Source organism: Armigeres subalbatus, chromosome 1, assembly GCF_024139115.2.
Source record: "Armigeres subalbatus isolate Guangzhou_Male chromosome 1, GZ_Asu_2, whole genome shotgun sequence".
Taxonomy (NCBI): Eukaryota; Metazoa; Arthropoda; class Insecta; order Diptera; family Culicidae; genus Armigeres; species Armigeres subalbatus.
Window position 1 is genome coordinate 123,519,608 of NC_085139.1, and position 144,179 is coordinate 123,663,786.

The 144,179-nt window shown below is 41.7% G+C and overlaps 5 protein-coding genes and 1 long non-coding RNA gene across 9 annotated transcripts; all 6 read right to left on the reverse strand.

Annotated features, from left to right (window-relative positions):
- Positions 1-7,327: 7,327 nt before the first annotated feature.
- On the reverse strand, positions 7,328-8,946 carry LOC134206506 (uncharacterized). Its single transcript, XM_062682235.1, has 3 exons — positions 8,422-8,946; positions 7,788-8,342; positions 7,328-7,708 (listed from the first exon to the last, which is right to left on the reverse strand). The coding sequence occupies exons 1-3, from the start codon at positions 8,944-8,946 to the stop codon at positions 7,328-7,330; spliced, it is 1,461 nt and encodes a 486-aa protein (XP_062538219.1).
- Positions 8,947-21,748: 12,802 nt separating this feature from the next.
- LOC134205085 (uncharacterized) lies at positions 21,749-27,792 on the reverse strand. Of its 3 annotated transcripts, XM_062679995.1 has the most exons (5): positions 24,258-25,002; positions 24,099-24,201; positions 23,932-24,032; positions 23,785-23,876; positions 21,767-23,751 (listed from the first exon to the last, which is right to left on the reverse strand). In XM_062679995.1, the coding sequence occupies exons 1-5, from the start codon at positions 24,278-24,280 to the stop codon at positions 23,489-23,491; spliced, it is 582 nt and encodes a 193-aa protein (XP_062535979.1). In that variant the 5' UTR covers positions 24,281-25,002; the 3' UTR covers positions 21,767-23,488. The 3 variants fall into 3 exon arrangements, 2 of the variants coding, with proteins under 2 accessions (XP_062535979.1, XP_062535978.1); XR_009978055.1 differs by having other exon boundaries at positions 21,749-23,876; positions 24,258-27,792; XM_062679994.1 differs by having other exon boundaries at positions 21,768-23,876.
- A 393-nt stretch (positions 27,793-28,185) lies between these two features.
- Positions 28,186-29,312, reverse strand: LOC134206034 (uncharacterized). The gene is made up of 3 exons (XR_009978238.1): positions 29,128-29,312; positions 28,969-29,071; positions 28,186-28,902 (listed from the first exon to the last, which is right to left on the reverse strand). It is a non-coding gene; the product is annotated as an uncharacterized LOC134206034 (long non-coding RNA).
- Positions 29,313-33,112: 3,800 nt separating this feature from the next.
- On the reverse strand, positions 33,113-53,532 carry LOC134206041 (CLIP domain-containing serine protease B8). The gene is made up of 6 exons (XM_062681724.1): positions 53,240-53,532; positions 52,395-52,617; positions 52,100-52,281; positions 51,876-51,987; positions 43,570-43,868; positions 33,113-33,534 (listed from the first exon to the last, which is right to left on the reverse strand). The coding sequence occupies exons 1-6, from the start codon at positions 53,310-53,312 to the stop codon at positions 33,203-33,205; spliced, it is 1,221 nt and encodes a 406-aa protein (XP_062537708.1). The 5' UTR covers positions 53,313-53,532; the 3' UTR covers positions 33,113-33,202.
- Positions 53,533-65,811: 12,279 nt separating this feature from the next.
- Positions 65,812-79,576, reverse strand: LOC134205088 (CLIP domain-containing serine protease B10-like). Its single transcript, XM_062679998.1, has 4 exons — positions 79,283-79,576; positions 66,541-67,012; positions 66,180-66,481; positions 65,812-66,122 (listed from the first exon to the last, which is right to left on the reverse strand). The coding sequence occupies exons 1-4, from the start codon at positions 79,344-79,346 to the stop codon at positions 65,827-65,829; spliced, it is 1,134 nt and encodes a 377-aa protein (XP_062535982.1). The 5' UTR covers positions 79,347-79,576; the 3' UTR covers positions 65,812-65,826.
- A 140-nt stretch (positions 79,577-79,716) lies between these two features.
- LOC134205086 (CLIP domain-containing serine protease B9-like) lies at positions 79,717-115,242 on the reverse strand. Of its 2 annotated transcripts, none has more exons than XM_062679996.1 (4): positions 114,866-115,242; positions 84,216-84,741; positions 83,864-84,153; positions 79,717-80,085 (listed from the first exon to the last, which is right to left on the reverse strand). In XM_062679996.1, exons 1-4 carry the CDS (start codon positions 115,107-115,109, stop codon positions 79,787-79,789), a joined length of 1,359 nt encoding a protein of 452 aa, XP_062535980.1. In that variant the 5' UTR covers positions 115,110-115,242; the 3' UTR covers positions 79,717-79,786. The 2 variants fall into 2 exon arrangements, with proteins under 2 accessions (XP_062535980.1, XP_062535981.1); XM_062679997.1 differs by lacking the exon at positions 114,866-115,242 and adding an exon at positions 105,204-105,387.
- Positions 115,243-144,179: the final 28,937 nt, after the last annotated feature.

The following is a 144,179-nucleotide window of genomic DNA, read 5'->3' on the forward strand; positions in this document are numbered from 1 at the left end:
ATATGCGATTCTGTATTAGTTGATAAAATGCATACGGAATTATTTGCTGAGCTGTCTCAATCGGATTTCGAACCTTACGGTTCGACCCTATTCGATTTTGGCAGCACGTTTGAAATGTTTAGTTTAATCGAGCCCATCGTTATTTGCAATTGAACTAAATGCGTTAGGCCGATACAAATATTAAATTTACTTTATGTCCGACAGCTCTTGGAAGGTACGAGGGAGGAATAAGAAAATAAAAAGGAAACGAAAAAAAAATACAAATTCAACTATTCTACGGAAAATTACAAAATTTTAATGGAAAATGAGAGCAAAGAATGTTTAGAGAAAGCAAAGAATATAATACAATATTTCTAAATAATGGACGCAATAGTTTTAGTTCCCAGCAAAAAAAAAATGAATATGCACGCAAACAATTTTGCGGTAGTAACTACCATTCCGAGGGTTATTTTAAGAATATGCACCAACGATTTTCAGCAGATAACAAACCCCTTTGATTTTACCATGCGCGTAATAATAATCAACTGTGGTCCATGTGGAATGCTGATACATGAAGTGAATCAGTGATGAGTTTCTCTGAAACCATGGATAATTTAACTGATATTTTATAGTAGTTTTTACCACGGATATTTTTTCTGTGTTAATATTCATAACATATTTATACAGTAGTGCACTTAGTACAAACTTTATATAAATGAAACAAATACTGGAACTTATTTCTGTAGAGTATTTTCTTTTTTTTGGAAAAGTGTTGTTTTTGCTGATTGATTTTTACCGTCGGCGGCGTAATAGATCATTTTCAGTCGGCGGCGTGGGTTGGCGTGGACTAATTTCAAGCGTTAAAAATTCTCCGGAATTCCTTCAGAAGTACCTCAACGAATTCCTCAGGATTTTTTTTTTCACGACTTCCTCCAGGATTTAGTCCGCAAGCTTCTCCAGGATTTTGTCCTGAAGTTCCTCCAGGATTTCGTCCGGAAGGGTTTCGTTCCTCCACAATTTCGTCCAAAAGTTCATCCAGGATATCGTCCGGAAGTTCCTCCAGGTATTCCTTCGGAAGTTCATTTGGGAATTCCTCTGGAAGTTCCTCCAGGATGTCGTCCGGAAGTACCTCAGGGACTTCATTCGGAGGTATCTCCAGAATTTCGTCCGGAAGTTCCTCCATGATTTCGTCCGGAAGTTCTTCCAGGATTTCATCAGGAACTTCCACCAGGAATTCATCTAGGGATTTCCAGGGATCCAGGATTTCGTCCGGACGTTCCATCAGGATTTCGTTCGGGATCTTCCACGATTTTGTCCCGAAGTTCCTTCAGGATGTCCCGATTTTGTCCCGAAGTTACTTCAGGATTTCGTCCGCAAGTTCCTCCAGGATTTCGTCCAGAAATTCCTTCAGGTTCTCATCCGAAACTTCTTCCAGGATTTTGTCCGGCAATTCCTCCAGGACTTCATCCGGAAGCTCCTCCAGGATTTCGTCCAAAAGTTCCTCCACGATTTTGCCCTGAAGTTCCTCCAGGAATTCCTCAGGAAGTTTCTCCATGGTTCCATCCGAAAGTTTCTCCAGGATTTCGCCTAGAGGTTTCCTCAGGATTTCGTCCGGAAGTTCCTCCAGGATTTCGTCCAAAAGTTCTTCCAGGGTGTCCCCTGGAAGCTTCTCCAGGATGTCGTTCGAAAGTTCCTCCAGAATTTCATTCGAGGGTTTCTCCAGAATTTCGTCCAGAAGTTCCTCCAGGATCTTGTCTGGCAGTTCCTCCAAGATTTCATCCGGAGGATCCTCCAGAATTCCGTCCGGACATAATCATATTCTTATCATATTTTTATTGGTGTGCTTGGACTACGCATAGCAAAGGCACGGGCGAATCAATATAGACCGACAAGAAGCTTTACAAATCATTTAAGCTGAATAAGTTAGTTTTTTTTTAAATGAAGTCCACTATTTTTAGTTTAACTCTATCAGATTCCTATGTTTGTTGGGAGATTCAGATGTGAAGAGATGAACGATCTCTAAAGAACTTGGAACTCGGGTAGTGGATATTTTGGAAGGTGCTAGCATAGAAGAGAAGTAAGGGAACTAGGTTTAAAATGCGACAGTCTGCTAATACGAGCCATTGCATTTTCTGGGTTAATAGGCTAAATTAAGTTACAAAACCGATGGTAGCTGACGCCTAAACATGTTTTTAGATCAACAAATTAAAAATAATAGTCAAGACATCTATAATAAAATTAAAAAAAAAAATTTGTTGTTTTCCGTTGTAATCGTAGGAGTGAAATTTCAGAATAGAGAAAAAAAGCAAGAAGACAGACGAAGGGAGAGTAGTAAATAGTATGGAGACTACTCAAAATAGAGTTTTTTCAGCATAGATTTTTGGGCACCCAAGAAATCCCTAGAGTAAGAGCTAAAGATCTACAAGCGTAACTGAAGATCGATCGGACTGTTTCAATTATGGCACATGTCCTTCTGGATGTGTAGAATAGAATGAGCCAACGTAAGAGATTCTGGGTCATTCAAGAAATCCCTGGAGTTGGGCCTTAAGATCTACACGCGACACTAAAGATGTATCGGACTGTTTTAAATGTGGTACATGCCCTTTTGGATGTGTAGAATAGAATAAGTCAACGGTAAAGGTTTTCGGTCATCCAAGAAATCCCTGGAGTTGGGTCTTCAGATCTACACGCGTAACTAAAGATCAATCGGACTGTTTTAAATGTGGTACATGTCCTTTTGGATGTGAAGAGCATGAGCATGAGCATGAGCATTATGACCGCACAATTCGTAGTTGCCACTCCGTGATTGACTGAACTTGCGAAATTGTACAGAGAACACAATGAATGGGGCTTGGGGTTAGCTACCCATTCTCAATGTACACGTTTCGGGAGCTCAAATATTTAAAGTCAATAACGGCGCCGGCCACGTCCTTACGGTCATATAGGAATGGAAGGATTGTTAGTCCGACTCTCGTTGCTACTAGAGACCGAGTATACCTCTGCATCTCCACGATTGTCTTGGGATAGGATTTCGTTTTAGTTACAAAGGATAATTTATCTGGATTCACTTTGGTAAGTGATGCGATCTATGGGATAGGAAATAACACTAATATTTTGGCCGACCGCGCGATCGTTCAGCTGTCCGAAACAAAAGAGATCACGCACTGAACTGTTTAATTTTCATTACCAGCCGCGCAATGCAGAACACAATACTTCGGCCGACCGCGCGATCGTTCTGCTGTCCGAAACAAGAGAGATCACGCACTGAACTGATTAATTTTCATTACCGGCCGCGCAATGCAGAACACAATACTTCGGCCCACCGCGCGATCGTTCTGCTGTCCGAAACAAGAGAAATCACGCACTGAACTGTTTAATTTTCATTACCGGCCGCGCAATGCAGAACACAATACTTCGGCCCACCGCGCGATCGTTCTGCTGTCCGAAACAAGAGAAATCACGCACTGAACTGTTTAATTTTCATTACCGGCCGCGCAATGCAGAACACAATACTTCGGCCCACCGCGCGATCGTTCTGCTGTCCGAAACAAGAGAGATCACGCACTGAACTGTTTAATTTTCATTACCGGCCGCGCAATGCAGAACACAATACTTCGGCCCACCGCGCGATCGTTCTGCTGTCCGAAACAAGAGAAATCACGCACTGAACTGATTAATTTTCATTACCGGCCGCGCAATGCAGAACACAATACTTCAGCCGACCGCGCGATCGTTCTGCTGTCCGAAACAAGAGAGATCACGCACTGAACTGATTGATTTTTATTACCGGCCGCGCAATGCAGAACACAATACTTTGGCCGACCGCGCGATCGTTCTGCTGTCCGAAACAAGAGAGATCACGCACTGAACTCGGTACATGTCCTTTTGGATGTGAAGAATAGAATAAGTCAGCGATAGAGGTTCTCGGTCATCCAAGAAATCCCTGGAGTTAGATCCTCAGATCTACACGTGTAACTAAAGATCAATCGTACTGTTTTAATTGTGTACATGCCCTTTTGGATGTGTAGAATAGAATAAGTCAACGGTAGAAGTTTTCGGTCATCCAAGAAATCCCTGGAGTTGGATCCTCAGCTCTACACGCGTAAATAAAGATCATTCGTACTGTTTGAAAGTGGTACATGCCCTTTTGGATGTGTAGAATAGAATGAGTCAACGGTAGAGGTTTACGGTGATCCAAGAAATCCCTGGAGTTAGGTCCTCAGATCTACACGCGTAACTAAAGAACAATCGTACTGCTTTAAATGTGGTACATGCCCTTTTGGATGTGTGAAATAGAATAGGTCAACGGTAGAGGTTCTCGGTCATCCAAGAAATCCCTGGAGTTAGATCCTCAGATCTACACGTGTAACTTAAGATCAATCGTATTGTTTTAAATGTGGTACATGCTCTTTTGGATGTGTAGAATATAATAAGTCAACGGTAGAGGTTTTCGGTCATCCAATAATTCCCTGGAGTTTGGTCCTCAGATCTACACGCGTAACTAAAGATCAATCGGACTGTTTTAAATGTGGTACTTGCCCTTTTGGATGCGTAGAACAGAATAAGTCAACGGTAGAGGTTTTCGGCCATCCGAGAAATCCCTGGAGTCCTCAGATCTACACGCGTAACTAAAGTTATATCGGACTGTTTTAAATGTGGTACGTGACCTTTTGTATGTGAAGAATAGAAAAAGTCAACGGCAGAGATTCTCGGTCATCCAAGAAATTCCTGGAGTTAGGTCCCCAAATATACACGCATAACTAAAGTTCAATCAGACTGTTAAAATTATGGCACATATTCTTTTGGATGATTAGAATAGAATGAGCCATCGTAAGAGATTCTGGGTCATTCGAGAAACCCCTGGAGTTAGGCCTTAAAGTCACTCCTGACAGAATCCAAGTTTCGAAGTGCTCGCGTTTTCGGGGGCACACCACTCGATACGGAGGCGGCGGACAACTGTCATTTTTGTTAATTCAGCTTTGCTGCGTCGCAGCATGCGTGAAAAAATAAAAATGACAGTTGTGCGTTGCTTCCGTATCGAGTGGTGTGCCCCCGAAAACGCGAGTACGTTGAAACTTGGATTCTGTCAGGAGTGACCTTAAGAACTACACGTGACACTAAAGATATCTCGGACTGTTTAAAATGTGGTACATGCCTTTTTGGATGTGTAGAATGAAATAAGTCAGCGGCAAAGCGGCAATTCATACCTAGAGCAAGGCCTTAAGATCTACTACAAAACAAACGAGCATTGCCCTTTGTGGTGCATAGGCACATGTATCATATTTGAAATAATCCAATTGCTCTATGGTTACTTATGTAGATCTAAACGCCTTATTCCAGGGATTTTTTGGACAACCAAGAATTCATACTTTGGCACATTCTATTCTATGGATCACAAAGAGCATGCTCCATATTTGAAACAATCCAAGTAACTTTTGGTTACGAATGTAGATTTAAGGCCTTATTCCAGGAATTTCTTGGACGACAAAGAACCTACGCTTGGAACGCGGTCTGTTCTATACATCACAAAAGGGATGTAGCATATTTGAATCAATCCAATTAATCTATGGTTACACATGTAGATCAAAAGACCTGATTTTCTTACGCTCCATATAAATAAAAATTAAATTGTATGAAGAAAATCTTACATGGGGGGAGGGGGGTTGAAAAACTCAGAAAAGCTGCTTACGTAATTAATGTACGGCCTCTAATCTTTGGTTCCGTTTGTAGACCCAAAGGCCTATTCCATGGATTTCTTGGACGACCTAGAACCTATGCTGGGTAAGCATTCTATTCTATGTGTCATAAAGGGCATGTATCATGTTTAAAACAGTCCAAACGATTTTTTGATGCTCCTATAGACCTTATGGCCTTGATCCAGCGATTTATTGGACTATCAAGAAACTATGATGTGAACGCGAATAGCAAAGGGCATAAATCACATTCGAAGCAGTCCGATAGTGGCCCCCGGCCCCCACAAAATTTATGTGCCGAAACCAACCTTTTTTGTACATTTTGGGCCCCCCACAAGCTGTCGGCCCCGGGCCCCCCTTCCGTCTAAATCCGGCCTTGGTTGGATATGACAATTTAAAATTTTCATTTAAAAACCCCAAATTTATTATTCCGCAGTGGTGATGATGCCGTTCTCCGACTGATATTCGACTTGGAGTGATTAATGCATCTCATAGTTAATTGCCTATTAAATGACGATTAAATGCTTTTGAAGTGTTATTTTAAAGGGATGCTGAATAAATAGTAAGATAACCTTGTGTTTCTGCGTCAACCTAATTTTCAACGATGAAAGTTTTAGGTTCCGGGTCGTTAAGGGTTAATTTCGCGTATCACCTTTCGCACTACTTTTCGTCCCGAACTGGTTAGGACGGTTTACTATTACCGGCAACGGTTCACGGCTACAGAGTCACGGCTTCGAATTAGAACACTTGATTAACGATTTGGTAAGAGTATATTTCACTTTTGATCACGATTTGAAACTGATTTTACATTGGTATCTGGGACGATATTTATTCTGTTTCCCTTCCCATGTACTCATTTGGCATCATTTTGTCTCTATTGATTCTTTTCATTGCATGTCGTTGTGATGATTTTCAATACTGTTTTGTCCCTAAATTATTTGAATTTTTGTACATAAGGAACTATAAAGGTTGACGAGTCATCTTCTTAGGCGTACGATCTGTGTATATATTAACACTACTGTCCACATTCCTATCTCCGTTTCATTTCTTGCATGCAACTTTTGATTGTTTACAGCGGTACGCAATGGTGTATAAGTGAACGGTAACTCATAACTGACTATTGCTACTGTATGTCTAACGAGATCAAAACAAAACACAAATATGTTGCAGCTGGTGCAGATTAATTCTGCAAATAATTAATTTGTTATTTGATTTCTAATTATTATAATTCATGTTTATGCTTCTATTTCAGGTCAATATGATGACTCCGGCCGGAACATGCCGCCCACCAAAATTTATTTTTTAATTTTCAGGACTTACAGGTAACTTGCTCAGATTATAGATGGACTGGACAGTCTCACCGGTTGATGTTTTTACGGTTGCCAATCTGGGGCTTCCGTCAGGTGCTTGAAGCAGACGAAGAATTCTTCCGATGATCCACTTATTGATTGGTAATTTGGAATGTTTCATTAGCACCAGATCATTTTCGTGCAGCAGGTTGGTCATTCGATGCCATTTGCCTTTTATTTGAAGCTCTGGGATGTATTCCTTGCTCCAGCGATCCCAGAAATGTTGACGCAGATCGTGAATGTAGCGAAATCTTACATCGTACGGTTCGTCGGAGGTTGGTTGGTAATCTTGATCGTTGATTGCTTTTATGGGATCCCAATCAAGAAATGTCCCGGAGTGAGTAGTTGCGAATCGTTTGGGTCGTTCGAAGCTGATGAAATGGGACGTGACTTGAGAATTCCCTCAATCTCAGTGAGCAACGTAGCAAACTCTTCGAATGTGAGACGAGCATTTCGTGACACGATGTTGAGATGATGTTTTGCTGATTTCACTGCTGCTTCCCATAGTCCTCCCATATGCGGCGAGCCAGGCGGGATGAAGTGCCATTGCGTTCCACCCGTTGATAGCAAATTTGCCACCCGATTGTTGTGTTCGGATGAGTTTATCTTCCGATACCAGTTACACATTTCGTTGACAGCGCCAGTGAAATTGGTGCCGTTGTCGCTGTCCGCAATGCCCTCTTCTAGCTACAGATCGTCGCATAGCCGCTAAGAAAGCCCTGGTGGAGAGTTTTGATACCGCTTCAATGTGGACTGCCTTAGTTACAAAGCATACAAAGATGGCAATGACGTAGCCTTTCGTTGTTGGTGAGCCTCTACATCTTCTCTCAACAAACGTGATTGGTCCCGCATAGTCCACTCCACAGTGGTAGAATGGTGGTGCTTGAGTTAGCCGTTGTTGTGGAAGTTGTCCCATGATCTTCTGTAGCATGCCACGATTTGGATTGTTCCTGTGACGTGGGATGCACTTCCAAACTGTGTTCCTCGCCAACTTTCTGCCTTGTGGAACCCAGTATAAGGACCTGATGGAAGCAACGCCCACCCTGAGGAGACAGCTATCGATAAATGGACTTAAAGCGAGAATCTTGCTTCGGCGTGGTAATTGTAGTCCCTTTTCCAGTGCCGTTATTTCTGCAGCATAGGCTTGGTGCTGCGTATACCGGACTAAGAGATTTCGCGCTGATAATACTTCTGCTACTGAGGACCAGTTGTCCGTTGACTGCGTTCGAGTTGACAATTTTCTCCGAATCGGATTATCCACGCTGTCACCCGGATTAGCTTGCAGTATGACGAAAATCGGTGTCGGTGATAACCTTCCAGTCTGGTCCATGCCACCAAAGTTTAGACGTTGCTAGTACGCATGGTGCTACTCCGTGCGTGAGAAGATCGGCTGGGTTCACCTTTGATGGTACATATCTCCAATCCGATGCTGGGATGATGGAGTTGATTGCAGCTACCCGGTTGGCTGCAAATATTTTCCACCGAGCGGGAACGCCGGCGATCCATGCTAGTGTGGTTGCTGAGTCGCTATGCCCTATTGTTCGATGGATTGGAACTCGAAGTGAGGTTTTCATGGTCTTGATTAATTCAGCCAACAACGCTGCTGCACAAAACTCCAATCGAGGAAGAGACGGTTTGTTTATTGGTGCCACCCGAGACTTAGAGCCGAGTAGACACGAGCTGTAGTTGCCGTTCACGTCAATGGCAATGAGATAGACAGCCGCACCGTAGACTTCAAGCGAAGCATCGCAGAAGCCATGAAGCTGATACTGCACAGGATCGCTGATGCCGATGCAGCGACGAGGTATCCTGATTCGCCAGACGTCTTGAAGGTGCATTAAATACGTTCGCCACCGGTGGTTAAACTGATTCGGCAACGGCTCCGACCAATCGACTTGGATCTTCCACAGTTCCTGCATCAGCATTTTTGCTATGACGACTACAGGACCAATCAGTCCAAGGGGGTCAAAAATTTTGGGAATAGTGGAGAGTACCTCACGTTTTGTGAAATATTCCTTGATGGGGTCGCATGTTGGCCTAAAGGTGAGGAGAGATCTTCCCGATACTGCCACTGAATGCCAAGGGTCTTGATGGTGTCTTGACAGTCGACTGGGTGGACTGCCTGGTCTTCTGGAGGTATCTCCGCCAGCACTTTCTTGTCGTTGGAGGCCCATTTTCGGATGACGAAACCTCCTCGTTGCAGCAAGGCGGAAACTTGACGGTGCTTCTCGATCGCTTCTACGCATGTGGCAGCACCGGATAGTAGATCATCGACGTAAAAGTCTTCAATATCATCATTTTCTAGAGGAAACGCGTGACCTTCAACCTCTGCTAGCTGGTTCAATGTTCTGGTGGCTAGATACGGCGCAAAAGACATACCAAATGCAACGGTGTTGATTCCGTATTCAGCCAGCGGTTGTCCTGGCTCCCGCCACAGCATTCGGATGAGCTTGCTGTCTTCTTCGGTTACACGTATCTGCAGATACATCTTTTCAATGTCTCCCGCAATCACAACGGCGTGCAAACGGAAGTTGATGAGCAGGTTGTAAAGGGTGTCCTGCACGATGGGACCGGTTGCCAACAGATCGTTGAGCGACAGGCCGTTTGATGATTTTTGTGCAGCGTTGACCACTACACGAAGCTTCGTTGTGCTGCTGCCTGCTTTGGTGACTCCGTGGTGTGCCACATATACAGGGTGTTCAATAAGTTCGAATACAAATGTTTGATCATTGTGTTTGTAACCCCAATGTATATATTCTGTATTAGTATTGGTGTCAGCATTAGCGGTATATATACGCTAACGAATGTGTGTGATGCTGACATTCTGTCTCTTGTTGTTTGTTTATTACGTAAATAGCCGTTTTTGAAGGTCGAAATCATTGCGGCGTACAACAAAACTGATGTTTTGGGGATGATTAATGCCCCCAGTGGCTCGGTGATAAGATGGAGATCAGCCCTACGTGTTCCAATAGGACGATAACCTTTTATACACGAAAAACGCGATTTAAGCCTTATATGGGGACAATTTCATCGACTTTTTGGACCAAACTTTGCGACCTCCCAGCTTCCCGGATTCGAACCCTCTTAACTTTCTTGTTAGCTCCTTTGTTATGTTAAAGCATTACGAATACGAGGTCAGTTACTTGGACCAGTTCAAGACGTAATTCTCAAAATCTGGAATGAAAGGCCCATGCAGACCGTGCGTGCCGCTTGCGATGGGTTTAAGAAACGACTGAAGCTCGTAAAGAAGTACAAGAAGAAGCCATTCCAAAAGAAATATTACAAACGTTCCTTATAAACAATACTTTCAATGAAGTGGAACCGGGAAAAGAAATAATTTAATCTCAATTTTTAAACATTTTTTGAAAGTGTATTCGAACTTATTGAACACCCTGTATGATCTTCGGGTGATCCGGGGAAATCCTTGAAATGTGTTTGGCTGCCAGGAAGGCTTCCATGTACTTATGGTAAAGACAGTATTTCTCCGGATCTCTTTTTAACTGCCTTTGCATCGCAGTGAACTGTGCCAAAACGGCGTAACCGGTTTCCCCGATTGCCGCTGGGTTTAGTACGAAGGGAAGCTTCACCACATAGCGTCCAGTTGCGTCACGCACTGTAGTTTGGGTGTAGTGTTCCTCGTAAAACTGCTCCTGTTCGGTCAGGTGCTTGCTTGGTTTGAAATCTTCGATCTCATAGAATTTTGCGACTAATTTGTTTAGCGATGGTTTTCAGAGTCGATGCTGGGCACAAAGCACATTGATCCCTTCTGAGCGGAGACGGTTGACTCGAAGAATCCAGCTACCACCCAACCTAGGGTGGTCTCTTGAATGATTGGCTTGCTTGGTCCTAGTGACACGCGTTTCGATCGAAGCAGGTCGTAGATAACGCTGGCTCCAATCAGCATATCGATATCGCCGAGAATATTGAGCAGTTCCCAGTCAGAAATGTCGGCAATAGGTGCGGAATAGGATCTGCAATCCTGGAAAGAACTGCACAGTCGATTTGAATGTTGTAGTCGGAAATTCGTGATTTCAGGTCTACCCTGACGGCTTAGGTAATCTTGGTCATTAATCCGGAAATTCCTTTAAGCGGCAAGTTTATTCGGTGTGTCTTTAACCCTGGCTTCTTCGAGAGATTTGTCGTGACGAAGTTTGCTTGCGACGCAGAATCTAATAGAGCACGGGTGGGGAACTGTTGACCATTTGCGTCGACAAGAACGACGACGGCGGTGGCGAGAAAAACAATCGTTGTACGAGAGTTGACTGGTGACTCCGAATGAGAGCGGACTGCCCTGTGGCGGGATATATCCTAACGGCGGTCCTTCATGGAGAAGAGTGTGATGTCGTTTCTTGCACTTACGGCAGTCTTCCGCAGTGCAGGAGTTTTTGCCGTGGGACGCACAGAGGCAATTCTTGCATAGGCCTAGCTGGTTGACCAACCAGATCCGTTCAGCAATCGGAATTTCTTAGAAACATTTGCAGTAGTACAACCCCTGCGGGCCTTCGTTACAGACGGAGCACTTTGTGGAAGTCTTCGGTTCTTTGTGGGTGCTGACGAAGCTTGAGCTCCGCGGTTGCGACTTAGCGGAATGCTTCAGCGTTGGCTTTGAGGTCGGAGTTTGAGCCATTTCCAACTAATAGGTTCGTTGCTCCAGAAACTCCAAAAATTCCTCCAGCTTAGGAGGCGTCTGCTTTGAAGCGATCTTATCCGACCACTGCTGTCGGGTTTCGGAATCTACCTTAGCCAGGAGAAGGTAAATTAACCAGCAGTCTCGATCTTCACCTTCAATCGCTTGCAATGCCCGCTTGACGTCGTCGGCTGTTTCGTGAAGTTTGCGTAGGCCGCCCACCGAAGGAATAACGGTGCTCGGAATTTCGCAGAACCGTTCAAAATGATGATTGACGATCTGGTCTTCCCGATCAAAGCGCTTTTTCAGAATATCCATGGCTCCGGCGTAGGCATTATCTTCGACCTTGATGTACTTCAAGAGGACGGCTGCTCTTCCCATAGTGTACGTTTTCAGGTTGAACAACCTTTGTGCGTTCGTCGGTCGCGGATTGTTGTGCACGGAGCTGACGAACAGATCGTAGAAGGAATTCCACTCTCCGTAGTCTCCCGAAAAGATAGGGAGGTTCCCTTCGGAAGGTGTAGCTAGGGGGAACTAGCGTAGCATTTGGTTCCGGGCTGGCAACCGAATTTGAAACTCCTGGCGATGATCCCGGCAGATTCTCTCGATTAACGGTCACTCGTACAAACTGCGTCATGGTGGCTTTTAGCGAGATATACCGCCTTTCGAGCTCGGCTTCAGAATCCAGGTGAGTTTCGATGGCCTGGGCGTTCTCACAGAGGCCGAGAATGGAGATTTGCAGGTCTCAAAAGTTTTTCCAAAGAAGATGAAGTTATCGAGCTCAGCGTTGAGTTCGTCGATGGAAACCGTTTCCGTTTTGTGCTTGCTCACTCGTGTCGTGGACCGCTTCAACTTTTCTTCCACTGCGGAGCGTCGCAGCACTAGCTGTTCCATGGTGAATGTTGAAGGCATCCTGTCTACAGCGCCAAATGTTTTCCCGTCGACCTAATTTTCAACGATGAAAGTTTTAGGTGCCGGGCCGTTAAGGGTTAATTTTGCGTATCATTTTTCGCACTACTTTTCGTCCCGAACTGGATAGGAATCACTGGTACTGGCAACGATTTACTACTACCGACAACGGTTCACGGCTACAGAGTCACGGCTTCGAATTAGAACACTTGATTTACGATTTGGAAAGAGTATATTTCACTTTTGATCACGATTTGAAACTGATTTTACATTGGCATCTGGGACGATATTTATACTGTTTCCCTTCCCATGGACTCATATGGCATCATTTTGTCTCTATTGATTCTTTTCATTGCATGTCGTTGTGATGATTTTCAATATTGTTTGTCCCTAAATTATTTAAATTTTTGGACTTAAGGAACTATAAAGGTTGACGAGTCATCTTCTTAGGCGTACGATCTGTGTATATATTCTGTCCACATTCCTATCTCCGTTTCATTTTTTGCATGCAACTTTTGATTGTTTACAGCGGTACGCGATAGTGTAAAGTAAACTCTAAGTTCTTATTGAGTTGGTAAGGATTTGGAATTTTTAATGTGTTCAAGTTGATAATCAATAGTTCCAATAGGATTAAAGAAATGCTGGAAAGTTTCCGATTCGATTGATAAAAAATCTCGAAAATCCATTGAAAGTTAAAGGAGCTATTAGCGTTTGAAATCTTGAATTTGGTAATTTTCATTTGTCATCCTGTATCCGAGTCTTCCCCTTAGACGTAGTTTACGTCAAAAGGGGTCGTACGCATTTATTATGTAAACAATTTTTCTGTTTTTTGTTTTGCGAGATTCAGATTAACGCACTGCCACGGATCAGGTGTTCGCGCTGTACGCCAGATAATGCAGAAGTACCACGAACATAGCGTGCCCACACATCATCTATACATCGACTTCCAACCCGCATATAATATAACCGATGCACAGAAGAGTAACTAGAACAAATTCGTGGACAAAACCCAAAATTTTTTTTTCAACATTTATACATTCTTATATTTTTTTTAGATACTTAAAAACATTCTGCATACTATGGCTGTTTCAGAAGTGACCCAAAATTTTGTAAAAAAATATAATTAGGGCTCAAAAATGAGGTATTGAATTAGATTTTATCTACTTTATTTGAGGAGTATTTGGAAAATCTGATTTTACACAACATAAATGTTATCCACAAGCTATTATTAGTACACAACGAGTAGATTATAGTTATATGTCTCCATTTTGTTCATGTTTATGGTCAAATTATAAATTTTATGTTTCAGGTGATGACCACTTGAAAATCACTATTTTTTTCTATTTTTCATGTTTTTCTTCAGAGGAAAAGTTAATCTATACGGCAAGATCCGGCAAAGATAAAACACTTGGGTGTAACTTCAAGATATGGACTAAGCATTCCACGTGAAAACTCGTCCGCAAACGTCCGCAAATTAGATTCTGAGCTATTTGAATAAAATGCGATTTTTAATCATTTTAAAACAAAATTTAACATTTGTTCATAAATTACCACATATAACGAATCCAGGAAAAAAAAAGTAAAAAAGCATGCTATTTAGCATGCATTTTGTCAAGACACAAATAGAATAATGGGTCTCCCATAAGTTGCGTTGATATATCTTTTTGAAAACCTTATATTGAAATCGTTTATCTATAAATTCTGCATTGTAGAGAAATCTGTTACAACCTATTATTTAGGATGAACCCGTTTTCATTGAAATGGTCATAATTTATGAACGGTGGCTAATTATGATAGTTTCGCCATGGCTAGCTATGATATTTTATGGGCTTCGACTCGGACATGGTAATCGATGTTGTTTTAAACCATGGTATATAGAACACAGGTGATTTATATTTTTTACTACAGGCTTCACCTTTTCAGACCCTAATTTTTAAGGTTAGGTTTTAAGTTAAGGAGAAAAGAGTGTTCAAGCAAAAAACAGTGTTTATTTTTGTGCATGCGAATTTATACAACCATTTTTCTTTTGGAATCTTGGGCATGGGTTAAAATAAGTTAGATTGTTTTTTCCTATGTAAATGTTAGAAATCCATTTAAGGATAGAGCTTTAACTACGGGTTTCTTGCTACTTTGGGAAATATAGCCATTTTAGAATCGTTCGCTTAGCGGAAGCAAGAGATTTTACATAAAACGCGAGGTTTTATTTGAAAACATATGCACTTTAACATTTTTATCTGGTTTTTCACTGTTAGGTGGATAGATTTAACCAAAAAATTACATTTTCCTGCATAATTGGCAATTATAACTTCGTCCTAGGAATATCAGGCCCAAATAACCGCAAAAAATAGTTTTGGCCAAGAATTGGCTTATTTACTCCTATGTGCGATGGAGAACAACTATGGCAACTAAGCATGAACGTTGAATGGAGAAGACTTTCTTCTATTGCACAGGCCACTCCGGCCTTAGTCTGCGAAATAAATAATAAATAAATTGAGAAACACTGCTCTAATGCTTGTCTATACTCATCCCGCGGTGACTTACAATGCTTTTTATTGCACTGCTAATCGTTGACCCACCGCGCAGTGACGACACGATGCCGCACAATTGCGATGACGCACATAACTCGCGCTGTATGTCGGCGCGGTGCCAAAGGGTTTTGTTTTTGTTGGTAACTTTTGTTTACTACTGACAACGGACTATCCATTAGGTGATCGAGACGTCTGTAGGCAATTTTGCTGCGCAGGCACAACCAACGATAAATATATGTCGCGCCATTCTTCGAAATTCGTCATTCACGTGTTGCCACTGTACACATATGTGCTTATGTGAACGAGAACTGAAAACGGTGATTCGTTACAGCGGATTTCCCAGTTCAATTTATGAAGGCATTTCCGATCAGGATTTTTACGAGCAATGTATAGCGGTCGGGCTGCTCTTTGCACATTGTTAACGAGAGCGAGTAGTAGCGATATGTAAGGGTTCAAGCAAAAATTACGGTTCAGATCTTCTGATGGGTTTTTGACGCCTGTTTGCTTTCTTTACTTTGAGTATTTGTCTAGAAATAATATGAATTGATTTTATATTCCAGACCGCCTCTTGTTTTAAAATAAGACGTAATAATTGAATGATCTATATTTAGCGATACGTTCGTGATTATGCTCGCAGTGAGAATGGACGTGTCATGGAATTTCCATAAAACTGGCTCGTTCGGTTGATTTATATCTCTTGAGAGGTGGACTTAGTGCTTGTTTACTTCTTGTTATCTTATTTGGTTGGATCATAAGTATTTAGATCTAAATAAACATACACCATGTTTATCTGGTAATGAACCATTTATTTCATCGTGAGAAATATTTGTTGAGGACCATCTTTAATGTATGTAAAACTTGGAATCAATATACTTATCAAAACTTGTAATCATTCTAATTCTACAAGGGCCCTGAAGAACCTTTGAATATTGGATTTAATTCTCAGCTAAACTGCATATGATCGCATCTTTGTAACATTTGCAGTTATTATCAGTTTTGAGTTAAACTTAGAATCCTCTCCAAATTGTTAGTTCTTTCAGTTGACAAGAAAGTTCGTTTTAAATTATTTAGAAAACTATCAAGATGTCACATTGTGCAATTTGGGCGTGTAACAGGATAACAGAAAAAAATGGTAGCCGATGTGCCACGTTCAATAAAAAAAAAATCATATTTTGTCATAAAGTAAAACTGGAGTTGTGATACTAATGTGACGCATTTATAGTTCACGACCAAAGAACTCGACTAGGGACAGGCGCTAGCTGATTGATTGAGTCAATCCCGAGAGGGTTCGCCACTTGTGAATTTTCCTCGACGTTGAAGTTATTTGCATGTTTTATGCATGCTGAAAAATTAAGTTATTCAGACAATCTGATAATGTTTATAGATTTTACTATTCGTCAATAACTCAACTGGCTCAAAAGCTACAACCGTCCTGATTTTTTCTAATATCAGATGCAATTATCTTTTATCACAATCGATCATTAAATCTTTGACAATCTACCGAAATTCAATGAAATATGAATTGGAGAAATCAGGATCTTAAAATCAGCATATATACAAATAAAAAATAACGAAATCTAGAAATCTAATTACAAATATAAAAACACAAATTTAAAAATATCTATTTTTTAAATTCTAAAAATCTTTCCAAGAATCAAACATTTGTAATACTAAAAATTTATAAGTATCAAAAGTGTGAAGATCTATAAAATCTTAAGATCTGAAAATCCTAAAATAAAAAAAAAAAATTTCAAATCTAAAATTCTAGAAAAGTAAAAATCTTAACATTTAAAAATCAAGAAAATTTTTCGAATCAAAAAAGTTTAGAGATCCTTAAATTTATATTCCAAAAAATCCAAAAATTAATAAAAGGAACGACGAAAAGGGACTAGCGATTGGAAACTCGGTTCGTGGAACTGCAAATCTCTCAACTTCATTGGGAGCACACGCATACTCGCCGATGTGCTCAAGGACCGTGAATTCGGCATCGTAGCGCTGCAGGAGGTTTGTTGGAAGGGATCAATCGTGCGAACGTTTAGAGGTAATCATACCATCTACCAGAGCTGCGGCAACACACACGAGCTGGGAACAGCTTTCATAGTAATGGGCGATATGCAAAGGCGCGTGATCGGGTGGTGGCCGATCAATGAAAGAATGTGCAGGTTGAGGATCAAAGGCCGGTTCTTCAACTTCAGCATAATCAACGTCCATAGCCCACACTCCGGAAGCACTGATGATGATAAGGACGCATTCTACGCGCAGCTGGAACGTGAGTACGACAGCTGCCCAAGCCATTCAACAGCTAAAGACCAATAAAGCAGCTGGTAAGGATGGTATCGGAGCTGAGCTCATCAAGATGGGCCCGGAAAAGCTAGCCACTTGCCTGCACAAATTGATAGTCAGAATCTGGGAAACTGAACAGCTACCGGAGGAGTGGAAGGAGGGGTTATATGCCCCATCTACAAGAAAGGCGACAAGCTGGAGTGTGAGAACTTTCGAGCGATCACCATCCTTAATGCCGCCTACAAAGTGATATCCCAGATCATCTTCCGTCGTCTGTCACCATTAGTGAACGAGTTCGTGGGAAGTTATCAAGCCGGCTTCGTTGACGGCCGCTCGACAACGGACCAGATCTATACTGTACGGCAAATCCTTCAAAAATGCCGTGAATACCAGGTCCCAACGCACCATCTGTTCGTTGATTCCAAGGCGGCATACGACAGTATAGATCGCGTAGCGCTATGGAAAATTATGGACGAGAACAGCTTTCCTGGGAAGCTTACCAGACTGATCAAAGCAACGGTGGATGGTGTGCAAAACTGTGTAAAGATTTCGGGCGAACACTCCAGTTCGTTCGAATCGCGCCGGGGACTAAGACAAGGTGATGGACTTTCGTGCCTGTTATTCAACATTGCGCTAGAAGGTGTCATGCGGAGAGCCGGGTGTAACAGCCGGGGTACGATTTTCAACAGATCCAGTCAATTTATTTGCTTCGCGGATGACATGGACATTGTCGGCCGAACATTTGCAAAGGTGGCAGAACTGTACACCCGCCTGAAACGCGAAGCAACAAAAGTAGGACTGGTGGTGAATGCATCAAAGACAAAGTACATGCTTGTGGGCGGAATCGAGCGCGACAGGGCTTGCCTGGGAAGCAGTGTTACGATAGACGGGGATACCTTCGAGGTGGTCGAGGAATTTGTCTACCTCGGATCCTTGCTAACGGCTGACAACAACGTTAGTCGTGAAATACGAAGGCGCATCATCTGTGGAAGTCGGGCCTACTACGGGCTCCAGAAGAAACTGCGGTCGAAAAAGATTCGCCACCGCACCAAATGTGTCATGTACAAGACGCTTATAAGACCGGTTGTCCTCTACGGACATGAAACATGGACAATGCTCGAGGAGGACTTGCAAGCACTCGGAGTATTCGAGATACGGGTGCTTAGGACCATCTTTGGCGGTGTGCAAGAAGACGGTGTGTGGCGGCGAAGAATGAACCATGAGCTCGCCCAACTCTACGGCGAACCCAGTATCCAGAAGGTAGCTAAAGCCGGAAGGGTACGATGGGCAGGGCATGTTGCAAGAATGCCGGACAGCAACCCTGCAAAGATGCTGTTCGTTTCCGATCCGGCAGGTACGAGACGGCGTGGAGCGCAGCGAGCGAGATGGGCAGACCAGGTGCAAAACGACTTGGCGAGCGTGGGACGTATCCGAGGATGGAGAGATGCGGCCTCGAACCGTGCATTGTGGCGTCAAATTGTTGATTCAGTGTTATCTGTTTAGATGTTAACTAAATAAATGAAATGAATGAATGAAATCTAAAAATTTGGCAATTTTGATAATTTGAAAATTTTAGAACCTAGACATCTAAAAATTAGAAATGTCAATATTAGAACATTCAAAAGTTTCAAAATCCAAAATTTCAAAATAAAAAAAAAATCAAAAAATCAAAAATCGTAAAATCTAAACAATTTAAAAATATGAGAATATAATTATAAATATATAAAAATAAAAATTGAAAAAAAGAGGAATCAAAATTCTAAAAACTTAAATACCTGCAGGAACAATTATAAGATGGATTGTAGCAACTACCGTGCAATCACATTGCTACAATTGTTTCCAAATTTTATGCCATCGACTAACACCAATTGCCTGAGAGTTTGTGGGGCAGTACCAGGCGAAATTCATAGGCGAACGCTTTTCCACAGACCAGGTGTTTGCCGTACGCCAGATATTATAGAAATGCCGCAAATACAACGTGTCGTTTATTCGTCGCCTCCAAAGACGCATATGATACAACCGATCATGACCAGCTATGGCAGCTAATGCATGAACACGGATTTCCAGATATACAGATACGGTTGATCAAGTCGACGATGGATCGGGTGATGTGCGTAGTTCGAGTTTCAGGGGCATTCTCGAGTCCCTTCGAAACGCGCAGAGGGTTACGGCAAGGTGATGGTCTTTTGTGCCTGCTATTCAACACCACGTGGGGCCCTCCTTATCCGTGCGGTAAGATGCGCATCTACAAAGCAAGACCATGCTGAGGGTGGCTGAGTTCGATCCCCGGTGCCAGTCTGGGCAATTTTTGGTTTGGAAATTGTTTCGACTTCCCTAGGCATAAAAGTATCATCGTGTTAGCCTCATGATATACGAATGCAGAAATGGTAACTTGGCTTAGAAACCTCGCAGTTAATCACTGTGGAAGTGCTTAACGAACACTAAGCTGCAAGGCTGCAATGTCCCAGTAGGGGATGTGATGCATGTGTAAAAATTTCAGAGTTTCATTAAAAAATTGTTTGGAAACTCGACAATCTTTCTTGCCTTTCTCGTACAACAAAGTAATTCTTAACCGAGTTTCTCGCAACAAGTTGCATTCGATGGAGGACAAATCCTTGTTGATCACTATGTATTGAATATTATCGAGAAAGGTGTTGTCACCGCTAGGTGGATTACCCTTTTTTTATAATTCTTCATGAACTACGGCTTCTTCTAGGATTTCTTCAGAAACTCTTTTCGAAATTTATACGGAAATTCCTCCTGTAAGTTCATTCATTCAAGACTATATACAAAAATTTATTCTGAGGCTCAAAAATCAATTGATCATTAAAATCTTTTATGAACTCCTTCGAATATTCCCACAAAAATTCCATCGTAAATTCTTCATAAAAGAGGATTTTTTCTAGAGAAATTTCCAATGGAACATCCTTTTCTATATAATAAAAATGAGTTGAGATTTCCTTCCTGACGATTTAACTTCCTGACCGATTTGCAAGATTTTTTCCCTAATCGATTCGTGTTGGGATCCACAATGTTTGTATATACAAAAAGTTGATGAATTTAACGGGGAAATGTGAAAAATCATTAGAATACAATTTTGGGTCAGCTGTTGAGGAAATCAAAACAAACGCAAGGAAATTGATCTAGAGTGCTGCAAATAGCTCATTGTGACATTTGAAACACCAGGGCAGCTGATTTTTCTGGAAGTGTTTCGCACACGCAAAAAAATGTTGCGGTCGAAACTACCATTCCGAGGGTTAATTTAAGAATACGCACCGACGATTTTCAGCAGACAACAAACCCGTTTGATTTTACCATGCGCGCAGTAAAAATCAACTGTGGTCCTGGTGGAATGTTGTTGCATGAACTGAATCAGTGGTGAATTTGACCGAATGAGTGGTTAATTTAACTGAAAATTTGTGGTTGTTTTAAAAACATGGCGTAGTCTACAAAATAGTAACCGTTACCATGGAATTTTTTTCTGTGCAGATATTCTTGTAAGGTACAGTGGGGTTAGTGGGTACATGGGTCAGTGAAAAAAATGTTTATATTTCATAGAAAACTCGAAGAAATATTTTTGTTCAATGCACTGACGCTTCGTACCATTTGCAGTGTTGCAATGGATGAGAAAGTCATGTGATAATGCACCGATTTGACGCATAAGGAACAGAGTTTGTTCACCACCCGTGATCATGTTTGGCCCAAGAGGGTGCAAGTTGGTTGATGACATACTTTAATTGATTTTTGTGTATAAAAGGCTAAAAAATACTCCCCTAGTTCATTTTCTTTATTATTTCAAATATCAACAACAAAAATGTTGATAATGTACGATGTTCAGTTAAAAAATACAAATAATACCATGTTGCGTTTTTCACTACAGGTGGATTAAGTGAAAAATCATTGATATGAAATATGTTTCCTAATTCTTTCCAGGTAAAAATGGTTCGGAACTATTGCAGAAAAACAACGCGTTTGGAAAACTCAAAGGATAACCTGTTTAAAGCTCTGCAAGCAATTAGGAGCAATGCAGTCTCACAAACAGATGAACAGATACTTCCATGTTAATTTCGGAAGGAAGGAATTCAGAAAAAATATCTGAGTTTGCGAAGTAAGTCATTAAGTGTTTCTGGAGGAGTTTTTTGAGGAACTCCAGGGAGAATTTCGGAATAAAAGACTCAACACCATCAAATTTAACTTTTACTATCATTTATTTACTTTTATTTTCACTTTCACTTAATTTACACACTACGAAGTGTATTCGCGACGGTTGACAAAATAACCGAACTTGCACTGCGTAGAGTTGGGATATTTATACTCAAATTTTAATAACTAGCATGAGTAGCTCAAGAGCAATAATTTTTGAAGGAGTGATTCCTGGAGCGTCCGGATGAACTCTTGGCCGAGCTTCCGAACAAATTCTTGGAGGAGTTTGCGGAGGAATTTTTGGAGGAATTCCTGGAGGAATTTTCGGAGGAATCCCTGGAGGAACTTCCGGAGGAGTTCCTCCAGATACTTCCAGAGGAATTCCTGGAGGAACATCCGGAGGAATTCCTGGAGGAACTTCCGGAGGAATTTCTGGAGGAACTTCTGGAGGAGTTCCTGGAGGAAACTGTGAAGGAATTCTCGGAGGAACTTGCGGAGGAATTCCTGAAGGAACTTCCGGAGGAACTCTTGGAGAGGAATTCTTGGAGGAACTTCCGAAGGAATTCTTGGAGGAACTTCCAGAGGAATTCTTGGAGGTACTTCCGGAGGAATCCCTGAAAGAACTTTTGGAGGAATTGCAGGAGGAACCTTCAGAGGAATTCTTGGAGGAACTTCATGAGGAGTTCCTGTAGGGACTTCCGAAGGAATCCTTGGAGGAACTTCCAGAGAGATTCCTGGAGAAATGTCTGAAGGAATTCCTGGAGGAACTATTGGAGGAATTGGTGAAAGTGTTTCTGAGAATTTGAAATGCATGAAACAAGCTCACGCTGACCCACGCCGCCGTCGATTACCAACGGCGTGACGCCGCCACGCCAGCGCCGCGGGCTAAAAATGATCTATCATGCCGCCGTCGATTAATTTTCAATCTCTAGTTTTGGGTCTAGTTTTCACGAAGACCGATCAACTATTTGGTTCCGCCGACGACATTGATATTATGGCACGTGCCTTTGAGAAGATGGCGCGGCGGGAGCTTACATCAAGCTGAAAAAAGAAGCTTAACGGATAGGATTACGTTGAAGACGAGGTAGGTACATGAGGGAAGATCCTTTAATAACCCGGTGAAAATGGATCTCGACAACGATTCGACGAGCACAAGAAGAGTGCGAGGTGCACAACAAGCAAGGTGGATCGATCAGGTGCAAGACGATTTGCGGACCCTCCGCATACTGCGTAGCTGGCGACGTGCAGCCATGGACCGAGTTGAATGGATAAAACTTTTATTTACGATTTAGGAACAAAAGGTCAAAAGATAAAAGGTCGAAAGGACAAACGATCGAAAGACAAAAGGTCGAAGAGACAATGGTCGAAGAGACAAATGATCGAAAAAGACAAACGGTCGAAAGAGATAGAAGATCGAAAGGACAAAACATCGAACAGGACAAAAGGTCGCAAGGACAAAACATCGAACGGATAAAAGGTCGTAAGATACAAAAGACCGGAAAGGGTAAAAGGTCGAAAGGGAAAAAGCTCGAAAGGGGCGAAAAGTCGAAATAGACAAGAAGCTGAAACTGAGAGAATCAGTTTCGCACGGTACAAGTATCCATTTCGTAAATAAGCAATCTTTTTTATCTCTAACAGAACTAGCTAGATACCGCTATCGGGGGTGACAATGGGTCTGGGGGGTGAAAATGGGTCATCGCTCTCACAGGCACCCTGGAGGTCGGATAGTAAAATCGTTCAAAAAGGTGTAATAAGTGGGTCTGTCGGGGGGTCAGTAGCAATCCCGATCAGTCCCAGCTAGCTCAAGGAATACGCACCAAATAACAATATTATTTACTAAATGCCATTTCGGGCCCTCTTCACCTACTCTTTCCTTCTCCTAGCCTAAATGCTGTCTTCCTTCTTCTTCTTAACTTAACACCTCTTAACTATGCTACTCACGGGTGCACCCATCACTTGTACCCTCTGCATGCTAGCTCAACTGATGCCGGATGCCTTTTGGGCCGCCACACTTGCCGGCGCACGGCTGTTGAACTGTGCCGTTTCACGGCAGCCTCGCCGCTCGTTCCACACTTGACCGTACTCGGCTCGCTGGCCCGTCCGCCACTCGATGTTGGCTCGAAGTCGCCGGAATGCGCGTCGAAATTCTCCGCCGAGGTGTATCTGCCTGCGTCCTGACGGGTGGTTCGCTCGCCAATCGTAATTAGCTCGAATTGTCCTAATGCACCTGTTGGTTCCACCAATGTGGCCCTCCGTCCCCCCAGGCGATTCTTCGCAACAAGGTTGCGGCTCGTCTTCCGTGTCGTTTGGTCGCACCGGTGCCTCGAGTCCGCCCAGCCGTGACTGTGGATTAAGAAAAAGAGCCCTAAGGCACACGAAATTGTCAGCATTTGTCCCCACGTAATTGAGTGGTTTCTTACTTCCTCCGGGAAGGCTCTGGGTGCTGAAGATCGTAATCCGTTTCTTTTCTCCACGTGTGAGCACCGCGCTGCGGTCTGCGATTCGATGGCCCGATCTCAATCTATGGGGAATAATCGTGTTAACTCTCAATTTAACTTATCTTCGATCTGCTGTGCGCTTAACTCACCGAAATACTGCCGCGCCAGTTCGTTCGAAAAGAGATCGCCAATAGACTTTCAAATTCCTGCTGTGAGTGCTGGACAACGGTCTGCTGGTCTGATTGTTCGGATCTATAGAGGACACTCGTGTTAGCTTTTTTCTTGTGATCTGCAGTACAATAACTCACCGAGTCATTTTCGCCAAGTTCATTCGTTCACCCTCTTTGACGGCTCGGAATGGGATTTATGATTTTGGAAGCTGTCCTAAGGCGCTCTGGCCGATTCGAGGGATTGCCGCACGTGTGGAATTTAAGGCTTCTTTTTCCACAAGATGGCCGACCTGCGTCCAATTCCACTGTCTCGCTTCTCTATTGCTGCTTGGCGAAAAGACTTCTCACCGGTTCGAACGACACAACCAGACTCACCGTCGATGGCATGACACAGACTGGAGGAGGGTGGTGTCGTGATGGTATTGGTGGACGAATTTCCAAACCGTGTGCGCTCTTACACTCTCCTATACTACTATGTTGTGTTGAAGTGGTATTATTTTATCAGCTGCATTTTTTTTTGAGCTTGTGCAGTGAGAGAACGACGCCTTCCCGAGCAGGAGCGACGACCTCGATAACAGAAATTGGTATGATTTAGCCTTGCATAAGAGGTAAAATACCAAAAAATAATACCAAAAAATTATATGCAGAATACTTGAGGCATACCATGCTTAAGTATTTCAATACCAAACGAATAATAATTGGTTATGCATTTGGTATTAAAATTCAATTTAATAACTGAGTTTGTTATGGCTTAAGTATTGTGCATATTAGTTTTTGGTATTATTCCTCTGGTATTTTACCTCTTATCTAGGGCTAGTTCATAACAGAGTATGGTATCAATACCAGAATTAGGTATTATTGAGCCAATTTCTCCTGCTCGGGTTGTGTGTTTTAATGTTCGCCGCTCCGCATATGTGTACGACCAAGTGTGTGCGTGGTGGTTAGCGTTTAACTTGGCTCCTACGGTTTCGGGTGGACATCAATGAGAATAAATAGAAGGTGAGGAAGAAGACCAAATGCAAGTGTATTAGTGGATGATGAAAAATGTGAACAGCAAATGGTGACGTACATATTTGCACGGCTTCTTATGGGAGCTCGTTCGAATGTAGTAGTGAAAGATTTTCCGCCATACACAAAAGGCACGCACACAATATATGGATTTCCATACCTTAGTATTTATTTACATTGGGTGGACATCTGCTTGAATTACTTTGTCAGAGGTGTTCACCTTATGCCTCATTGACCATTATATTTAAATTATCCGCTTTTCTTTTCTATATTTTACGCGCACTGGCATTTATGACATCTAACATCTATGTCTACATTACAACAAAATCTAAACGTTACAAAGGTCTCTTATATTTTAGCTTTCTTGCCCTCAGATACATTCAATCTCATCTACAAACATTCTTAGTAGTTGAAACAGTGACCCATTTTCACCTCATTTGACCCATTGTCACCCCCGACGACGGTATAGGGCACTGCACGGAAACATCTCTTTCTCTTTCGTTCCTCATAAATTTTGACGTTTACTGGCCTTGTTGTTTTCAAATTTCTTTGCAGCGAGAAAGAGACAAAGCAGTCCGTTATTATTTATTTATTCAGACTAAGGCCAAAGTGGCCTGTGCGGTATATAAGAGTCTTCTCCATTCGGCTCGGTCCATGGCTACACGTCGCCAACCACGCAGTCTACGGAGGGTCCGCAAGTCATCTTCTACCTGATCGATCCACCTTGCCCGCTGCGCACCTCGCCTTCTTGTGCCCGTCGGATCGTTGTCGAGAACCATTTTCACCGGGTTACTGTCCGACATTCTGGCTACGTGCCCGGCCCATCGCAGTCGTCCGATTTTCGCGGTGTGAACGATGGATGGTTCTCCCAACAGCTGATGCAATTCGTGGTTCATTCGCCTCCTCCACGTACCGTCCGCCATCTGCACCCCACCATAGATGGTACGCAGCACTTTCCTTTCGAAAACTCCAAGTGCGCGTTGGTCCTCCACGAGCATCGTCCTGGTCTCGTGTCCGTAGAGGACTACCGGTCTAATTAGCGTTTTGTAGATTGTCAGTTTGGTACGGCGGCGAACTCTATTCGATCGGAGCGTCTTGCGGAGTCAAAAGTACGTACGATTTCCAGCCACTATGTGTCTCCGAATTTCTCTGCTGGTGTCATTTTCGGCAGTCACCAGTGAGCCCAAGTACACAAATTCTTCTACCACCTCGATTTCGTCACCACCGATGCAAACTCGCGGTGGGTGGCTCACATTGTCTTCTCTTGAACCTCTGCCTATCATGTACTTCGTCTTCGACGTGTTGATGACTAGTCCGATCCGCTTAGCTTCCCTCTTCAGTCTGATGTAGGCTTCCTCCATCTTCTCAAAGTTACGTGCCATAATATCTATGTCGTCGGCGAAACCAAATAGCTGGACGGACTTATTGAAAATTGTACCACTCGTGTTAATCCCTGCTCTTCGTATTACCCCTTCCAAAGCGATGTTGAATAACAAACACGAAAGACCGTCACCTTGCCGTAACCCTCTGCGGGTTTCGAAGGGACTCGAGAATGCCCCTGAAACTCGAACTACGCACATCACCCGTCGTCGCTTTGATCAATCGTGTCAGTTTATCCGGAAAACCGTGTTCGTGCATTAGCTGCCATAGCTGGTCCCGATCGATTGTATCATATGCGGCTTTGAAGTCGATGAATAGATGATGTGTGGGCACGTTGTATTCGCGGCATTTCTGCAGTACTTGGCGAATGGCGAACACCTGGTCCGTGGTGGAGCGTTCGCCCATAAAACCCGCCTGGTACTGCCCCACGAACTCCCTTGCAGTTGGTGCTAGTCGACGGCATAAAATTTGGGAGAGTACCTTGTAGGCGGCGTTCAGCAATGTGATTGCGCGGTAGTTGCTACAATCCAGCTTATCGCCCTTTTTGTAGATGGGACACACGACACCTTCCATCTTCTCCTGCGGCAAAACTTCCTCCTCCCAAATCTTGGTAATGACCCAGTGCAGCGCTCTAGCCAGTGCCTCACCACCGTGTTTAAATAGCTCTCCTGGTAGTTGGTCAACCCCAGGGGCTTTGTTGTTCTTCAGCCGGCCAATCTCCTCCTGGATTTCCTGGAGATCCGGAGCCGGTAGAATTATGTCCTGCGCGCGTTCTCCCAGGTCCATCACCATACCGCCATCTTCGTCTGCCACATCGCCATTCAGGTGCTCTTCGTAGTGCTGCCACCACCTTTGGATCACCTCACGCTCGTTCGTAAGAAGGTTCCCGTTTATGTCCTTACACATATGAGGCTGTGGCACGTGGCCCTTACGTGAACGGTTTAACTTCTCATAGAACTTTCGTGTGTTATTAGCGCGGTACAGTTGCTCCGTTTCTTCACGGTCTCGATCTTCCTGCTGGCGCTTTTTCCTCCGGAAAATCGAGTTTTGTCTGTTCCGCGCCTGTTTATATCGTGCCTCGTTCGCCCTCGTGTGGTGTTGCAGCAATCTCGCCCATGCTGCATTCTTCTCTTCTACTAACTGCTCACATTCGCCGTCATACCAGTCGTTTCTCTGATCCGGGGGCACCGTGCCAAGTGCAGCGGTTGCGGTGCTACCAATGGCGGATCGAATATCTCTCCAGCCATCTTCAAGAGACGCTGCGCCTAGCTGCTCTTCCATTGGGAGTGCCACTTCCAGCTGCTGCGCGTATTCTTGGGCTAGTCTACCGTCTCGTAGCCGCATGATATTAAGCCGCGGCGTCCGACTTCGACGCGTGTTGTACACCGTCGAGAGTTTTGAGCGCAGGCATACTGCAACGAGGTAGTGGTCGGATTCAGTCGGCACTGCGGTACTAAGTGCGGTCGTTCGTGATGTCGGAGAAGAATTTACCGTCGATTAGAACATGGTCGATTTGGTTTTCCGTTTCTTGGTTAGGTGATCTCCATGTGGCCTTGTGGATGCGAAGTTTATGCATTGTTGGCCGTTGTCATTCGATACGGTGTGCAAACTATCCGGTCCGATGACCGGTCTATACATTTCCTCCCTTCCTACCTGTGCGTTCATGTCGCCGATGACGATTTTAACGTCCCGCAGTGGGCATCCATCGTATGTCTGCTCCAGCTGTGCGTAGAACGCTTCTTTCTCGTCGTCGGGTCTCCCTTCGTGTGGGCAGTGCACGTTGATGATGCTATAGTTGAAGAAACGGCCTTTAATCCTCAGCTTGCACATCCTTGCGTTGATTGGCTGCCACCCAATCACGCGTTGGCGCATCTTACCCAGCACTATGAAGCCGGTTCCCAGCTCGTTGGTGGTGCCACAGCTTTGGTAGAAGGTAGCCGCTCGATGCCAGCCAGTCGCATTATCTCTTATATTGTTCGTAATGATTGGTTTTCTAGGCGGCTTATTGGGCCTGCGCAAACCTCCTGTCTCGTCGGAGGGCCGTCGTGTCAGGGCTGTTTAGCGTCCCACCTAACACCAGGACTTGGGCTTGTGCGCTTTGAGCGGCACACGGTCGCTTTGGTGGGGCCTACTTGCGGATACATGCAGCTTTTTATAGAGGTTTAACAGGGCCCACTATCAAACCCCACCACATCCTAGGCAAGCCCCACAACTCGCAGATGGCCTGGGGAGGGATCGTCAAGCCCTTGGACATAGTCCCTGCTGCCCGCCAACGTAATTGAGTGGTTTTTTAATTCCTCCGGGAAGGCTCTGGGTGCTGAAGTTCGTAATCCGTTTCTTTTCTCCACGTGTGAGCACCGCGCTGCGGTCTGCGATTCGATGGCCCGATCTCAATCTATGGGGAATAATCGTGTTAACTCTCAATTTAACTTATCTTCGATCGGCTGTGCGCTTAACTCACCGAAATACTGCCGCGCCAGTTCGTTCGAAAAGAGATCGCCAATAGACTTTCAAATTCCTGCTGTGAGTGCTGGACAACGGTCTGCTGGTCTGATTGTTCGGATCTATAGAGAACACTCGTGTTAGCTTTTTTCTTGTGATCTGCAGTACAATAACTCACCGAGACACTTTCGCCAAGTTCATTCGTTCACCCTCTTTGACGGCTCGGAATGGGATTTATGATTTTGGAAGCTGTCCTAAGGCGCTCTGGCCGATTCGAGGGATTGCCGCACGTGTGGAATTTAAGGCTTCTTTTGCCACAAGATGGCCGACCTGCGTCCAATTCCACTGTCTCGCTTCTCTATTGCTGCTGAACGACACAACCAGCCAGACTCACCGTCGCGTCGATGGCATAACACAGACTGGAAGAGGGTGGTGTCGTGATGGTATTGGTGGACGAATTTCCAAACCGTGTGCGCTCTTGCACTCTCATATACTACTATGTTGTGTTGAAGTGGTATTATGTTATCAGCTGCATTTTTTTTTGAGCGTGTGCAGTGAGAGAACGACGCCTTGTGTGTTTTAATGTTCGCCGCTCCGCATATGTGTACGACCAAGTGAACCGTTTGTTTGAGAAACTGCATATATAACATTTTTGGCCAAAATGAGATTTTTATATATTCTGAATCCTCGTTCAAAAATACGTATTCTGGCAAAAAATACGAAACAAAATTTTTTGTTCAGGAATGTATGATTTTTTTTTCGTTTGTTTGAGAAACTACATATGTCCACGTACTTTGAAGAGCAATTGTGGAGTACTGCTTACATTTTTTGCCCTGAAAGTGCCCCAGGGTGTTGAGTTGTGCCAAAAACTATTGATCTGTATCGAAGAAATCGAAAGATTTGGTGCAAATTTGTTCAAAAACAGTTTTTTGTTGTTTTCTCGAAATAGTGTAAAATGGACTTATGTAGTTTCTCAAACAAATGATTCAAGTGTGTGCGTGGTGGTTAGCGTTTAACTTGGCTCCTACGGTTTCGGGTGGACATCTGCTTGAATTACTTTGTCAGAGGTGTTAAACTTATGCCTCATTAACCATTATATTTAAATTATCCGCTTTCCTTTTCTATATTTTACGCGCACTGGCATTTATGACATCTAACATCTATGTCTACATTACAACAAAATCTAAACGTTACAAAGGTCTCTTATATTTTAGCTTTCTTGCCCTCAGATACATTCAATCTCATCTACAAACATTCTAAGTAGTTGAAACAGTGACCCATTTTCACCTCATTTGACCCATTGTCACCCCCGACGACGGTATAGGGCACTGCACGGAAACATCTCTTTCTCTTTCGTTCCTCATAAATTTTGACGTTTACTTTCCATGTTGTTTTCAAATTTCTTTGCAGCGAGAAAGAGACAAAGCAGTCCGTGCAGTGCCCTATTCATAATATTGTTTCATGGTAATTGCTCTTTCTTCGAAACTTGCTCATTCATCGACTTTGATTGGTGAGATAAGAGCACAGGTGTGCAATATCAGAATACTCTTTGTAAATTGATAGAAATCTTAAATTAATACTTCTCTATGTAGATAACATTGCACAAAAGCGCCCAAGCAACCAAAGGGAACGATGCTCATGCTGATGAAGACCATGCGACACATGGCACACATTTGTTTCCACACAAAGAAATTAGAAAACAACAAAGCCACTAAATGTCAAAATTGACGTTTTCTGGCCTTGCTGTTTTCTAATTTTCATGAGGAGTGAAAAAGAAGGAGATTTGCCGGTGCAATGCCCTATTACCTGTCTTATCTAATCTATCCTGCTAAGAATAAGGACAAACTTTTCGGAATCCAATATTTTTGACAAATTTAAAAAATTAAAATGACAAATAGTGGACCCTCCAGCCATTTTTGCATTATTACAGGACAACGTTAACATTTTGCTATGAAATTCCATCGGGAGAACCTACCTTAGGCTGTGAACCATTTCACCGATTCGTTTAACTTTTAGTTAAAATTTGACAGTTCGATGGTTATTTCGCTGCTCCGGAGCATGGTTAGATTTGACAGTTCAATAGTTAAACTTTGTTCGCCAGAAAATTGGCGCCAAATCCATTTCGTTCCGAATAACTACCAATCTGTCAAAACTCAAATGGGTCGGCTTCGGAGTAAAATTTTAACCACGATGGGAAAATAACCATCGAGGTGTCAAATTTTAACTAAAAGTTAAACGAATCGGTGGAATGGTTCACAGCCTTACAGACCTATGATTTGATTACATGCATTGGAAATGCTACGGAAAGTTAAATTAGATGATTTTTTTTACAATTTTGTAGAATTTAACATGAGAGTGTCCATTATTAAAATGTTTTAGGGGGTCCATAATAGGGAAGAAGAACGTTCCGAAACGGATGAAGTGTCGACTATAGAGAAGCAATTTCCTATCATGGACCCCCAGGGGGTCTACTATAGGGCGAATTCAGCCAGACATTGAAATGCTAATTTCAACGACTAACGTCGTATATTTGAGTGTTTTATGTATGTATGTAAGGTAGGGCATCTGGAAGCGATTGGCTTAGGATCGAGTCCAGTGGAGAAGAATACTCCATTCGGCGTAGGTTCATCGAAGAGCTGTAGCCCATCAAGTATCAAGTAGTATGCAGAACTTGTTATTAAGTATGTTGTAAATTTCAGCTGCTATGGCAGGAATAGCAAAATTCCGCTACTAGGGGGTCCACAATTGGGCATATTATCCTAGATATTCGTTGCCTTTATGTTGAGTTTGAAAATGCAAGGTAAAATTTATTTGGATTCTGAACAGTTTCACAACACTGAAACCTAATTAAATTCATAGATAGATCGAATTGGATAAATATAAAAAATTTTGTGAGTTTTATTTAGTTTAATGTCCTCTGTTGTATTCCAACAACATTATTGGTAACTAGGGTAACCGTACCCTTAGTAGAGGTAGCACCAATAGTGGAGGTAGTGGGGTTTTAATGAGATTTATCATATTTATACACCTTACGATTATTTCAGTTGATGCGTCGTGCATCAAATATCTTATTGAATGCAACTTATCTTAGGATTTCACTTGAAAAACTATTGAAAACAATGATTTTCCTTAACAAAATTGACTCCCTTGCACCTATAGTGGTGCAACTGTACCAATAGTGGCGAGTCTCATAAGAAACCAATGGATAGCACCACTATGGGAACCAAAATTAATTTTTACCGCCACAAAAGGAACAGTGTGCCCATAGTGGTGCAAGCAATATTTGGTAATTGTTAATGTTAAATGACATCTATTTCAATTTTGGTAGCAAATTTATTAGTTTATCTATTGACTAAGATATTAAAGCTGTAAATTTCCCATAATTATCAATTTTAAAAAAATATTTTCTTTTGTGGATCTACTAATACCTCCACTATTGGTACCGTTACCCTAATTGTTTGGGACATGGATCGGAAAAATCGGCAATTTCCAAAAGTGCTAGAAACATGGCTTACTTCGTCTACTTCATGATTCTGCAGAATTGGCACAGGTGTAACCAGCAGTCAGCACGTTAGAGAATATATCTGCCAATCACATCAGCTGCATAAAATGGTTTTCCACGCAACCGCGAATCGCCGATAAAAATTCAAGGTCAAAATCAATATCGCCATTATTGAATAAATCCATAGCACTTGTTTATTTTCAATCGCAGAGCCGATCACGAACGTGCTTAATAGGGTATTCAGACTACGTGATGTATGTTGATATGATATGTTATATCAAGTAAAAATTTGACGTTTGAACTGTGAATTTCGGCTCAAGTTATATTGCTCGCGTAGTCTACATTTAATTTAATGACGAAATAACAAAGCAAACAAGAAGCATTAATTCCAATATTATTTTCAGAAAAAAACAAACAACCCTAGTTTTGTTTTCTCTTCTTGGTTATCATTACACACTCTCCGAACCAAATCGTTATGAATCACACTCTCTCGCTCAACGAAACCACTTATTCAATCTGACGACACAAACCGGATTTCGAGTGTAATTCCAAACCCACTTCAGCTGCCCAGCTGATTGGTGCGATGTTTTCATTATCCACTTGTGAAGAAACCCATCTGGTTGAATTTCTCTTCGCTCTAATGATTGATTCCAAACGCGAGTCACGTTTCTGTGGTTTTTTGTTTATTAAATCTAATTCACTACCATCCGTTAGCTGTGTGTTCGTTCATCGATTAAGTCCAACCGCAGGCTCACATCTGGGCGTTCTCCTTGATCCAATCGAGGTACTGGCGTACGTCCGTGTACACGCCGGGAATTCCCTCGGTGCCGCAGTCACGAACACCGAGCGAAACGATCCCCGTCAGCACCCAGGCACCGGCTTTGACATCGTAGAACATGAGCGGCGATCCGCTGTCACCGCCGCAGGTGTCTTTCGCTTTCTCGCCGCCGGCGCACAGCTGACCCGGCCCGATCTCCAACTGTTGGGCCCGGAAAACCCTCTTGCACTGTTCGGGTTCTACGTAGGGCAAAACCACCTTCAGCTTGATGGGGCTGAGCGCATTATTTCCTAGCTGCTGGCGGACTGGGTGTATGGAAGAAAGAAGATTTGAAGATTAGTCCTTAACGGTCAAGGATTTTTTTCAATTTTATTATGCCGTTAAAAGTATTGATTAATAAATATGTCCTACGGCTCTTCGAAAAGTGAAGTGGATGGAAAATTGATTCATTAAAGCAAATAAAATTGAAAAAAGAAATCTTCGAACTTTTTCCGGAAATGTTATTATTGTCCCCTCAAATTGACAATGTACTTATAATTAAATCAATCGATTACATGATATAATAATGATATCTGTGTAAATGACAAGATTAGTTCCATCATTCATTGATTGGTTTTTGTGCATAAATTCGCCAAACGTGTCCAAAAATATAACAGCTCACTACATCCAATAAAAGCAATGTTATGTCGGATTGCCATTAGTCATACTGAATATAAAATTGTTCATTACAATTGTGAATGGATTTATGCATAGTTAGTCTGAAGGTTGAAGGTTGACTATGAAATGAATATTTGACAGAATGACCGGCAATCCATAATGTTTCTACTCAACATTTACCGATTTGCTCGCAACAAATAGGAGTGACCTAGGAGTAGATCCCCCAAAACCGGACTTTGGAAGAACTTTGCAGTTTTCGGTATAATGTTGCCTGCTTATCCAACATTCATCATTCATTGATATAGTTGGACGATGAGTTTTGGTAAAACATCAGCACTAGATATTTAGGATCTGTCTGATTTCGGGAAAGATAGACCTACCGCCATCGGGGGTGACAATGGGTCTGGGGTGAGAATGGGTCATCGCTCTCACCGGCTGTCTAAAGGTCATAAAGCAAAATCGTTCAAAAAGGTCTCTTATATTTCAGTCTTCTTGCCCTCAGATATATTAAATCTATTCTTCAAGCATTCTAAGTAGTTGAAACAGTGACCCATTCTCACCCCCGTTTGACCCATTGTCACCCCCGACGACGGTATAACATTTTTTCTCTATTATCGAATTATTTGGTATTTTTGAATAATGTTTTTGTTTTTAGTACTTTAATAGACAAATTATTTAGGAAGGGGCAAGAATGTTATCGATTATTTAGTGATTTGCGTTCGATCATTTAGTAGTTTATCAATAACTTATTCCAGAAGCTGAATTTCAAAATGCGTTGTATGGTGGACTTATAGTGCGAAGGTTTTTCTAGAACTCTGACTAATGGTTCGTTGTTGGAAATCCACTAGTAACGAGGTTATAGCGCTAGTTTCATTAACTTAAACTAAATGATTGGGATTTTCTTATTATTTAGTCTAAGTTACTGAAACTAAAGCCATAACTCTGTTACTAGTTGGTTTCTAACAACGAACCATTAGGCAAATTTGAAGAAAAACCTTCGCACTAGAAAGCCACTATACAACACATTTTGAAATTCAGCTTCTGGAATAAGTTATTGATAAACTACTAAATGATCGAACGCAGATTACTAAATGATTGATAACATCCTTGGGAAGGGGAAGGATGGTTAGTTGGATCTACTTATGAGAGATGCAGAGAACTCTACGACCTCTCATAGGTGCCACGGAAGGTTTTTTTTAATTGTTAGTGAGGAAGGTGGTAACAGTAGGATTTTTTGGTAGAACTTAAAACACAGAAAAAACTAAGATAGAAATACAAAGAAGGAAAGGGAAGAGTCTGGAATTGAACCCACGACCACCTGCTTATAAGGCAGAAGCGGTAGCCACTAAACTACCGAGCTCGTCTTTGTTACGCCCTTTTCAAATGTTGATTTAGATTTATTTTCTTCTTCTTAGAGCTTGAACCTGGTTTAAGTGTAATGGTAAGCACCACTCAAGAGTTGGCGGTGGCGAGGAAGTTGACTAAAGACTAATAAACAAAATAAGTTCGATTAATTACATATTGTATTGGGTAATGTTAGGGCAGCAGGGACTATGTCCAAGGGCTTGACGATCCCTCCCCAGGCCATCTGCGAGTTGTGGCGCCTGCCTAGGATGTGGTGGGGTTTGACAGTGGGCCCTGTTAAACCTCTATAAAAAGCTGCATGTATCCGCAAGTAGGCTCCGCCAAAGCGACCGTGTGCCGCTCAAAGCGCACAAGCCCAAGTCCTGGTGTTAGGTGGGACGTTAAACAGCCCTGACACGACGGCCCTCCGACGAGACAGGAGGTTTGCGCAGGCCCAATAAGCCGCCTTTAAAAACAACTATTACGAACGACATAGAAGATAATACGACTCGATACAATCGGCAACGACCTAGGCGACGAATAAAGGATCACGATTGGAAGCTTGGAACATGGAACTGCAAGTCGCTAGGCTTTGCAGGTTGCGACAGGATAATCTACGATGAATCACATCCCCGCAACTTCGATGTCGTAGCGCTGCAGGAAATCTGCTGGACAGGACAGAAAGTGTGGAAAAGCGGGCATCGAGCGGCTACCTTCTACCAAAGCTGTGGCACCACCAACGAGCTGGGAACCGGCTTTATAGTGCTGGGAAAGATGCGCCAACGCGTGATTGGGTGGCAGCCAATCAACGCAAGGATGTGCAAGCTGAGGATAAAAGGCCGTTTCTTCAACTATAGCATCATCAACGTGCACTGCCCACACGAAGGGACATCCGACGACGAGAAAGAAGCGTTCTATGCGCAGCTGGAGCAGACATACGATGGATGCCCACTGCGGGACGTCAAAATCGTCATCGGTGACATGAACGCTCAGGTAGGAAGGGAGGAAATGTATAGACCGGTCATCGGACCGGATAGTCTGCATACCGTATCGAACGACAACGGCCAACGATGCATAAACTTTGCAGCCTCCCGCGGAATGGTAGTCCGAAGCACTTTCTTCCCCGCAAGAATATCCACAAGGCCACATGGAAATCACCTAATCAAGTAACGGAAAACCAAATCGACCACGTTCTAATCGACGGTAAATTCTTCTCCGACATCACGAACGTACGCACTTACCGCAGTGCGAATATTGAATCCGACCACTACCTCGTCGCAGTATGTCTGCACTCAAAACTCTCGACGGTGATCAACACGCGTCGGAGTCGTCCGCCGCGGCTTAACATTGGGCGGCTACAAGACGGTAGACTAGCCCAAGACTACGCGCAGCAGCTGGAAGTGGCACTCCCAACGGAAGAGCAGCTAGGCGCAGCATCTCTTGAAGATGGCTGGAGAGATATTCGATCCGCCATTGGAAGCACTGCAACCGCTACACTAGGCACGGTGGCTCCGGATCAGAGAAACGACTGGTATGACGGCGAATGTGAGCAGTTAGTTGAGGAGAAGAATGCAGCATGGGCGAGATTGCTGCAACATCGTACGAGGGCGAACGAGGCACGATACAAACGGGCGCGGAACAGACAAAACTCGATTTTCCGGAGGAAAAAGCGTCAACAGGAAGATCGAGACCGTGAAGAGACGGAGGAACTGTACCGCGCTAATAACGCACGAAAGTTCTATGAGAAGTTGAACCGTTCACGTAAGGGCCACGTGCCACAGCCTGATATGTGTAAGGACATAAACGGGAACCTTCTTACGAACGAGCGTGAGGTGATCCAAAGGTGGCGGCAGCACTACGAAGAGCTCCTGAATGGCGATATGGCAGACAACGGTGGCGGTATGGTAATGAACCTAGGAGCACGCGCGCAGGACATGCGACTTCCGGCTCCGAATCTCCAGGAAATCCAGGAGGAGATCGGCCGGCTGAAAAACAACAAAGCCCCTGGAGTTGACCAACTACCAGGAGAGCTGTTTAAACACGGTGGTGAAGCACTGGGTAGAGCGATGCACTGGGTGATTACCAAGGTTTGGGAGGATGAGGTTCTGCCGCAGGAGTGGATGGAAGGTGTCGTGTGTCCCATCTACAAAAAGGGCGATAAGCTGGATTGTAGCAACTACCGCGCAATCACATTGCTGAACGCCGCCTACAAGGTACTCTCCCAAATTTTATGTCGTCGACTAACACCAATTGCAAGAGAGTTCGTGGGGCAGTACCAGGCGGGTTTTATGGGTGAACGCTCTACCACAGACCAGGTGTTCGCCATACGTCAAGTATTGCAGAAATGCCGCGAATACAACGTGCCCACACATCATCTATTTATCGACTTCAAAGCCGCATATGATACAATCGATCGGGACCAGCTATGGCAGCTAATGCACGAAAACGGATTTCCGGATAAACTGATACGGTTGATCAAGGCGACGATGGATCGGGTGATGTGCGTAGTTCGAGTTTCAGGGGCATTCTCGAGTCCCTTCGAAACCCGTAGAGGGTTACGGCAAGGTGATGGTCTTTCGTGTCTGCTATTCAACATCGCTTTGGTAATACGAAGGGCAGGGATTGACACGAGTGGTACGATTTTCACGAAGTCCGTCCAGTTATTTGGTTTCGCCGACGACATTGATATCATGGCACGTAACTTTGAGAGGATGGAGGAAGTCTACATCAGACTGAAAAGCGAAGCTAAACGGATTGGACTAGTCATCAACACGTCGAAGACGAAGTACATGTTAGGAAGAGGCTCAAGAGAGGTCAATGTGAGCCACCCACCACGGGTTTCTATCGGTGGTGACGAAATCGAGGTGGTTGAAGAATTCGTGTACCTGGGCTCACTGGTGACCGCCGATAACGATACCAGCAGAGAAATTCGGAGACGCATAGTGGCTGGAAATCGTACGTACTTTGGACTCCGCAAGACGCTCCGATCGAATAGAGTTCGCCGCCGTACCAAACTAACTATCTACAAAACGCTTATAAGACCGGTAGTTCTCTACGGACACGAGACCTGGACGATGCTCGTGGAGGACCAACGCGCACTGGGAGTTTTCGAAAGGAAAGTGTTGCGTACCATCTATGGTGGGGTGCAGATGGCGGACGGTACGTGGAGGAGGCGAATGAACCACGAGTTGCATCAGCTGTTGGGAGAACCATCCATCGTTCACACCGCGAAAATCGGAAGACTGCGGTGGGCCGGGCACGTAACCAGAATGTCGGACAGTAATCCGGTGAAAATGGTTCTCGACAACGATCCGACGGGAACAAGAAGGCGAGGTGCACAGCGGGCAAGGTGGATCGATCAGGTGGAGGACGACTTGCGGACCCTCCGCAGACTGCGTGGTTGGCGAAGTGCAGCCATGGACCGAGCTGAATGGATAAGTCTTTTATGTGCAGCACAGGCCACTCCGGCCTTAGTCTGATGATAAATAAAATAAATAAATTGGGTAATTTAAAGCAAAAATTTAAAAGCAAACAAACCATCAACCAGTTTTGACGAGTGCGACTCCTGACCGCTGGCGACACTCAGTTCTTCGTGAGTCGTCAGTCGATTCCACTGCTGGCTTGAGTCTATGACAACAGAGTATGATTTGTGCATTCACATTCCATGTATAAGGACACGAGACGCCTCTTTTCTCACTCATCATTTCTAACTTCTCATTTCTCACTTTTTGCAGTGAGAAGTGAGAAATGATGATTGAAAAGTATGTCGTGAAATGATCTATTTGACCAAATGATCTATTCGGCTAAGTGACCTATTCGGCCAAATGACCTATTCGGCCAAATGACCTATTCGGCCAAACGACCAATTCGGCCAAATGAGGTTCCTTCAGTGTGCTGATCGGCCGGTCGTTGTAATTTTGTTCTGCTTTGTGCGGGTGAGTAAATAAATCAGATAGTGAAAGTTTGTTCTATGCCCAGCCGTGTTCTGTTTAGTTCTGCTTTGTGCGGGTGAGTAAATAAGTCGGAAAGGGAAAGTTTGTTTCTTGTCCAGTCGTGTTTCTCCAGTAAGCGGATCGGCCGTTCGTCGAAATTTAGTTTTCCTTTGTGCGGAAGGCAAAACGATCGGCCGGTCACCGTAATTTGTATTTTGTTTTGTGCAGATGAGTAAATAAATCAGAAAGTGAAAGTTTGTTCCCTGTCCAGTCGTGTTTCTCCAGTAAGCGAGTTTGCAGATGCCACCGAGCAAGTAAGTGCAGTGCGTGTTTCAGTTATCGGGAAAATAATAAAATATCTATTTGGTGCTCGGTGGCTCATGCGCATGTATTGCGCTTTGCTCCGGTCGAAACAGTGCGATCTTCAATTGTTTGCAGTAGATATCGGGCATGTAAGTACAGAGTACTGGGCGTCCGTTCGGTCGTCCAAAACATTTCTCCTTCGTTTTCATAGGCCACCGGGCGTGCATGGTTTAACATTTTTCTCGTGGGCAGACAACGAATTAGTGTTATTTCCCATCCTATAGATCACATCACTTACTGAAGTGAATCGAGATAAATTATCCTTTGTAACTAAAACTATATCCTATCCCAAGACAATCGTGGAGATGCAGAGGTACACTCGGTCTCTAGTAGCAACGAGAGTCGGACTAACAATCCTTCCCTTCATATATGACCGTAAGGACGTGGCCGGCGCCGTTAATGACTTTAAATATTTGAGCTACCGAAACGTGTACATTGAGAATTGGTAGCTAGTCCTAGGCCCCATTTATTGTGTTCTCTGTACAATTTCGCAAGTTCTAGTCAATCACGGAGTAGCAACCAAGGATGTTATCGATTATTTAGTAATTTGCGTTCGATCATTTAGTAGTTTATCAATAACTTATTCCAGAAGCTGAATTTCAAAATGTGTTGGATGATGGACTTATAGTGCGAAGGTTTTTCTAGAACTCTGACTAATGGTTCGTTGTTGGAAATCCACCAGTAGCGAGGTTATAGCGCTAGTTTCATTAGCTTAAACTAAATGATTGGGATTTTCTTATTATTTAGTCTAAGTTACTGAAACTATAGCCATAACTCCGTTACTAGTTGATTTCTAATAACGAACCATTAGGCAGAGTTGAAGAAAAACCTTCGCACGAGAAATCCACTATACAACACATTTTGAAATTCAGCTTCTGGAATAAGTTATTGATAAACTACTAAATGATCGAACGCAGATTACTAAATGATCGATAATATCCTTGGTAGTAACTACGAATTGTGCGGTCATAATGCTCATGCTCAATGCTCAAACGACCAATTCGGCCAAATGACCTATTCAGCCAAATAACCTATTCGGCCTAACAACCTATTCGTCAAAATGACCTATTTGGCAAAATGACCTATTCGGCCAAATGACCAATTCAAAATGATCTAATGATCAAAATTGATGATCAAAATTCTAAATGATCTAATGGCCAAATGATCTATTCGACCACACGACCTGTTCAATAAAATGACTTATTCGGCCAAATGACCTATTCAGCCAAATGACCTATTCGGTCAAACGACCTTTTTGCCCAAATGACCTATTAAACAAAATGACCTTTTCGGCCAAACGATATATTCGCCCAAATGACCTATTCGGTCGAATGATCTATTTGATCAAACGACTTATTCTGCCAAATGACCTATTCGACCAAACGACCTATTCGGCCAAACGACTTATTCGATCAAACGACCTATTCGGCCGAACGACCTATTCGGCCAAATGACCAATTCAAAATGATCTAATGATCAAAATTCTAATGGCCAAAATGATCTATTCGGCCACACGATCTGTTCGGCAAAATGACCTATACGGCCAAATGACCTATTCGGCCCAAAGATCTCTTCGGCCAAATGACCTCTTCGGCCAAGTGACCTATTCGACAAAATGACCTCTTCGGCCAAATGATCTTTTTGATCAAACGACTTATTCGGCCAAATAACCTATTCAGACAAACGACCTAATCGGCCAAATGACCTTTTCGGCCAAATGACCTATTTAACCAAATGACCTATTTAACAAAATGACCTTATCGGCCAAACGATTTATTCGGCCAAACGATCTATTCGCTCAAATAACCTATTCGGCCAAATGATCTATTCGGCCAAACGACCTATTTGGCAAAATGACCGATTCAAAATGATCTAATGATCAATATTATTGTTAAAAATTCGAAATGATCTATTCGGCCACACGACCTGTTCGGCAAAATGACCTATTCGGCCAAATGACCTCTTCGGCCAAATGACCTATTCGACCAAATAACCTCTTCGGCAAAATGGCCTCTTCGGCCAAATAACCTGTACGGCCAAATGACCTATTCGACAAAATGACCTATTCGACAAAATAACCTATTCGGCCAAATGACCTATTCGGCCAAACGACCTATTCGGTCAAATGACCTATTTGGCCAAATAACTTATAAGTATTGTGTAAGTACAAAACCACATAAGCGAGAAAAAGAGAGCTCATATTATATACCTCTCTTTCACTCATTTATTCCAACAGAATTTTGCAACTCAGTATTAGTATGTATGTGTTCGATTCCCGGTTCGGTCTAGGAAATTTTCAGGTAGAATTTTTTTTTGGCTTCCCTTAGGCTTCGGGCTTAGAAATAACATCGAGTTAGCCTTATGACACACGAGATCAAAAATGGTAGGTTGTGGAAGTGCTTAGAGGAAACGAAGCTGCGAGGTGGCAATGTCCCAGTTGGGAATGTGATGCCAATTTGAAGAAGCAGGCAAGTTACTGATTTGATCTCTAGCTCTGCTCAGAAGCGAGTCGTTGCTTGAGTGGTACACCCGTGGGAGAGATGTTATTCGTTTATGGTGATTCGATGACCATTTGCCAGAGCGAGGAGCATTTGAGACGAAATTCTCCAAGGACAATCATTGTTTATTAAGCGGTCAAACCATGTTTAACTCATCGATTATAGCTAACCAACAGAACTTTTCGTCAGCAAGCCATCCCCGGTTTCCCAAGATCGATTGAGATTTCTATCGAAGGCTTTCATGCAGTTTCTCCTGCAGTTTCTCGAGGGAGAAGCTAACAAGCCATTTGAGACAGTCCATAATGAAGCGAACAACTATGGGTCAAGACATGCAAAACTCGGTTGAAACGCTATGACAATGAGCGGTTCCTGAAGCGTTAACTGTTCCGAGTCATGAACAATCTTGCACCACTCAAAGTCGCCGAAAAAGCTGCCCGATATTGTTGACGAATATCGAAGGCACGTAAAGACTCTTTCAAAACTGAATGAACCATTTATCCACTGGTACCCCTTTGATCAATATGTTAAGCTACAAACTGGATCTATTGTCGTGGACAATGTATCCTACCCGGAATTAGTCGATTTCTTATACCAACGGGTGCAAATGTTGAAGGACATAGTAACCGCTCTGTAGATGCACTCCATTCAGTCCGGCCAAGTCAAGGTAGTCGGTTCCACACATGTTGCGATGAATTTCTGCAAGATGGTATCCAGTCCTACCACGACCAAATCCAATGGTGGATCTATCTTACTACGAAGCTCCCCGACAGCAGGAGCAACAACAGGAGCGAACGATGTTATCCATTGTGTATGCCTCCAACATCGCACATCTTTCTGATTCGAACCGGGAATATGTGAACAGAATATGCTAAGCGGTACTTGTCATGTCTGGACATTGCGGACAAGTGAGGTAAGCCGCATATCTTGTCTTGTCATGTTATGTCTTGTCATGTCTGGACATTGCGGACAAGTGAGGTAAGCCGCATATCCGAACCTGTGCAGGTAGCACCTGAAGCATCTGTGGCCTGTTAAGAACTGGGGCAAGCCAAAGTTTAGTTCTTCACGAGGTGCTAATCTAACGCACTTTGAACTATGCGGTCTCGGAAATGCAATTTTAATATTGTAACATATTATCTTTGGAACAAATTCGACTGCTATTGGTCGAATGTTGGGCTTTGTGCCTTGGTCCGGATACACAAAGCGAACATTCTATCGCAACGCTTACTCAATCTCAGAAGTACAGGTTGCTCACTCTCGAAAATTTTCGAAAAAAAAGAGTCTCATAATTTTCCGCTCACATCGATTGCCTTTGCTGCACAAAAACCCTGGTGATTAAATGCAGATAGTATGGTGGTGTGGCTATAGTGCGCACATCGCTATGCTATTATAGTTAATTAACTGATTAAGATGAAAAAGAGATGAAACGAAATCGAAATTCATCCAATATGCAAAAGAGAAAATACGGCCGCATAAGAAATATATCTTTCACGATAACAAGCAGCAAATATGATCTTTCCCCTTTATTATTTTTAATTTTTATACTTACAAATATCAGTCCTTCCCCAGCCAGATACGCTAAGCTTCCTCCCGGGTGCAGCGCCGTTGTCCATTTCCGGCTCCGGTAGACAAATGTGGCGCAAAAAGTCCGTGTACGACGGTACTTGACTGATTTCTATCAGCGCTATGTCGTGGTATTTGTGCCGGAAGTTGGGATCATACTCGGGATGGATGATGACCCTCACCGGTTCCGAATCGATCTTGGCCTCAGAGCAGTCCTGGAAATTATTCTCGATCACACAGTCGGGATCATCGTACACATTATACTCACGCAGGCGGACGTACTTCCTGAAATATTTCAACAATTCAAAAATGAAACCAAATTAAAAAAAAAATCCAATCCAAATCCAATACAAATCCAATCCAAATCCAATACAATCCACACTATCCAAATCCAATCCAAATCCAATCAAAATCCAATCCAAATCCAATCCAAATCCAATCCAAATCCAATCCAAATCCAATCCAAATCCAATCCAAACCAATCCAAACCAACCAAATCCAAACCAATCCAAACCAATCCAAACCAACCAAATCCAACCAATCCAACCAACCAATCCAAACCAATCCAAACCAATCCAAACCAATCCAAACCAATCCAAACCAACCAAACCAATCCAAACCAATCCAAACCAATCCAAACCAACCAAACCAATCCAAACCAATCCAAACCAATCCAAACCAATCCAACCAATCCAAACCAATCCAAACCAATCCCAAACCAATCCAAACCAACCAAACCAATCCAAACCAATCCAAACCAATCCAAACCAATCCAAACCAACCAAACCAATCCAAACCAATCCAACCAATCCAAACCAATCCAAACCAACCAAATCCAATCCAAACCAATCCAAACCAATCCAAACCAACCAAACCAACCAAATCCAACCAAACCAATCCAAACCAACCAAACCAATCCAAACCAACCAATCCAAATCCAATCCAAACCAATCCAAACCAATCCAAACCAACCAAACCAATCCAAACCAACCAAACCAATCCAAACCAATCCAAACCAATCCAAACCAACCAAACCAATCCAAACCAATCCAAACCAATCCAAACCAATCCAAACCAATCCAAACCAACCAAATCCAATCCAAACCAATCCAAACCAATCCAACCAAACCAATCCAAACCAATCCAAACCAATCCAAACCAATCCAAACCAACCAAACCAATCCAAACCAACCAAACCAATCCAAACCAACCAAACCAATCCAAACCAATCCAAACCAACCAAACCAATCCAAACCAACCAAACCAATCCAAACCAATCCAAACCAATCCAAACCAACCAAACCAATCCAAACCAACCAAACCAATCCAAACCAACCAAACCAACCAAACCAATCCAAACCAATCCAAACCAATCCAAACCAACCAAACCAATCCAAACCAATCCAAACCAACCAAACCAACCAAACCAATCCAAACCAACCAAACCAATCCAAACCAATCCAAACCAACCAAACCAATCCAAACCAACCAACCAATCCAAACCAATCCAAACCAATCCAAACCAATCCAAACCAATCCAAACCAATCCAAACCAATCCAAACCAACCAAACCAATCCAAACCAATCCAACCAACCAATCCAAACCAATCCAAACCAATCCAAACCAACCAAACCAATCCAACCAATCCAAACCAATCCAAACCAATCCAAACCAACCAAACCAATCCAAACCAATCCAAACCAATCCAAACCAATCCAAACCAATCCAAACCAATCCAAACCAACCAAACCAATCCAAACCAATCCAAACCAATCCAAACCAATCCAAACCAAACCAAACCAATCCAAACCAACCAAATCCAAACCAACCAAACCAATCCAAACCAATCCAAACCAACCAAACCAATCCAAACCAATCCAAACCAATCCAAACCAATCCAAACCAATCCAAACCAATCCAAACCAATCCAAACCAACCAAACCAACCAAACCAATCCAAACCAATCCAAACCAATCCAAACCAATCCAAACCAATCCAAACCAATCCAAACCAATCCAAACCAATCCAAACCAACCAAACCAATCCAAACCAATCCAAACCAACCAAACCAACCAAACCAATCCAAACCAATCCAAACCAACCAAACCAATCCAAACCAATCCAAACCAACCAAACCAATCCAAACCAACCAAACCAATCCAAACCAACCAAACCAATCCAAACCAATCCAAATCCAATCCAAACCAATCCAAACCAATCCAAACCAATCCAAATCCAATCCAACCAATCCAACCAACCAAACCAATCCAAACCAATCCAAACCAATCCAAACCAATCCAAACCAATCCAAACCAATCCAAACCAATCCAAACCAATCCAAACCAATCCAAACCAATCCAAACCAACCAAACCAACCAAACCAATCCAAACCAATCCAACCAATCCAAACCAATCCAAACCAATCCAAACCAACCAAACCAATCCAAACCAATCCAAATCCAACCAAACCAATCCAAACCAATCCAAACCAACCAAACCAACCAATCCAAACCAATCCAAACCAATCCAAACCAATCCAAACCAATCCAAACCAATCCAAACCAATCCAAACCAATCCAAACCAATCCAAACCAATCCAAACCAATCCAACCAACCAACCAATCCAAACCAATCCAAACCAATCCAAACCAATCCAAACCAACCAAACCAACCAATCCAAACCAATCCAAACCAACCAAACCAACCAAACCAATCCAAACCAATCCAAACCAATCCAAACCAACCAAACCAACCAAACCAATCCAAACCAACCAAACCAATCCAAACCAATCCAAACCAATCCAAACCAACCAAACCAATCCAAACCAATCCAAACCAACCAAACCAATCCAAACCAATCCAAACCAATCCAAACCAATCCAAACCAATCCAAACCAACCAAACCAACCAACCAACCAATCCAAACCAACCAAACCAATCCAAACCAATCCAAACCAATCCAAACCAATCCAAACCAATCCAAACCAACCAAACCAACCCAAACCAATCCAAACCAATCCAAACCAATCCAAACCAACCAAACCAACCAAACCAATCCAAACCAATCCAAACCAACCAAACCAACCAAACCAACCAAACCAATCCAAACCAATCCAAACCAACCAAACCAATCCAAACCAATCCAAACCAATCCAAACCAACCAAACCAATCCAAACCAATCCAAACCAACCAAACCAATCCAAACCAACCAAACCAATCCAAACCAATCCAAACCAATCCAAACCAACCAAACCAATCCAAACCAACCAAACCAATCCAAACCAATCCAAACCAATCCAAACCAACCAAACCAATCCAAACCCAATCCAAACCAATCCAAACCAATCCAAACCAACCAAACCAATTCAAACCATTTCAAACCAATCCAAACCAATCCAGATCCAATTAAAACCAATCCAGATCCAATCCAAACCAATCTAAACCAACCAAACCAACCAAACCAACCAAACCAATCCAACCAACCAAACCAATCCAAACCAACCAAACCAACCAAACCATTTCAACCAATCCAAACCAATCCAGATCCAATTAAAACCAACCCAGATCCAATCCAAACCAATCCAAACCAATCCAAACCAATCCAAATCCAATCTAAAACGCAATCCAAACCAATCCAACCAATCCAACCAATCCAACCCATCCAAACCAATCCAAATCCAATCCCAAACCAATCCAAACCAATCCAAACCAATCCAAACCAATCCAACCAAATCAAATCCAACCAAACCAATCCAAACTAATCCAACCTAATCCAAACCAATCCAAACCAATCCAAACCAACCAAACCAATCCAAACCAACACAAACCAATCCAAACCAATCCAAACCAATCCAAACCAATCCAAACCCAACCAAAACGCAATCCAAACCAATCCAAACCAATCCAAACCAATCCAAATCCCATCCAAACCAATCCAAACCAATCCAACCCCATCCAAACCAATCCAAACCAATCCAAACCAATCCCAAACCAATCCAAACCAACCAAACCAATCCAAACCAACCAAACCAACCCAACCAATCCAAACCAACCAAACCAATCCAAACCAACCAAACCAATCCAAACCAACCAAACCAATCCAAACCAATCCAAACCAATCCAAACCAATCCAAACCAATCCAAACCAATCCAAACCAATCCAAACCAATCCAAACCAATCCAAACCAATCCAAACCAATCCAAACCAATCCAAACCAACCAAACCAATCCAAACCAATCCAAACCAATCCAAACCAAATCAACCAATTCAAACCAATCCAAATCCAATCCAATCTCTAACCAAACCAATCCAAACCAATCCAAACCAATCCAAACCAATCCAAACCAACCAAACCAATCCAAACCAACACAAACCAATCCAAACCAATCCAAACCCAATTTAAACGCAATCCAAACCAACCAAACCAATCCAAACCAATCCAAACCCCATCCAAACCAATCCAAACCAATCCAATCCAAACCAATCCAAACCAATCCAAACCAAACCAAACCAACCAAACCAATCCAAACCAATCCAAACCAATCCCAAACCAATCCAAACCAATCCAAACCAATCCAAACCAACCAAACCAATCCAACCAACCAACCAAACCAACCAAACCAATCCAAACCAATCCAAACCAATCCAAACCAATCCAAACCAATCCAAACCAACCAAACCAATCCAAACCAATCCAAACCAACCAAACCAATCCAAACCAATCCAAACCAATCCAAACCAATCCAAACCAATCCAAACCAACCAAACCAATCCAAACCAACCAAACCAATCCAAACCAATCCAAACCAATCCAAACCAACCAAACCAACCAAACCAATCCAAACCAACCAAACCAATCCAAACCAATCCAACCAAACCAAACCAACCAAACCAATCCAACCAACTAAACCAATCCAAACCAAATCAAACCAACCAAACCAATCCCGAATCTAATCCACCCCAATCCAAACCAATCCAAACCAATCCAAACCAATCCAAACCAACCAAACCAATCCAAACCAATCCAAAACGCAATCCAAACCAACCAAACCAATCCAAACCAATCCAAACCCCATCCAAACCAATCCAAACCAATCCAAACCAATCCAAACCAATCTAAACCAATCCAAACCAAATCAAACCAATCCAAACCAATCCAAATCTAATCCAACCTAATCCAAACCAACCAAACCAATCCAAACCAATCCAAACCAATTCAAACCAACCAAACCATTTCAAACCAACCAAACCAATCCAGATCCAATCAAACCAATCCAGATCCAACCAAACCAATCTAAACCAATCCAAACCAACCAAACCAACCAAACCAATCCCAAACCAACCAAACCAATCCAAACCAATTCAAACCAATCCAAACCATTCCAACCAATCCAAACCAACCAGATCCAATTAAAACCAATCCAGATCCAATCCAAACCAATCCAAACCAATCCAAACCAATCCAAACCAACCAAACGCAATCCAAACCAATCCAACCAATCCAAACCAATCCAAATCCCATCCAAACCAATCCAAACCAACCAAACCAATCCAAACCAATCCAAACCAATCCAACCAATCCAAACCAAACCAAACCAATTCAAACCAACCAAATCCAATCCAATTCTAACCAAACCAATCCAAACCAATCCAAACCAATCCAAACCAATCCAAACCAACACAAACCAATCCAAACCAATCCAAACCAATCCAACCAATCCAAACCCAATTTAAAACGCAATCCAAACCAACCAAACCAACCAAACCAATCCAAACCCCATCCAAACCAATCCAAACCAATCCAAACCCCATCCAAACCAATCCAAACCAATCCAAACCAATCCAACCAAACCAACCAATCTAAACCAAACCAACCAAACCAAATCCAACCTAACCAAACCAATCCAAACCAATCCAAACCAATCCAAACCAACCAAACCAATCCAAACCAATCCAAACCAACCAAACCAATCCAAACCAATCCAAACCAATCCAAACCAACCAAACCAACCAAACCAATCCAAACCAATCCAAACCAATCCAACCAATCCAAACCAATCCAAACCAATCCAAATCCAAACCAACCAAACCAACTAACCAACCAATCCAAACCAAATCAAACCAATTCAAACCAATCCAAATCTAATCCAATTCTAACCAAACCAATCCCAAACCAATCCAAACCAATCCAACCAATCCAAACCAATCCAACCAATCCAAACCAACCAAACCAATCCAAACCAATCCAAACCCAATCTAAATGCAATCCAAACCAATCCAAACCAATCCAAACCAATCCAAACCCATCCAAACCAATCCAATCCAACCAATCCACTAAACCAATCCAAACCAATCCAAACCAACCAAACCAACCAAACCAATCCAAACCAATCCAAACCAACCAAACCAATCCAAACCAATCCAAACCAACCAAACCAATCCAAACCAATCCAAACCAATCCAAACCAATCCAAACCAATCCAAACCAACCAAACCAACCAAACCAATCCAAACCAATCCAAACCAATCCAAACCAATCCAAACCAACCAAACCAACCAAACCAATCCAAACCAATCCAGTCCAGTCCAAACCAACCAATCCAACCAATCCAACCAATCCAAACCAATCCAAACCAACCAAACCAATCCAAACCAATCCAACCAACCAAACCAATCCCAAACCAATCCCAAATCCAATCCAAACCAATCCAGTTCAATCCAAACCAACCAAACCAATTCAAACCAATCCAACCAAATCAAATTAAGTTCAAACCAGTTCAACCTAATCCAGTCTAATCCAAACCAATCAAACCAATCCAAACCAAATCAAATCCAATCCAAACCAACCAAACCAACCAAAATGCAATCCAAACCAACCAAACCAATCCAAACCAATCCAAACCCATCCAAACCAATCCAAACCAATCCAAACCAATCCAAACCAATCTAAACCAATCCAAACCAATTCAAACCAACCAAACCAATCCAAACTAATCCAACCTAATCCAAATTGTTGGTCAGCAAACCAATCCAAACCAATCCAAACCAATCCAAACCAACCAAACCAATCCAAACCAACCAAACCAATCCAAACCAACCAAACCAATCCAAACCAATCCAAACCAATCCAAACCAATCCAACCAACCAAACCAATCCAAACCAATCCAAACCAATCCAACCAACCAAACCAATCCAAACCAACCAAACCAATCCAAACCAATCCAAACCAATCCAAACCAATCCAAACCAATCCAAACCAACCAAACCAATCCAAACCAATCCAACCAATCCAACCAACCAAACCAATCCAACCAATCCAAACCAATCCAATCCAACCAATCCAATCCAACCAATCCAACCAATCCAACCAATCCAAATCCAATCCAAATCCAATCCAAATCCAATCCAAATCCAATCCAAATCCAATCCAAATCCAATCCAAATCCAATCCAAATCCAATCCAAATCCAATCCAAATCCAATCCAAATCCAATCCAAATCCAATTAAAATCCAATCCAAATCCAATAGCTTGTTTGTGCATATGCATGTTTCGTAATGGACAAATTGATATGAAATTTGTGCAAAAGAATCCCCGTGTCTTGGAGGGACTTGATCCTACATCATCTTGCACATGGATTCTTATACGCGAATTTCATATCAATTTGTCCATTTCGAAACATGTGCTGTGCATATGCACAGCCAAGATATTTAACAAAAAAAATTGTTTCTAGTACGGCAGGGTTGCCGAATAATATGCAATTAATTATATTTTTATTTATTCATTGTCCCATTCTCTGCTTGTTCTATCTTCTGTTTTAGAAACGATATAGTCGAATGATCAACATTTCGCCAAAATGCCTCTTCTTCAATTCATTGGATTCATTGCATATCTAATAGGAAATACCCCCCCCTTAACAAGCTTTTAAATAAAGAAGTAGCTGTACGGCATTAAAATACACCCGTTGTTGATATTAATAAATCAACCAATCATTAACATGCTTGTCCATTTCCTTCTAAATAGTAAACGATCTCTTATGCATGTGGGTTTTCTAAATACATTTGGATTTTCTAAATGTGTTTACGGCAAACCGAGTTCACAATATACTATAACAGTAGGCACTCTCATGCAGAAACGAATTATTTATTGTACCAGATAATGGTTTTGTAGAAATTCCAAAACCGGCATTTGTGTGATTTCCCTAAATATGTTTACCCTACAAATATTCCGCGTTTGTACACCCCACTCAGACCTTGAACCGCACTGTACAACAAATAACACTTCTACTTACAGCGGTCCTTTATTGTCGTAGTCTCTACCCGTTACGCAATGTGCAGCCGTAATCACAAAATTCCTACTAATCAACGCTCCACCACAACCGTGAACGATCTTTTGGGATTCCTCTGCAAAAAGGTGAAACAAACATCACTTTAGCACAACAATCCGTTCTCTCACCTCACCACCCGCACCAGTAGTGCGGATGGAATATTTTGATTCACATATTAGGCAACTCACTTAGCTCATACAACAGCATCGCCATCCAGGGAAACTCGTCAATGTTTGCAATCTCGCCGCCACGAATCTTCGGCACAAACGATTGATAGCCACAGATTTCTTCATCGTTGCCAAATCGTGAATGGACGCGTGTTGTCTTGTGGCGGATTCGTTTGGGCAGGGTCTCGTTTAGCGTTGGTAATCTGGAAACGTTAATGATTCTGTAATCTATTTGGCCCCAGCGACGCCCTACATTGAGCCATCCCGACTTATCTCAACTCTCGTGATTACGACAGGGGCAAATATTGTTACTCACTTGTATCGTGCGGTTCGGGGACAGCAAATCCCGCCAACTCCCGTGGAATTACACTGAATTTGCTTCAGGAAGCTCAATCGTCCTACAGATCTGATGTCTTCCAAACTGTTGATTTCGGCATACGCTGGGCAGTCCGTCGGTGGTTTGCAGGTCCCTTTGCTGGGTTCATTTGGGATATTGCAGGGTGTAGTAACTTCCCAAACGCGAGCTGCTTCATCGCAAGCTAGCAAACATGAAAACAAAATTTAAAACCACCGAACACAGTTCATTCAACCGGAAATGCCATTCATCTACGCGACGGCGCCACATCGACGGTTTAGTGCAACAATGATACAACTTGAAACCAGTGAATTTTCAGTGACAGAAATTTGAAAACTTTCACTTTGGAAATGATTTTTAAAACTTTTCTAGAGGAATGTGTTCATTTGTCATAGGACGAATTAGTGCTATTCCATTCAGTTGCTCTACTTGACGTAACTTTTTTTTTTAATTTCGAACTTAACAGTAGGTCACCTTCAATGTCTCATAATAATTTCAACAAATAGAGTAAAGTACAAGACTCTGAAGGGAGATTTACTGTTAGAGTCGAAATAAAACTCTGTACTAACTCGTAAATCAGTTTTGTTTATATAACTTTCAACAGATAAGATTCGATAAATCTATGAAGTTATTTTTTTTTATATGTAGACCGTAAAATTTACTAACGAGCAACAATTTGACAGTATTAGAAATTTTAATTTAGTTTTATGTAAAAAACATTAAAATCGAAATCTAATTTGTCTAGTTGTGTCAGTATTACACAAAACCGTTGATATGGGCTTTAGCGCGGACAATCAGCGACGAACCTGTCTGAGGCAGCTGTGTGGAAAGTGTCACTACCGTTGCTAAGGTCACCAAAAACGAAACTGCCGTCCACATCTCGGTGGTGTCTACGCGCGACGGCGATCTCGGCCGGGTGACTGTTTTCGAAGGCACTAATTGGATTCACTGATAAGCTTCCGAATACGCTATTGGTTAACGAAGCCGCCAAACAGCCGCCGATCGACTGGTTAGTTCTGTTCTAGTGTACGGATTTGAGTGAAGAATCGGAAGAAATTTGATTACAACCACTCGCAGCCCGCGAGCGAAATAGGGAGAGCGAGAGTAGCCGGCATCTGCAGAGGAAACCGCGATTTAAATTCGCTCTAGTGGCGATCACATGACGAATGAGCGATCGGTGTCTGGCTGTTCGTATCAAAACAAACGATCGTTTCCATAGCTGGCCGGGGAGAACAGCTGGGGAAGTTAATTCGAGTCGTGGATTCACACCACGCGCGGTCACAGCGATGTAACGATTACAAGATCCATTTAATCATCGAATAATACCAGCAGATACTTTGTAGCGTGCATTATCTTGAGAGCAACTCAATCTGTCGCTGCATGGAACGACGAAAGTGTGTCTGGAACAAATAATTTGAATTTACGTCATTCGCGCGAACTATATGGGCTGCTTGAAATATGACACCCACTACATTTTAAAACTTGTGCACTCCCCTTCACCTCGATCACGCTTTTTCGTTTAATGAAATATGAAATGTCGAAAAATCTTTGAGCCCCTCCCCACTCAAACTTGAACGTCATTTTTGAATGTCCCATATGGTTAATTTATATTCGTCGAACTGGTTAGTACTTACAGTAGAGAAGAACGGGGTAAACCGACATCCTATGTGTTCCACAGATTTTCAATACTTAAATGACATTTATCAGATTTCAAGAGTCATGCAAATATACTTTAGCTAGCTAAATACCTTTACATTATGTGACATTATGTGTTGATAAAAAGAAGTTTCTGGAATTGACAGGGGTACTCGTAATATCTGGACCCTATCCCAAATAGGAAAGAATAATTTCAAAATACTTGGCTGAAGAATTCAATACCTGATAGTCCTTACCTTGATGGACTATTAAAGAGCCTTGCGCAAGAGGTAAACACCAAAAATAATTACTTAAGCATATTTTAGGGATGCAGAATGAGTAAAGAATACATTTATTATAATTCCAAGCTTATGAAAATACAGTATCTTTCCGCTCATCCGGCTCTTGCTAATTCAGAATGTTTTGGGTTAAAAAGTATCACCACCCTAAGGTGGCTCAAAATATTATGGAAAAAACTTTTTTCAATTTTTTCGATGGGACGCCCTCTTATTCTGTTCTATTTGATGCCCTGATGCTCTGGACAAAATTTCAGTCAAATCGGTCAACGTTTTGGCGGTGCTAAACTCATTGGAAATTTATATGCAAAAATATACGCAGAAACATCCAAAAACAGTGATTTGCAGTTAAACGGCACAAATTACGATGAAGAGCTATGATACTTATTCAAATCTTGAAGAATTTAATACAGAATGTTATGATAAAACCGCTAAGCGATTAGTGCTTGCCCGGCGAAGTTATTAGCATTTCTCTGAAGTGATGTTTGAGCAAATTTCGATTCTTTTACCTTTGAAAAGAAATAAATTCACCCATACAACACTCCAGTAAAATGCTAATATCTTTGCCTAATAAATTCTAATCTTCTCGCGGTGTTCAGTAAAACATTATGTATTTAATTCTACAAGAGCTGAATGAGTTCTTCACCTTAAATTGTACCGTCCAACTGCAAATCACAGTTTTTCCATGTTTTTGCATGCATATTTGCACATAAACTTCCAATGAGTTTAGCACCGCCAAAACGTTGACCGATTTTGTTGAAATTTTGTCCAAAGCTTCAGGGCCTCAAATAGAACCGAATAAGAGGGCGGCCCATAGAAACAATTGAAAAAGTGTTGTTTGAGCCACTTTACCATCCATTTAAACACATTATGCTGTCAGTTTTCACAGGTTTTTGGTCTTCAGTATCGTTTTCCACATATTTAAAAAGAAGACGAAAGTCGATAGCCTAAACTTGCGAAATCTCGATAGTTTGGTCATAAATATGTCGATATGTCGGACTAGCGGGGGTGTACTGTACCATGGTAACAAAATTTCGTTAAAAAAATTTGAAGGGTCGTGTACCAGACACGACCGCTCGACGTAAACTACACAAAACCTCTTAGTGCAATGAGAATCGTAATATCATGTAAATATTAGGTTGTATACATGACTCAAACCCAAATTTAAACCAAAAAATATGTGCAGTTTAAAATATTTACATTACAAACACCGTTACCGGCGAAGACATCGTCTCAAGTTAATTCAGAAAGCTGTTTTCCCGCCCGCGTTTGAAAATTTGATGGCAATCATCGTGCGGTCTTTACCAGTATCGATAGCGTTAATAGAATTTGCTTTAAAATATTAGCAAAGCAGGTTTGTCGGAAGCAAGTCAAATATGATAGCGAAAATTAAGGACTGTTCAGTTTATAAAGAGGACACTTTGTATTGTCGATGTTTTTTTAAGCATTCAATCTTTTTAGATATCTGCCCAACAAACAACGACAAGCTACAAATAAGCATCTAAGTTGAATTATTGTTTATTTGTAATCTTTATAGCTGAATAAAATGGATGCTGAATAATTCGCTAGATAGATTTCATCTCAGCATTTGATCCAACTAATATTCGACTTGGCCTATTTATTTGTTTACCACCGTTATTTGAGGTCGAACTAACGCTTTAATTTTATCACATTTCAGCACATTGAGGAAGTTTATCAATGTGCTGAACTAATGATTTTCAAAATTCTCTGTTCGACTAAGCTGTAATGCTCTAAAAGGGTGGTCGAATTGAGTTTGAATAGTAGATTAATAAGCAAGCATTAGACATCCTTCTTAACCGTTGTCCTTCTTAACCATTGGATTTCACCTTTGCTGGATCTATCGCACAGTGGAAGAAAACATTATAATAGTTTATGCTTTTTCCGTTTGAAAGAAAATCGCCATGGCTTGAATTGATGATATTTGTATAGGAAAATAATAATTTATTTTCAAGGCATTGTTGGATTCATTGTAAAGAAAACTCAGGCTTTTTATATTCGTGGGCAATACATAATTGCTTCGTGATACATAATTAATTCCTGATCTAGGTATAAAGCTGTTGGAGATTATAACGAACAAAATTGCTGGAGCAATGAAGAAAATTCATGCAGTTGTTGTAAAGTTGTGCGGAAGTGAACACAAACAAATTCATAAAAAATCGACCATATTGCATGTCTGTTACAGATTTCCTATGTACTGTAGTTGTTTTTCTATATGTAAATAAATGTCGATATGTGTAGTTATTTTCTCGCTACATGTGTGGTATTGATGGCACAATCATATCGCAACCGGTTATTCAGAGATTCAGAGCAAGGTTGAACATAAATCCATTACATTTTCATAAACCCCATCATTGAAGACGAATTTTATTTTATCGTTTTGACATTATTTTTTATTTTATATTTTTTCCCAGTGTTGAATGGTTATAACTGGCTGAACAATGGTTGAAATAAGGGGGCAGCAGGGACTTTGTCCAAGGGCTTGACGACCCCTCCCCATGGCCACTGCGAGTTAGACCGGGACCATCGTCCCTAACCCCTAATCCCAAGGCGTCAAGCGACCCGTGCCGAGGGGATGCATGGCCAGGGGGGTGAAATAATAAGCTAGGCCTTTAACGGAGCCTGTGGGGTACCTGGACACCCTCCACAGTAATTGTCCCCTACCGCGTCATGCTGGGCTCTGGCGTGGTGGACCTTTTTTCCCGAGCAACTCGTGGGACCAAAATGGAAAACCAAGTCAATTCTTCAATTAGTGGTAGTAGTGTAGGCGACAACCCCTTCGCAAGAGGTGGGTTGTTCAGGTCTCCGCCTAGGAGGCCAGAGGCAATAGTCGGCAGATCAGTGCGCAGCGCCAGCGTGGGTCACTCAACCTTCCTCTCGGCTATAAAAACGCCGATAGGGGTTATTGATGGCCCATGGCTTGTGGAGGCGATGAACCGCAAACGCGATGGGCTTTCGGCCTTCGAGGTGGCGACGGAACAGCTGGACGCCATCATCGACTTTGCGTCATCGAAGCATAATATCAGCAAGGACCTCAAGAGGAGCTTGCAGAAACTTCGAAAGTCGATGCTGGACGCCAAGCTGGAGAGGGCGGTCGGGACGGCCAAGTGTAAACCCGTGAAATCGGTGGAGTCGAGGTCAACCCAGACTGAGGCCCAAGGATTCGCGGACTCGGGCAAGGTCGAATCGACCGAAGGCGTGCCAGCGAAGACGGTGGTGCCAAAGTCTACCCAGACTGAGGCTCAAGTATTCGCGGGCACGTCTGGGGTGACTCCTCCAACGGAGCAGACACAAAACGGGGAGACAGTCTCCAGGGATGAGCTCCTGGGGCTGCTCCAAAACGCGGAGGGTTACTACCCCGAACAAGGGTAGTGGGGCTGGGAAGCTGAACCCCGGTCAGGTACCTCCAAAACCGGGGGAGGAACGACCTGGAAAGGTCCGTCCACTCAGGAAAGACGGTGATAAGGGGTTACGGCAGGCTGAAAGTTCTCAGCCGCACCAGACCAGGGAAATAGAGAGGGGTGACGCCTCCTGGACCCTGGTCAAGAACAAGAGGAAACCGAAGACGTCAAGGGCCGAAAAGAAGGCCCAGGCGAATGAGGGTAGCAAGAAGTCTAGGGTAGGCGCCAATCGCTCCAGGGGCGATGCCCTAGTCATCACGGCGGACGAGGCTAAGTACTCGGATGTTTTGAAGGCGATGAGGAGTGACGTCAAGCTCGGTGAACTCGGCGCCGACATACGTCGAATAAGACGTACCCGGATGGGCGAGATGATATTCGAGCTGAAGCGGGGCGTCTTTCAAAAGGGCGCCGCCTACAAGAAGTTGGCGGAGGAGGTCTTAGGCGAGACGGTCAAGGTGAGGGCACTCACGACGGAGGTGAATCTAAGGGTTAAAGACCTGGACGAGATCACTGAAGTCGAAGAGCTCGTCACGGCACTGCGGCGACAGTGTGAAGTGGAGACGACCACCGCAGCCGTTCGGCTACGGAAAGGTCCGGCAGGGACGCAGGTAGCATTGGTTCGGCTATCTGCAGTGGACGCCTCCAAGGTAGTCAAGTTAGGGAGCGTCAAGGTGGGATGGTCGGTATGCCCTGTGCGCATATACGAGCAACCCGAAGTTTGCTTCAAGTGTCTGGAACCGGGACACAAGCAATGGGACTGCAAAGGCCCTGACAGAAGCAATCTCTGCCGACGCTGCGGATTGGAGGACAATGCTGCGCGAACCCTCCCAATTGTTTGATTTGTTCCAGCAAAGCTGTGAACAGCAAGCACCCCATGGGGGGTTCGATGTGCCCGGCGTTTAAGCATGCTGCAAAATCACAGTGCAGGTAACGCAGCTGGCTTGCTCGGCCTCGCCCGAGTGTTTGGTGTGCGCAGGTTTAGAGGAAACGGCGGAACACGTGTTGTTCGTGTGCTCACGTTTTCGCGCAATGCGTGACCACATGCTTGCCACATGTGGTCTGGACACTACCCCGGACAACCTAGTTCGGAGGATGTGTAAAGATGAAGTTGGCTGGAACGCCGTTTTATCGGCTATCGCCCAAATCGTCTCGGAGCTACACAGAAGGTGGCGCGTGGACTCAAGGATGGCTAGTTCAGGCGCAAATAAGAGGTGGTCCAAGGGATCGGAGTCGGCTGCATGGGTCGTACCGGTGGTCATGCTCTGTGGTCGAACTCGATCCTTTTATCGAACAAGTGGCCGCGCGAAGAACAACATGGTATCGTCGCTTTCGCGGCGTCGGTCAACCGGGCGGGTTCCGAGCCCGAGGACGGAAAGGGGTTCTCGTCAAGGCTGGGGCAGGCGTATGCCTCGCGTCGGCACGTCTCTCTGTGTGCTGGCGAATAGGCCCTATCCCAGAAAGGTCAATTTGGGGTGCACGCGGCATCATCATTCTTGATACCAGTCGTGCAGAGGGAAGCAGGCGCGAAGTCGACCCTTCCCACCTTCCGAGGACATAGGGCGTGGTAAGGCCACCTGGAAAGCCGGCAACGCGCTGGCACGATACCATGGTGTTCTCCTAAAAAAGCGAGTTACGATGTTCGGTGCTGCAAGGACACGCAGCTAACCTCGAGGGTGCGTAGTGCACTGGCCTCCCTTTGAAGCATTACTTTCTGGTTGTACCGAAGGGACTATGGGCTTGGCGGTAATGGAAACGGATTTTTTTTTTTTACAAGGAGAATGCATTTACACACTAACCCAGTACACGTGCATTGTAGTTGCCAAACTACCACACGGATGTGTACTGGAGTGTCGGACTCGGCCATACCGTACTAAACTCCCTTGGGCTCCACCATCGTTTCCCCCAGGAACTACCTCGCAGTACTGCTTCTGGGGGGATGGCAGTACTAAGCGTACTCGCTCATTATCGCTCACACGGGCACTCGTCCCACGCGAGACTGACTTGGGTGCTCGCACACCATTCACTCCATTTGAGTCTTACTTGGATGCTCTCCCGGGCGCTCCGCTGCCATGCCTCGAGGTGTCAATAGCGGTAACTGCCTGGGCCTACAGATATTACGCTACGCTACAACACTCCTACAGATATTACGCCTCAGCACGAGCAGATCAATCACACCACTGCCGAAGCAGACCACACGCTACCCTGCCGAAGCAGGACACTCCCCATGCACCACATGTGCACAACTGTAGGTGTGTGGGTACAACCCACTGCTACCCTGCCGCCGAAGCAGCTTCTCCAAAGACCATTCGCTCCATGTGACCCTTTTCGGGTGCTCACTCTAACACTCCACTGCAATGCCTCGAGGTGTCGATGGGTACCTCGACTCCTACCTCGGCATGTGCAGTCCATACTCAGACTTCTGCTGCGCTTCGAGGTGACAATAGCGGCGACGCGCTATGACACTCCTGCCTCAGCACAACCAGATCACTCACTCCCTGCCGAAGCAGCTCACGCGCTACCCTACCGGAGTAGGGACACTCCCCATGCCAATTGGCACTCCCTGGGCTTGTGCTTTTGAAGCGGCACACAGTCGCTTTGATAGAGTCTGATTACGGGCACTTGTGGTTTTTTGGGAGGGATTTTAGCAGAGCCCACTGCTAAATCCCACCACGCCCTAGGCAGTTCTCCCTGACTCGCAGACAGCTGGGGAGGGGTCGTCAAGCCCTTGGACATGGTCCATGCTGTCCCTGCTGTCCCTGCTGCCCCCAATGGAAACGGTTTAGCGGGTCGGGAATGTAGTCCTGCCTCCCTCGGTGATCCCTAACCCCGCACTTCCTGGTCAACCCAGGATGTCTGTTGAGCAGATTCCCCCTCCATTGTTTAGGAAAAAAAAAAAAAATGGTTGAAATAAAAATCTTGTACAGTTATTACCAACTGTAGTTTGACAGATTGACTTGTTGATTAAGAGTCCAATTATGATTCGTATTCAGCCATACGATTATTTATGTTTTGCATTGAGTAAGCCATAACTTACAAATCAAGGATGGCGCGGATGGCAACGTTACCGGCGGATGATCAAATGTCAGCAGTTCGAGACCCGATTTAGATAAATTTTAAAATGATTATATGAAAATAGCAATTGCAATACGTTCAATGGAGATCTTGATGATGTTACTCTCAATTATTATTACGTTATTATTTTCGAAGAATTTACATGTAGCTGAATTAAGGCTCAGTAAAATACTTATTAAAGGTTTAACGAATTAGGTAATAAAGTTGTTTTTCAAAATGAGATGTTGTAGCTGTATAACTTCTCCAAAATTGTGTGAACAATGCCTGAACAGAAGTTGCGATAAGAAATAGTACAGACATAATTCAACATAGTGCTGAACTGAATCATCACACTGATGCTAGTTAAACTAGTGAATGTTTGTTGGGTGTTTTTTTTTTTCGTTGAATATATTATCTGACCTTTTAGAAATGAAATCCAATTATCAACTAAACAATTCTAACTCAGCATTTTGCGATATTCACAACAATCTCAATTTGTTGGATTTTCAACAGCTCCGTTTACCGTTTATATTATATTTTCGGGCTGACATAGGCTCTACTGTTTCTGGATATCGACATATCATTGACAGTGTGATTCTTTCCGATCTTCTTGATGATTTTATTGACATGCCTATTTACATTTTTTATAAACTGTTAATTTTGCTTATAAAAAAATCTGTTTGAAAACTTATGTTCAGTCGAGATTCGAGAAGCTTTGACAATAGGCGCCATTTTGTTGGATTGACACTGTTTTATCTCCATATAAGACAGTGTAATATAACATACGATAAAGCAAACTCCATCAAAATTGACCAATCTGTTTGTTTTATATCGTCATGTAAAAGTGTCCTCTCAATAAACTGAACAGTCCTTACACTTTCACAATTTTGCTGACACCGACGACAGCTACTCAATTATTTACCGCATATTTGCTACAGACGCCATCTTTGTGAATAATTTTCTGCAGCAACTACCCGTCGACGGCCGCCATTGGCAAAAATTCCTTTCAATTCCCCTTTCCAGTCACTAATTTGAATTGGATTTGGATTGGATTTGATTGGATTTGGATTGGATTTGGATTGGATTTGGATTGGATTTGGATTGGATTTGGATTGGATTTGGATTGGATTTGGATTGATTTGGATTGATTGGATTGGTTTGGATTGATTTGGATTGGTTTGATTGATTTGGATTGATTTGGATTGGTTGGATTGATTTGGATTGATTTGGATTGGTTTGGATTGGTTGGATTGGTTTGGATTGGATTTGATTGGTTTGGATTGGTTTGATTGGTTTGGATTGGTTGGATTGGTTTGGATTGATTTGATTGGTTTGGATTGGATTTGGATTGGTTTGGATTGGTTTGGATTGGTTTGGATTGGTTTGGATTGAATTTGGATTGGTTTGGATTTGGATTGGTTTGGTTTCTGATTGGTTTGGATTTGATTTGGATTGGTTTGGATTGGTTTGGATTGGTTTGGATTAGATTTGGATTGGTTTGGATTGGTTTGGATTGATTTGATTGGTTTGGATTGGTTTGGTTGGATTTGATTGGTTTGGATTGGTTTAGATTGGATTTGGATTGGTTTGGATTGGTTTGGATTGGTTTGGTTGGTTTGATTGGTTTGGATTGGATTTGGATTGGATTTGGATTGGATTTGGATTGGATTTGGATCGGGTTTGGAGTTGGATTGGATTTGGATTGCATTTGGGTTGGATTTGGATTAGATTTGGATTGGATTTGGATTGGATTTGGATTGGATTGGGTTTAGGTTGGATTTGGATTGGATTTGGATTGGATTTGGATTTGGATTAAATTTGGATTGGATTTGTATTGGATTGGATTTGGATTGAATTTAGATTGGATTTGGATTGGATTTGGATTGGATTTGGATTGGATTTGGATTGGATTTGGATTGGTTTGATTGGTTTGATTGGTTTGGATTGGTTTGGATTGGTTTGGTTGGTTTGGATTGGTTTGGATTGGTTTGGATTGGATTGGGATTGGTTGGATTGGTTTGGATTGCATGGTTGGATTTGGTTGGTTGGATTGGTTTGGATTGGTTTGGATTGGTTTGGATTTGGTTTGATTGGTTTGGATTGGTTTGGATTGGTTTGGTTGGTTTGGTTGGATTTGGTTGGTTTGGATTGGTTTGGTTGGTTTGGATTGGTTGGATTGGTTTGGATTGGTTTGGATTGGTTTGATTGGTTTGGTTGGTTTGGATTGGTTTGGTTGGATTTGGACTGGTTTGGATTGGTTTGGATTGGTTTGGATTGGATTTGGTTGGTTTGGATTGGTTTGGATTGGATTTGGATTGGTTTGGTTGGTTTGGATTGGTTTGGATTGGTTTGATTTGGTTTGGATTGATTTGGATTGGTTTGGATGGTTTGGTTGGTTTGGATTGGTTTGGATTGATTGGTTTGTGATTTAGATTGGATTTGGACTGATTTGGATTGGATTTGTATTGATTTGGATTGATTTGACTGGATTTGATTGATTGATTTGATTTGATTGATTTGGATTGGATTTGGATTGATTTGGATTGGTTTGGATTGAATTTGGATTGGTTTGGATTGATTTGATTGGTTTGATTGATTTGGATTGGATTTGGATTGGTTGGATTGATTTGGATTGATTTGGATTGATTTGGATTGGTTTGGATTGATTGGGATTGATTTTGATTGGTTGGATTGGATTTGGATTGATTTGGATTGATTTGGATTGATTTGGATTGATTTGGATTGATTTGGATTGGTTTGGATTGATTTGATTGGTTTGGATTGAATGGATTGATTTGGGTTGGATTTGGATTGGATTTGGATTGGATTTGGATTGGATTTGGAGTGGATTTGGATTGGATTTGGATTGGATTTGGATTGGATTTGGATTGGATTTGGATTGGATTTGGATTGGATTTGGATTGGATTTGGATTGGATTTGGATTGGATTTGGATTGGATTTGTATTTGATTGGATTTGTATTTGATTGGATTTTTATTGGATTGGATTTGGATTGGGTTAGGACTGGTTTTGGATTGGGTTTGAATTGGATTGGATTTTTAGTGGAATAAGATTGGATTTTGAATGGATTCTGATTGGATTTGATTCAGGTTGGGAAGAGAATAGGGTTTTGATTGGATTTGGATTGAATTTGGATTAGATTGATGCAGTAAATGGTTACATAAATCAATAGTTTCAATTAACTGAGCAGTTTTAAGACCGCGTCAATGCTTCTTAGCTACAAATAATCAATTTCCAGCTGTTATCGATATTTATACAAATGCGCCGGTATAAAATAGAATACAATTTAATTCATGTTGTCATATCAACAGCTCCAAATACTATGACAATAATAACTGAGGAAATGCAAATAAAATAATTAGTCAAGGTCAGGGCAAATTCAAAATAGAATGTAGAGCCATATAAAAATAAGAAGACTTTTTCACCGAAAGTCATTCCGTGGAATGTCATTTGGCGGAGTTCAGCTGAATAGTTATTCTTAAAATACTTATTGAATTCTACTGATTACATGGTGATATTGTTTGGATATCCTGTCTAAATTCTTTTTGATTGTAGTTTAAAGCAATGAAAGAAAGCGATGTTTTCTTTGAATGAGCGTGTCCGGTCGGTATCAGGAAAAGTGAGGAGATATTGCCTTCTTGAAAGGAACCTGTACTGGTAGTTTTCGTGACCAAATGAAAATGTAGCGCTCCCGGTCACTTGTTGCATTACAAGCAGTCATGAAATGTTGCTTTGTTTTGAAATCTAAATTTCTAAATAGTTTTAATACCCATTTGAAAAATCATCCAAAGAAACCAGCTACGGTTATTGATTTAAAGGATTGTGTCAACGGCGAACTTAGGCGACCTAGAAGCTAGAAGGTTAAGCTGACCACTTGTCTGTTAATCCGAATCTTGGAAACTGAACAGCTGCTGGAGGAGTGGAGAGAAGAAGCGGGTCATCTATTCAATGATTTCATGGCGGCGAGGAAGTTACCTACCTTGGATCCTTGCTAACGGCTGATAATAATGTTAGCATTGAGCAATTCGCACAAATTCATAAGTGGTACAAGCCTGAACTTTTGTATGAGAGTAGCATCACTTTCATCCGTTACCACAGATATCGATTTGGGACTAATCACTATCTCTTAGATGGAAGCAATTTACTTTCCAATAGCCGAGATGTGTCCTGGCCTCGTCCTTGCGAATGATGAGGAAGAGGAGGGATGGTTGTTGGACACCTACTTAAGAATGATGCAGAGAACGCTACGATCTTTCATGAGTGCCACGGGAGGTTTCGAAATTGTTAGTGTGGAAGTTTATGACAGTAGAAATCGTTTTCGTAGAACGTTAAACACAGAATGAATTAAGATAGAAATACAAAGTAGGAAACGGACAAGCCCGTAATTGAACCTACGACTTTTTGCTTATAAGGCAGAAGCGGTAGCCACTAGACCACCTAGCTCGTCAATACTACTAACGGCTGATAATAATGTTGGTCATTAAATACTCCAGGAGAAAAAAAACTACAATCAAAAAGATTCACACAAGCATCAAATGTGTCACGTACAAAATGCTCATAAGACTGGTATGGTCCTTCACGAACATGCGACTTGGATCATGCTCGAGGAGGACTTGCAAGCACTTGGTGTAATGGGAAGACGCGTGCTTAGGTAAACCACGAGCTCGTCAATCTCTACGGCGAATCCAGTATTTAGAAGCTAAATAAAGCTGGATCTATACGATGAAAAGGCATGCTGCAAGAATTCCAGAACTACGAAGATGGTGTTCGCTTCTGACTCGGCAGGTATCAGAAGACGGAGAGAACAGCGAACAGGGTCGCAATGAAAAGATGTGGCCTCGAACCATGTATTGTGGCGTTAAATTGTTAGTTTGGTATTATCTGTTTTGATGTAAGCTAAATAAACTAAATGAATTCGGAATTATTTGAACTGCATCGTTAACACCAGTCTTAGTTTTCAAAAATATGTATTTAGGCTCTGACCACACTCCTTATCCAATCGACATAACTAGAAACCCGCGTATAAACTCCCGGCCATCCTTCAAGTCCACATTGATAACCGTATGACACGATTCCCTCAACGATCCAATTGGGCTGCTGACTCATTAGCGGGCCTCCAGAATCTCCGGTGCACGAATCGATATTAAACTCTGCACCCGCACACATCTGCTTATCACCGATCGTAATCTTATTGTTGGACCACTTCTGTCTACACTGTTCTTGATCGATAATTGGAACTTTTGCTTTCTGTTTTATACCACTGAAACCTGCAATCATCGAACATTATGTTTGTTTAGATTATGAGGTAATGAACAACCACTTACGCTTTCGACCGGTATGACCGAAACCAGCTATCGTCACTTTACGTCCAGTTGGGGACCCAGCAAACGTAGCATCTGGCAGACATACCGGAGACACAAACTGGTTCAACACGGCATCTTGATCCAATCGGATCAGCGCAATATCATGTTGCGGACTTCGGTCGTTTTTGTCGAACCCGGGATGTAGAATGATTTCCTCGAAGCCAAAGTTCTGCGGTGGGTCAGCACATGTTCGGTTGACTTCACTTCCCTCGTCGCAATCCAGCTCCATTGCTGTATCATGCTCACCAAGTCTGACGTTGACACTGAAATGCAATAAGTGAGCCTTTGAAAGCCAACAAGCAAACGGCTGTTCTGAACTTACAATCGCTCGCCAGCATCGAGGTACTTGTTATCCAGACAGTGAGCCGCCGTAAGAACATATCGACGATTGATAAGGGATCCGCCACATTTAAATGCTTCAACGCCGTTTTTGCTCACATATTTGAGTAATGCAAACCATGGAAACTCATCCAAGCTGGTGTCAGTGCCACCAATGATTCTGTCTGATAGCTGATCTAGACCACATTCTAAGTTTCTGGGGTTGGGCAGAATGTCACCGGATGCGGTTGGAGTGAATGCTGTGGTCGTCAATGGTAAAGTTGGGACTTGTTCGGTGCTGCTACCCTTACCATCAGGGCAGCAGACATGCGTAGGATCGAGACCACATTGAGACTGCTGGAGAAAGTTCAACTCATCCCGGCTGAGAATACGATCGGGTGTGAAGTATTCGTTGAAACTGTGACATTCGTGGTGTTGTATGCAAACTCCTTCGAGGCGGTCCGGTGTTTGACATGCTGAAAAAAAAACAGAATGGAATTGAAGTTTGAAACAACTTATGTACAATTCATTGAATAAAATGTGAGACTGAATCTAGGATTCCGGAATGGTGATTTCATGCGATATCTAGCTTTCGCACAGTAGGAACCCTCGCTGCACATAAGGACTGTATCGAAAATACCTTTCAATAAGATACTACTCAAAAGCTCATGAAGGTATTAGTTTGTTTTATCATGCACTCGATGTATTCATATGTTAAGGTTCAAATGAGATTTTGTTTGTTTGTTGAAAATTTGTTGTTTCCGATGTATCGCATATCGTGATATTGAAATTCGAGTTTTGGACCCATGGCTCCGTGAGAAGAGCATCGAGATGGATAATTTGATTAAGCGTTTCGCTATCCACCTCGCAAAGGTAAAAATGCATGGTCAACAAGCTTTGGGAATACTACACATAGGTTTCTGCAATTCATATTTGACCAGATTTAGTCTCAATCAAGTGGCTGCAACAATTTTTGTGTGATTTGTGCTGCTTGGGGACAACCTTCAAAAAGACGGGGAAAACCACTTTTTCTAGGTGATCTAAATTGTATACTAGGGTCATATATTATAAGTAAAATACCTGACGATGATGTAAACATAGGTTTAAGTCAATTGAAGCGAGTAAACTTACGTTTACGGTTATTTTTGATCGTGTAGAAAGTACCCGGTCTTCATTACGTATAATTTTTTCAATGTGTTATCCACTTGCTATATTCATCGTATGGCTTCCTTTCCTTCCGAGGGCGTGCTGGGTGTTGGCCAAGGGATTGTCAATAGTAATTGGCTTAGTGGTCAGAAGCTGGAGGTTTCTTATGCGACCGGCAAGACGATAAATGAGAAGTCTTATAAAAAAATCGATGCAGGGTTCGATCAGTGTGTTGATTCCGAAATTGATCCAATGAAAACGAAGGAGGAACAACTTGCTAAGGAGAAGGCCGCTCGCCAGAAGACGTGGAAGGAAGGACAGCTGAAGCATATTCCGAACGCGATATGCGTGCGCTGGAGCTCCAGGAGAAGCGGGATGCGGTTCGGAAATAATTCGACAGCAGCATCAAAAGAGCGAACGAGTGCAAGTACGAAGATGGCACTGTTGATGGAAGATCGAGTTAATCGGAGTGGAAGGTAGAGAAACGACTGCAGCAGTCAACGAAGACAGACAAGCAGCCGTCGACCACAAATTTCATCGGAGGTGGAGTCTCGTTAGAAGCTGGAGTGATAAAGGCAAAGGAAACTGGTGAAGGAAGCGCCTGAAATCGTCGACAACTAGTCTGAGTCCAGCGAAGCAGACGATAACAGTGAGTCATCCGATTATCCAGCGAAAAGAAGCCACAGAGATGGTGACGGGTCAAGGCGAGTCGCTAATCGAAGTTCGAGAGGCAATGCCGTTTGGAGAAAGCCATCGGTCGTATTACGGTAAGCGGTGCCGCAACATCTTCCAGAGATTTGTGGGGCTAGGGAGTCGGTAGTTTGGCTGATAATCGTCAACTGCTTCGAGCAAACTACAGCAGCGAGCGGATTTACGAATTTGGGAAATTTGAAGAGGTTGTGGGTCTACATGTGAGAAGACGCGCTCGAAACAGTCAAGTTGATTGCTTCTGCAAGATTCCGTTCCGGACGTAATTCGAGACCTTCATAATCTGTTTGGGAAGCCAGAATATCTGCCGAAAACGCTGCTAATGAAGGTAGGGAAGCACGTAGAGCAAAGTGGCTGGAGATGTTTAAAAATTTCGGCATTACGGTGAAGCAGTTGTGTGGCTATTCAGAATTGAGAACGGATCACGATGCGCGACGATGATACAAACAACGATACAAACATCTCGCGGGGGTGCTGAGGACTTTCTGTCCGGTGTACCAACGAGTCCCATCGAATTGGACAATCTGCACCTGTTTGTGCCCCTAGACTTACGAATCATGAAGCCGAACCAGCCGATTGCCGTAATAACGAAAGTGAGCTTAACAATCTACGGTTCCGAAAAGCGAAGGCCCACGGTGCAGACGCAACTTAATCCCCACTCCGTTGCACCGATGAGCAGCCAGCAGTTGCATAACTTGATGCGGCAGCAGTATGTACTGAATGAAACAGCATTTACGTCAAATGCCGTTCCAGATCATGGTAGAGGAGAAATGGGCTCATGAGATCCTTGAGGTGACGACACAGCGAGTAGGCGACCGCTTCAAAACAGGGTTGCCCTGGCGCCAGGGTGAGAGAAGATTCCACGACTACCCGACTGCCCACACGAAGGGAGACCCGACGACGAGAAAGGAGCGTTCTATGCACAGCTGGAGCAGACATACGATGGATGCCCACTGCGGGAAAATCGTCATCGGCGACACGAACGCTCAGGTACGAAGGGAGGAAATGTATAGACCGGTCATCGGACCGGATAGTCTGCATACCGCATCGAACGACAACGGCCAACGATGCATAAACTTTGAAGCCTCCCGCGGAATGGTAGTCCGGAGCACCTTCTTTCTTCGCAAAAATAGCCACATGGAGATCACCTAACCAAGAAACGGAAAACCAAATCGACCACGTTCTAATCGACGGTAAATTCTTCTCCATATCATTAATGTGTGGCCCCAAATGGCCGGAGCGAATTGGTTTTCCAAACCACAATCAATTTTCCAGCGGTCTTCCAGACGCGCTTTGTGATTTTCCAAACCACAATGTGTAATTTTCGCTGAGACCGGGACACTATTTGCACGAGGTTCTTAGAAATGCCTAAATTTATATTCACTCGGAAGCTTTCGGCGAGTATATTAAGGATCCGAGTTAAATTCTTCAAAAAGATGTTAATTTAGACGAAATTAATTTAATTGACCCCTCGATTTTTGTCAATTCTTGACTCACCAAAACTGTCATAACTCCAACATTTCCCAACCGATCATAGGGATCAGCATATCGTTGAAAAGAGGAAGAATGTGTACTTAATTTGCAATAATAAAAATAGGAGCAGCCATATTCTATTTGGCCACCACCTTGGATTTTTTTCTGAAAACTATTTTTCCGCCTGGTTGGCAACCACCGATTTTGGAATAATAATACGTCGATGGAGAGCTTAGCTTATATTGTGCATTATGTCCAAAAATCTCAGGTGTATGTTTTTTTCTATTAAAAGTTATGTAAGATTTACCAAATTATTTTTTGAAGGCCCATCTGACAAACGAACATTATTTTTATGGTTCATATGATACTACGACGTCAGTTTCTTGATTTCATACACTATTCTAAGCCAAATATGTTTTGAAAATGAAAAGCATATCAACAACAGCATTTTCACTTGTCATAAGACTAGTTAATACAATCCCATTGAATTCCACCACTTAATTGTATCTTGACAGATGCGTATTTCGACCCCAACAGTAAGGCCGTCTTCAGTGTCTCGTACTTGACTGACAAGTGAAAGACATTCCACTAAAAAGCTCAAAATAATTTTCTTATCAACAGCATTTTATTTAAAGGGCTCAAAAGTTTTGAGCATAACGGAGCCGTATTTAAGTTATTGTATTAAATAATTCAAGAAATTTTGATATTGGTAAATCGTACATAGCTTTTGATAGAAAAACCATACACCTGAGATTTTTGAACACAATGCACAATATAAGCTAAGCTTTCCATCGATGTATTATTATTCAAAATCGGTGGTTGCAAACCTAGCAGAAAAATAGTTTTCAAAAAGAAATCCAAGATGGCGACCAAATTCAATATGGCCGCTTCTATGTTTATTATTGCAAATTGAGAATACACTGAGAATTCCTTTCTCCAACGATATGCTGATCTCTAAGATCGGTTGAGGAATGTTGAAGTTATGATAGTTTTGAAGAGTCAAGAATTGACAAAAATCGAGGGTCCATAAACGTGATTTCGTGTAAAACTTTCGAGCGGTCTATCTTCCTGAAGAACTCAACTCGCCAAAAGCGTTCGAATGAACATAAATTTTGGAATTTTTAAGAACCTCGTGCAAATAGTGGCCCAGTCTCAGCGAGAATCACTCAATCCATTTTGCAGCGTTCTTTCAGACGCGCATTGTAGCAATACAAACCCATTGCCTTGTGTTTTTTTTAATCATCATATATTTTAACACATTAGCACATTACCAATTTAATTCAACTCACCTTTTTAAATCAGCGTCAGGATCCAACAAATAACCTGGTAGGATCGCTGAAATGTGTGGCCCCAAATGGCCGGAGCGAATTGTTATGACAGCAGCTCTCCGTGGGTGTATGTGCACGCCACGGAGGTCTGACAAGAAGAGGACGAGTCATGGCTTGCTGCGCACTGATCGACACGCTGAGGTGTTAATGTATAATCACACGCTGATGGTAATTTACTTAAACCCCGACCACTACCTCGTTGCAGTATGCCTGCGCTCAAAGCTCTCAACGGTGTACAACACACGTCGAAGTCGAACGAGGTACGATATAAACGGGCGCGGAATAGACAAAACTCGGTTTTCCGGAGGAAAAGCGTCAGCAAGAGACGAAGCAACTGTACCGCGCTGCTAATAACGCACGAAAGTTCTATGAGAAGTTGAACCGTACACGTAAGGGCCACGTGCCACAGCCTGATACGTGTAAGGACATAAACGGGAACCTTCTTACGAACGAGGTGAGGTGAAGCAAAGGTGGCGGCAGCACTATAAAGAACACCGGAATGGCGATGTGGCAGACGAACTTGGCGGTATGGCAATAGACCTGGGAGAACGCACGCAGGACATAGTTTTACCGGCTCCGGATCTCCAGGAAATCCAGGAGGAGATTGGCCTGCTGAAGAACAACAAACCCCAGGGGTTGACCTACTACCAGGAGAACTATTTAAACACGGTGGTGAAACACTGGCTAGAACGCTGCACAGGGTGATTACCAAGATTTGGGCGGAGGAAGTTTTGCTGCAGGAGTGGATGGAAGGTGTCATGTGTACCATCTACAAAAATAGCGATAAGCTGGATTACCCAAGTAACATTTTGAGTTTTATCATAGTCTATTAGCGGATTTGGAGAACAAATTTTCAAGACTAGCAATAAAACTAATATCTACATATCAACCTCTTGATGACCGGTATAAGATTATGTTATGACCAAGTGGACCACTCTTAAGAACGTCTTCAAAGCAAGTTCAAGAATGTTCATAAAACTGCCATAAAACCGCTGTCAAAAAAGGGAATTTCTTTTTTTTTTTGTTATTGTTTTGGAGAAAAAGGAAAACAGTAGAAATGGATAAATAAAAAAACAACATTCATGGACATTGATCATGGATGAGAAATATTATTCAATTATCGAAAATTTGATGCCTCAGAATTCGTTCGCGTGCTTACATTTTTTAAACGCGTTCGAATTTCTGGTGAAACCAGGTAAGAAAATTAGTTTAATGAAGCGCGCCGTTGTAATATTGTACACTGCCAAAAATATCTATATAAGATATATGTGTCGCCGTTATAAATATTTGCAATAGCTTCACCCTAATATAATCGATATTGAACCACACATAAATTAAATAATTGCTTATTCGAGACAACACATAAAGTTTATTTGGACATATATTTTATTAGTAGTTCGCGTGGAGAAAGGTTATGTGTGCGCTGATATAAATCATAAGTTAAATCTATGGATTTTTGCCAATAAATATGTGTGGATTTTTAGTAGTGTAGGTTACGGCTTATTAATTAGTATAAATATTAAATCGATATGATGTCTATTTTTCTAGTGGCATTCCGATTGGCAACAAAACATTTCTTATGCTTCAATATTTGAAAATCATCGAGAAAGACAGCCGTGGCAATGGATTTCGCAAAATATTTTCGCCAATATAAAATCAATTCTATGCTAACAGCATGGCTACTACACTGTGGGCAGTTTAACGGTCAAAATAAAATTTGCATAACTTTCAAAAATAAAATGTTTTTGCTGAAAGTCGCGGCACTCGGTTCCTTACGATTAGTTCTTCTTCGTGCGATGGTTCTGCATTCCAACGGAAGCTTGGTCAGTTTATCAACTCAATGTTCAGTTAGTATTTCCACAACTATGGATAACTAATATTATTGAAAGGTTTCCTAATTCCAGTAAAATACAAAGGTCTGTCAAATTTAACATGTACCGTGCCGTGAGAAGATAGGGAATAGAGTCAAATCCGAACTGTGAACCCCCATTAATTAAAACGGCACTTCATTCAAATTAACAAGGCTAATTTACTCTCTGCTATTTTGTTTTGATTATGCGTTTCGTTTACCGATGTTTAATTTTTATTTCCGCTATCCCACTTGCTGAATGTTGCTTGAATTATTTTTTATTTTTAACGATGTTCAAACCAACGAGGTTCAAATTAAAAAGTGTTCGCTTTGAAAGCTACCAGGTTCATGATAAATTGAATAGAACTTATGCTTCCAGCAGCAGCAGAAGAACATCTCAAATCGTGTTCATCTCACCATTTGTTGCGTATTCGTAGTTATACCATTTTCATTTACCGGTAGTAAGATAACACGCTCCTTTAGTTGATTTTATTATTATTATTATCTGTTCCATTCTCATTTTATTGTTAATAAACAACAAAGTTTTAAATAAGCGAACGATCAGTTGGGAATATTGTGTTTGATGTTTTCTTTTTTAAGATATTTGAGGAATATGTAACAAAAACAATTGTTTTTAGCCATTCGAATGACCATAGTTCAAGAAATTTTATATAAACATTATGCGCTTGAACAATGCCATTATAAACCTTTTGAAAACTACTAAGTTTTATTTATGTTATGCGTAAGACAAGTCCATGACCAATATATCCGTCTTTATGAAAGTTTTTAAAATTGGTTTTATTGAAGTCCTCAGGATATTCATTAGACCACTAATAAGCTCATGAGATATTTGACGTTTGTGGATTTATTGAGCGTTTTATTACGGTTTTGAAGATAGCTATAAGTCTTCGAATGAAGCCAATCTCACAGCATTGAACAAAGCAGCGATAAAACCGTTAAAAAACTTGAATAAATCCATGCAGCCTTGAAATTGTTACTTGGGTATAGCAACTACCACTCAATCACATTGCTGAACGCCGCCTACAAGGCACTCTCCCAAATTTTATGCCGCCGGCTAACACCATTTGCAAGAGAGTTCGTGGGGCAGTACCAGGCGGGTTTTATGGGCAAACGCTCCACCACGGATCAGGTGTTGGCCATTCGCCAAGTACTGCAGAAATGCCGCGAATACAAAGTGCCCACACATCATCTATTTATCGAATTCAAAGCCGCATATGATACAATCGATCGGGACCAGCTATGGCAGCTAATGCACGAACACGGATTTCCGGATAAACTGACACGGTTGATCAAGGCCACGATGGATCGGGTGATGTGCATAGTTCGAGTTTCAGGGGCATTCTGAGTCCCTTTGAAATGCGCAGAGGGTTACGACAAGGTGATGGTCTCTCGTGTTTGCTATTCAACATCGCTATGGAAGGGGAGGGCTACGAAATGGTGAGTTGACATCCGGGAAGGGGCGCCTAACATAGCTCTGGTCCTCACAAGTTCCAATACTCACGCTTCCACGGGTCTTCTGATGATAATTGACCGCCAGCTAAGGGTTGCGTACTTAGCTGGTAGTGTAGCCTGGGCACTGTTGTCCTTCTGACATCAGCTAGAGTGAGAGGGTGCGTCCTGTGGGGTCTGCCTAGGATGTGGTGGGGTTCGACAATGGGCTCTGTTTAACTTCTATAAAAAGCTGCATGTGTCCCCAAGCAGGCCCTATCAGAGCGACCGTGTGCCGTTCAAAGCGCACTAGCCTAGTCCTGGTGTTGGGTGGGACTTTAAACAAATTTGACCCGACCGATCGAGCGTCTGTTCACCAAGGAAGTGCGGCTCCAACAGCGTCTGTTCTGGCATCCAGCGGCTGAGTATGAAATGCTATTCCCCGGAAGCTATACCTAAGATGGCAGCCCCATCCCGGTGGATAGGGAACCTTGGGCCAACAACCTGCTGTTCCCGAAACATCAATTTGTTCGAGAATCCGATAATAAAAGAATACGAACTGATTTTACGGCGACGACTCTTAGCGCGAAACAACGGACACGAATAGGAACATGGAACGTTTTAACCCTAGCCCAGCAGGGTAAATTGGCACAACTTGCCAATGAGGCACGCCGCATGAAGCTTGAGATCCTGGGACTGAGTGCTGGGTCCGTTGGCCAAACTTTGGAGAACACAGAACGCCGTCGGGACAAGTTCTGCTATACTGTGGTTTACGAGGTGAACACGCTCCCCGGCATCGCGGAGTTGCCGGAGTTGCTTCCTACTAAGCGCACACTCTGCGCTTATGAAAAGGGAACCTATAAGTGAAAGGATAATCGTTGGCAGATTTAGAACACGGGTCCGAAACCTTACTATAATCCAATGTTATGTGCCAACCGATGCTGCCGATCTGCAAGACAAAGAGAACTTCTACAGTCAACTCAATGCCGTCGTGTATAGAATTCCGAAGGGTGATATCAATATCTGTTTGGGCGACTTCAATGCGAAGATCGGATCTGACAACTCGAACCATGAGCGCATTATGGGACGTCATGGTCTCGGAGAAATGAGCGAAAACGGAGAGCTGTTCGCAGAATTTTGTGGTAATAACGACATGGTGATCGGGGATCGCTCTTCCCTCACCGACCGGTTCACAAGGTCACGTGGGTCTTCCGTGACGGCTTTACAGAAAATCAAATCGACCACATCTGCATCAGCCGAAAATGGAAACGGAGCGTTCTTGATGTACGGAACAAACGTAGTGCCGATATCGCGTCTGATCATCACCTCCTCATCGGTTAAATACGCCTGCGCATTGCGCGGATTCGTCGGCAGGAGGAAAGAATTGGACGACGATTCAACACACGCCGACTAGAAGATGCCACGGTGAAACGGTCCTTCGTTGAAGAACTGGAGACGCGTGCTGCAGATATTCCGGAAGGTGGCAGCGTGGAAGACCAATGGACCGCCATCAAGAATGCCTTCATCGAGAGAACGCCGCCGCAACCGGTGACATTGGCCTCCTCTACGATATCTCACGAAGCTTAAGCGGGGCGAAGATGAATGCAACGATGCCTGTGAAAGACGCGAATGATCAGTAATTGACCGACTCAACTGACCAGCTGAAACGCTGGTTCGAGCACTTCGAACAACTTTTTCAAGTGCCAGCCAGGCCATAACCAGCTCGGCATGATCTGCCTAGGATCCGACGTATAACACGCGTCTATACCGAAGCTCCATCACTGCTAGAGATTCAAACAGCCATCCAAAACATGAAATCGAATAAAGCCCCAGGGGTCGACCGCATATCAGCCGAGATGCTCAAAGCTGACCCCATGACATCCGCTCAACTACTGCATCGTTTATTTCGTAATACACCCAGTTCTTTTTTTACACGGGTCGATTTTAGTCGATTATGACCTTTAGCGTTAATGAGACTATGAGTTAATCCCATGAAAAAATCACAAAAAATCAAAGAAAATTCAGGTGGTATTTAAAAAGCTGCGAAAAATTAGGTGAACCGGGAAATCAAAGTATACCAACTGTGTAAAAAAAATGTTGGGTGTATCTGGGACACTGCAACTTTCCCGGTCGACTGGATGCAGGGTATCTTAGTGAAGGTGCCCAAAAAGGGTGACCTGACTGTATGCGATAACTGGCGAGGCATTATGTTGCTGTGTACCGTTCTCAAAGATCTATGCAAAATTATCTTAGCCTGGATTCAGGAGAAGATGCGACTCTCCGGCGACAGAAGGCCGGATTCCGTGCCGGAAGATCCTGTGAGGCCCATATTTTCACGCTCCGCATCATTCTGGAGCAGGTCAACGAATTCCAAAAGTCCCTTCAGTTGGTATTCATTGACTACGAAAAAGCTTTCGACCGTCTCAATCACGAGAATATGTGGGGCGCCCTGAGACGCAAGGGGCTTCCTGAGAAAATCATCGGCCTCATCGAAGCACAGTACGAGGCCTTTTCGTGTAGAGTGCTGCACAATGGGATCCTGTCCGACCCTATCCGGGTCGTAGCTGGTGTGAAGAAAGGATGTATTCTATCACCGATACTGTTCCTCATCGTAATCGATAAGATTCTGGCAGATGCGATTGACCGTGAACCAAACCGCGGGCTGTTATAGCAGCCTATAACCATGGAGCACCTAAACGACTTCGAATTGGCTGATGACGTTGCACTCCTCGCGCAACGGCGCTCTGATATGCAGAGTAAGCTCAACGACCTTGCCGAGCGCTCCACTTCGGCATGTTTAGTCATCAACGTCCAAACCAAATCGTTGGATGTAAACACGGCGACTCCTTCCAGTTTCACAGAAGCCGGGCAACCAGTGGAGAATGTTGAAAGCTTCCAATATCTTGGTAGCCAAATGGCGTCAGACGGCGGTACCAAGATCGACATAGGCGCACGGATCAAGAAAGCAAGGGCTACCTTTGCGAGTTTAAGAAATATCTGAAAAAACAGGCAGATAAGTGAACGCACCAAAATACGAATTTTCAACTCTAACGTGAAATCTGTGCTGTTATACGCTAGCGAAACATGGTGTGTATCAGTGGAGAACACTCAACGGCTGCAGGTGTTCATTAACAGATGCCTGCGGTATATAATTCGGGCCGGTTGGCCTCACAACTGGATCTCATACAACGAGCTCCATCGTCGTTGTCACCAGAGGCCGATAGCAACAGAAATTCGGGATCGGAAGTGGGGCTGGGTCGGCCACACCCTACGTAGGGGCGGAAACGAAATCTGTAAACAAGCATTAGACTGGAACCCAGCGGGACATCGCAGCAGAGGTAGACCCAGAGGCTCATGGCGGCGAAGCCTCAATAAAGAAATAAAAGAAGTCGACCGAAATCTAACCTGGCAACAGGTTGAAGCGATAGCCGGGCAACGCTCAGGATGGAGATCTTTCAAGTCGGCCCTTTGCACCACCGTAGGTGTACAGGATCCATAAGTAAGTAAAGTAAGTAAGGTAAGCTACAGATCGTAAAAACACAATAGGGACGATTAATTGCGAAACAGTTCCCACAAGATTAACTGCCGACCAATCTGTCTAAGTTGTCGTGTATTCGAGAGGTCAAAGTTTGTCATTCAAGCCATATCGATGAGCATAATAATTATGGTGCTCATAAAGGGCATTCTAGCCAAGCTAACACGTTGATATTGAGATAATGATGATCATTACTGCCAAGGAAAGTGTAGAACGGATGAAGGGTCACTTCTCATTCACATGACTAAGGGAAACAATAAAAATAATCGAATGAATACAGTAAAGTATGATTGTCTTCCGTTTCATTTCTTCGGATCAAAAACGTATTCTTTCTTTTCCAATATTATTGCATTACTCTACTCTACTTTGATTAGGTGTTAGTTAATTGATAGAAAAATTTACTGTACTCAATACGATACTAACACTAATCTTTCAATATCTTAAATGTTCTCATACTTGTAAAAAAATCTACACGAAATTGGTCTTAAGGCAATCGATACGTCCCATACTCGGCGACTCATCAGGCTTTTGGATTAATTGTGTAACTGAAAGCTTACGCTTTCTTTATGAAATTACTTTTGGCCACGGTATAATCCACGTGCCTAATGTTGATATGAAAAATCAAGAACGTAGGTCTGTTGTATGACTGGTAGGCCACAAAACAAGTGCACCCAAGGTACTTGCTCGAAAATTTGAGATAGACATTGTGTATGGAAAATTTGAAACGAAGAACCGTGGAACGACTGGTTTAGATCTGCAATCGTTCGGATTACAAATAAACAGATAGGCCAGACCCTTCTTACTAACGAAGAAATTAAGTTTAACTGATGAAAAAACTCAAACGCACGGTTGATTTCTTGTGTTGTCAAACAATTAAAGCAATGTTACCTTAGTTACAATCTTGTGTAACACACATTTGAATGGTAATTATAGTTTAAATATTTTTCTCAAAAGACCATCAGGAAAATCCAAGCGCTATTTAATAACGCTCACATTCCTGTATAAACGTAATGACATATATTTGTCAAGATTTATGACATGAAACTATTCGAGTCACCTAGTAAGAATTAGTGTTCTGAATAATTTAATAGTGTTAGGATGCACATTATACATAAAACGTCATAAAAATTAAAGTACGGGTATACAAAATTGAGCAGTCGACTCCGTACTGCACAACGAACATTTTCACTTCTTTACTTCAACTTTCAAAAGCACTATAACTTCAATGAAATTATTTCAGTTTTATAGCAATATTTACCTTCCTGACAAAGTACTACACCAAAGTAAACTATCAGTGAATTGATAGTTAGCGCCGTTCTCATCTTACTTCATAAAGGTACTTAAATTTTCAAGCACAAAACGTATAGAATTAACCAACAATTGCTACAAAATCGGAGCTCTACAATCCACGTGCTATAACGGTCAAACATCAACTGATCTTAGGAACGCAGCATAGCATAGTTAATCAGTCCAGGTAGCGATCTGAATAATTACATTCCATTCCATGGGTCTACGAAAGCTTTTGAGTCATAGAACCTGTTTCTATGACGACATTGCAATACGTTTTCGTTGTTATTTACGATAGCACGTGCGGATGTGAACACGATTCATATTACTAATGCACATTTATTAATAAGTTCCCAATCTAGTGACGTGATTGGAACTGAGCTGTGAGAAAATCCCATAATAAACTATTGTTTACTGTTGATCTTTATTCAAAATTATCGCATCGAACCCAAGTCGTCATCAAACGGTCATCACATCAGCTGCGAACATTTTCCCGTATCCAGTCCACGTACGCCTGAACCCGGGTGTACACGCCCGGCCAGTCTTCCAGTCCGCACCGATTGCCAAAGGAGACGACACCCTCCAGGGTCCAGACCTTCTGCAGTTTCATCAACGGGCCACCGGAATCTCCGTGGCAGGAATCCTTGGCAAAGTCACCACCGGCGCACAGCTGCTTGGCGATGATGTCTGCTTTCTTGGTGGCGAACTTGGCACGGCACTTCTCCTGGTCGTACACTTTGATGCCTAGCTTCTGCTTGATCGCGCTGCGGCTGCCTGTTGTTGGTGGGAGAGATAAAGCAAACGCTTGACTTAGTGGGAAAGCGAATGATTTATAAGTTATTATTTGCTGTTGGGAAAATATATGCGATTAGGAGTCGTTAATAAAATACGTGACACATGTTTGTACATCGTTCATACAGATCCATTTCAGTAAAGTGTTCTCGCCTTTTTTAATGATTCAACAATATACAATACATTTAAAAGCTCCTTCTGCATATCTCATTGCATAGTTTGTAAGTGACCCCTTTGGAGGTGATATGATCTCGAAAGAGATCGCACGAGAGATATTAGTATTCACATGACTAAATATGATTTAGTCTATTCTTTATATTAATGTGCTGATTTAGAATATAATAATAAAAATAATAGTGGCCCTCCTTAGCCGTGCGGTAAAATGCGCGGCTACAAAGTAAGACCATGCTGAGGCTGGCTGGGTTCGATTCCCGGTGCCGCTCTAGGAAATTTTCGCTTTGGAACTTGTCTCGACTTCTCTGGGCATAAAAGTATCATCATGTTAGCCTCATGATATGCGATTGCAGAAATGGTAACTTGGCTTAGAAACCTCGCACTTTATAACGGAAGTGCTAATTGAACACTAAGCTGCGAGGCGGCAATGTCCCAGTGGGGGGATGTAATGCCAATGAAGAAAAATCCTCCTTTCAAGAGTGTTAGTTAGGAAGCTCGGAAGCCTCCTTTCAAGAGGCTCGGAAGCCTCCTTTCAAGAGGCTCGGAAGCCTCCTTTCAAGAGGCTCGGAAGCCTCCTTTCAAGAGGCTCGGAAGCCTCCTTTCAAGAGGCTCGGAAGCCTCCTTTCAAGAGGCTCAGAGCCTCCTTCAAGAGGCTCAGAAGCCTCCTTTCAAGAGGCCTGGAAGCCTCCTTTCAAGAGGCTCAGAAGCCTCCTTTCAAGAGGCTCAGAAGCCTCCTTTCAAGAGGCTCTGGAAGCCTCCTTTCAAGAGGCTCAGAAGCCTCCTTTCAAGAGGCTCAGGAAGCCTCCTTTCAAGAGGCTCAGAAGCCTCCTTTCAAGAGGCTCAGAAGCCTCCTTTCAAGAGGCTCAGAAGCCTCCTTTCAAGAGGCTCGGAAGCCTCCTTTCAAGAGGCTCAGAAGCCTCCTTTCAAGAGGCTCAGAAGCCTCCTTTCAAGAGGCCTCAGAAGCCTCCTTTCAAGAGGCCTCAAAGCCTCCTTTCAAGAGGCTCAGAAACCTCCTTTCAAGAGGCTCGGAAGCCTCCTTTCAAGAGGCTCAGAGCCTCCTTTCAAGAGGCTCAGAAGCCTCCTTCAAGAGGCTCAGGCCTCCTTTCAAGAGGCTCGGAAGCCTCCTTTCAAGAGGCTCAGAAGCCTCCTTTCAAGAGGCTCAGAGCCTCCTTTCAAGAGGCTCAGAAGCCTCCTTTCAAGAGGCTCAGGCCTCCTTTCAAGAGGCTCAGAAGCCTCCTTTCAAGAGGCTCAGAGCCTCCTTTCAAGAGGCTCAGGAAGCCTCCTTCAAGAGGCTCAGGCCTCCTTTCAAGAGGCTCAGAAGCCTCCTTTCAAGAGGCTCGGAAGCCTCCTTTCAAGAGGCTCAGAAGCCTCCTTTCAAGAGGCTCGGAAGCCTCCTTTCAAGAGGCTCGGAAGCCTCCTTTCAAGAGGCTCAGGCCTCCTTTCAAGAGGCTCAGCCTCCTTCAAGAGGCTCGAAGCCTCCTTTCAAGAGGCTCGGAAGCCTCCTTTCAAGAGGCTCAGAAGCCTCCTTCAAGAGGCTCAGAAGCCTCCTTTCAAGAGGCTCGGAAGCCTCCTTTCAAGAGGCTCAGGCCTCCTTTCAAGAGGCTCAGAAGCCTCCTTTCAAGAGGCTCGGAAGCCTCCTTTCAAGAGGCTCAAGCCTCCTTTCAAGAGGCTGGAAGCCTCCTTTCAAGAGGCTCAGAAGCCTCCTTTCAAGAGGCTCCAGAGCCTCCTTCAAGAGGCCTGGAAGCCTCCTTTCAAGAGGCCTGGAAGCCTCCTTTCAAGAGGCTCGGAAGCCTCCTTCAAGAGGCCTGGAAGCCTCCTTTCAAGAGGCCCGGAAGCCTCCTTTCAAGAGGCTCAGGCCTCCTTTCAAGAGGCTCAGAGCCTCCTTTCAAGAGGCTCAGGCCTCCTTTCAAGAGGCCTGGAAGCCTCCTTTCAAGAGGCTCGGAAGCCTCCTTTCAAGAGGCTCGGAAGCCTCCTTTCAAGAGGCTCGGACGCCTCCTTTCAAGAGGCTCGGAAGCCTCCTTTCAAGAGGCTCGGACGTCTCCTTTCAAGAGGCTCGGACGCCTCTTTTCAAGAGGCCTGGACGCCTCCTTTCAAGAGGCTCGGACGCCTCCTTTCAAGAGGCTCGGACGCCTCCTTTCAAGAGGCTCGGACGCCTCCTTTAAAGAGGCTCGGACGCCTCCTTTCAAGATGCTCGGAAGCCTCCTTTCAAGATGCTCGGAAGCCTCCTTTCAAGATGCTCGGAAGCCTCCTTTCAAGAGGCTCGGACGCCTCCTTTAAAGAGGCTCGGACGCCTCCTTTCAAGATGCTCGGAAGCCTCCTTTCAAGAGGCTCGGAAGCCTCCTTTCAAGAGGCTCGGAAGCCTCCTTTCAAGAGGCTCGGAAGCCTCCTTTCAAGAGGCTCGGAAGCCTCCTTTCAAGAGGCTCGGAAGCCTCCTTTCAAGAGGCTCGGAAGCCTCCTTTCAAGAGGCTCGGAAGCCTCCTTTCAAGAGGCTCGGAAGCCTCCTTTCAAGAGGCTCGGAAGCCTCCTTTCAAGAGGCTTGGAAGCCTCCTTTCAAGAGGCTCGGAAGCCTCCTTTCAAGAGGCTCGGAAGCCTCCTTTCAAGAGAATCGGAAGCCTCCTTTCAAGAGGCTCGGACGCCTCTTTTCAAGAGGCCTGGACGCCTCCTTTCAAGAGGCTCGGACGCCTCCTTTCAAGAGGCTCGGACGCCTCCTTTCAAGATGCTCGGAAGCCTCCTTTCAAGATGCTCGAGAGCCTCCTTTCAAGAGGCTCGGAAGCCGCCAAAAGTTCTCGAAGTTTTGTGGGAAGCTAGATGTATAAAATTAAATTTCAGACAATTTTTACAGAGCCATACATCCATATATATGTTAGTTTTCGGGTCCGTTATTAATATACTATCTTATGAAAAACCGCCGTCGGGGTGACAATAAGTTAAATAGGAGCGAGAATGGGTCACTGTTTTAACTACTTATAATACTTGTAGAATATATTAATTGTATCTGAGGAAAGGAAAACTAAATTATAAGAACCCTTTTTGAACGATTTTGTCATCCGACCTTCAGGCTGTCGGTAAGAGCGAAGACCCATTCTCACCCCCAGAAAAGAAAAAGGTTGAGAACTACCGCTGTAGATAAATCGTTAATAAAATGTTCTCACACACATCATCTATTCATTGGCATTAAAGCCACAAACGGCATTGTTGCTCTTGTCCAGCTGTGGCAGATAATGCAAGCAGTGTTGGTAAAATCATTCTAAAAATTCAATCCTAACACTCACGAGCGAGTAAACTTGTTTGCGATTTTTAAGGAAAACATCTTGCTTGAGTTTTTCATTTTCATTTTTCTTCCCATTGAGAAGAATAGAGAACACAAAAAAATCTTGCAATGGCTCAAACGTATGATTCAACTCGCGAATGTTTTTTTTCTCATATGAGTTCGATGTGTTGCAACTCACGCTTGATTTGAGTAATCTACTCTCTATATCTACTTTCCTGAGGTGAAACAGCCTCAATAATGAAAGAGAAAACCTGTGCACACATAACCCCTAATCTTGTTCACGATCGACAACGAAAATAACCGATTTCAACTTACCTTGAAGTGTTCGGCCAAATCCAGTGACAAAATTAACATCTCCGGCGTTTGAACTCCTGAAGCTGGGAGTCGGTAGACACACCGGTTGAATGAAATCTGTTCGTTCGACTACGCGATTCAACCGCAACAGCGCAATGTCATTCTGCATCGAGGTTTCACTGTATTCGGAATGGGCGATCTTCTCTTCAACGGGCACATCAATCGGCGGATCGGCACATATTTCCTCCCCATCTAACACTATGCAGTCAATATCTTTGGTAGTATCGTACTCGCCCAACCGGACGCTTACTCTGAAAACAATTTTAAACAAAGTTTATGGAATTGTTTGACACCACCTAAATTGGCAACATACAAAGTTCCTTCCTTTTTCTCAACCTCACCGACAACGCAATGGGCAGCGGTCAGCACGTAACGATTGTTGATCAACGATCCTCCGCAGCTGAACTTGCGCTCCGCTCGGAAATTTTCATACTGCAGCATCGCCAACCAGGGAAACTCGTCGATGTCAGCATCCTCGCCACCGTAGATTCGCATCCCGATACTGATGCCGCACTCATTTTTGGTTGGATCCGGCAGCAGACCACCGAGGCGGGTTTCCTGCTCTACTGGTTTCTCTTTGTTTTCCGGCGGCGGCGGAGAGGAACCGACGACCGGGAGGACAGTGGTTTTGGTAGTCTCAGTTTCTTTGTTATCCGTCCGTTGCTTATCCGGGCAGCACATGAAAGGCTGCGAACCGGAAGTGGCTCCAGTGCAGACGGAACGTCTCAGGAAATCTCGTTCCTCCCACGTTAGTATTCGATCACCGAAGAAGGACAGCATGCTGGGGCAGTCGTAGAAAGATAGGCAAACGCCTTGCTTGTTGGTTGGGGTTTTGCATTCTGAAATGTGAAGAGAATAAACAAAGATTGTAACAATCTGTTTCTGATTTCATAATGTAGATTGTAATGCACTGAGGTATTTTGATAGAATTTTAAGTGTATTTTTGTCTAGGGAATCTTAACTTTCGAATTATTAAACCAATTTGTATGAGGAAAAGCCAATCAAGGCAAGGATGAGTGAGCTAAGCTACAAGGGCTGCCTTACGTGATCGTTGCATCCACGTAAATCTAATTCAAAATTTGATTACAACCTAAGGCTATAGCTCTTCAAGGTCTGGCATGTTTACAAACATTCTAATCAATCTTCCACGTCCAAGTGAAACAAAATTGAGACATGAGGAACGGACTTGACCTACATCTGATTACCGTGTGACCTGCTCGCATTGTTTTTAAGATTTACACGTTACCGGTTCAAATATAATGTCCCATGCTCATTTCGTGGAAAATTACTACTCATGTCAGTTTATTTCGGCTTATTGCGAAACTAACGACGCATCGGTTAAATGCGTGCCATAGGAACCGCAAAACAACTCACCTTTGGGTTGCTTCTACTCAAGTCTGCCCTTGCGTGGTAGAAGCCAAAAGTAAGAAAAATGCAAATTGTAATGGCAGTTCGACTGATCGTGTAATTATGTTACGTTTCGGCTATGCAGTCTTGGTAATCAAAAGATAATTTTGATTTTATTTATATTTATAAAATCAAAATTATCGTTCGATTACCAAGACTGCATTGCCGAAACGTAGCGAGAAATGCAAAAACATCTGGTAAGTTCTTTACCTTTACAAATCGTGGGTGGCTATATCTTCTGTATATTGTCGCAAATCGGTACTTGGGATTGATATCTAGATATCTATCTAGATATTGATATCTAGATATCTTTTCCTATACAGAAGCAGTTGTATAGGCCACGTCCTTACAATCACGGAAGGATGGGAAGGATTGCTAGTTCAACATCTACTAGTGAAGATGTAGGGAACCCATATTACCTTCATAGATGTCTGAGGAAGGAAATTTGTGTTAGTGGGTTGGGTAAATAATAGGGAACTCTATTCGACAATATAGACTGTGCGTTCTTTACCTTTACTGTCCATAAATTCATAACGGTTCCATATAGATAGGAAATCAAGAAAATCAACGCCTGTTACGAATTTATGGGCAGTTTACTATCGTGTTAAATTTTAACTCCTCGTTTATTTTATCAACTTAAATTTATGTTTTTTTTCTCTCATCCTGGGCTATGATGAATAAAACTCAAATTTGGCTTCTTCCGTGGACCATCATACTTGAGTCGATGCAGCTCTCTCTCTTTTCAATATCATTCATACATTCAAAGTTAATTGCCTATATGCCGGGTATTAAGCCACCCGGAGTGGAAATTAATTACTAGGGTGGGTGTACCAATTGTCGCCATACCTAAGAACAACTATTTTTAAAAAAATAAGTAAAAGGCATGTGGGTGGACTTTACATATCAAGCGAAAGGTTTTACTTCCTGCTCCTTAGAACAGCTGTGAAAACCACAATAAAATTTGTTATAATCATCAAAATTGATTAATCCATAATAGGAACGCATGCACCAGTTATGGCACTATTCTTAATTTCCCGAGCAGGAGCGACGACCTCAATAACAGAAATTGGTATGAACTAGCCTTGCATAAGAGGTAAAATACCAAAAAATAATACCAAAAACTTCTATGCAGAATACTTGAGGCATAACTTGCTTAGGTATTTCAATACCAAATGAATATCAATTAGTTATGCATTTGGTATTGAGGTTCAATTTAATAACTGAGTATATTATTGCACAAGTATTGTGCATATTAGTTTTTGGTATTATTCCTTTGGTATTTTACCTCTTATGCAGGGCTAGTTCATAACAGAATATGGTATCAATAACAGAATTAGGTATCATTGAGCCATTTACTCCTGCTCGGGTTTGGTTACTTATTTGGCAAATCCCATTGTTTTCTTATGGGACTGGCCAAATAGAGACCACTAGTGCGACAACTGGTGCAAGGGACGTCAAAAATTAAGCAAAATCGATTTTTACAATTATGCTTTGCTTGTTTTGGAGGATATCAAAGGTTTTGTCGTATCATATGAATACGCTTTATCGATATGAACTTGGTTTACGGTTATTTGGTTGGCCATTTGGCTTATAAAGCACTAGTGCGACAACTGGTGCTATAGCCACAACTGGTACATCTAGCCTATGTCTGAAACTTGATTATGCAGCCTAAAATTGTTCACTTTTTTGGGTTGGAAATTTAATTTACTTTCATATAGGTAACACGAAAGTTGAATTATTTTGATTAAAAAAACATGTATAGATAAGGTCACATGTATTTTTTTAAAAATTCCAATCCTACGTATTTAAAAGTTTTCAACATATCACTGTTAATAACATTTTAAAAGCATTTTAAAATATACTTCCTATACTTCACCATGTTGAAAAACAGTGATTTCACGCACACGTACGTCGCCGCTAGATGGCAACAGCGCGGCTGCGTCAAAGCGAATTGACGCGAGAATCACACCGAATTGGTGGTGGCCTGGCAGCTTGTTCGAAGTGCTCGACCAGCGTTTCAGCTGACCCTGGGTAGACTTGTTCGTCGATTTAAGTTTCCCGTAAGTTCTTTCAGGAATTCTCGCTTAACTTTTCAAAAGGACCTAAGTAACATTTTTTTCATGAATCAATTTGAGTGCTGCAATCAAAATTCATGAAAAAAATGTTACTTAAATCCTTTTGAAAAGTTAAGCGAAAATTCTTCGAGATGAATCGGCCAAGTTCTCCCAAGTTTTTTTTTCTATTTAAGTTCCTCCATAAATTCATATAATCCAGACATTTCTCTAGGTATACCTCTGGAAGTTCCTTCAGGATTTTTTTTATTCGCTTATACTAAGACCAGTCTTCACGAAAACATGAGCGGCGCTGAGCTTGAGTGCAGTTTTTGCAAGTTCATGTTCATCCCGAGCGCGCGTTCTCCTTCAAGCTCGTGTTCACCATCAGCATCGAACATGGGTGCGAAAAATGAACGCGGTGCGGCTCAGCTTAGGCTCGAGCTCAAGTTCAAAACTTGGGCTGTGTGTTCAGGCTGTGTGCTCAGACTGTGTGCTTAGGCTGAGAACTGAGGCTGTGAGAATAGGTTTTGGGCCGAGCGCGATGCTTTACGATTATGCGGCACGTTTCGTATTCGCCATAGTTGAGCGGCATAGCAAAAAAAGATGAATCGGAGTTGGTAGATGAAAACAATTTGTGCTTTCAGCATTTGCATTTGCGTGCGTCAAAACGGGAAAACAGTCAAAACGTTCGCAAAAGTACCCATTCTGCGTGGTCCTTTAGTATGCGAAAAGCAAGCGTGTTATGTTTTAACTTTAACATGAAAATTTAGTGTGTTAGCAAAGATGGTACATAACATTATTGTTTCTATCCAGCTTCATTAAAATAATGAAACTCAATTGGGGAAACATTTATGTTTCATTATAAAATCTTCCTAATAAACAAAAACATAAAAAGTGTACAATAAACGGATTAGTTAATTAATTGCCACTAGCATGTTTGGGTCCAGTCTAGAGTGTTTTCGTGAGGGAAACATTTTTGACGCCTTGGGCATAGTATATTCATTGTGTTTGCTACATAAGATACACAAAACCCATGTATACAATGGCAGGCATAGAAAAGCCTAAATTATAACGGTTCCTTTAAATGCTAATAGGGAACACTTAGTTCAAAACAGGTCAAGTTGCAGTTGAAATGTAGACCCATTGAAGAAGAAATGTTTCGATATTGTAAACTGTGTGTCAACTTATTTTGTTTTCCACAAACCCTCAACAAATTGTGTTGAACATATAGAATTGTTTTTTTCTATAGTAGGTAGATACATAGTAAAGTACATGAGTTAAAATGTATGCATTAGTTGTTCAATAATTCCGATTTCACAAGGAGGATTATATAATCATGAATTGAATACTTCTGATTATTCATTATTGCATTGCCAAAATATGTACACACATTTCCATCCCAAGTAGAGAGAAATCCCTCAGTGCCGGACAACTTAGTCACATTACGTAAAATTCTATAAATTTCGGGTTCTGTGACAGGTACCCTGCATATACAAAATATACGATCCATATTTAATTATTTGAACATGATTTCCGATGATGTATACTTTGATAATGACTGAAGGTAAAAAAATCACGGACTACAAAACCGTCCTCCAATATCGTAAACTTTAGCGGCATTTTAAAATATAACCCCGTTCCTACTCGCTTGAATCAAATACAATGAGGTCGGTCTTTGCGAGGGGAATACGTTCCACGTACATCCGCATAGAAAAACTTTGTAAAAAAATTCGCGTAGAAAAACGGTGTAAATGTCGAAATCCGCTTAAAAATCGCGTGATTCATGAAATCCACTTAAAAGCGACCCCAGTATAAACATTCATAAGACAATTTTTAACTTGTGTAAAGATAAGTCAGCAAGTAGTGCGACTTTTAAAGGAAATTACATAAAACTTAAAGTTCCCACCTTTTTCAAAGTCGAAGACAATATTTAAAAAAAAATGCACAGGGAAGCAACCGAAAGAATTTTTAAAACTGTTCTAAACAAGTCTAAAGGACATTCAATTGAAAATGGTTAGAAGTACAAATTTTGTTAAGAAAATTATTTTGAGCTTTTTAGTGGAATATCTTCACTTGTCATAAGACGAGTTTGTACAATCCCATTGAATTCCACCACTTAATTGTATCTTGACAGATACGTATTTCGATCTCAACAGTAAGGCCGTCTTCAGTGTCTCGTACTTGACTCGACTATCTGTCAAGATATATCTTGTACAATTGTACAATTAAGTGGTGGAATTCAATGGGATTGTACAAACTCGTCTTATGACAAGTGAAGTACAAAGTTGGACTTTTCTTATGCTGTTACCGTTTAGGAAGTGAAGCCGTGTTATAGTGCTCCAAATAGGCTAGTGGTGGAAGTCTGCTTGCATAGAGACCAAGCAAGAATCAGGTATAAGAATATGTGAGTGGACCGGTTAGCTCGAACATTATCCTCTTTCCCAATTCCCCTAATTAGGACCCATAGGTATTTATTACCTAAGCCCTCGTGGTCAGCCCTGAGCATCCGAGGGTTTCGGAAGATTCGACCAGAAGAGCTGAACACCTACGAATCGTTTGCATAGGTGTGGACGAACCGTCGGAGAAGTCCGTAATAGCGACGCATCCCCTTCCCATCCACATCGGCTCAGCAAACTGAATTTGTGCTCCGAGAGAGAACCAATGAGGACCAGCTTTCGTCCGTAGCCCTCGATTCCTCCGTCCAAGAACCGCTGGGGAACTCAAGAGAGGCGAGGTTTTATCGTCGTTGCATCAGCCGATCATTCGCGTGGAAACGTACACCAGCGCATGGTCCCCCCCATAATCGGTGACCCCACCGCTGCCACCAACGTTCTATCGTCGTCTTCATCAGGCGATCGCCGCATGGTAACGTACACCAGCGCATGGTCCCCTTCCTCATCAGCAGTGATTCCCAAGCCGGCCGCCACCCTTACACTACACACTCACACTACCATTGTAAGTACACAATAAAAGTTGGTAAAAAGCATAGACCGTGTTTGTATTTCCGATCAGTGTTCCGAGCCGACCCTGAAGTTAGTGTTGAGAGGCCTCAGCTGGTAGCGGAGCTCAAAGGGAGTCCCAGCAGATAATAATGCTTATGTTTTTCGTAGAATATCATTTTACTCTTTCATTGAGGATATTTTAAATATCTACGCGCATAACAAGATGATAAATAAGTTCCTTTTTACTTTTACGAAGAATCATCGAACCATTGAAATTCAATTATATTAAAACTAGAGTTTCAACACTAAAACGCTAACCCAAGCCAACCAAGCAATGTCTGTTGATTGTAACCGATGTTTTGTACCGTGCTCAAAGCGGCACTCACAGCCGCGCTGAAAACATCAATGTTCGAGCGCCGCTGTGAGCGCGGTGCAAAACATGAGCATCCAGCCTACGCTCGGGCTCATGCTCATTTTTACGAGTGCACGTTCGAGCCCGAAGCGAATGTTCATTCGAGTGCGGCAGCACGGATAAACATTTGCGCGGGGCTGCACCTTGAAGACTGACTAAGACCGGAGTGGCCTGTACAGTGCATAAAAGTCTTCTCCGTTCAGCGCGGTTCATGGCTGCATGTCGTCAAACAAACAGTCTTGTGGCTTACACCCGATCGAACCACTTTGCCTGCAGCGCACCTCGCCTTCTTGTTCCCGTCGGATTGTTGTCGAGAACTATATTCATCGGATTACTGTCCGACATTCTGCCTACGTGCCCAGCCCACCACAGTCGTCCGATTTTCGCGGTGTGAATGATGGGTAATTCTCCCAACAGCTGATGCTACTCGTAATTCATTCGCCTTATGCAGGTATCGACCGCCATCTGCACCTCACAATGCTACGCAGAGCTTTCCTTTCATAAACTCCAAGTGCGCGTTGGTCCTCCTTGAGCAACGTCCAGGTCTCGTGTCCGTAAAGATCTACCGGTCAAATGAGCGTTTTATAGATAGTCAAATTATGAGAAGGGCTGTCTGGCCGTATATCGTTCGGCGAATGCCATTTGGTCGAAGGCCACTAGGCCGAAAGTTGTTTGGTCGAATATACCATTTGGCCGAAAGTCTATTGGTTGATAGGGTCATTTGGACGATTAGGACATTTGGCCGAATAGAACATTTGGCCGAATAGGACATTTGGCCGAATAGGAAATTTGGTCGAATAGGACAAATGGCCGAACACGCCATTTGGCCAAATAAGACATTTGGCCGAAAAGGTCATTATGCCGATTGGGTCAATTGTCCGAAAAGGACATTTGGCAGAATAGGACATTTGGCTATTATTATACATATTTTTCATAAACTATTAATCCTAGTTACTAAGAACAATGAACAATTGTAGATTACTGTGATTTACACCACTCAACTGTTTGTTTACTTTACAAAATAGACCCTTGAACCGGTACTCGGTAAAACCGTTTACCGATTTCAGGCAGTTCAAATACGGTCCAGGAAATGCAATGCCATAACTTTTGAAATCATAAAAATTAGAAATGCCGCATTATTGGTTTGCTTATGTCCCAAACTTAACGCTTGAATCAAATTCCTGATTAATTTTGGCATAGTTTATGTGTCGTTTCCATTATCATCCATTTTAAGTCCGGAATAACTCCGGAACCAAGTGACTAATCCTAAAAATCCATAAAAATCCTAAAAGTTTATTAAATTCCGATGTTTTAGTGAAAGTTGTGAAAAATCCCAGATTAATACACCTAGCGGCGATGGTGCCTTTCTCGTTCGTTCAAAAGAGTTGAGAAATATATTTAAAAATTCTAAAATAACACCAATAAGCTATGAGGGAGTCAAGCGTTTCCCGTTAGGCGTGATCGGGACGCATTATTTTTCCCCGATGGGCGACGTGGGATACAAGCCACCAAAAAGCAACGTGTTCAACCGAACAAGAACTAAAACAGAAGACGCTGAGAGTATAGCTAGCCTGTCCGGGCACACTGAAAATAACTTTTCAGGAGGTAAGTCCCATCCTTTTCGGCCGCTTTTCGGGCACCCCGGGGACACCAATCCGGGCAATAAGTCCCACCAGATCTAACGACCCAGCTCCTTCTTCCGACCCTCTCCCTGGGTCCAGAAAACATATCTGAATATGTACGAGTCTCCCGTTGATTACTGCACCGCTCCGATTTGTTCCGGGGGACAGCAACTCAACCATCCCCTGATTTCTTCCCATCTGACCAGCACAACTCGACCAGTGCATCGAACGATTCGCCGATACCTTCTAGCGGTTCGGACCAAGGTAGCACACTTGCTCCCTTCCCGACCCACACTCTCCCGTGGGAAGTCAATCTCTGTCTCCAGTGGAACATCAACGGTTTCTGGATCAACCTCCCCAACCTAGAGCTGCTCACGCATGACAACCCGCCGTGGATCATTGGCCTTCAGGAGGTCAATCGTGTTGTGCTCGACTCCATGGATCGCTCCCTTGGAGGGAAGTACAGGTGGAGCATCAAGATAGGTTCGACTATCCGGCATTCTTAACCCGTTAACGCTCAGTGATCTATGTATAGATCAGAAGCGCTTAACGCCCAGTGATCTATTTATAGATCAGTTACATTTTTATGGGCTGCAAAATGGTGGGTTGACATCAAGGAAGGAGCGCACAACAGAGCTCTGGTCCCCACAAGTCCCTATCTCACGCTTCTACGGGTCGTTCGATGACAAAAGACCGCCAGCTAAGGGTTGCGTACTTAGCTGGTAGTGCAGCCTGGGCACTGTTGTCCTTCTGACATCTGCTAGAGTGAGAAGGTACGCCTCGAGCGTCTGTTCACCAGGAGGTGCGGCTCAAACAGCGTCTGCCTGGTACCCAACGGCTGATTAACGAAATGCTGTATCGCGTCAGCTATACCTAAGGTGGCAGCCCCATCATCGCGATGTAGGTAACGCGACCCCGGTAAGGTAGCTTACTGAAGCCTCTCAAATACCACCAAAAATTGAGATAGTAGAAAAAGAGAATGTTATTTTTGGCAACCGACCCGGCAACGAAATAAGGACTATGATTGGAAACTCGGTACCTGGAATGTCAGGACCCTAAATGAACCTGGACGAGTGCCCAAGCAGCACGCGCAACATCTTCAAATAGGTGTTTGTTCCTAATAAATTGCATTGAAGACACTGGCAATACATCGAGTCACATTAAAGCCACTTTCCAGTCTCAGAAAATCACAATGTTTCATTTCCGTTTAAGTGGCGTCGCAATATTTTTCTAATCTGACTTCTTGGGTGGTTTAAAATTCGATGTGTTTCATATCAGAAACAAAACAGATAAGTTGCAGAATTAATAACACTTCGGTCCATTGCTGTTACGACAATGTTTCCGATAGGTTGCAAAACACTTTGAGCTCAGCTGAGCAGAATTTTATTTTTGACAGGTCTCCTGCATGTTCCGTATAAGGTACAATGAAGTTACAAATGACTTTGTTGTTTATGTAGTGCACTTGTAGCAGAATCTCCAAATAGAATTGTTGGTGTGATGTTTATAGTAGCAGGTTGCAAATCTCAAGGTCCATTGTTCGATTCCCGGTTGGTTTTTGTGTTTTTATTTTCATTGTAGCCGCAAGATGTTGCAAATAGGCTCCACCTCTTGCGCTTTTTGTGTCACAAACGAGTTCCAAATACGACGCGTTGGGCATAAGTCAGACCTTCAGTAAGTCACACCACAGTTGTTGTTACTCACTGAGAAACAAGAGGTGTTGCTTGGGTGAGCCTTCTGGCTCGTGAACTGCAGAAGGTTGGAGTGAACGTGGCAGCTATTCAAGAAGTCCGATGGCCTAGATCCGGAGAACGTTAATTCCGAGCCGTGGACCCCACGACCAATACTGCATTCAAGTATAACATCTATCACAGCGGCGGTGAAAAAGCAGAGCATGGAGTTGGTTTCGTAGTGATGGGCAAGCAGATGAAGCGAGTGATGCGGTGGAAACCCATTAGCGAACGAATCTGTGTGTTGAGGATACGGGGCAAATTCTTCAATTACAGCCTAATCAACGTTTACGCACCGACAAACGATAAATCTGACGACGTGAAGGACACGTTTTATGAATGTCTTGATAAAGCTTATGGAGAGTGCCCAAAGCATGACGTGAAAATTGTTATCGGAGACGCTAACGCTCAAGTCGGTAGAGAGAACTTTTTCCGTCCCATAATCGGTAGGGAGAGCCTTCACTCCGCTACCAATGACAACGGCCTACGGCTAGTAAATTTTGCTGCTGCCAGAGGGATGGTCATCAGTAGCACCTACTTTGCACGAAAGAACATCCGAAAGCACACCTGGAGACACCCAAATGGTGAAACTTGCAACCAGATAGACCATGTTCTGGTGGATGGGCGCCATTTCTCGGATGTTATCGATGTGCCGACATTCAGAGGTCCGAACATTGACTCTGATCACTACCTCGTTTTCAGTAAAATTCGATCACGGTTGTCAACTGTATCGAACGAAAGATCACAGCGAACGATGCGTTACAATATCCAGCGATTGTCGGCGGAAGGAGTATCGGCTGAGTACCACCAGAAGCTCGACGAACGGATAAGTGCAATCAACGTTAGCGACAACATCAACGATCTATGGAAGTCGATCTATGGAGCGGTGAGCACAACAGCACGAGAAGTGGTAGGCACTGCACAAGGGCGACCCAGGACGAGTTGGTTCGATGTGGAGTGTCAGAGAGTGACAGACAAGAAGAACGTTGCCAGAAGCCGGATGTTGGTGTCGGGTACCCGATCGAATAGAGATCGGTAAAAGGAAGCAAGAGCAGCCGAAGAACGAACCCACCGCTGGAAGAAAAAAGAGTACGAAGAACAAGTTATTAGTGAGGCGCAGGGAAAAATGGAGCAGAACGATATGCGGAGGTTTTATGAGTCTGTCAATGGCGTGCGGAGAAAGACAGCGCCATCTCCCGTCATGTGCAACGACCAACAAGGGAATTTGCTGACAGATAAAACTGAAGTGGCTGCCAGGTGGGAACAACACTTCGAGACTTTGTTGAATGGAGGAAGTGACGGTGCATCGGTGAACAGAATAAATATTAGCAACGATGGACAAGCTGGGGAGTCACCTACACTAGATGAGGTTAAAAAAGCTGTCAAAGAGCTGAAAAACAATAAGGCTGCGGGGAAGGACCAGCTCCCGGCTGAACTTCTCAAACATGGCAGTGAGCAGCTTTATGAAGTTCTGCACCATATTATGTCGAAAATATGGGAAGACGAGGAAATGCCTGCTAGCTGGTTGGACGGCCTCATTTGCTCTCTCTTTAAGAAAGGGCACAGACTGGAGTGCGCCAATTACCGAGGAATAACCCTCCTTAATTCGGCGTACGAAATAATGTCCCGTATTCTGTTCAACAGATTGAGACCGCTTGAAGAGTCCTTCGTCGACGAATACCAAGCAGGTTTTCGTGAGGGCCGATCAACGACGGATCAAATGTTTACCCTGAGACAAATTCTTGATAAATTCCGGGAGTACAACTTGCAGACACATCATCTGTTTATTGATTTCAAGGCGGCGTACGATTCAGTGAAACGGAATGAATTATGGCAAATTATGCTTGAACATGGTTTTCCGGCGAAACTGATACGGCTGATTCGTATAACGTTGGACGGATCGAAATCATGTGTAAGGGATGAAATATCGACGTCATTTGTTACCTCGAGTTGACGTAAAGTCAATGTCAACTTCTCTCCCCGAACAGCCAAGATAGCCGTGTGGTGTCGGTAGCCAGTTATCTGACTAAGAATAGCTACGGATTGCCTGTTCCGGTGGTAGAACCATACAGGTGACCCCAAATTCTTGGTGTGATGCGGCTTTATGCTTACCGTGCCTACGAATGAATGGTTAGGGGGGTCTTAAAAGAACCTAACCGCTAACGGAGCCTGTGAAGCACCAGGGCACCCTTCACAGTATCTAGCCCTTGCTGCGCTAACCGGAGCTATGGCGTAGTTGACTTTTTGCTTCTCCGAAATAATCGGCTACTCTTATTCAATCTCAACTTGAGGTTAAATAAGGGTGGGATTATGAGCATGTTTTTATTTAGTTTTTCAACAAATTGTCACCTATATGGATTCGCTTTATGCGTTATACACATTGTACTCTGTGTTTCGTCTTTGACTTTCTTGATAAGATACCAATTTGGTTTCATCGTTGCTGTTCATATTAATGCTGAAGTTGTGGAGTGTATTATCTTAATTTGCAATGGCTTCAGTTAAGATAGCTCAAATCAATCTTCAGCATAAAAGAACAGCAACGATTAATCTTTGTAGACTTATGCAAAATGGCAATTCCCAAGTGGCTTTGGTGCAGGAACCCTATTTTCGCAAGGGTAGCTTCTACCTTGGTAACCTAGTGACTTAGTAACCGGTTTTTGCTGCTTTCAGTAAAAAAAAAATGGCAAACTCTCTATCAATGCCGCGTGCATGTGTGCTTGTTAACAATGTTATTGTTGCTACACTTATCTCTGAACTAACAACCAGAGATGTATGTGCTGTCACAATTGATGCAACTGGCGGAATCCCCGTCAGGAAATACGTCTATTGTTCGGTTTATTTACCACATGATGAACCATCCCCTACGGATGCTTTCAAACGAGTTGTCATATATTGCACTTCAAAAAGCCTTCCGCTAATTGTCGGCAGTGATGCTAATGCTCATCACATCATCTGGGGTAGCTCGGATATCAATCTGAGAGGCTCCAGCTTGATGGAATACTTTAGTAGTACCGAACTTAGTTTACTTAACATAGGCAATCGCCCAACCTTTATGGTATCTAATAGAGCAGAAATGTTAGACATAACCCTTTGCTCCAATAGAATCAGTCACGAGTTGACGAATTGGCTTGTGTCAGATGAGGAATCGATATCTGACCATCGCTACATCTACTTTGATCATTTGAATGTTACTTCGCAGACCTTGCGTTTTAGAAATCCTCGTTCAACAAACTGGGATCTTTACACAGAGTTGCTCTCTAACAAATTTCATGGATATCTACCTTCTATGTAAACTCCTACCGACTTGGATGATGCAGTTGATACTACAACGTTGCACATCGTGGAAGCTTTCGAAGAAGCTTGCCCTTTACGTTCTGTAAAAACCTCAAGAGGAACCCCTTGGTGGAATTCCGATTTGGCTAAGCTAAGGAAGCAGTTGGAACAGACGCCATTCAGCAGGGACGGATTCTTTCAAGTTGGCTCGCAAAGCTTACAAGAAGGCTCTACGATCTGCTGAACGATCCGGCTGGAAAAACCTTTGTGCAAATGTTTCCAATTTGAGTGAAGCCAGTCGATTGAATAAAATTCTTGCGAGATCCAAGGATTTCCAAGTTGGCGAAATTCGCAAGCCAAATGGCGACTACACTTCTTCTGATGAAGAATCGTTAGAGCACTTATTTGATACGCACTTCCCTGGATGTGTCGATATAACATCTTCGGATGATCCTGATGACTTTTCATGTAGCTATGGGTCTTGGGCTCAAGCACGTAGAATCATAACTACTGAATCGATTCAATGGGCACTTAACAGTTTTGCTCCCTACAAATCTCCAGGGGAGAATGGGATTTATCCCGTTCTACTTCAGAGAGGTTTTGAACATATCAAACATGTTTTGAAAAAGCTTTTAGTATGCAGTTTTGCAACTGGGTATATTCCCATATCCTGGCGGGATGTCACTGTAAAGTTTATCCCAAAAGGAGGACGTGCTTCGTATGAAGAAGCAAAGAGTTTTAGACCCATCAGTCTGACCTCATTTCTTCTGAAATGCTTAGAACGTATTATCGATCATCACATTCTTGATGACTGTTTGGCAAACATGCCTCTTCATGTTAATCAACATGCTTACCAATCAGGAAAGTCCACCGTGACTCTTGTACACAAGGTTGTGTACGATATCGAGAAAGCATTCGCTCAAAAGCAATCGTGCTTGGGTGCTTTCTTAGATATTGAAGGTGCTTTCGACAACGTGTCTTTCGATGCAATATTGGAAGCCGCACGTTGTCATGGGCTACCTAATATTATTACCAAATGGATTCACCAGATACTTAAAAACCGACATCTCTACTCGACATTACGTCAAGCAGCGATTAGGAAATTAAGTGTCTGCGGATGCCCTCAAGGGGGAGTATTATCTCCACTTTTGTGGAATCTCGTTGCAGATACGCTATTGAGGTTACTCAATAATGGTGGTTTTCCTACCTATGGATTTGCCGACGACTATCTTACATTGATAGTGGGTTTGTGCATTACTACCTTATTCGACCTGATGCAAAATGCTCTCAGGTAGTTGAAAGTTGGTGTCGCCAATATGGCCTTTCGGTCAATCCGAATAAAACATCTATTGTTCTTTTCACGGAAAAACGTAATCGTAATGGTATTCGTCCATTACATCTTTTTGGTTCTGAAATCAATGTAACTGATCAAGTAAAGTATGTGGGTCTAATTTTGAATTCAAAGCTTTCCTGGACTCCTAACATTGAGTTCAGAATCAAAAAGGAGTGTATGGCTTTCGGCCAATGCCGACGAACCTTTGGTAAAACTTGGGGTCTTAAACCCAAATATATCAAATGGATTTACATAACAGTTGTACGACCAATTTTGGCTTATGGATGCCTTGTGTGGTGGCAAAAGGAGGAAGTGAGGACAATTTAGTCTAAATTAGGCCATCTTCAAAGGATGTGCCTAATGGCAATGACTGGTGCGTTCTCTTCAACTCCCACGGCTGCTCTCGAAGTTCTCTTCGACGTGGCCCCACTACACATACATCTCAAACAAGAAGCATTTTCTTGTACTTACCGACTATGGGTACTCGGTTTTATGGAAGAGAATCCTGTAAACCGCTAGGGTTGTTACCGCTTATGGTTAATTGGGACAAAATTGTCCTTGCTCCAAGTGATCTCACACACGTTAGTAGTTTTCCTTATAGGACATTTTCAACACAATTCCCCTCGCGGGATGAGTGGACATCTGGCTATTTGGAGAGAAGTATGTCGGACAGCATTGTTTGTTACACTGACGGCTCCCTCCTCGAAGGTAGAGCAGGTGCAGGCGTCTATTCGCGTGAGCTGAGATTGAACAGTCACACTCACTGGGTACACACTGCACTGTCTTTCAAGCGGAAATATTTGCCATCATGTGTGGAGTGCAATCTGCACTGCAGCAACGCATTATGGGCAAAGTAATATACTTCTGTTCAGATAGCCAAGCAGCTATTAAAGCTCTCGCCTCGGCCAACTCAAGGTCGAAGTTAGTAATCGCATGTCGAACTCAAATTGAGGAACTGAATTCAGTAAATACTTTACACCTTATATGGGTACCTGGCCATTCTTCCATAGCTGGAAACGAATTGGCTGATGAGTTAGCTCGTAATGGAGCATCGCATGACTTTATTGGTCCTGAGCCAGCTATTCCAACATCCAAGTGTTGGGTGAAGCTTTTGATCAACTCTTGGGCTGTCACTCAGCACAAATGGCATTGGAGTAGTCTGGATTCATGTCATCAAACAAAATTGTACATCCGGGAGCCATCTCCGGTAGTAGCAAGCTATTTAGCTAATCTGTCTAAACCAAGGAATGTAAAATAACAACATTGCCAATGACAACGACATTATCCTCTCTTGTAAATGTTGGGACAAACTCAACTCGCAATAAGCGTTTGTCCCAAACTGCAACAGAATAGGACAATTATCGCCTGCCACGCATTTTGAGAAGTAGTCGGTTTCCGATGATGTTTTTGGTTAAATTAGTATCAGTTATCATAGATTAGACATAAACTTAACCATCTGTTGACATGATTTGCGTTTTACTTCTAAAATAAACAAGTTATCGCAGTTTGAAAAGTTCACAACAATTACCTCTCCATGTTTGTTGCAAATAAAATGGAACGCACCAATGTCTTTATCCTCTGCAGATGGGGATAAAGAGTTATCGCTATTCTCTTTTGTCGCTTGTTTTTTGCATTTTTCAGCGACAATTACATTCCTTGGTCTAAACAGAATTGCAGTGTCTTAGTCAAGGCCTTGACAGGTCACTGCCGACTGAACTATCACATGGCAAATATTCAACGCGTTGAATCATCTGTTTGTAATAGTTGTGAATCCGATTATGGAACTTCTTATCATCTAATATGTAACTGCCCAGTCTATGCACAATTACGCTTCCAAATATTTGGTAAACACTTACTTAGTGAAATTGACAAAAGAAACCTGAACCTTCAGAGCATTTTGTTGTTCATAACCCGTTGTGGTAAGGAGCTATAAGCTCTTGTACGCTTATGCGTTGTATGCCCTCTTCAAGGGCCCTTTTCCAAACATTCCCTTTGTTCTCCCATCCACATTCCTTTCCTTTTTGTTCACTTCCTTTTCCGTCAGGTGTGTGATGAAAAAGGCTGTGAAGGCGATGGCACAAATCTCCCAAATTGAGGTGAACGTGCCCCTGGAGCCGACGTTCTGATACCTGATACCTGATACGATTCAGTGAAACGGAATGAATTATGGCAAATTATGCTTGAACATGGTTTTCCGGCGAAACTGATACGGCTGATTCGTATAACGTTGGACGGATCGAAATCAAGTGTAAGGGTTGCAGATGAAATATCGCCGTCATTTGTTACCTTAGATGGACTAAAGCAGGGTGATGCACTCTCGAACCTACTGTTCAATATAGCGCTCGAGGGAGCGATTAGGAGAGCTGGTGTGCAAAGAAGCGGTACCATTATCACAAAATCGCATATGCTCCTGGGATTTGCGGACGATATCGATATCATCGGAATTGATCGCCGTGCCGTGGAAGAGGCTTTTGCGCCTTTTAAGAGTGAGACAGCGAGGATTGGACTCACGATCAATAACAGCAAAAAGAAGTACATGGTCGCTGGCAATCAACGTGGGTTCATTAGTGGTGGTGGTAGCGAAATAGTGCTGGATGGTGAAAATTTTGAAGTGGTAGAAGAATTCCCTAGTAGCACAGTTTGGGCTGATTTTGTTGCTGCAACCCATATGGGACCCAATTTGGTCGTATAGGAGTTTCAGAAACGAATCTACAACATATGTGCTACTTGGGTTTGTGTATCTTGGAACATTAGTGACGTGCGATAATGATGTTACCCGCGAGGTGAAAAGGCGTATTGCAGCTGCAAATAGGGCTTATTACGGACTTCGTAACCAGCTTAAGTCCCGTAGTCTGCAAACGAAAACAAAACTCGCGCTGTATACTACTCTGATTCTTCCGGTGGCTTTATACGGCCATGAGACATGGACGTTAAAGGAGGCTGATCGGAGAGCTCTCGGAGTGTTTGAGCGTAAGGTGCTGCGGACAATACTCGGCGGTAAACAGGAGAATGGTATCTGGCGGCGTCGCATGAATCACGAATTGTACCAGGTGTATAAAGGGCTGGATATTATTAAGCTTATACAACACGGCAGACTACGGTGGGCTGGTCACGTTGTTCGTATGCCGGAAGAACGTCAAGCGAAGATAATATTCAGTAGAGAATCCGGAAGAGGCCGCAGGTTTCGTGGAAGGCCGCGTACACGATGGCTTTTTGCAGTTGAAGAGGACCTGAGGGCGCTCAATGTTCAGGGCGACTGGAAGCGATTGGCCCAGGATCGAGTCCAGTGGAGAAGGATACTCCATTCGGCGTAGGTTCATCGAAGAGCTGTAGCCCATCAAAGCAAAGCAAGGTGATGAGTTATCCGATGTCCTAACACGAGCATGTGACGTGACAATGCCCAGGAGAGCTATGCCAACCGGCAACCGCAAACCGGTGCACTGGTGGACGAGCACGATAGCTGATCTTCACAGAACCTGTCTTAGAGCCAAAACAAGGTTGCGACGTGCTAGAACCGAAGCGGACAGGCTAGAAAGAAGCCGGGTGTTCCAAACAGCATGCAGAGCTCTGAACTATGAAATCAAATGTAGTAAGAGAGCCTGCTTTGAAGAGCTTTGTAGGATGGCCAATAATACTCCATGGGGGAATGCATACAGGGTAGTGATGGCTAGGACCAACAGCACACCTCCTGAGAAATCCCCGGATATGTTAGCCAGGATCGTTGGAGGTTTGTTGACTCATTGGACTGGCCCGCCACACCGTACGACAGTGAACCGTACAACAGTGATCGTAGTACCGCTAGTGACTAACGATGAGCTTATCGCCGTTGCAAGAAAACTTAAGCAAAACAAGGCACCAGGGTCGGATTGTATTTCTAACCTGGTCCTTAAGCACGCGATTCTTGCCGTTCCAGATATGTTCAGGAGCTGTCTCCAATGTTGCTTGGACGAAGGAAACTTCCCAGATCGTTGGAAACGGCAGAAGTTTGTGCTATTGCCTAAGCCTGGGATACAGCCGGCACACAGACCAATTTTCCTACTCAACACAACTGGTAAGTTGTTAGAGAGGGTGGTCCTGAATAGATTGACGAACTATTCGAAGTGTTCTGGTGGTTTATCAAGCAACCAGTATGGGTTTCGTTAAAGCCGTTCTACCATCGAAGCAATTCGGTCGGTAACGGAAACGGCTAAGATAGCGCGTGATTTGAATAGGAGAGGTATTAGGTACTGTGCATTGAGTACACTAGATGTAAAAAATGCATTTTATAACGCTAGCTGGGCAGCTATAGCTGATTCCCTGCATCGCATGAGAGTCCTGGATTATCTGTGCAGGATTCTGAAAAGCTATTTTGTCAGTCGATATCGTTAGTCGACACATTGATATTGTTAGTCGACACAGAAGCTCGTCAGCAGTCGATTGAAGTGCCATCAGGTGTTCCACAGGGATCGATCCTCGGACTGGTTCTGTGGAATATCATGTATGACGGAGCATTACGTTGAAATCATGGCTGGTGTGAAAATAGAAGGCTTTGCGGATGATGCAATGCTAGAGGTCACAGGTGACACCCTAGACGAAGTTGAATTGAAAGCTTCGTACGCGATTAGCAGAGTCGAAGAATGGCTCAACTCAAGGAGGTTGACGTTAGCACATCACAAGACTGAGATTGTTGTGATGCATAACCACCATGGGTTGCAGCAAGCGAGGATAAACGTAGGGACCTGCACAGTAAACTTCGTGAGGTCATTAAAGCATCTGTGCATGATGATCGACGATAAGCCCAATTTTAGGAGCCACGTCGATTATGTATGCCAAAGGGCTTCATTGGTAATAAAATCTTCATCGCGAATGATGCCCAACGGATTGGCGGTGCAAAGTCAGGTGCGTAGCTTTTAGCGGGTGTAGCATTGTCTATTATCCGATACGGTGTACCAGCATGGTCCAAAGCACTAGAGGCCGGGTGCAATGCTAGAGTGCACCGGCTGATGTGTCTGCGGGTTGCAAGCGCATACCGCACCATATTTTATGAGGCGGTGTGCGTCATTGCTGGGATGATGCCGATAGACATACTTCTGGAGAAAGATGTGGAGTGCTTCAACGACAGGGACTCGGTACAAGTGCGACGTGTCAAGACAGCAGCTTCATTGCTCAAATGGCAAAGAGCATGGGACACTGCAGTCAAAGGTCGTTGGACCCACAGACTGATTCTGGAGGTAGCGTATTGAATTAGTAGGAAGCATGGTCAGGTCAACTTCCACCTATTACAGGTGTTGTCTGAACATGGTTGCTTTAAAAAATTCCTGCATAGGTTCGGGTTCGCAGATTCTGCGGAGTGCTTAAATTTACTTATTTATTTATTTATTTATTCATCAGCGTCTTAACGGATTATGTGGAAACTACAGCGCTAGTGGCGTCTTGAACAAAACCAGCAGCTGCAGTACAGGCAAGCTGTGATGCAGGGAACAACATGCTCACTCGAACAACAAAAACGTCACGGGTGGTCTGCGGGTACCTCCGTATGTAGATATAGAGGTCATCACATTTCATTCAGTCACATGGTCTCCCCCCTCGCCAGCGCCCAATCACTGAGTGTCACAATCAGAATAATGTATAATTCAACCTCGCCATATCAACTGTCATACAAACCTGAAACCAGTCCAAAACATCGGACGACACCCAAAATATGTAACATAATCGAATGTACGTTGGGGAGCAAAATCATTTTTGAACTACCCTAATTATTAGTTTGCTTTCACCGATAGGAAGGTGTTTACTTTCGCTCCACGATCAATTTTTAATAGTTTTTTTCAGGCAAAAATAGCAGTTTATATTAGGTTTTGCTTCAAACAAGTGACTGATTTCTAAAAGTGATGTTTAATTTGCATTCAACATTTCGGGCTGATGCGGAGAAGTGTGTAAAAACTTGATTTTTTTCAATGTCCTTTGAAGTGAAGAAGTGAAGAAGTGAAATGCAGTGACAAACCCACCAAATCGCGAACAGCTATTACCTAAATTGGCACGAAACTGCTGATTTATGATATAATTCGTGGCCGAAATACATAGGATTCTTTGAAAAAACATATTATTTATCACGGGAAGCAAATAAATATTAAGTTAATAATTTGAATATTAAACTTGTGTTCGATGCTGTTCGATGCATTCGAATGTTGGTAGGAGAGGAGTGTGGGGTTGACCCGTGGAAGGTCCGGTGCCATATGGGCTGCCATTCTGGTACTCTTCCAAATATGTCCTTAACGCTCCTGACCGTTTATCATCTTTGTATGTTTCAATCTGCATTTGTGCATTCAATTTTTCTCAAGATTCCAAGAAGATGCAATAACCAGCATTTTTATACATTTTTTGAGCCGGTGATTTCTGGGAATTCCCGTGTAATTAACACTATCAAGGTTGCCATTAGTCAATTCTCAAAATGCTGATATTGCTTTTTTGACACCACAACTAAACCGGTTTTTCTCGCAAAACCGTTAAGATGCACACCTCGTAGTCAAAAACGTTCGATTCTATATCACTCACCCTGTTGAACGGAACTTTTCGCAACCAACAGAACTAGAAATCCTGACAAAAACGCCCGAAGAATCATGCCGACCGCGACAGACCACTTTAATTCCAGTTAAGAAAATAGCTCCCCAGTTGTTAAAGCACGAAGTCAGAATGACAAGAAAGATGGGACTAAACTGAAATCTGAGCTCAAACTAAGAGTGCGCCGGACACATTCGAGTGATTTGTTCGCGTTGTTGATAATCCGGTCCGCCAATCAGCATGTGTTGCGAATTCACACTATCGCACCCCGTACACGGTGTGGCTGATCAGTCGTTGGCTTTGAGCTTAATTGAGGTATGCGTGCATGCAGACACAAAGCAGGTTTCCTCTTATAGGTGTTGAGTGGTACGCCACTCGATGGATGCTGCAACTGACTACTGTAGACTGAGCAGACCGATGACGACAAAGGCGGTAATCGGCGCTTTTCTACCGGGTAGGGTCTGAGGTTGCGATTGCGATAACGTTATGGATGGGAAATCGGACTTCTACGTGATCTGGTCGAGGGGAGTTTTCGTTCGCCAAACGTGTTAGTGCTTTCACAATGCATCATCAATGACGTACTTGGGCGAAATCCGTCAATTAATGAATGAAGCAGTCAGTGCTGTACACTTGCGGGTGTTTTGACTAGTGAGGGTAAGTTTAGCTGAACGAATATTCGAAGAATCAATCAATGGGCTATGCACTTCTTAGACAGGTTTGATGGGGAAGATAGGTTTTCCTAACGGTTTTCGAATGAATTGCTGAGAAACCATAAATAAATAAGATAGTGAGAAGCAAAACAAGTGTAATGAAATAAATGAATATTTCTATGGACATCATGATTCTCCATACGAAGGTTCAACCTTAGTTAAAAAGTTTATAAGAAATTAAGAAATAACCAGCCTGTGCATATTTTAGCCGAAATAATATCTTTCACAGTGAAAAGAAAAAAATCAATTCCAAACAGCATATAAATCATCGCCCTCCCTTGGAAAAATAGAGCATGCGGAAATTAACTTTCCGAAGTGTGTATTAGATGAAAAGAAGTCCACACCACCAGCCAAGAAAAAAAATTATCCTAAAAAATGGAAGTCATAAATTTACCAACCCTTTCGCCTCCCTTTTCGCGCGCGCGTTTATTATAATTCCTTTTCGAAACTTTTTTTCATTCTCTCCATTCATCGCCACTGTTTGCAATCATAAATCTTTACCACAATCACAATGAACACACAGTTTTTTTTTCCAGAGCTTTGCCTAAAATTTGTTATCAATTTTACAGAATTAGAACAGAACAGAAATTTGTTCCCACACAGCGCAAATGAAGCGGCGAATGTTGTTTTTTTCTTCTGCTGCGTTACAGTGGGAGTTATTTTCTTAACAACTGGCGTAATTTATGGTGCTCCCATTGAAGGGGGAAAAGTTTTTCAATTTCGGTAATTAAGATCTATTTAAACCCGAGCAGATGTAAATGAAGATAGAGTGTGATCCAGGCAGAACGGAAAAAATATAATATTCACTGTTTTGCGTACTGCTAAAACGTTCAAATAATTATGTCTACGCTGGTAGCCTCAATGTAAAACGTATAAATCGGTTGCGATGATTTCACGCAAAAACTGTTGTGTTGTAAAATGTTTTGACGCGTAAAACTTTTGCGTGGTAAAATGTATGGCTGAATCATGTGGTATCTGGACAATACCAGAGATTGTAGGTGATTCCCGTTCTCACAATGGCAATACTTCACACACGTGTAATAACGACTTGTCATCTTAATTAAATTGCACCTATCCTTTTCTTGTTACTCCCATGACTGTAGTTCCCCGGATAAATTGCTTTGTCCCACTTAAGTTATTCTGCTTTGCTACCTACAGAAGGGTGATTGAAGCGGAACTGGTGAATGAACCATAAGCATATGCGGTATTTCGAAAAATTTCGTTCCGGGTGGTTCGAAACGAAATTCCGCGGAATTTCGCGGAATTTGAGCATGGCGAAATCTCATTTCTTGATTTCGTTTCGTTAAATTGCAAAAATTTCGCTAGAAAAAAACTAGCTCCTAACGAAATTTAACGGAATTCCGCGGAATTTCGAAACAAATTTAAACATAAACCACTCTTTATATTATCAAAAAATTTGGCTGCGCCGCTGAACAAAATCGTTAAGAAAAAAAATTATTTTAAGGTCTTTTTAGTGGAATGTATTCAACCGTCTAAGACGAGTTTAGCACTCTCCATTTTATTAAATTAAATTAATTTATTTATTAATATCAATTTTACTGCAGTTTATTTCTTTATTGATGTTTTCTTCACAGAAATTGTATTTCCAGTGGTTCAGTTACTTATGGTTTGGGAAGCTAATCAATAAAATATTTAACATAATCTCGACTTCATATCAAATTTGAAAGAATGTTCATATTACACGTTCCAAGGCGCTTACACTGTTCGTGATATTTGGTTTAATCGATGGCTAATTGGACCTGAGCTGACCTTCCATTTCGCCCAAAGGTCTTCTTATCGGTTCTGTTAAAAGACCCATCATTACTAAGATTTGGATTAGTGCGTTCTGAGCGAAACGATATCGCTTTAGTTGAACCAGTTTTCGGATTCGTACAGAAACACCTTGCTAAAGGTTACCAGAGCCCGTAGTCAAATTCCGCCACAAATCGCAGTGCTTCTGGTGACCCCTGAGACACACAAAATTTCAAAGCTTTTCAACATTTCATTAAATTATGTGTTTTCTGTTCAGCAAAGCATATTTTCTAGTAATGTCATAATTATAAAAATAAACAAAACATCGCAAATATAGCATTAGTTGCTTTGATCACTAGCCTGGAAAATATTTATTGTAGGCTCTTTGGATTTTCCAGGGCTCCATTTTTTCTCGCAATGCGTAATACAATCGATCTTGTAGATGCTGATCACGTCAGCTAGTGTGGGAGAAAGCGAAGTGATAAAATTTATGTCTGCATCGAAGAGCACAAAAATATTTAGTGCGGAATCGATCGTATTGTAGAAGCTTATTAAACGAAGAACATTGATCTTGCGTTGGATTGATTTGAAACACAGTTTTCGTCTTCTTGTTTTCAAAATAACTTCGTTTACAATAAATATTTAGTCGGTTACCAAGGGGCTTAACATGAATTACCTTCTCTTTTAACCAACGATTCCTTTCCCGTAGCGCTCACGGAGATGCAGAGCATTCCTCGGTCTTTTATAACAATGAGGGTTAAATAAATGTTTCTTTCCTAATCCTAAATTGACTGTAAGGACGTGACCAGCATCGTTATTGGTCATGAATTGGAAACTACGCAGCAAGTATACAATAAGAATAACTTTGTTGTATCCTAAGAATATTATTTAATTGGTGAGCTGTGCATACTGCATATTTGCTGTTTCTCGCCCAATCACGATTAGCAACTACGATGTGTACAGTTAATCAAGTTAAGCTCTTCTTTGACTATTTGCATAATATGCAAGGAACATTGAAGATTTGGGGCATTTCTAGATATTCGCATGGAATCTACAAAAAAATCCAGAACGGGTTGAATGATCATTATAATTGCTGAAAGTGTTTTACTTATGATTGCTTTCAGCCAGAGCTTGAAATATTCATCTTTGATGAAGCAACTTCGGTCCGAATTTTGACAAACATCGCATGAATATTCAAAACATAGAATGACATAGTCAGAAGACTACTCCACGAACTCGTTCATTCGACTGTCACTGAGTGTGTTTACTGTGTGCAGAAAAAAACATAATTAGCATTGTTTATGTTGATGTTTGCCGTTTAAAGTGCCTCGCGGATGAAAATCGGATTCAGTCCTGTGTGATAAATCACTTTACTCATTTGAAACGTGTTCAGATTTCATATAATTTGTCAATTTGTAAAATGTGCATAAATATTTAATGACTAATATTCAACTGAATATTGACTGTCCAGAGTCAACTATGAATGTGTCGGAAGTGAACTGACAAGTGAAGAAGAATGGACTTCATCAAAAAATTTCGATTATTTTACACTCTGCTTTCAGCTCATTCTGACCATAACAGCTGTTCTCATATGCCAAGGACACACAGACAATAGCTCAGTTCGTCGAGCGGATTGTATATAAGACTATGGGTCTGTGAAATTCAATCTGAAGTACATATTTATGTGCATTTTAGAAAAGTGCACAGGATTCTTCTAGTGTAAAAAAAATCCCATGCAAAATTTGTGCAAAGTTGCTCAATTTTGCATGATTCGCCGAGAAATCATAAAACTTTTTTTACACGGATTTTAGAATTTTGAACTGAAAACTCATTTATACGGAACGCATCCCCCGTGTTAAAAAAGAATCGGGTGTATGCTATATAAGTAGACAAATATTAAGAAGGAATAAGTTTTGGCTCAACCGTCTAAGACGAGTAAGTAACCTCCATTTAATTCCACCAATTATTTCGATATCTTTGCAGATACGTATTTCGACCACAACTGTGTGGTCGTCTTCAGTGTCTCGTACTTGACTCGACGATACACTAAAGACGACCACACAGTTGTAGTCGAAATACGTATCTGCAAAGATATCGAAATAATTGGTGGAATTAAATGGAGGTTACTTAACTCGTCTTAGACGGTTGAATACATTCCAATAAAAAGAGCTTAAAATATTTTTTCTGAAGTTTTGGCTGTTACGCCCTTTTCAAATTTTCATTCTCAATCTGTGTATGCGCCTGGCAGATGTGGATACATAATTGAGTATCCCACTAAATAAAAAAAATTAAGCATTCATTTTATAATTTTGACTTAGCTCAATACTATAAAACCACACCGACAAGACAATATGAAGTATGCTTCAGCATAATTACATTATTCTTAGGTGAACTAAGGTTTTAAACTAAATTTGAATCCGTATATGGAAAATTCCACAATTTCTATATTTTTTTATTCATTTCATTTATTCAGACTAAGGCCGAAGTGGCCTGTGCGGTATATAAGAGTCTTCTCCATTCGGCTCGGTCCATGGCTACACGTCGCCAACCACGCAGTCTACGAAAGGTCCGCAAGTCATCTTCCACCTGATCGATCCACCTTGCCCGCTGCGCACCTCGCCTTCTTGTGCCCGTCGGATCGTTGTCGAGAACCATTTTCACCGGGTTACTGTCCGACATTCTGGCTACGTGCCCGGCCCACCGCAGTCGTCCGATTTTCGCGGTGTGAACGATGGCTGGTTCTCCCAACAGCTGATGCAACTCGTGGTTCATTCGCCTCCTCCACGTACCGTCCGCCATCTGCACCCCACCATAGATGGTACGCAGCACTTTCCTTTCGAAAACTCCAAGTGCGCGTTGGTCCTCCACGAGCATCGTCCAGGTCTCGTGTCCGTAGAGGACTACCGGCCTAATGAGCGTTTTGTAGATTGTCAGTTTGGTACGGCAGCGAACTCTATTCGATCGGAGCGTCTTGCGGAGTCCAAAGTACGTACGATTTCCAGCCACTATGCGTCTACGAATTTCTCTGCTGGTGTCATTTTCGGCAGTCACCAGTGAGCCCAAGTACACAAATTCTTCTACCACCTCGATTTCGTCACCACCGATGCAAACTCGTGGTGGGTGGCTCACATTGTCGTCTCTTGAACCTCTTCCTATCATGTACTTTGTCTTCGACGTGTTGATGACTAGTCCGATCCGCTTAGCTTCCCTCTTCAGTCTGATGTAGGCTTCCTCCATCTTCTCAAAGTTACGTGCCATAATATCTATATCTATGTTGCGAAGGGCAGCCATGGACCGAGCTGAATGGAGAAGACTTTTATATGCAGCACAGATATGTTGCGAAACGATTCGATGCTTGCAAGTTAAGTTATTAAGACGATATCAAATACGGGATTTGTGGCGCCAGACCAGACCGGGGGCCGCCGATGTTCTGAATTGCGCTATAGTAAATAATGACAAATAATTTTCAATTTCAAATTCAATGCCTCAAAGTGATTCAGATTGAATGTTTTATCAGACAATTCCCTCGGAAACTACATCCGTAATCCACTGTTGACTAATTTCCGGAAGGCCTTTTTCCGTCAACAACTAATACAGCTATCAGAACGTCGGCTCAGGAAGAATGTTTTGGAGATTTGTGTCATCGCCTTCACATTTATAGAAAAAATAGAAAGGAGCAGGAAATGCAAATGGAAAGAAGATTGGGGAAGACTCCCTAGATGAGGATGTCAATATGCCAAAGGCGAAACACAGAGTAGACTGTAAAAACGCGTGCCTTCAATCCATATAGGCTATATAGTTTTGCTCGCGACTAATAAATCCAAACTGTTCTCAAATAATAGATACTCATTACGATCCAATTTTATTCAGTGACATTCCCGATTCCATTAAACTAGAAAGCTATATGAGTTCTATAGCAAAGCAAAGCCTTCGAATATTCGATGAGCATTAATAATTTGAATTTGATCTTTTCTCTGTATAACATTTTAGTAGAACTTTAGGCGAGGATGAGTATTTGATATGATGGCACTCATATAATGGCTTGCTAAATATCAGCTACCCAAATAAACCTGTGTCAACAAACTATCGATAGACACAGAAATTCATATATCTGGATCCGAAATGGTCTGGAGTTGTTTTTTATACGACTTGGTCCAATCGCTATTCCTACCTTCTACCAAATTCACTCTAAAGTTGAGTATTACAAAGTTGAATATTAAGTTAATTTGACTTCTACAGTAGTTCTTTCAAGGCACCGATCAAGCCACTCACTCTAGAGATTGATTTTTTTCATCAATAGGTCTAATGGCGAATCAGAAGATCATTCAATCCACTGCAAACCAGGATTTTTCTTGATACGACTAGGCCCAATAACGATCCAACCACCGACCGGCATACTTGAGTTCGTGAATTCCAACTAGCAAGTATGGATTTTTTGTCGTTATTTCACGCACTACTGGATCTAATTTTTTTTATTATTATTTGCGAAGGTTTATTTAGTCCTTCAGTTAATCGTTTAAATTTCTTAAAGGTTTCGCCAAGGGCGCTGGGAGTTCACGCTAGGGCTCTGAAAATTAACTGTTAGGGAAAATATTCGATTTGGTGGGTCGTGGTCCCATCGTGCTCCAGGTCAACTCCGCCACTGCCTGAAGGAGCACAACATGTTGGCTTCCGGAAAACTTGTAGTAACTAACAGTGCATAACAGAGACCCATCTGGGCGCAAGTCGTATCCGTACCTGCGAGAGCATCTTAAAGGTGTCAAGGTATTCGGGCGTACGTCCGAGTTTCTTAGTTGTCGACCAATCGTGACTAAGCAGAACGGTAGGGCAAAACAACACCTCCTGAATCGAAATCCGTGCACTGTAGTCGGTTGTCGAATCAAAAAAATTAAGGTCACTCCTGACAGAATCTAAGTTTCAAAGTGCTCGCGTTTTCAGGGGCACACTACTCGATACGGAGGCGGCGGACAACTGTCATTTTTGTTGATTCAGCTTTGCTGGGTCGCAGCATGCGTGAAAAAAATAAAAATGACAGTTGTGCGTTGCTTCCGTATCGAGTGGTGTGCACCGAAAACGCGAGCACTTTGAAACTTGGATTCTGTCAGGAGTTACCTTAAGGCTCTATAAACCGTAATCAATTTGATGATGAAGATGATTTTGTTCTCATTCGCACTAATACTAATGCAATTCTAGCCAAAATTCAATATTTCACTGCTATTCATCAACTTACCTCTGTCAACGTATATTCATGGTATTTTCATATGAATTTTTCACTCAACTAGCTAATTAATTATTAATTATTTGACTGAAAAGCGCATAAAACTGCTTTTTTCCTAAACAAATTTTCTTATACTAATTGTACACACACCAACTCCGAACGATCGAAACACACCCATACACTTATTTTGAACATGCACTCAGTTTTTCACTTGTTCTTTTCTCACCGTTTTCTTGATTTTATCACAACTAAACATAATTCACTACCTAACTTTCACTTTTGTCTTTGATGTTGAACACCAATTTCTTCACTTCATTTCGAAAAACCAACGAAAACTGCTTTAAAAAAATTGAAGTGAGAGACAAATTTGACGGCCGTATTGTGAATGTTGTAAAATTCGGAACACCCAAATTCACTATCGCATTAGGTGAAATAGTGCGCTCAAAATCTCGGGAAAGCAACTTAGAAATATCAAAACAATACATCGAATATGCTAGTCGACACGCAAACAACTTTATGCAAAGAAAAGAATCATCATTTCATCGTTGCCAGATTTATTTAATCAAATAATTATTGCGGTTTGTCGAATTAATCAAATCAACCAGAAAAAAAGAAAAGATTATGCAAGCTTCTGTTGGCAGGGTGGAGAATGGTTGACATTTAATTTAACCGTACCATTCATCCTACCATGCAGTAAAAAAAACAAAACTACGGCAGCCGAGCAGCCTCGACCAAGCAGACGACAGCGCATACTTTTACTATTTCTCCCCCCACAATCAATGTTTTCGTAGAATAATTTCTCAACGTATAATCAGTTTTGGTGGCAAATATACATTTCATTATTTCTTACTCATTTTACAGATTAGAACTAATAAATCAGTATCTGTGGCTAGCACTCTTTCAAGGCTGTGTGCCACAGCCTAATTCAACTCGATTCTGTTCTATTTGCACTGCGCACAAGAAAGTGTGGATGGATGGCACGAGACTCACGCAGCAGCAAACAAACAGTCTGCGGATGAAGAATAAAAAAGACTTAATTTCGTCTTACATTAATTTGGGAAACAGTCTCAGTGTGCTCGATGCACGAAATTTTACCGGATAAAATGTAAATATTCGGAGAATCAAAGTGTTTTACTGTACTTTCCCCCAGAGTGTATGTAATTAAGAGTGGCGACACTGTCAGAATTAGAACAAAATTCATCTGTCATTCCTATACAAAATCGTGTTCCAAACGAGCAGGAGACCTGTCAAATGCGGCACATGTCGCCACTCTTAATTACATACACTCTGCTTTCCCCAACACTTGTATGTTGAAAACCCAGTGGTGTATGAAGAATTTTAAAATAAGTTTTCATATAAAAAATATTTCATGAATGCTCAAAAGTAAACATTTTGTTGCATCTGGCAACATTATGTAGCAGCTGACAAGCTTTTACCACCCCATTTCCACCCACCTCAAATTTTCGTCACTTTTTCGTACTAATTGCCTCACCAATACTAACAAGCAATAACGTCATTAATTTTCAAAACAGAGTTATGGAGCCTTGAGCCTTAAATCCGTACAGGTAATTTTTTACTTATTTCTAAAATGAAGCAAACTTATCATCTAGACTACCATAATAAACAGGGCAAAAGGATTAAAACACAATAACTTTTGGTACAATTGTAGTCATAATGCTAAAAAATGGCACATAACAATCTGCGTTTACTGGATGGCGATTTGTTTTTGATTTGTGATGTTTCAATTTCAAACCACTATTTTCAAAGGTCAAATGCCTTACTGTCAAGTATTTAAACAAGATAAATAATTTTAAATTAATTACCTTAAGCCCCTTGATGTTAACTGAACGGATTTCGGCCCCTAACGATAATAGTTTGCCGATTCAATATCACATTCGACGAGATGGGTGTAGGTAAATGTTAGAACGATTCTTAGCAAGGCTACTACTTATTTACATTGCATACATTCTACTCACTTATATCATCATCCCAAAACACTATTCGATGCGGCTCTTCTGAATAATACTTGGCCCACTTGTTAAAACTACTTATCCTCTCAATAAACGGTTCCGTCTGGGGGTAAACTTCAGTAGGAAACCGAAACCTGTTATTCGATAACGGCGCCCATGAATGACACACAACAATGAAAACAATCACCAAATGAACAACTATTCCGAATGCCATCATTCCCGGCTTGAACACTGTGTTGCACGGCCACATTTAATAAAATTCCACTCGAACTATTTCCCAAAACAGCCTAATCCGATTCCGATGTGTGACCGCCACCTTGTCTCGCTAAAATCGCAAACATCCGCTAATTTGGATTTTCGGTCACCGAATTCCGCCCAACAATAATGACGCGAGAACCTGCTTTGAACGAGGTTTGCCCGGTGACTGACACGGCCGTGTGAAGTTTCACTAATGTGCCGGGCTTTGAGGTAACACCTGTCTAATTCTCCGTTTCCTATCAACGTCCTGCTTTTAACAAGCCTTCGGGTGCTACCTACGATCATCGGTTGGTGGCACTTTTGCCAATGAGTGATTCGATCCATCACGATCAATGAACTGTTCTTGCTGAGATTGTCTTGTCGGGAGTCGTCTCTTATTTGTGTGTCATGTGCTAAAAAGGTGGTTATTGTCTCATGATTAAACGTGGTCGGGCCAAACGGCGGTGGTTTTTAGTCTCCTAACGATGGATGAAAAGCCCATATCAAAAGGATGTTAATTGACGTGAGCACGCTTCTGTTTTGAATTTAGTTTTATTGTTTGCTGCGTGGTAAATCTTTTCTTCCCTTTATGAAACGTTTCTTGAATAGTTATAACAGCAATCAATATGAAGCTAGCGATAATTGTATGGTTCCAGTTTCATAGACTATGGACGATCCTCGGTACTCAGTACGTAATTTTTTGATAACCCCTTTCGTACGTGTTTTAGAACTGCCGTCATAGCAACAAATTCTTCCCTATTAATTAAATTCCTAAGAAGATCTAATGAATATTTGGAATTTTCCTTTTGAATTTGATAAAAATCCAGCCTCATGCCAAAAATTTTTCGAAAACTATTCCGCGGATATGAACAAGGCGCCAGTAATCGAATAAGAGATATGAAAGAAAAGTTTGTATCCGTTTGCAGCGTAAATAAAGCATTCGGACTCGGACATTTTCGATGTATTCATCAATAGTAGAAAAAACCTCTGTATTTGAACGGTTCGATCAGCTCGAAATACCGGTTTTTCGACTCTGCGATCATCTGTCCTCAGTCCTTGCGCCTTTCTGTGATGAATTTCCGAAGAATTTCAGCAGGAATATTGTATGGCTTTATTAAAAATTCCAAAAGAGAATCTGAAATAATTTTTGAAAGAGAAATTCTCATAGGATTTACAAAGGAATGCTTTATAAAATTTTCAAAACTGGCGGTAGATCTGTTTGTACTCATAACAATTGAATTAAATTCTTGGGAAAATATTCTATTTGGTAGGTCACATTTCCTATCGTTTCCAATTAAACTCCGCCAGTGCATAGGAGAGTCGATCAAAGTATCTCGCGATAGTCGCAAGATCATTCTTTTTCGAAAAACTACATATAAATGTCAAATATTCCTGCATACATTATAATTTTACGGAACATTATTTGTTTCATCTAATAGCTGTTCCCAATCATTAAAAACGTGACTCAAAGTTTTGTTTTATGTTCCCCATATTTCGCCATATGGCAATTTATCCTCAATCAATCTCCCAAACAGCAGCACCAATGAAACCGGGAAGATTTTAATTAAAACTCGAATTTAATGAAAATATTTTTGCATAAGCAAACACTAATCAACAAAAGTGTTTTCAATTAGTGACACACAGAGAGGGCGCGTCGCCGAGCGGGAATTCCCCCGCTCGTGGCTTCGACGTATGCCAATGAACAAGTTAGTAAAGAGGCATTATCCACTCATATCGTAGCGAGCGAGCGCATCGTCACGGAATGTTGCTTCTGAGAGCCGGCACAGTCGTTACTTGCGAGTTCGTGGCCTGGAACGGAGCAAATACTTCGCTTCCCCACATACGCTTCTCAACCCCTTCCAATTTGGGCCTGGGACGTCGACAAACTGGAAACAAAGCCAAAAGAGTCTTCATGTTTTAATTGTGATTTATGCCTGCACGTTGGACTATCCGCGCACTCCTGACACGATTTTCTAATCACACATGTACATATCGCTCGGCGGCCGAAGAAAGATTTTTCATGAGGGGTGGATGAGGAAATTAATCAGCATCCACTTAATGGAAGAAAAAAAGTTTCACATGGGACAAGTGCCGTTGAAGCAGTGAATGTATTTATAAATCTATGCATGAGAACGAGGATAAGCAGGATCTACTTGAAGGATTACAACTCGGAGATGCTAAATTTCATTAGAGAAGTGTTTATTGTTTGGAATTACGGAGTCGTAAGGGATCATTCAGAAATGATGTGTATTTTTTTCGAAGAGGGAGGATGCTAAAGATTTTGAAACAGTGTTGTATTTGAAGAAAAATCAAAACCACGTGGCAGAGGAGGGAGGAATTTGGAATGAAATTAAAGACGTCATAATTGAACCGCCCCTATCTGGCCACACATGTCGGTGTCGTATAAGTTTGCGGAAAAGGGAGTGAAGTCAAGCGTGAGAAAAATGGACACTTGCTCTTATTTCTGATTGTGGAAACAACTTTGTATGCTTTAGTAACAATGTTTCACATTTGTTATGTGAAACGCTGGTTTGCTTCTCCTTTTAGGCTTTTTTTGCAAGCTTCTCGTTTATGGGAAATAGCGTATAGGCGATTCTCAACTTGGTGTTTAAATTCCACTTTCACAGCTATTGAATTGAGAGTTTTTGATGCCAGCCAATGCATAGAATTCGTGTATTATGCAAGCACCATGCCAAGTGAAGTCGGGAAACCGAAACAGTTATCGATCCAGCACCTCTGGTTTGATAATATCGGGTCTTACCGACTAAGCTATCTGAGGTTTCATGAGTTTGTAAGTGAAATGGTGGAATAATAAATTATTAAATTATGATGATGCTCAAAACATTTTTCTAAATTACTGTAGAACCGCTCAGAGCATTCTACTTCACAATTGCTGTGAAAATGGAAGGAAACGCGATGCCATTTTCGTGTTGATCAGCCTTGTATTATAACCATAGATATATTATGCTTCTTGAGATTTTATAGTTTTTTTTTATCTTTATTAAAGAAATTTTCAGCCCTAGGCTGGCTCATCTCTTGATTTTATAGTTTTTTGCTATTTCACCTCTGTCTCCCTCGATTGTGCAAAGGTAATTTCCATATTGTGGTACCTGGATTGTGGAAATGCAAAATATTGCATCACCCTATTACCTAATGGGATTTATTACATCAATATACTGATCCAAACTAGATCTTTGCGCCACGCCGCGCCACGCCACTGCCGTCAAAAATGAATCGGCGCACCGCCGTATGAAAATTGACCACGCAGCCGAATATTTTTACCACACCGATGGCATTTTCACTGTTAAGTCTAGATTTATCCAACTCCTATCGGAAATACATATTTTCAGCTAAGTTCATATGAAAATTTAATCATTTGTTTGAGAAACTGCAGAAAGCGAGAAAACCTCAAAAACTGGGGTGGCATTGCGCACCTCGACACGGAACGAGTAAACCACGCAACAAGTCATACGAAAGAGCTGTCGAAAGGAGATGCGCAATGATGCCCCTGTTTTTGATCAAACTGGCATCGAATCTTTTGATTTCTTCGAAACAGATCAATAGTTTTTGGAAAAACTTAACATTCTGTAGTATTCAGCTGAAAAAGGCTAGGCTACTGGAGACCCCAAGCAGTATTAAGGAGTACATTAAACCGTTTGTTTGATAAACTGCATAGTATGTAACATTTTTAACCACCACTATTCTGATTCCTCGAAATACAAAATACAAATGAAATACAAAAAACTTTTTTTTGTTCTGTTGTTCTATGTTTGCACTTTGAAGAGCAAATATGGGGCCATCCAGAAACCACGTGGTCATATTTTTGAAGATTTTCAACCCCCCCTCCCCCATGTGGTCTATCGTGGTCATTTGGCAGACCCCCCTCCCCCCCCCCCTTTTGACCACGTGGTTTTTTCCAAGTACAAAAAATTAAAAAAAAAACTCAATTAACTAAAACATATGGTTAATCCGATCAATTTTGAAGATATGTAGACAATTTCAACTGATTCAAAATCAAACTAAACCCAGCATGGAAATTATAAATGTTCATGAATTCGAATATTTTGATGATGTTATCATGTTGTAATGTGTATCAGGTATTAGGATATCTATAACTCGTAATGTAATTTGTAATGGTTTAGAAATTTTCCAAAATATCCCTATACTTTTAATTTTTTTTTTAATTTTTTGTTGGTGATTTTTTTAAAATAGGTAATTATGAAGTTCATCACTGAATATCCCTATAGATTCCTAACAGTATTTGGGACCTTCCGTAGCTCTGGAGGTACTGGAAATTCTAAAGATATATAAACCTCAGCAAAGAATCTGAACTGAACTCTTACAACAAAAAGTTTATCAGAGAATCACAAAGTTAATATGTAATCTTCGAGATGCAAATTAAACTTCTTACTGGTGTTTCTTTTGAGTTTTCCTGTAGAATTTCCAGTATTGTTTTCAGAATTATCAATTTAGTTTACCTTCCAATATTGATAGGTTTTAGAGCATACAAGTTTTATTCAGACTCTCAAAACTCTCTTCATTACGTCAAGATTCTATGATTCTAATCAGAACCGTAACACAATGTCCTTTATATTCCTTTGCCTGAATTATACAGTTTTGGCTTAAAATGCAAGTTGTAATTTTAAATCTACAGTCTTTAATATCTTTGGGTTCCTTTTGGTATTCTAGAATTTATTTTTATATTTTTGGGCATTTAACTCTTTCAGGACGATGCAAAAAGGATTTAACGTACATATTTAGGGTTTTCCACTTGATCTTGCCAAAACTAGTATTAAAAGAACTGAAAAGTCGTACTTTTTTCGGGTGTCATAGGCCAAACTGCTCTGATTAAAATTCAAGGAAAATTTTATCAATTTCATTGCTTTTTAGTATTTTTTTAATTTTCTTATTTTTTATTGCTCTTTATTGATGTAAAAGAAACCCAGCATTGCACAGTGGGGAAAATGCGACCCAAAAAGGTACCTATTTATTGCGGCTACTTGCTACGCCGGAAAAATACCTTTCCTAAAGGGAAAATCCACGACAAATCGAATGGTGCTATTTTCATGCGCCGGAAATTATGGGAACTGGCAGTTTTACCCCATTTACTCTTTAAAATCATATTTTTTCTATGACAGCTACAATTTAAAGTCGATTGCGGCTAACTATTTCTATGTTTTCCAATGCTAATTAAGTAGAAAATATGAGTGGAATCTATTCCGACCTTAAACCATGACTGGAAGTGGCTGTTTTGCCCCATTTACCCCCGGAATCGTATTTTTTCTATGACAGCTCCAATTTAAAATCAATTGCGGCTGTCTATTTCTATGTTTTCTGATGCTTAGTTAGTAGAAAATACGAATGGTATGAATTCCGGCCTTGAAAAATTACTGGAAGTGGCTATTTTGCCCCATTCACCCACGAAAATCGTAGTTTTCTATGACAACTACAATTTGAAATCGATTTCGGCTAACTATTTATATGTTTGCTGATGCTTAGTCAGTAGAAAATACGAAGGATATCTATTCCGACCTTATACCATAACTGGAAGTGGCCGTTTTGCCCCTGTTACCCCTGAAATCGTATTTTTCTATGAAAGCTACAATTTAAAATGAATTGCGGCTGACTATTTCCATGTTTTCTGATGCGTATTTAGTAGAAAATACGAATGGTCTAAATTGTATATAATCCAGCCTTGGACTGTCACTAGCAATGGCTATTTTGCCCCCTTGTCCTCTAAAAGTCAATTTATCATATGATCGCTAAGACTTAAAATCGATTTTGGCTAATTATTTCTATGATTCTTAATTCAAATTCAGTAGGAACTACAAACCTGGAATCGTGACTAAAAATGGCCAATATGCCTCATTTTCAAGAAAAAATAATTTTTTGTATGACCGCCACGATTTAGAATCAATTGCGGCTACGTATTTCTATGTTTTCTAATGCTAATTTGAAAGAAAATACGGTTGTTACATATTCCAGCTTTGGATCATGAATGTAAGTGGCCGTTTTGTCCCATTTGCCTCCAAAAATCATTTTTTCTAGCACAGCTACTACTTGAAATCCATTGTGCCTTACTATTTCCATTTTAATTATTGAGAAGAGCGGAAAATCTTCCTGAGGTGTAAGGCTACTTTAAGCATCAGAAAACATAGAATTAGCTGGCTGCAATAGATTTTAAGAAGTAAATAGGGCAAAACGGCCACTTCCAGTCAAGGTTTGAGATCGAATTATATGACAATTGTATTTTCTTTCAAATTAGCATCGGAAAACATAGAAATAATTAGCCACAATCGACTTAAAATTGTAACAGTCATAGAAAAAAATACGAAGTTTAATGGGGCAAAATGGCCACTTCCAGTCATGATCCAAGGCCGGAATTTATACCATTTGTATTTTCTACTAAATAAGCATCAGAAAACAAAGAAATCGTTAGCTTAAATCAATTTCAAATTGTAGTTGTCATAGAAAAACACGATTCCAAGGGGTAAATGGGGCAAAATGGCCACTTCCAGTATTTTTTTTATGGCCGGAATTTATACCATTTGTATATTCTACTGATTTAGCATAAAAAACAAAGAAATAGTCAGCCGAATATGATTTTAAATTGTAGCTGTCATAGAAAAATACGATTCCAGGGGTAAATGGGGCAAAACAGCCACTTCCAGTCATGATTTAAGGTCGGAATAGATACCATTCGTATTTTCTATTTGATTAGCATCAGAAAACATAGAAATAGTTAGCCGCAATCGATTTTAAATTGTAGCTGTCATAGAAAAAATATGATTTTTAGGGGTAAATGGGGCAAAACGGCCAGTTCCCATAATTTCCGGCGAATAACAATAGCACCATTTGATTTGTCGTGGATTTTCCCTTTAGGAAAGGTATTTTTCCGGGGCAGCAAGTAGCCGCAATAAATAGGTACCTTTTTGGGTCGCATTTTCCCCACTGTGCATTGGTCAAGTGTTGCAATTGTCACAACGAACTATTTGCAGCACCGCACTCTAGATCAATTTCCGTGCGTTTGTTTTGTTTTCCTCAACAGCTGACCCAAAATTGTATTTTAATTACTTTTTACATTTCCCCGTTAAATTCACCAAAACGATGGACAAACAAACCAACCTTGTGGATCCCAAAACTAATCGATTACGGGAAAATCTTGCAAATCGGTCAACCCGTTCGCGAGTTAAATCGTAAGGAAGGAAATCTCAACTCATTTTTATTATATAGAGATTTTGTGAAAAAAAAATATTTTTTTGTGGAAAGAAATATTTATTTTGTGAAAATTTTTGAAATTGTTTATTTCTGAAATTTGTTCATGAAATTTTTTTCATTTTTTTCGTGGAACATTTTGATTTCTTTATGGAAAATTTTTATTTCATAAATGCAATTTTTGCTTTTACAAGTTCTAATTTATTATTGTTTTGTGGAAATTTTTCAACTATTTATGGAATTTTATATTTATTTAATACTCATACCCTGATTTCATATTGGCAATTTCCTATTTTATTATGGAAAATTTCTATTTTTTTCTTTATTAAAGAGATTTTCAGTCCAGAGCTGGCTCATCTCTTAAAATTTATAATTCTTCATTGAAATTTTATTTTGATATCGACTCGTGGAAGCCAATAATGACATACTAAAAATATTTTATCGGTCACTCTGATGGTTCTTTCGAATAAATTTCCAAGGAACTTCTATTCCACATCTCGAATATGCTTCAGTCAATGGTCCTTTCATAAGCGACTCATAGAGGAATGAATGTATTTAGACCAATTATTATTTTGGAGTTCGGATCATTCGATTTATCCAATTAACCAACTTATGAATGATGTATGATATAACATCCCAGAAGGTCCATTGGGTTGATATGACTTCAATTATTATTTATACAAGCTACTACAGACACTTTAGGTTATACAAAACGTCCTGGAAGTCGTAATGTTTGAACCACTTAATCATTAAAGCCCTTGGACCCAGTGCTTATAAGGCCCTACAAAAAAGTTTGCGAACAAACCTCATTGTCATTGTGCAACTTGATGTTGACTCAAGATAATTTTGGGTACCTTGTCTCTTGGATCCCATGTTAATGGAAACTAGGATTATATGCTTATTGCATCGGCTTGCGTATATACCGATGATGACGACATTGTAAATGTCTTGATTGATCTATCTACTATCGTGGGCTGAACTGGAGAACGTTTTGGAGTACCTTGAGCATCTTGTATTCCTGAATATTAATCACTGGCTTAACGTTCAGGATGGCCCATCTTATCTCAGTGCTCAGAATTATTCAAACATTTCAACTTCATTTGCATGCTCTTAGAATCGAAATCTTCCCAAGGTTTCAGATATCTGAGTTTTCAGGGTCAGTCAAATTTGAACTCCCATATTTTATTTTTTCTGTAAAGCCAATATCTATAGATGAACAATTTTGTTGAAGAAAATTGTGGCCTAGCTCTCTTTTGGGATTTTATAGACAATCTAAAACGCTAGGCATATATGACCCATCCGTCCTGAAAGGGTTGAGATTTGCTTTGGAATTCAATTTCAATCGTTATTATAACACTATTTTTTAACCTAGATTGTTTTAGGAATTAGAGTGTTTTTTTCTGGAACACTGCCACTTTTTTCATATCGCAGGAATCTCCTTAGTTCTAAGACCCTTTTATGAATTTATAAAGGATTGTATTTAGAATTTCTTGTGGATTTTTTGAATGCAAGCTTCTTTATGTCATAACCTTTTTCATACGCACTACTGGAATTTTGTGCATTTAGAACATTTAGGTGCATTATTAAATATTTCGATCAGTTATCCCAATTGTTCAATATCATAAAAAACTAGGCTTCTTAAGCCTAAATTATTGCCTACATTTATTGCTTGGATTAATTTTAAAGTCCAATATCTTCTGAAATTTCATGAATAATTATTCTGAAGTTGCAAGGGAAACCCTTCGGAATATTGACAAGAAACTCTTCGGAGTCTCCACGGAAAAATCTTTAGAATTTCAACGAAATTTTTTCCGAAATTCTGTGGAAGAGTTCCGAAAAATGTCGATAGAAATTTTGAAGAACTAGAAGAATCCGTAGAAGGCATATATACGATGAAAATTCCAATAAACATAAAATTCCGGAGAATTTCCAGTATAAATTAGAAAAAAAAAATCCAACTTACTTTTTTTTACAGAATATCTAAATTTTTTTTCTAAATTCTGGGCAACTTTAATGAATCTTCAAAGGAAATTCTTCAAAATTTCCAATGATTTTTTTTTTCATTTTCCAGTAGAAATTCTTAGAAATTTTCAGTAGTTATTTTTTAATTTCCAAAAGAAATTATTCGTAATATGCCAAATATTTCCGATGGAAATTCCGATGGAAATTCCAGTAGAAAATCGAAAAAAGTTCATCTGAAACACCAATCATAAATTTTCTGAAGAAATTCCGATGTTTTTACAAGTAGAAATAACGAAAAAATTGTACTTTTGAAGCATTTCCAGTAGGAATTCCTGATTTTCTGATGGATTAGGTAATTTGCTGTGAAAGTTCCTTAAAATTTCAAAATAATTTCCTGTGCATCTTTGCATGGTAAAGATTTAAAGCAATATTTAGCTGAACCTACAAAGAAATCTAAATGACTTTCCGAAGAAGAATGAATTCACGATGAAATTTGGAAATTTTGAAAGAATTTATGGTGCAAATTCAAAAAACATAAACCTTGAGAATTCTAAAGATTTATTTTTTGAAAAACCAAAGGTTCTTTTGGAGATAATCCATAGACTCTTCTGGGAAAATTTTAAATAATGCCTCGAAAAAAAAAAAATACTTGGAAAATTTTTAAAAAAATGTGATAGAATTCACAAAAAGCATTAAAAAGTATTCCGGAAAATTTTCATTTCAAAATTCCAAATTTGAAAAAAAAATATCCAAAAACAAAAAATCAATGGAAATATCAAAGTGTTTCATGTGGCATTGGCTGTCTTCTTCTTCTTCTATGGCTCCACATTCCGACTGGAAGTTGGTCTACTTTCAACTTAGTATATTCTATTAGCATTTCCTCAGTTAAAAATTGAATGCTTTAATATGCCAGCCGTTGCACGATTATATATCTTGTGTAGCAAGTACATACGATGGATACACTATACCTAGTCGAGAATGTTTCCCACCCTAAAACACCCGGATTGGCAATCCTACGCCTTTGCTCGCAAGGCTAACTGGAGACTGAACATTTTGAAGTGCACTTCTTAAAAGGTTCGAAAAACTTCTTTTGGAAATGAAGAAGAATTTCTGGTGCAGATTCGGAAGAACTTGTCGAAGAAATTCATTAGAATGTTAAAAAAAATGAAAATATGAACATGTTTTTCCACCGAAAATTATATGTATTTCCCACGGGATTGTTTTCAATTTTCATACAGAATTCACATGGGAGTTTTAAGGAAAATTTTTCGGAACTTACACTGGAGATGTTTTGTTTTTTATTTTATTAACAATTTGTAAAAAAAATCAAAGCAAAATTTTTCAGAGAGAATTGTTTATTCTGAATGCCAGCACTTTATTAGGATTGTATGAAGTAATGCAAAATTTTTTACAGGAAATTTCTTTACTGGATTTTTCTTGAATATCCACAAGAAATTCTTTTGAAGTTTTTTTCTTAAGATTTTTTCTTGGATTATTGTAAAAATACGATCATTTTTCAAAATTGTACCTGCAGTCCGTTGATGCAAAAGTGTCGGCGGCGTGATGCCAAAAACCAAATTTTAATGATTTGTATTTTTTACGCTATTGTTATTCACCAAAAGTTTTTCGTGTAAAAAAAACCACGTGGTTCGAGAGCAACACCCCCCCTCCCCCCATGTGGCTTATCGTGGTCATTTTCAAACCCCCCCCCTCCCCCCATATATGACCACGTGGTTTCTGGACGGCCCCTATGGAGAACTGCATGTGCCCCAGGGTGTCTAATTTGAAGAAATCTGGAGATTCGGTGCCAAAAAAAAACAGCTTTTGTTTTTTTTTATCTTTATTAGTGAGGTTAAAGTTTTTGTTGTTTTCTCGGAATTGTGTAAAATTGATATATCCAGTTTTTCAAACAAATGATCCAATTGATCTTCAAAGTGCGTGTTTGTTTCACGAACAAACAAATAAAATCCATACAGTTCCGAAAAAAAATATTTTTCTATTTTTTTTTTGCCAGAATAGGGTAGTGAGCCAATTCCCGTCGTAGTAGGTAGTGCTTGGTTTTCAAATCTAATTTATACGCTATCCCAACTACTTACTCTAACTAAGTTGTATGTAACACGTATTTAAGAGTTCCTAGTTTTCATTGTGTACTATTAGCGCATTGAACAAATCATAGTTTATTGAGAATCGGCGTTCCAAAACACCCTTCAAAATTTTTAAATTTGTCTTATGAAAATCTGTTTACGTCCATGAGAGTTTTCATTCGTCCAGTCTAAAATTCGATGGATTGCTGTCAAATAAATCTGTTGGTATTGGTGTGCGATTTCTACAAGTACACCAAAATAGTTTTTAATGTGGTATCATACCGTGTTAAATAAAAATAACATAAATTCAATTAATATTGGCATATTCTATATATGATATGTGTACATTGTGAAACATAGAATAGAATATGTGTATGGAGCATGTTCGCGGTTATCCAAGAAACACCTGAAGTGGAGGCATTCAGATCTTTACGCGTAACCAATGATCTACAGCAGCGGTTCTCAACCTGGGGTACATGTACCCCTGGGGGTACCTTCGCTGCCCCCAGGGGGTACCTCGGGCAAAAATCCGTAATGGCGGACGTATTACAGTTCCAATCAAAACTAATTTATAAAGTTTTGGTACTTGTGCATTTTTTTTATTTCATAACTTTGTCTTTAGCTTGTAAATAATATGCATGGCGATCAATAAATCAAAATCAATTGAATCCTGCCTTCAACAATCAGTGTATGACAGGCTGTGGAACAAAAGATCAAAAGGACAAAATTTCAAATTAAAAAATTAAAAAAAACTCTTCAATGCAATCTACCTGATCGAAACAAAATGTTGAATAATATGTTAACAATATGCTTCTGAACTAAATCTAGAGTCTAAAGGTTCGGAAGCCTCCGTTTGAAAGGCATGAAGGCTTTTTTTTTGAATAGCTCGGTTACCACGTTCTAAGTAGCTCGGAAGCATTCACAGAAAAAAATATGTCGTTGTTTCAAATGTATTTTCATGCACATATTTGGAGTATGAAAATGAGCGTATTGTTGTTTTAAATCGAAATACATTATACAAGAATAACTAAAGTTCTTGCTTGTAAAATCCAGTCAAACTTAATTGAATTTCCATTGCAATTTAACACGTCGTTGAAATTTCAAAACTATTTGCTATGTTCTTTCAAGCAGCTCGGAAGATTCCTATCAAGATACTCGGAAGCCTCATTTCAAGAGGTTCGAAGGACTCCTTTCCTTAGGTGCGGAAGACTTCTTTCAAGAGGGTTTAAAGCCCTTTTTCAAAAGGTTCAAAAGATTATTTTCAAGAGGTCCGGAAGCCTCCTTTCAAGAGGCCCGGAAGCCTCCTTTCAAGAGGCCCGGAAGCCTCCTTTCAAGAGGCCCGGAAGCCTCCTTTCAAGAGGCCCGGAAGCCTCCTTTCAAGAGGCCCGGAAGCCTCCTTTCAAGAGGCCCGGAAGCCTCCTTTCAAGAGGCCCGGAAGGCTCCTTTCAAGAGGCCCGGAAGGCTCCTTTCAAGAGGCCCGGAAGGCTCCTTTCAAGAGGCCCGGAAGGCTCCTTTCAAGAGGCCCGGAAGGCTCCTTTCAAGAGGCCCGGAAGGCTCCTTTCAAGAGGCCCGGAAGGCTCCTTTCAAGAGGCCCGGAAGGCTCCTTTCAAGAGGCCCGGAAGGCTCCTTTCAAGAGGCCCGGAAGGCTCCTTTCAAGAGGCCCGGAAGGCTCCTTTCAAGAGGCCCGGAAGGCTCCTTTCAAGAGGCCCGGAAGGCTCCTTTCAAGAGGCCCGGAAGGCTCCTTTCAAGAGGCCCGGAAGGCTCCTTTCAAGAGGCCTGGAAGCCTCCTTTCAAGAGGCCTGGAAGCCTCCTTTCAAGAGGCCTGGAAGCCTCCTTTCAAGAGGCCCGGAAGCCTCCTTTCAAGAGGCCCGGAAGTCTCCTTTCAAGAGGCCCGGAAGCCTCCTTTCAAGAGGCCCGGAAGCCTCCTTTCAAGAGGCCCGGAAGCCTCCTTTCAAGAGGCCCGGAAGCCTCCTTTCAAGAGGCCCGGAAGCCTCCTTTCAAGAGGCCCGGAAGCCTCCTTTCAAGAGGCCCGGAAGCCTCCTTTCAAGAGGCCCGGAAGCCTCCTTTCAAGAGGCCCGGAAGCCTCCTTTCAAGAGGCCCGAAGCCTCCTTACAAGAAGCCCGTAAGCCTTCTTTCAAGAGGCTGGGAAGCCTCCCATCAAGAAGCTAGGAATTCTTCTTTCAAGAGACTTTCAAGACATTCAAGAGAAGCGTCCTTTCAACATTCTAGGAAGTTTCCTTTTAAGTGGCTCAAAAGCCGCCATTAAAGAGCCTCGGAAGTCCCCTATCAAGAGGCGCGGAATCAAACTTTTAATAGATTCGGAAACTCTTTTCAAGAGGTTCGAAAGCCCCCTTCCAAGAGGTTCGGCAACCTCCCTTCAAAAGGGCTCGGAATTAGCCTACTTTAAAGAAGCTCAGAGGCGTCCTTTCAAGATATTCAGAAGCCTCATTTTAAGCAGCTGAAAAGCTGCCTTTAAAAAGCCTCGGAACCCTCCCTTCAAGAGGTTCAGAAACCTTCCTTCAAGAGGCTCGGAAGCCTATTTTCAAGATATTCGGAAGCTTGATGTATAAACTTATTTTAATTGGAAAGTTTCACGGAATAATGAAAATCTCTTACATGGGGAGAGGGGGGTTGAAAAACCCAGAAAAAAGGCTTACGTAATTAGTGTATGGCCCCTTAGTTTTCAGGTCCATTTTTCAAGGATCTCGTGGGTTACGCTTATTTTCATTTACAGCAAAAAATAGGGGGTACCTCAATTAATGCAAAAGTTCAAAGGGGTACTTCTCAAGAAAAAGGTTGAGAACCGCTGATCTACAGGCCTGTTTTGTAAATGTAATGTATCCGTTGTGGTACATATGATAGAATCTGCATATGTAAGATCTTCACGGTTATCCAAGAAATCCCTGAAGTGAAGGTCATCAGGTCTACGGGCATAACCAATGATCTACAGGCCTGTTTTGTAAATGTAATGTACCCATTGTGGTACATATAATACAATGTGCGTATGGAAGATCTTCTCGGTTATCCAAGAGATCCCTGAAGTGAAGGCTTTCAGATCTATACGCGTAAACAATGATCTACAGGCCTGTTTTATAAATGTAATGTACCCATTGTGGTACATATGATAGAATCTGCATATGGAAGATCTTCACGGTTATCCAAGAAATCCCTGAAGTGGAGGTCATCAGGTCTACAGGCATAACCAATGATCTACACACACTTAATCGACAATTTTTATCTCGGTAAAACGAATTGACGAACATGATCGTAAAAGCCAATTTTTACTGAAATCTCGTTAATAAATATGACGTTTATGCAAGTTACTGAAACTCGGTAGTCAAGTTTGCCATAGTTATCGGCAACCTATAATTTATCCGAATTTCGGCAAACTCAATTGTCAAAAGCATAAATCTTAATCGCGATCTACCGTTAGAAATCACGTGGCCATCATCAGTTCTATTGGTGAGTATTTATTATAGCTCAAATTTTCATATTTTGTACTGATATAAATAGATTCTAACAGCATTACTGACTGCCTTCAATATTGACATGATAAAACTTATGTATATTTATTTTTAGGAAACAATATGGCCGGTAGTCCATAATAGAATCATTCGTTAGAGACACAGCAAGGTCAACCAAATTCGACTTCTTCGCGCAAAGGAGTTCTTCCAGAGTAGACTAGACCATGTAAATTGTGAAAAATGCATAAACTTCATGCTGAACCAAGGGAAACGACACAAGTTTTTCCAAATCGGAATATCCCGAAAAGACTGCATATTCCACTAATACGGTATTTTTATCTTGTGCGTATTTTGTCGTCATTTTCCAGATCTTCCGGAAAAATTTGTGCTGTTCCTCCTGTACTGAACCATAATTTTGGAAGTAATTTTCGTGTTTGAACATACTACATACTAGATTGTTTCGATTTATGAATACATTTGACAAAAACTAACAAAATATATTATTTTTCATTTGAATTTACGCTTTTAGTTTTCTTTATTTTGGTCTATCTGAAAGTAAATAAAAAACATCACTGAATTTCGGCAATGCAAATTACCGATCTATTCGGCAATGAACTACCGAACAGAACGGCAAATTTTGACAGATGGGTGGTTTCGCACATTTTACGACCAATCGGTAATCTGAACTTTAACCGAGATTTTTACCGAGATATCAGCTGTTGGATTCTCGGTAATTTATTTTGCCGGCCTCGGTGAAAAAAAATAAGTGTGCAGGCCTGTTTTGTAAATGTAATGTACCCGTTGGGGTACATATGATATAATGTGCGTATGGAAGATCTTCACGGTTATCCAAGAGATCCCTGAAGTGAAGGCCTTCAGATCTACACGCGTAACCAATTGTAAATGTAATGTACCCATTGTGGTACATGTGATAGAATCTGCATATGTAAGATCTTCACGGTTATCCAAGAAATCCCTGAAGTAAAGGCCTTCAGGTCTACACGCGTAACCAATGATCTACAGCCTTGTTTTGTAAATGTTATGTACCCATTGTGGTACATATGATAAAACCTGCGTATGAAAGATCTTCACGGTTATCCAAGAAATACCGAAAGTGAAGGCCTTCAGGTCGACACGCGTAACCAATGATCTACAGGCCTGTTTTGTAAATTTAATGTACTCATTATGGTACATATAACAGAATCTGCATATGAAAGCCGATGGCGGATATCAAAAAAATACCTGAAATTGAGGCCTTCAGGTCGACACGCGTAACCATCGATCCAAATGCCTGTTCTGAATATGTAATGTACCCATTATGAAGAGAGCATGTGAACAGACCTCTACCGACGGGGCGACGATCCCCGCCGGTGGGCCGCGCGACGGCACTGGATTTTCGAATAAAAATTAAAACACCACTCAGTTCGGTGGTACAAATAAGACTCTTTATTAACTTACATTTAACTTACAGCTAACCTACTTTATGTTGACAATTTTCTTTTTTTTTCTCTCTTTACTTAATGACTCTCTCACACATAACAGTTCATTTAGAACCTTGCCAAGTGCTGTATTTTGCTTATAAAGCAAAAGTAAGCAGACTTAAACAACAAAACCCTGTTGCTGGGCGCAAAACTCTTTTCTAGCGCGGGTCGGTGCCAAGGTAAACTGACTCCGCATAAAAGATTGTGACGAATCCCCCTGAAGGAATTTAAGTAGTTGGGGTCGTCACATTACCCCCTACCCAATGAGTTGAAAGTGTACTTAAAAAGTTCACTTTCAATTGAAAGTAGCGGGTTGAGTTCTAAACATTATAGCAACTTGGTAGAACTTGCAATATTTTTGTACACTTTTCCCTTTTTGGATAACTTTAAGTATCCAGATCCATACAAAATTCTATAAATGTACTCCCCTTTTGTTTAATTTTCTGGAGGGTGTTTTCCTCTCCCATAATATCCTTTTTAAGGAGGCATAATTCTCCTCCTGCAATATCTCTTTTTATTTCTTTCTATAGGAGGCATGACTCTTCTCCTGTAATATCTCTTTTAATTTCTTTCTATAGGAGGCATGACTCTTCTCCTGTAATATCTCTTTTAATTTCTTTCTATAGGAGGCATGACTCTTCTCCTGTAATATAGTATTATTTCTTCAAATAATAAATCTTTCTATAGGATTATATCCTCCTTCATTATTTTCCCTTATTAAAATTTGGCAAACTAATGTGCCAATATGAACATTTTCATACGTTGTATATAAAACCCACTTTTAGAAAAATGTACCATGTTGTTGTTTTCAAAAATGGCACATGAAAAATACTGCAACTCTACCATATTATATGACTTTCGAACATTTATCCAAAAATTAAAAATGTGATGGCTCCCTTTTCGGTCAAAGGCCAAGCAGAGTCATCGCATCACCCCCTTCCCAATCAGCTCGTGGTGGAATATGAGGGTCCATTTCCCTTTCTGGTGATGGAATGTGAGAGTCCATTTCTCTTTCCCAATTTAAAAGACAGCTAAAGTAATGGTTTTGATTAAAAAACCAAGCTAGCCGTCATATAAAAAAAAAGATTGTCCACCAAACTAGCGCTTTAGGAGGATAGATTCCAATGTTTCCATCAATTCATGTCTATTTATGGTCATTAGAATGCATTGCATTATAGTAGTAATTGCGGCTTTAGCCGAAACGAAGCCGAAGCGCAATAGCCTGACGGAATACCTGCCGATTCCCTGTTCCTCCTTTGAAAGAAGAAAAAATTAGCAAAAGATTCCTTCTTTGAAAACGTTATAGTGAAAACCAAGGCTCAAAATAGTCCGTTATTAAAAACAAAAGGCTTGAGAGAGACTGAAATTTCAAAATACAATTAGTCAAGATCCATTTTTAAGAGAGAGAAAATTGTTTACAGTTTTTTTATGTTTTGAATAATTTCATAATTTTAATTTTTCAATAATGTGTTCAACAATAATATAACAAATATTTTTTTGAATCGTTCTACATGCTACGAATTATACGCTGAATGTTTTAAACTGCTTAGTCTTTTACTGTTTGAGTTCTTCAATGTGTGTTCGTTTGGGGCAATAATCTGATTGAATTCTGTTAATTAATAATAAAACTCAATAAGCAACATGCTCGACGTCACATACACTCGAATGATTTTTCCGTACATTTTTATCGCGTAATTCAGCTGCATTTTACTTTCAAAATAAATTTTCTCGATTAAAAACACTTATTCTTATATGCTAAATGTTGGACTCAACGTGCTTCTGTTTCTTTGCAATATCACTTGAACGCATAAAAAGATTCACTTTTACACACAACTTTTGTTGTTGAATTTAAAAAGATGTTTCACTAGTAGATAATAATAATAAGCGATCAAAAATACGCGCAAACGAAACAAAATCCGCAGTTAAATTATTAATACAAAAACTTATTATAAGACGTCCAGTTGTAAACCAAATGCATATTTTTCTCTGAAACTTTTAAGAAAATACTCGCGTTCAACTAATGAAAGTATCGCACTACACTTAGAAGATAAAAGAAGACAAAAGGCATACTTATCATTTAAATCACTTTCTCGAAATCCTATCGAAGTCGAAGCTACTAGAAACCACCTGCAACAGAGGATTCACCAGGCTTACGTTGCGTGCTGGAACCTTTCTTCTCCGTCGGCAGCTGGACGTTTCCTCGTGGCCGCAGACCCTCAACCAAAGAGTGCACAGTTGAACCATCTTTTGTCGCAAAAGCACTCGTTTATTCCGTGCGTACTACGCAAGCGAATCCGTAACTCGACCAGAGATCTACATCACCATTCACATTTGTTGGGTGTGATATCCGGAACGTAGGACAATTCCCGGCTTCTTCACCTTTGCATATTAAAATCCACTTAGCTGTAGTTCATTGTAAATCAGGATCTGATGAAAACTCAATTTTTTTGTCGTAGAAACGAATGCCCGTGGTCGTTTCGCAAGCGCCACTTTTCGCTTATCGCCATTTCAAAACAATTACACTCAGCTATTTTCGTCGCAATTAATTGATGATCCAATTTTACACTCAAGCTTTGCACAGCATAAAGGCTCTTCGCGCTTCGTTGCTTCTTGTTTGCTCACTTCAAATGTTCTCTTTGTGAAATGTTATCCTTGGGGTTTTCATTGGAAACCCGATCATGCAGGACACCACATTCTTTGTCACTAATGTTCACCAAACTCTCGAAACTCACTTAAATCCATATAAGTGAGTTATTTTCATTATTTTCGCACCGCAGATTTTTCTCTGGCGTACCGGCGCTTCACACGAAGCGCTTTCCGGTGTCACCACAATGAACAGACCTCTACCGACGGGGCGACGATCCCCGCCGGTGGGCCGCGCGACGGCACTGGATTTTCGAATAAAAATTAAAACTGAACTCAGTTCGGTGGTACAAATAAGACTCTTTATTAACTTACATTTAACTTACAGCTAACCTACTTTATGTTGACAATTTTCTTTTTTTTCTCTCTTTACTTAATGACTCTCTCACACATAACAGTTCATTTAGAACCTTGCCAAGTGCTGTATTTTGCTTATAAAGCAAAAGTAAGCAGACTTAAACAACAAAACCCTGTTGCTGGGCGCAAAACTCTTTTCTAGCGCGGGTCGGTGCCAAGGTAAACTGACTCCGCATAAAAGATTGTGACGAATCCCCCTGAAGGAATTTAAGTAGTTGGGGTCGTCACACATGTACCATATTTGAAACCGGAACATTGATCTTCAGTTACGCGTGTAGATCAAAGGGCCTTACCCCAGGGATTTTTTGGATGACCATGAACATATGCTGTGAACACATTCTGTTCTGTGTACTACAGAGAGCATGTACCATATTTGAAACCGGAAAACTGATCTTCAGTTACGCGTGTAGATCGAAAGGCCTTACTCCAGAGATTTCTTGGATGACCAAGAACATATGCTGTGAACGCATTCTGTTCTTTGTACTACAGAGAGCATGTACCATATTTGAAACCGAAAAATTGATCTTTAGTTACGCGTGTAGATCAAAAGACCTTACACCAGGGATTTCTTGGATGATCAAGAACATATGCTAAGAACACATTCTGTTCTTTGTACTACAGAGAGCATGTACCATATTTGAAACCGAAAAATTAATCTTCAGTTACGCGTGTAGATCAAAAGGCCTTACTCCTGGGTTTTCTTGGATGGCTAAGAACATCTGCTGTGAACGCATTCTGTTCTTTGTACTACAGAGAGCATGTACCATATTTGAAACCGGATAATTGATCTTTAGTTACTCGTGTAGATCAAAAGGCCTTATTCCAGGGATTTCTTGGATGACCAAGAACATATGCTGTGAACGCATTTTGTTCGTTGTACTACAGAGAGCATGTACAATATTTGAAACCGGAAAACTGATCTTCAGTTACGCGTGTATATCGAAAGGCCTTACTCCAGAGATTTCTTGGATGACCAAAAACATATGCTGTTTACGCATTCTGTTCTTTGTACTACAGAGAGCATGTTCCATATTTGAAATCGGAAAATTGATCATCTACGTATCCTTCCTCTGTACCACAAGGAGCATGTACCATACTTAAAACAGGACTGCAAATCTTTGTTCCTGAGCTCAATTTCTTGGATAACTGGATGACTTATCTGTGACTTCATGCAGAATAACTATCATTTCGGTCAATTTTGAAAGTCAAATTTGAAAGTTTATTTCGGTTCCAGTTAACAAAAATTTCCTAGTGCAATTCCATTTCGACCGCATAAAAATGGTTTTGATTGTGCTGCCATTCAGTTAAATGCCTCAGTCTGTCAAACAACTAACACACATGCTTAACATGTACGTGGGTAGTGCTGCCAATAAATTTCTATCATGAAATTATTTTTCCTGTTTCAAACTTTTGGAATAGTAGAAAATTTTAGTATGAATGACGAGTGTGTATGAAAAATATTCATTTGGAAGATTTTACTTATATTACGCTAGCGGAAAATAATTGAAAAACCTACTTTTATTGACTGCATGATGTATTAGACGTGTAACATAAGATTATTTCAGTTCAAACCGCCAGTTTGGCAACGCGTTTTTCGACTGTTTATAGGCGACGAAGAAAATAAATTTCAAACGCTCTAAAGTTTGAAAAAACATATCATTTGAACGCCTTCCGGTAGTTATTTTACAATTATTTTTCACTTGAGCAATAAACATTGCTTTTATTTAGTGCGCAGTGAGAAATTTATGTGAAAAAGTGCGGTGAAAATCAGTGAATTACGTTGATTTTGGTGGCGGTGTTGCGCGTCTTCTACAGTAGTGAAAGAACTGGATTTTCCTTCGTCGCACGGATAGCATAGGAAATTGTGCAAATAGTCACAGTCGCAAAGTTAAATTTAACTGTATTTCAAGTAAGTAACACCGGAATGTAATTTAAATGAATGCTGATCGTAGTGTACACTTTTTTCTATCTCGCCAGATGATTAGTTTATTATGTTAGTTTACGATTCACGAGTATTTAGTGATTTAGAATTTGATATGACGGATACTAGCGCCATGGACGAATTAGCGCATAACCTCACGTAATTTTGGACGAGGATTCAGAATATACACACTTAAATCTTTTCACAGATTCCGGTGAAGATCATCGAAATCTCAACAGCAGAATTGTTCGGTAATTATCTCTCCGATTTTCAGTGATTTTTCCCTTTGTTCAACTGTCAAAACCATCGGTAATCTGTAAAATTATTTACCGAACAGTTCTGCTGTTGAGATTTCGGTGACACTTCACGGAAATCTGTGATTTGTTTCTCAAACAGAACGGTTCAATAATCTTCTTTACAATTATGCAGCATTTATTATTATTTCTCACTAAGTAGGCTGTCCAGATCATTTCGGTGAAAAAACGGGACAAACTCACTTGCAAAACGGGACATGTCAAAAAACCTTTTGACAAAATTTAAGAGCTGTGGAAATTTCAAAATTTATGCGCTTAATTTTCATTTTCCGTACCTGTAAGAAGTTGGTGAAAATTTTGTATTAAGTTAGATGTGAAAAAATATTAAACTACAAATTAATATTTCGTTCTTCAAAGACAAAAACACGGAAAAACAAAAAAAACACGCATTTTTCAAAATATATTTTTTTAAATTGTGGAATTTTAATATTTTATTTTAATTCACTCTCAAACATGCATTAAGAACTTTATTACTGACCAATATCAGAAACTTCTCCAACCCTGAACAATTTAAAATAATAAAAAAAAATAGTCAAAGTACTCTCTAAAGCCGGTCTGGGCATTAGAGAGATAAAAAATGTAAGAAGAAAAATATGTCAAGACAAATTAAAAAAGCAATAGGCTGGGATTATTGATTTCCTATGCTAAAATCCTTTTTAATGAATATAAGCGAGGGAAAATGTGCGGATAAAAAGAATAACAAGAATCTCAACAAGGAAGGAATATTAATAAAATGTAATTTTAATTGTTTCCATAAATATGGTTGGCGTTGTCCATTGCTTCCAAAAAGGCGGGATTCATACTATAAAATAAATCCTAATTTGTAGGCTGGTTTACAGCTCGGAATCTTGGAGAGTTCCGTCATATTGTATTTTAAATCAGGCCGAAATTCTATTTTCTACAACCGAATCAAAAACATCCCGCAGACACATATAGAAGCGAAAATTTCAGACAAGCTCATGATCTGTAAACTAGCCTTAAAGTACGTGAGGATCGAAATCCGAACAAATTTTCCCTCGGTTTGCCTTAAACTCGATTTTGTTCAGCTGATTTATAAACTACTAGCTTTATGTACCCGGCCTTGCTCGGAATTGCCAGTTTGGTTTGCAATTTTCTTTTACAATCGGAAAATAATAAAACCAATTGGTCAACAGGGTAATTGTGTTTACTTTTTCATACTTTATCATTTGATTAAAAGAAGGCTTTTGGAAACATTGACTGATTTTGGAGAAATGATCGTGGGTTTGAAAGGTCTTATTCCGGGCAAACGTCTATTCTAAAGAAGGAAACACATTCATCGATGCCATATTCCGGGCAACGCATATTTTTAAAGAAGGGATCACACCCACCATTGCCTTATTCCGGGCAAATGCCTACTTTTAAAGAAGCAATCACATCCACCATTCAGAAGGAAACACATTAATGATTGCTTTTCACTGGGCATACCATTAGCACCCCCCCCCCCCCAAAGTCCCTTTTCCAGCCTCTCTATAATATTTTCATCTGGGTAGGGATTATATGTTTACGTGATTGGTTTGAATTGACCTCTCATTTAGCTGTGGCACTCATACCCAGTCTGATATAGTCTTCCTTAGACAGATATTATGTGTTTGGTGGACATCGATAAATGGCTTCAGAAGTCATGCTGAATTGATCGATAACTAAACAATACCCCCTCATCCACACCCTCCCCCTTTTAAAATTACTTAACCACATCCACTAAAATCGCTTCCGTAGGACAGACAATATTTGATACAAATTTGGTTCAAATCGGTCATGAGGCTCAGGATTTACATTGAGTTGATCGATTGCTAAACAATACCCCTTCCCCATACCCTCCCTATTTTGTAAAGAGCATCCCTAAAATAATCCCTAATTTGTTGGAAATCAGTCAAGGGGTTCAAAATTTACACTGAGTTGTTCGGTAACTAAGCAATACGCATTCTTCACACCCTCCCTCTTTTCCAAACAGCATGCTTAACCCCCTATCGTCCCCTTCTCAAGATAAGGAATTTGTGTTCCGAATCTGGTCGAAATCGGCCAAGGGGTTCAGAATTTAAACTGCGTTGATCGATAATTAAGCAATAACACTCCCCCCACACCCTCCCCTTTTTCCAAAGAGAATACTTAACCCCCTATCGTCCCCTTCTTAAGAGAAGGAAATTGTGTTCCAAATTTGGTCGAAATCGGCCAAGGGGTTGAGAATTTAAACCCGGTTGATCGATAGTTAAGCAATATCCCTCCCCTCATACCCTCCTCCTTTTCCAAAGAGCATGCTTAACCCCCCTATCGTTCCCTCTGTAAGATAAAGAATACGCAATACCCTCCCCCCACCCCCCCCCCCCCCCTTTTCCAAAGAGCATGCTTAACTCCCTTTCGTCTCCTTCTTAAGATAAGGAATTTGTGTTCCAAATTTGGTCGAATTCGACCGAGGTGTTCAGAATTTAAACTGCGTAGATCAATAATTAAGCAATACCCCTCCCCCCACACCCACCCATTTTTCCAAAGAGCATACCTAACCCCCTTATCGTCATCTCCTTAAGATAAAGAGTGTGTGTTCCAAATTTGGTTGAAATCGGTCAATGGGTTCAGAAGTTATGCTGGAACATACATACAAACATACATACAAACATACAAACATTGAGTTTTATATATATATATAGAATATAGATTTTTCAATGTCGTCGTTTTTTTATAATGGGTGATTTCGAAATATTCAGAATTATTCAGAAATACTTTGAATAATTCTTAATGTTTCGATTCTTTTCGAACGATTGAAAAATATGTGGTAAAGCAAATAAAAAAACGAGGAATGGGTAATGTTTTGAACATAACCGCGAGTAGACGTAGGACTTATATAAACGTAATGTATTTACATTCAATTTTTGAATTTCTGGGGTTTGATAATAGGTATTGATTTTGGAAACAACAAGCTGTGTAAAATTATAAGCAATTTGTGTATTCCAAACTCCACGAAATAAAATAAATAAATAAAAACATAATCAGATATCAGAATAGCCATGAACTCCGAGCGATACGATGGGCGATCGCATCAATCGCAACCGACACCACTGCATCCGACCATAATCAAGCATAGAATGACAAAAGAATATGTCCACTTCTTTCATGCATATTCTTCTGCTGGCGACTGCATGCTGTGTACGTAAACACATCGAACGAACGAGAAAAAATGCACGAGCAAAAAGCACGTCAGTACGCGCTGCTGTCACAAACTGAAATGACTCACACACGACAGGCACAGCTTCTTTTATACACAAAGAAAATATTGCGTTGGACCAGAAGGCCCGTTGGATACTGCATTCTGATGTCCGTGTTAGGAATGTACGGGATTGGTTATATATGAAATTGTTATTGGATTTGACAAAAATTGAAAATTTCAATAGCTAATCGTTAATAATCTAAAGTTTCAATGAAATTGACAAATTGCTGGAGAGTGTCTGAGTCGATTGATATATAAATCTTCAAAATCCACCGAAAGATAAAAGCGCTGGTAACGTTCGAAATCTTCCCTTCCAGCGTAACGCTCTCGAAATAGAATTTCATACCTCGCAAGAAAAAAAGATCGAAAATGAACTTAATCTGGAAATTAGAAAGTCTGTCCTTGCGCTTCATTTTATTGAAGTGGAGGCGTGACCTGATTTTCTGGATATACTTGCCTACCAAGTTACCGGTTCCGTTCATTCATTGACGAAATTGGCCAAATTCTAATACGTCCGGAATAAACAGAAAAAAGTCATTAAAATGAAAGTGTATGAAAAATATCTTCCATTGTCACCTGTTGTCAGTAACTGTTAAAAACCTTAAGAAAAGTCGATCTATGTAAAATCCAAAACGACATAGATAGCATTCTTTTAAAATCAACACTAATAACATAACATCTTAAATTTTTATGATGAATATCTTCCACTTTCCTAGTATTTGGTTATAGATTCCTGCCTAAAATATTGAATGATATATTGGAGCCCTTTGGAATCGATGAAAAAACGGGACAAATTGAGATTTTTTAAAATACGACGGGACAGCCCAATAACGGGACTGTCCCGTTAAATACGGTACGTATGGTCAGCCTATGATTAAGTCTAGATCCAACAAACATTAAAAGCTGACAAAAGACTTATTTAATTAAAAATAGGCGTTTTCAACTGAAAAAAGTAGCTTATTCAGCCTAAAATGATTGTTGGGGAACCACAAGATTGTTGTATAACATATAGGGTTACTGCTCCTGGACTTCATCTCATAGCTCCGATATTGGTCTCACGAAAAACAAAGCAATGAAAAGGTATTTGATTTGTTTATTATTTTTGTGATTTTTTTCAGCAGTGAGCACGCATGTTAGCTAAAAGAAGCGACGAAATTGGTGCCGTATTTCTTTGTTTCGTGATGAGATGAATATATGTACAGTGAGATGGAAAACGGAACAGTTCCCCTACTTGGTCAAAAAAAAAAGAAAAAATTTGTTCAGAAAATGAGGAAATTGTTTTTCGGGGATTCTAGTTATTGCTCCTAGAACTTCTTGAGCAGTTCGTACTAAAATATTTCGGTCAGAAAATATTTAAGATTTTCATTTAAAATTTGTTTGAAACATACAACAATGTTTTTTTTTAATTCTTTATTCGGTCGAGATTCTGTCATATTGCTATTTTTTATTTATCACCAGACTCAGGCCGTAGTGGCCTGTGCAATACATAAAAGTATTGTCCATTCAGCACGGTCCATGGCTGTACGTCGGCAACCACGCAGTTTGCGGAGGGTCCGCAAATCGTCCTCCACCTGATCGATCCACCTTGCCCGCTGTGCACCTCGCCTTCTTGTTCCCATCGGATCGTTGGCGAGAACCATTTTCACCGGATTACTGTCCAACATTCTGGCTACGTTCCCGGGCCACCGCAGTCTTCCGATTTTCGCGGTGTGAACGATGGATAGTTCTCCCAACAGCTGATGCAACTCGTGGTTTCGTCACCTCCTCCACGTACCGTCCGCCATCTGCACTCCACCATGGATGGTACGCAGCACTTTCCTTTCGAAAACTCCCAGTGCGCGTTAGTTCTCCACGAGCATCGTCCAGGTCTCGTGTCCGTAGAAGACTACCGGTCTAATAAAGGTTTTGTAGATAGTCAGTTTGGTACGGCGGCGAACTCTATTCGATCGGAGCGTTTTGCGTCGAGTCAATCCCTGCCATTCGTATTACTCCCTTCAAAGCGATGTTCAATAGCAGACACGAAAGACCATCACCTTGCAGTAGCCCCCTGCGCGTTTCAAAGGGACTCGAGAATGCCCCAGAAACTCGAACTATGCACATCACCCGATGCATCGTCGCCTCCGAAATCCGTTTTCGAGCAATAGCTGCCATAGCTGATCACGATCGATTGTATCATTTGCGGCATTGAAGTCGATAAATAGATGATGTGTGGGCTCGTTGTATTCGTGGCATTTCTAGAGTACTTGGTGAATGGTGAACATCTGGTCCGTGGTAGAGCGTTCGCCCATGAAACCCGCATGGTACTGCCCCACGAACTTCCTTGCAATTGGTGCTAGCCAACGGCATAAAATATGGGAAAGTACCTTGTAGGCGGCGTTTACCAATTTTATTGCGCGGTAGTTGCTACAATCCAGCTTATCGCCCGTTTTGTAGAAGGGACACACGATACCTTCCATCCACTACTGCGGCAAAACTTCCTCCTCCCTAATCTTGTTAATGACCCAGTGCAGCGCTCTAGCCTCGCCACCGTGTTTAAATAGCTCTCCTGGTCAACCCCAAAAACTTTGTTGTTCTTTAGTTGGCCAATACCCTCCTGGATTTCTGGAGACCCGGAGCCGGTAAAATTATGTCCTGCGCGCATTCTCCCAGGTTCATCACCTTATCGCCATCTTCGTCTGCCACATCGACATTGAGGTGTTCTTCGTAGTACTGCCGCCGCCTTTGGATCACCTCACGCTCGTTTGTAAGAGGGTTCCCGTTTATGTCCTTACACATATCACGCTATGGCAAGTGGCCATTTACGTGAATGGTTCAATTTCTCATGGAATTTCTCATAGTGTGTTATTAGCGTGGTACAGTTGCTCCGTTTCTTCACGGTCTCGATTTTTTTCCCTCGGAAAATCGGGTTTTATCTTTTCTGCGCCCGTTTACATCATGCCTTGTTCGCCCTCGTGCGGTGTTGCAGCAATTTCGCCCATGCTGTATTCTCCTCTTCCACTAACTGCTCACATTCGCCGTCATACCAGTCGTTTCTCTGATCCGGGGGAACCGTGCCAAGTGCAGCGGTAGCGGTGCCACCAATGGCGGATCGAATATCTCTCCAGCCCTCTTCAAGAGATGCTGCGCCTAGCTGCTCTTCTGTTGGAAGTGCCACTTCCAGCTGCTGCGCGTATACTTGGGCTAGTCTACCGTCTTGTAGCCTCCCAATGTTCAGCCGCGGCGGACGACTCCGACGCGTGTTGTACACTGTCGAGAGTTTTGAGCGCAGACATACTGCAACGAGGTAGTGGTCGGATTCAATATTCGCACTGCGGTAAGTGCGTACGTTCGTGATGCCGGAGAAGAATTTACCGTCGATTGGAACGTGTTCGATTTGGTTTTCCGTTACTTCCGATTAGGTGATTTCCATGCGGCTTTGTGGATATTTTTGCAGGGGAAGAAAGTGCTTCGGACTACCATTCCGCGGGAGGCTGCAAAGTTTATGCATCGTTGGCCGTTGTCGTTCGATACGGTATGCAGACTATCCGGTCCAATGACCGGTCTATACATTTCCTTCCTTCCTACCTGAGCGTTCATGTCATCGATGACGATTTTATCGTCCCGCAGTGGGCATTGAAGAATCGTCCTTTTATCCTTAGCTTGTACATCCTTGCGTTGATTGGCTGCCACCTAATCACGCGTTGGCGCATCTTTCCCAGCACTATGAAGCCGGTTCCCAGCTCGTTGGTGGTGCCACAGCTTTGGTAGAAGGTAGCCGCTCGATGCCCGCTTTTCCACACTTTCTGTCTTGTCCAGCAGATTTCCTGCAGCGCTACGACGTCGAAGTTGCGGGGATGTAATTCATCGTAGATTATCCTGTCGCAACCTGCGAAGCCGGGCAAATTGCCGTTTCAGGTTCCAAGCTTCCAATCGTGATCCTTTATTCGTCGCCTAGGTCGATGCCGATTATATCGAGTCGTATTATCTTCTATATCGTTCGTAATTGTTGTTATTGAAGGCGGCTTATTGGGCCTGCGCAAACCTCCTGTCTCGTCGGAGTGCCGTCGTGTCAGGGCAGTTTAGCGTCCCAACTAACACCAGCCGTGTGCGCTTCGAGCGGGGTTGGGGTTGCATATCAAAGAATGTCAGGGTTGCATATCAAAGAATATTGTGGCCAAATTTCATAAAATTTGGTCAACAAAAACCCCCTTGACAATAATAGAACAAAACCTGCCAAAGGCGTCTTTTCCCCTACCATATTTAAAACTGTCTGAATTATCTGTGGTTACGCGTGTTGGCTTGAAAGCCTTACTCCAGGCATTTCTCCGATGACTACTCATATATGTCATGAACGCATTATATTTTATGTACCACAAAGGACATGCTCCATATTTGAAGCTGGTCGAGAGGTATCTGGTTACGCATATAGACCAGATAGGCCAG

Bases quoted from the DNA above. Each gene is read 5' to 3' on its own strand.
- LOC134206041 (XM_062681724.1), bottom strand. From the start codon at position 53,312: ATGTGGACGGCAGTTTCGTTTTTGGTGACCTTAGCAACGGTAGTGACA. The intron at 52,282-52,394 runs GTGAGTAACAAT...TAACGTTTCCAG, and splicing joins CCCCGAACCGCACGATACAA to ATTACCAACGCTAAACGAGA. The intron at 43,869-51,875 runs GTAAGTAGAAGT...GAAATATTTCAG, and splicing joins TACGACAATAAAGGACCGCT to GAAGTACGTCCGCCTGCGTG.
- LOC134205086 (XM_062679996.1), bottom strand. From the start codon at position 115,109: ATGTGGCCGTGCAACACAGTGTTCAAGCCGGGAATGATGGCATTCGGA. The intron at 84,742-114,865 runs GTGAGTAGAATG...TTCACATTTCAG, and splicing joins GTTTTGGGATGATGATATAA to AATGCAAAACCCCAACCAAC. The intron at 84,154-84,215 runs GTATGTTGCCAA...AATTGTTTTCAG, and splicing joins GAGAAAAAGGAAGGAACTTT to AGTAAGCGTCCGGTTGGGCG.
- LOC134205085 (XM_062679994.1), bottom strand. From the start codon at position 24,280: ATGAACTTGGCGAAAATGACTCG. The intron at 24,202-24,257 runs GTGAGTTATTGT...TGTCCTCTATAG, and splicing joins AACTTGGCGAAAATGACTCG to ATCCGAACAATCAGACCAGC. The intron at 24,033-24,098 runs GTGAGTTAAGCG...TATTCCCCATAG, and splicing joins ACTGGCGCGGCAGTATTTCG to ATTGAGATCGGGCCATCGAA.
- LOC134205088 (XM_062679998.1), bottom strand. From the start codon at position 79,346: ATGAGAACGGCGCTAACTATCAATTCACTGATAGTTTACTTTGGTGTA. The intron at 67,013-79,282 runs GTAAATATTGCT...TTTTTTTTTCAG, and splicing joins TGTAGTACTTTGTCAGGAAG to CATGTCAAACACCGGACCGC. The intron at 66,123-66,179 runs GTAAGTGGTTGT...CGATGATTGCAG, and splicing joins CGGTCATACCGGTCGAAAGC to GTTTCAGTGGTATAAAACAG.
- LOC134206506 (XM_062682235.1), bottom strand. From the start codon at position 8,946: ATGCTGATGCAGGAACTGTGGAAGATCCAAGTCGATTGGTCGGAGCCG. The intron at 8,343-8,421 runs GTGAACCCAGCC...GGCATGGACCAG, and splicing joins GGAGATATGTACCATCAAAG to ACTGGAAGGTTATCACCGAC. The intron at 7,709-7,787 runs GTAACTAAGGCA...GACGATCTGTAG, and splicing joins TTGCCATCTTTGTATGCTTT to CTAGAAGAGGGCATTGCGGA.